General features: G+C 43.5%; 14 protein-coding genes and 1 non-coding gene across 24 annotated transcripts; 9 read left to right on the forward strand and 6 right to left on the reverse strand.

The window, feature by feature from the left end:
- LOC110432211 (replication factor C subunit 5-like) lies at window positions 4,173-8,539 on the forward strand. Its single transcript, XM_021452197.1, has 11 exons — window positions 4,173-4,901; window positions 5,121-5,231; window positions 5,351-5,383; window positions 5,563-5,725; window positions 5,843-6,021; window positions 6,118-6,254; window positions 7,647-7,742; window positions 7,845-7,914; window positions 8,019-8,108; window positions 8,265-8,382; window positions 8,466-8,539. The coding sequence occupies exons 1-11, from the start codon at window positions 4,173-4,175 to the stop codon at window positions 8,537-8,539; spliced, it is 1,800 nt and encodes a 599-aa protein (XP_021307872.1).
- LOC110431843 (RING-H2 finger protein ATL80-like) lies at window positions 9,134-10,577 on the reverse strand. Its single transcript, XM_021451523.1, has one exon. It carries the CDS (start codon window positions 10,163-10,165, stop codon window positions 9,416-9,418), a length of 750 nt encoding a protein of 249 aa, XP_021307198.1. The 5' UTR covers window positions 10,166-10,577; the 3' UTR covers window positions 9,134-9,415.
- On the forward strand, window positions 12,810-25,571 carry LOC8055148 (armadillo repeat-containing protein 7). Of its 4 annotated transcripts, none has more exons than XM_002464844.2 (7): window positions 12,810-13,071; window positions 23,591-23,740; window positions 23,865-23,901; window positions 24,508-24,581; window positions 24,702-24,795; window positions 24,891-24,973; window positions 25,073-25,571. In XM_002464844.2, the coding sequence occupies exons 2-7, from the start codon at window positions 23,669-23,671 to the stop codon at window positions 25,241-25,243; spliced, it is 531 nt and encodes a 176-aa protein (XP_002464889.1). In that variant the 5' UTR covers window positions 12,810-13,071; window positions 23,591-23,668; the 3' UTR covers window positions 25,244-25,571. The 4 variants fall into 4 exon arrangements, with proteins under 4 accessions (XP_002464889.1, XP_021311985.1, XP_021311979.1 ...); XM_021456310.1 differs by lacking the exon at window positions 12,810-13,071 and adding an exon at window positions 13,085-13,099; XM_021456304.1 differs by lacking the exon at window positions 12,810-13,071 and adding an exon at window positions 17,688-18,080.
- Window positions 20,562-20,969, reverse strand: LOC110432214. The gene has a single exon (XM_021452200.1). It carries the CDS (start codon window positions 20,967-20,969, stop codon window positions 20,562-20,564), a length of 408 nt encoding a protein of 135 aa, XP_021307875.1.
- Window positions 33,754-35,787, forward strand: LOC8055149 (60S ribosomal export protein NMD3). The gene has a single exon (XM_002464845.2). It carries the CDS (start codon window positions 33,936-33,938, stop codon window positions 35,511-35,513), a length of 1,578 nt encoding a protein of 525 aa, XP_002464890.1. The 5' UTR covers window positions 33,754-33,935; the 3' UTR covers window positions 35,514-35,787.
- On the forward strand, window positions 41,565-44,757 carry LOC8055150 (mitochondrial carnitine/acylcarnitine carrier-like protein). The gene is made up of 3 exons (XM_002464846.2): window positions 41,565-41,855; window positions 42,417-42,808; window positions 44,088-44,757. Exons 2-3 carry the CDS (start codon window positions 42,417-42,419, stop codon window positions 44,584-44,586), a joined length of 891 nt encoding a protein of 296 aa, XP_002464891.1. The 5' UTR covers window positions 41,565-41,855; the 3' UTR covers window positions 44,587-44,757.
- On the forward strand, window positions 48,684-48,771 carry TRNAM-CAU. The gene is given in 2 exon segments: window positions 48,684-48,721; window positions 48,736-48,771. It is a non-coding gene; the product is annotated as a tRNA-Met (tRNA).
- LOC8055151 (abscisic acid receptor PYR1) lies at window positions 52,524-53,635 on the reverse strand. The gene has a single exon (XM_002467407.2). It carries the CDS (start codon window positions 53,587-53,589, stop codon window positions 52,813-52,815), a length of 777 nt encoding a protein of 258 aa, XP_002467452.1. The 5' UTR covers window positions 53,590-53,635; the 3' UTR covers window positions 52,524-52,812.
- LOC8055609 lies at window positions 56,528-58,985 on the forward strand. Its single transcript, XM_002464847.2, has 3 exons — window positions 56,528-57,069; window positions 57,243-57,329; window positions 58,608-58,985. Exons 1-3 carry the CDS (start codon window positions 56,683-56,685, stop codon window positions 58,749-58,751), a joined length of 618 nt encoding a protein of 205 aa, XP_002464892.2. The 5' UTR covers window positions 56,528-56,682; the 3' UTR covers window positions 58,752-58,985.
- Window positions 59,143-60,480, forward strand: LOC8055152. The gene is made up of 2 exons (XM_002464848.2): window positions 59,143-59,746; window positions 60,062-60,480. Exons 1-2 carry the CDS (start codon window positions 59,606-59,608, stop codon window positions 60,449-60,451), a joined length of 531 nt encoding a protein of 176 aa, XP_002464893.1. The 5' UTR covers window positions 59,143-59,605; the 3' UTR covers window positions 60,452-60,480.
- LOC110436978 (uncharacterized protein At2g38710) lies at window positions 61,100-64,491 on the reverse strand. 3 transcript variants are annotated; one of them, XM_021464875.1, is made up of 5 exons: window positions 64,207-64,491; window positions 63,439-63,558; window positions 63,163-63,277; window positions 62,958-63,051; window positions 61,100-61,588 (listed from the first exon to the last, which is right to left on the reverse strand). In XM_021464875.1, exons 1-5 carry the CDS (start codon window positions 64,308-64,310, stop codon window positions 61,368-61,370), a joined length of 654 nt encoding a protein of 217 aa, XP_021320550.1. In that variant the 5' UTR covers window positions 64,311-64,491; the 3' UTR covers window positions 61,100-61,367. The 3 variants fall into 3 exon arrangements, with proteins under 3 accessions (XP_021320550.1, XP_021320546.1, XP_021320554.1); XM_021464871.1 differs by having other exon boundaries at window positions 63,163-63,307; window positions 64,207-64,472; XM_021464879.1 differs by lacking the exon at window positions 63,439-63,558 and having other exon boundaries at window positions 64,207-64,472.
- LOC8055153 (uncharacterized sugar kinase slr0537) lies at window positions 65,495-68,901 on the reverse strand. Its single transcript, XM_002467408.2, has 5 exons — window positions 68,402-68,901; window positions 67,430-67,695; window positions 67,183-67,300; window positions 66,547-66,755; window positions 65,495-66,180 (listed from the first exon to the last, which is right to left on the reverse strand). Exons 1-5 carry the CDS (start codon window positions 68,777-68,779, stop codon window positions 65,751-65,753), a joined length of 1,401 nt encoding a protein of 466 aa, XP_002467453.1. The 5' UTR covers window positions 68,780-68,901; the 3' UTR covers window positions 65,495-65,750.
- LOC8055610 lies at window positions 70,199-77,056 on the forward strand. The gene is made up of 5 exons (XM_002464849.2): window positions 70,199-70,983; window positions 71,596-71,964; window positions 72,102-74,277; window positions 74,359-76,477; window positions 76,573-77,056. The coding sequence occupies exons 1-4, from the start codon at window positions 70,741-70,743 to the stop codon at window positions 76,428-76,430; spliced, it is 4,860 nt and encodes a 1,619-aa protein (XP_002464894.2). The 5' UTR covers window positions 70,199-70,740; the 3' UTR covers window positions 76,431-76,477; window positions 76,573-77,056.
- Window positions 88,979-100,229, reverse strand: LOC8055154 (actin-related protein 2/3 complex subunit 2A). 5 transcript variants are annotated; one of them, XM_021450804.1, is made up of 11 exons: window positions 99,857-100,178; window positions 99,365-99,449; window positions 99,174-99,240; window positions 97,841-98,048; window positions 92,102-92,271; window positions 91,928-92,005; window positions 91,457-91,589; window positions 91,286-91,377; window positions 90,215-90,271; window positions 89,301-89,372; window positions 88,979-89,224 (listed from the first exon to the last, which is right to left on the reverse strand). In XM_021450804.1, the coding sequence occupies exons 2-11, from the start codon at window positions 99,424-99,426 to the stop codon at window positions 89,192-89,194; spliced, it is 972 nt and encodes a 323-aa protein (XP_021306479.1). In that variant the 5' UTR covers window positions 99,427-99,449; window positions 99,857-100,178; the 3' UTR covers window positions 88,979-89,191. The 5 variants fall into 5 exon arrangements, 4 of the variants coding, with proteins under 4 accessions (XP_021306479.1, XP_021306480.1, XP_021306481.1 ...); XM_021450805.1 differs by having other exon boundaries at window positions 89,019-89,224; window positions 99,365-99,468; window positions 99,857-100,224; XM_021450806.1 differs by having other exon boundaries at window positions 89,019-89,224; window positions 99,365-99,526; window positions 99,857-100,224.
- On the forward strand, window positions 117,276-124,353 carry LOC110433336. The gene is made up of 5 exons (XM_021455228.1): window positions 117,276-118,009; window positions 118,945-119,313; window positions 119,397-121,557; window positions 121,639-123,758; window positions 123,853-124,353. Exons 1-4 carry the CDS (start codon window positions 117,770-117,772, stop codon window positions 123,708-123,710), a joined length of 4,842 nt encoding a protein of 1,613 aa, XP_021310903.1. The 5' UTR covers window positions 117,276-117,769; the 3' UTR covers window positions 123,711-123,758; window positions 123,853-124,353.

Consider the following 140,676-nt stretch of genomic DNA (forward strand, 5'->3'; position numbering starts at 1 on the left):
CTTGGGGGGCCGCTTCTTGATGTCCTACGTGAGGATGAGGTTCGTGCAACATCTCTTAGCCATTGAACCACCAAATGTTGGTTGACACAATGGAGACTAGCATATCGGCAAACACGTGAACCTTAGGAAAAAATCGTGTGTCTCAATTGTAATTAATTGGCTTTCTCCCAATAATTGATTAGTTCATATCTTGGTGATTAGTTTATCCTCTACACGTCGGTATAAAGATCATATCTTTTCTATTTATATTCCTGTAAAGTAGTATAATTAGCTTTAGTTGCTAGCTTTGCCTTGTGCAGCTTAGTTCACTTGTTTAACTTGTAGTGACATAGTTCTTTTGTGCCTAATGATCTAACTAACTATAATTATTGAGATAGATGGCTTGCAAACTCTCAAGTAGATCTAGAGCAAAAAACTTTACTTTGTTATTTACTAACTCTTTGCTCAAGTGAGTTTGTAGAAATTTTATTAGACTATTCACCCTTCCTCTAGCCATATTAGAACCTTTCAGATGGTATGGGCGCATCTGTCACACTGCCGGGCCTATATGTTGAGACAGTGTCACTTGTCTCAATCCCTTGATGGGATAATTTCCTCAGTTAGTTCACCATTCAGGTTAATCTAGTACGCTATACATACATAATATTTTTTTACCAACATTTCCTATAGAGCATACGTCTAAAACATAACTTCTATTCAGGCGATGCTTTTCGCCCTCGTGCACGTGTTGGCACCCCACTAAAGACGAAGACACAACAACAATGGCGGCAGTGGCGGCTGTTGACGGTCCTTAAGTACCAAATATAATCATCAAATAAATAAAGAAAAGGATCCAAATGCAACCAACACCTAGACTTAGGGTTTTATCTGACAGAATTCCACGAGTTTTGGTGTTTGTCTATTTCTGCAGGGGGTTATCAGGAAATATGGAAGAAAGGCCCACACGTCAGGTTTACATAGAGATATTAACGTGTCGCGCAATTTTCTGTCATCTAGAAGACTCCAGAAGCCACGGGAACAAACGGGAAGGCGAACGGGCTCGGGGGCAGGGCGCCCGCCCACCCCCTTAGGCGCCCGCCCTGACGTGGACTCCAATCAGAACTCTTTTCGGGGACCAAGCTCCACCGACCTAAAGGATCAAGGATAACCGTTCAATCAATGTCGGTTTGATCCAACGGCCCATATTCACTTGAGGGGACTATAAAACCAGACCCTCTGGCCCCTGGAGGAGACAAGTTCATCATAGAGTTGAGAGGAGCCCTCGAAGGAATACCTCTCCTCTAAATAAAATTTCTTTTAGGCTTAGCATCCAATGTGAGTAGAATTAGATCTTCTAGTTTTTACTAGATTGAGAGAGATAGAGTGGAGGTGTAGATCAGAGGAAGCCCGGCCTGTCGGTGTCTGCTCCGAGGTTGTACCTACGGGATCAAGTTCTCCTAACCCAAAGCTTGCTCCTAGGATTCTTCAGTAATTTGACTTCTAATTCTAGTAAGTTCTTGTTTTATTGTTCTTTGGTTTATGAGTTTACTTTAATCTCTTCCGGTTGAGTTTAGAGTAATCATTGCTAGCGTAAATGTGGTGTTTGGGCTAGGGTACTCATAGATATCCCCTAACTAGCTGGACCGTAGTAGTAGCGAGGAACGTGACATTTCCGAGTTACCTTTGCATCCCACATCTTGTTAGCAGGACGGGTAGGGTTTATAGGTGCGGGTCGAACATCCTTTGTGGTGTCTAGATTCCGTAAGCTTTCCCAATAGAACAGTAGATCATCCTTACCAAGGTTAGAACGAGACTACGGTTGCAGTCTTCTCTATACATCACTCACATCGAGAAACATTCTTTGTAGCCTAAAGGGTAGTAGCAATAGATTTGGTTAGTCAGATGCACGCTTTCTCCCAGTGGTAAAAATATAAATACGATACTCTGGATAACCTCCCGGGTGAAGTGCTCACCGATATCCGTGCGCTTGCGGATCAATTCCTTATTGCGTTACCAAATATCAACAGCGGCCTCCCTCTCCGACCTCTCCCCTCTTTATTCTCCAAATTCAGTGAGCATAGAAGAGGTTCTGAGGGAAGGTAGGCCGCCTAGGCGGTGGGGATGGGGGCGGACGTCTTTGGGTCCTGGCGATAGTGGAGGTGGCCGGGCCATGTCAGGCAGGGGCATTGTGGCTGTTCTTGCTGGAGTTGGAGAAGAAAGCAGCAGTGGGAGGGGGAGGAAAAGTGGGAGAGTGGGAGACCGACGCGGGTGTGGTAGGGTCTCACCGGAGCTCCACCGCGATGGCATTTTCTCTTGTTTGTTAGATATTAGAATTTTCATAGTTTGATTCCATCCCTCTAGCATCCCTCTACCCAAAAATGTAAACTATTACTAGGAATAACCAGATCACAACCCATAAAACACACCTACGGCGGTACCGCCTGCCTGCTTACACTCGTGTTGGCCAACTTAAGGGCCCTTTGGGAGAGCTCCTCAAGACTCCGGCTCCTTCAAATCATGTGTTGTTGATGAAATTGTTCATTGAAGTCTTCTCTCTTATCCAAATGAATTAGTAAATAAGGCACTATTTTTGGCTCTTCCAGCTCCAGCTCCTCGACCACTGTAGCACGGAGCTAGAGTCGGAGTTAAGAGAAGGCCGGCCAGATAAATCCTTACTTTGCCAATTATGTACCCCCGGCGTATTGGGTTGGATGTTAGGAGACACTTGGGCCGAGCCTTGAGAGTTGATTCCTCGCTTTCGTTTTGCCTGCAACTCCTAAGAGCTTTTTCGATTAGTTAAAAATCTACCCAACAATTATTCTATGTCATCAAATGGTATATAAATAGCCTTCATCATAGGAATTGTTGCTGGCACGGTTTGTGGATAACCAAACGATGCCTAAAGCGTGCATAAAGCTTTGTGCCACCGCAAATCATAGGCCATGTTTGGTATAGCTCACTGTTATTTTTTACTAAATACTTATTTTAAAAACAGTTTTATGAGTGAAGCTGTTTTTCTTCTTCTTTCATAAAAAATTTCTTCTTTTTCATAAAAATATGAGTAGGATGAAGCTAAAAAAAAAGTAGCTTATTACAGCTCTCTCATTCGTTTCTCTCTCCCATCTACGCAAGAAGTAGTTGATGAAGCTATTTTACCAAACATTTTTTCTAAAGTAGCTTAGCTTCATCTAAAAAATTACTCATGAAGCTATTTTCTAACAAAACAACTTTACTAATGAAGTTGAGCTGTATCAAAGAAGGCTATAGTATTTTGCATCATCGAACCCATTGATCATGATTTATAAAACCTAATTTTATAATTAGACAGTGGTATTTTTTCTCACAATAAATCAACATCAGCATTAGTATCAGCTGTTTTTACGGCCAACCAGTGTAGAGTATTTCGGCCAGCAGCTAGACCAGGAGCCCGGGAGACCGGGACCATAGGTGTAAGAACCAAGACAAGAGAACAATCCTGGAATGATTCCAGCGTCCCGTAGAAATCTGAGTGGGGCTCCAGTCCCGGTCAGCGTAGCACATCACTAGGGCTCTTTTTTTAGTTCCGAAAAGATTTCGGATTTCGACACTGTAGTATTTTCGTTTTTATTTGATAAATATTATCTAATCATAGACTAACTGTCTTAAAAGATTTATCTCGTGATTTACAGGTAAACTGTGCAATTAGTTTTTATTTTCGTCTATATCTGATGATTCATGTATGTGCTTTAAGATTTGATGTGACGGTGAATCTTGAAAAGTTTTTGATTTTTTGGGTGAACTGGCCTTGTTTAGATACACCCAAAAACTCAAAACTTTACAAGATTCTCCATCACATCGAATCTTACGGCACATGCATGAAACATTAAATATAGATAAAAAAAGATAACTAATTGTATAGTTTACCTGTAAATCACGAGATGAATCTTTTAAGCCTAGTTGTTTCGTGATTAGATAATGTTTGTCAAATAAAAACAAAAATGCTACAGTGTCAAAATCTAAAAAGTTTTTGCACGTAAACAAGAAGCCTGGGTAGCGTTGGTAACACCGTCGACGTCCTCGCGCTTCTCGCCGTGCATAGGTTTCGTCACCTCTTATTCGCACCGCGCCGCGCCACGCCACCCCGGTGCCAGTGCCCACACACTGACACAGTGCACACACCGCCGCGTCCACCTCCCGCTCAGATCACCACGGGCATGGAAACCTCGTCGCCTTCACTCGCCCCATCGCCGGGCGCCACGCTCTCCGCCGTGATCGCCGAGGACCGCCGCCGGGAGGCCCGCCGCCGCCCGGGGGGCTTCGGACAGGGCGGTCTCCTCCCGTACCTCGTCCCGGCTTGCGGACGTCCGGCCGGCCAGATGGGCGGCAGGCCGCTGCACTCTGAGCTCATGATAAAACTGCACCGTTGGGGCGCCACCTTCCTGCCCAAGGGCGGTGGCGGCGGCGCCGTCGCGCGCGACCTCGAGGCGCGGCGCCGCGCGCCAAGCCCGCCGCCACGGCCTAGACCGTCGATCGCACCGGCTGCAGCGGCTGCGGCGGAGGCGGAGGTGGTGCCGCGCCACGAGGCGCCCGCCGTGAGTGTCCCCGCGAGGAGGCCTTTGAGGGAGAGAGAGGAGCCGGCGGCGGGGCCCAAAGCCATTGCCGAAGCTGACATGCCCGCCGGCGAGGGCGCGGGGGGCAGCGACGGGGCGACGCCGGTGGCTACCGTCGGTGGAGGAACCTGGCTCAGAGTTTCGCCCAAGACGACAGCGAGGTCACCGTCAGTGAAGACGGACACGAGCAACGAGTCCCCTCGGTCTCTCGTCGACTCCCTCGCATTGGCCGTGGTGGGCGATGACAAGTACGTGTGGGCGGACAAGTACCGGCCCAATGTCCTCAACGAGTTCATCTGCAACAAGACCGTCGCCGCCGAGCTCTACCAGCTGGTGATCACACGACCACATTGCAAATGCTGCTTTTCGTAACATTCTTACTTTGGACCGAGTCAAATTATTACTCCTAATTACCAATCAATCACTCATAAGATCATTACCTCGTCAGTTTCAGTTTGAGTTGGTTTGCAGTTTCGTCTCAGAGCATGTTTTAGGATTGTGGTAAAGTTCATTTCAATTTGATACATGGACAGGTTGGTTTGTTGCATGCAGTTTGTTGCACACCAGTGCAGCCATTTCATCTTTGAAGGTCCGCCGGCGGTTGGGAAGAGAAGTATGGTACTGGCACTAATAAGGGATGCTTTTGGCCCTAATGATCTCAAGGTCACTATTACAAACTTGGCTTAAGTTACTAATCCTTATTCTAATCTAACAAGCTAAACGGCTAAACCTTGGTTTTCACGTACAATTGCTTATGTTTGGTTCATTCTGACATGACGCAGATAGAGGAACAGACAAAGAGATTTGAGCTGAAGGTATTTTATATGCAAGAACGCGGGTTTCCCATTTTATAAATCCCTTGTCACTTTCACTAAAGTGATCAAGTTCCTTGTTCCCTTCATTGAAGTGACAAAGTTGTTGCTATTGTTGTGAATTCATAAAGTGAAACCAATTCTAGAATCATCACTAACCTATTACCTGTTTGACAATACAGGGAGAAGTTAGAAAGCACATCGATGTAAGAGTGAAGACCTCCGAGCATCATGTGGAGGTGAGCTTGGCTGATTTACATGGCTATGAGAAGTACGTCATAACTACTTTGTTGAGTGAATCCATCCGATCACCAAACTCTGCTTGTGACCATACGAGCTGCAGAGGTAACATGCAATATTTTGATAATAAAGCTAGGAATTTCAAACAATTGCATGCTTAGCATTGATTTGGCAGCATTTTTACATGGTGTGTTCAAGCATCAGTTGTTTACATACATGCAGTGATTGTTATCCATGACGCTGATAAGCTCTCGTTCGATCTTCAACATTATATCGGTTGGTTTTTGGGGAGGTATGCCGGGTGCAACAAAATCATTTTCTGCTGTTCTGATGCTTCTAATCTTGAAGCCATCAAACATCTCTGTAAGGTCGTGACTCTTCAACCACCTTCCTTTGACGAGGTACTTCACTACACAACTTGTTGACCAGTGTTATGTCTACGATTTTTTTTTCACTTATTTCACTAGACTGTTTGCTGAAAGATGGTTTGTTCTTAGATAATAAAGGTTCTAGAGTACATTGCAATGCAAGAGAGCATTGATCTGCCTCGTGATCTTGCTAGGAGAATTACAGTTGGCGCAAGCAATAATCTCCGACAGGCAATACGCTCTTTTGAAGCTACTTGGAAGGCATAGTAAGCACCTTAAGTAGATATTTCATCTTCCATTTTATACATAAGAATCTAAAATTTTAAATTCGGATAGTAGGAATTTGGAATTTTCATAATATTGGTTTGCATTTTTTTTAGATGAAGTATAAATTCCGGCCTCTGTACCAACTCGGATGCACAGCCATTAAACTTTCAAACATCTGAATATGTGTGCTGATATTGCCATGTGAATAAAAAAACAATTGTGTATTATAGTTTTACAATGTGACTTTACTCCCCCTTGATTTCTGAACATTTCCCGTAAAATCTACTGATCATTCATCAATTAAGGTGTATGTATATTTTGTCATTGTTGAGATGATTACGTTTTCAAAGCAAATGGCAGGAGCTCTGCCGCTCAATTAAGTTAGGAAAAGAGTTTTATGTACACTTGGCACCCTAGGTGGCTAACAGATGATTACGTTTTGAAACTGTGTTTGTATGGCATTCCTTTTTCCCGTAACAGTTATTGATCATTCATCAGTTAAGGTGTATGTATATTTTGTCATTGTTGAGATGATTAAGTTTCAAACTGTGTTTGCATGACATTCTTTCTTATGGAAGCTACTGATCATTCATCTCAAAGGTGCATGTATATTTTGGCCCTTGTTGACATTAAGGATGAAAACGGTCGGAAACGGTCGAAAAACTCCTAAATTGTTTTCTACTTTTACATTTGAAATACGAAAACGAAAACGAAAACGGTAAAGTCGGACACGAAAACGAATACGAACTTAGGAAATATCGAGACTTTCGAAAACAAACCAATTCGATCGGATTTATGTCGAACACGGTCGATATACGAAAACCTAATACGAAATACCAATATGCAGTACCAAGTGCATGACTAAGTATATACACGATCAAGTTTAAGTGCATATAATAATTAAAAAGTGCATGATCCTTGGTCTTAGGTATTTAATATAATAGCCCACACATAAATACAAGTATTGAATAAGCAATTAATAGCTAGCAGGAACGCACTAGCCACCAGTAGAAAAAACGCAGATGCATGGTGAGTAGTCTGTAATTGGGCTGTGTGACCCTACAGTTGACTAAATTCGGTTTAAACCAAATTTTGAATTCGAAATATTTCAAATTAAAAGTAGAAAAGTAGAAAACGGTCGAAAAATATCAAAACTGTTTTCTACTTTTACATTTGAAATACGAAACATCTAAAATACGAAAACGAAAACGAAAACGATAAAGTCGGACAAGAAAATACGAATTCGATCGGATCAAATATAGAAAGTGGTTCGGTTCGGTTGGGGATATTTCCGTTCCGTTTTCATCCTTAGTTGACATGATTACTTTTTGCATAATGCTGAAATGAAGTGGCTGAACTGCATTTATCAATAACCCCACTTATAATCGCAGCTACCCGTTCATAGACGGTCAAGTTATTTTGACAGGATGGGAAGAAGAAATCTCTAATGTGGCCAAAAATATCATGGAGGAGCCAAGTTCAAAGCAGTAAGCTATCCCTTGCGCCCTGATGTCTCATAGTTTAGCAAATGTGATTCCGGGAAAATGTTTAAACGTGTGAAGAGATGTTTTGTTTTGCTATACGTACAGACTGTTTGTTATCCGGGGAAAGATCAGAAAATTGATTGAACATGATATGTCACCTCATTTCATTTTCTCTGTAAGCTTTGCTTCATTATGAGTCTGTAATTTCTTTCTTTCAGTAGCTTGTTATTGCCAGATTGTATAACTATTCAATTGTTATCCTTTACCCTTGACATGTAGCACCTGGTCGCTGAACTGAAACGGGACAAGGATGAAGACTTCCAGCACAGTGTTGATGAACTGGCCTTGGACTTGAACCATGTAACCAGTGTTAGCATCTGCAATGATCGTCTCCTCTTTTTTTTTCATTTTTCAGCTACAAGCCTGCAAATAGAACGCCATGTTGTTTGTTGTGTCGACTGACACACATTGCTTTGTTTGGTTCCATCTGGCTAGTTTAAAGACTGCAAGTTTCTAAAAGGGCAGCGCAAAGGAAACAAATCACCGGAGGCAGATTTGAAAACGAAAAATATGAACATAGAAGATTTCGCCACGGAGGTTCGTGACCATGGTGAAACCATCCAATGCTTCATAAAGATTGAAGGTACTAGCAATTCTTTCCATTTCATTTTTTTATTCTGAACTTCAGCCTAGTGATGAAGCAACTAAACCCTGCAATCCGGGCAGAATTCACCGTGAGGTTCCTGAGCTTCTACAGATCTATAGTGGCAAAGAACTCGAATAGAGGCAGTCCTCGATGAAGAACGACTCATCGCTTGGGTCTACAGATCCCCTTGTTGGGGCTCTTGTACCTTTGGTAACTAAATAAGATGCGGTGTGTCTAATGTCTTCGTCTTGTAAAATTTTACCAGTATATGAGGATGCGGTTTGTATGCACTTAAGCCATACAGTTTCACATACATATGTTACTATCATATGTAAAATAAAATTGTAATATAAAAAAAAGATGGCCTATGTTTTCCAGTTGCTAATGGAGAAAAACTATACTCATCGTTGAACCGTTAGTCAAATATCTTGCCGTATGAATAACATTTCCCTTTTTGGCATGTCAAATTTCTTTTTGTCTGAAACACTTTTGGATACTATTGCTCCTTCGTCTACAGCATTTAATTAATTATTTAGAGTTAAGAATGCACCTGCATCCATAATGGAGTTTAAAATTAGTATTGTCCTAACTTTAGAATAGCCTTGTTTATGTATGGCTATCATCAATCATCCGAGTCCTAGTTGGCTGGTTCGAGCGTCTCCTGTCCATAGCTGAAAACTCAAAACGCTGCAGCTAATGAACAATATAATTGACAACTCCGATCTTCTGACTAATGAAAATATATACATTTTCGTAAAATATTTACCTCCCATCAATGCATGATTTAGCATGCGTGTACATATCTGTAATTGGGTATGAACGTCTGCTTTGTTCATTCATTCAGCATATATAGAAAATTCACATACCAAAAAAATTCACATTTCTAATTTCCTGCAAGACCCCGTCCGTGTGAGCTAGCTATCTTCTCAAACCTAACACGTACACAACACTAAAAAAATGAAAAAGAAAAAAGAGAAAAGGATATCTAAACAAGAAGCCGCCGGCACTGGGCGATCAGCCAAGATGTATGTCACCGGTCAGGGCGCGATTGCACGCCACCGCTCGCCGGGGGTGATGTCGCATGGTCGGTGTCCGCCACCGCCGCCGTGCTGGCTCCGTGGTCGTCTACCACGATCGCGATGCGTCCGCCGTCGCCGCAGCGGCGTGTGGCAGGCGGCGCGTCCAGTTCGGAGCGGCACACGGGGCACGTGGTGTGGTCGCCGAGCCACGAGTCGATGCACGCCGTGTGGAACGCGTGGCGGCAGACGGTGAGCAGGCGCACCGCGTCGCCCGCGGCGAACTCCGACAGGCAGACCGCGCACTCGGCGTGCCCCGACGCGGCCGGCTGGTGCGTCTCCTCGAACCACCGCACCGTGGGGAACGTGGCGAGGACCGCGGGGTCGAGACCGGCCGGCTTGTGCGGCGCATGCGCGTCCGGCGTGGCGTCGGCGCTGGCGCTGGCGCCGGCGCCGGACGCGGCGTCGGAACCACCGGCGGCGCGGAGGCGGCGCCGGCGGCGCAGCCAGAGGGAGAAGAAGTGGAGGAGGTCGCGCAGGAGGAAGATGGAGAGGAAGCAGAGGAGGAGCACGAAGAGGATGAACACGGGCAGCAGCATAGGGAACGACTCCCGCGGCGGTGGCCTCGCCGGGAGCGGGACACTCGCCGCACCTGGCCTTGGGGGCGACGCGGACGCGCCTCCGCCGTGGTGGGCGCGATGGTCGTGGGTGCCATCGCCGAGGAGGCGGCGCGCGGCCGTGGCCACGAGCACGACCGTGTCCATGGGCGCATGGGGCGGGGACGATCGTCGGGGGCCGATGCTTTTAGTGGCTCGTGGTGCTCTGCTCGCGAGCGGGCGTTGGTTGGGGCGGCGTCGTCGGTGTGCAGCAGCGGGTGGAGGAGCCGTGGGCTTTACGGTGAGGCGAAGGCGACGCCGGGACGGCACGACACCGACATGTACCGCGCGTGCACGGGCACCGCGCGCCGCATGGCCCCCGCCGGCCGGTGGAGACGTGATGCGACGTGTAGGGGGAAGGGGAAGGGGAAGGCAAGGCGGGCGACGTAGCCGCGCGTCGTGGCTGGTATCACTTGTTTGGTGGGCGCGCGCTGCTATATTTGAGCTGCGTTCTCTTTCTTGTTCTCCTTCTCCTTTTCGCCTGTCGCTGGTCGCTCACAGTTGCCGCGCCCACGTCTGACAACGACGAGTAGCGAGATCAAACAGCGCAGTGTGGGCGCCATGCCGGTTCCCCCCCCCCCCCCCCCTCTCTCTAGTATATGGCTCTATGGAAACGTCAGAGACTTTCACGAACACGAGCGTTTCCAATGGTACGGACGGTCCTCTCTGCGCTGAACCGATGAGATAGAGAGAAGTGGACATTTGCACCGTCACAAAATGTTGTGATAAAGAAATTTCTCTTTTGTGGTCGTGTTTCATACGGTCTTTTTTGCCCTTTTGGAAGTTATGGTAATCGGCTAGCTTCCCCGCGCGCGCGCTCTCTCTCTCTCTAGATAAATAAAAGGACACTCAAAAGAGTGCCTCCAACTCATATATCATAAGGAAAAATAAAGGTCACTACAAATATATGGACAAAAATATATTAAACGACATCCTCTAAAAAAATAAGAGTACGTTAAGGCGCCATTTAGTAGGGTTTCTTCAGAGCTTGAGGAGCCATTCGGAGTCGTTTTCTGCGAAACAGAGTAAAATGGAATGGCTCCACCAATGAAGTCCCAAAAACGTGCTCTCACAGAGCTTTAGGTGTGAAGGAGGCAAAAAATAGTGGCTTCTCTAAGCTTCACCTTATCCTAATTCCTACGTGGCGTTCTGTGAGGGCATATTTTAAAGAAGGAGCTGTTTTGCCAAACGATTTACCAAAATGGCTTCAGCTCCACCGATATAGCTGTTCAGAGAGCTGAAGCCTCAAAAAACAGCTTCACTGATGAAGTGGAGTTATGCCAAATAAGGCCTAAATCAAAAGGGTTGTCTTCTTTCTTCGATCATCCGCTGCCTGTCGAAACTAAAAATCGCATTGAAGAGACAAATAAAGAAAAAGAATAGCTGCAAACACCTTCGCCAAACAAGCTTTGATGATTACAATAGCCACTCGCTGCTCACAATAAGATCTAGTACTCACTAGAAGAAGTGAAGAATATCGGCTGAAGAAACCCTCCAAAAAAAAACACAGGTTACAATTCTTCATCATTAGAAGAGAGTTTTGAAGATGGCATACCTTGCTATAAAGCAGATCAAAAGAAGAGGTCTAGATTGTCACATCAAAAGCCAAGCAACTGCTTCTGACAAGGACACGAAAATGACAAGTCGTAAAGAGGACCAACAGATCAACAAATCAAACTCTTAATCTCTCTGTATTGACATTAGATCAAACATCGTTAAGATACGGACAAGTCAGAGAGACCTTATTCTAAAGCATGATCGTCATGACCACGTCATCCATGATAGTAGAAACCAAATATTAGATCAACAATGCTGAGTTTTACACAATGACTAGCACTACTTTTTTGGGAAAAGATGTCATAGTTCATCTAAATAGAGGCCGATCTACAACCCAGGCCCCTTAGATAATCTCCAATAGTACGGTTTATGTAGCCACCAACTTTTGTACTATCTAAATTTTACTCCTAATTACAGCACTACTACCTAAAATTGGCTACTCAAACTCACGTTAATAGACAATGATAGGTGGGTCTCCTGTGTCATTCTCTCTTATGTTTTCTTGCCGGAGCAAATAGAGCATTGAGGGCAGGGCAGGGCAAGCCGCCATGGTGGCTCCCCTGCAGTTCGCTAGGCTGGAGCAAGGCCGGCGGGGGGAGATCAAGTCGGTGTTTGGGGCTGGCTGCTATGCACGGGGGCATGGCAGGCCGACTGCCGCGCCAGTAGCGGAAGCAGCCCGCCACACCATGGGTGCGCTGGTGGCCGAAGCAGTTCGTTACTGAGGAAGGCCACCACTAGGGAGGACCGCCGTCGCGGAAGATCATCGTTGGGAGGGCCGGACGACACGGACGAAAGCTGCAGGCTATGTCAAGCGATTTGTGAGTGTGTGGGAGGAGAGAGAGGAAGAGAAAAAAATAGGTTTATTTTTTGAGGGAAAAAACGGTACACATATTTATTAGTCCAATAGATGTAGGTAGTCGAATGCAGAATTTATTAAGTCAATAAAAATAGATAGTTAAATAGACTAAAAATAGATAGTTAAATAGACTAAAAATAGATAGTCAAATAGGTAAGTCTGCTAGAGTTGATTTTTTAATATCTACTACGTACCAAAATATAAGAAAGTGAATTTATGTAGCCGGGTGAATGGTGATGCTCTCGTGACCCAGGCGTTACTCGTCGGCCCAGTTAAATTACATACCCCTTAAATTTTCGGTCCAATAACGAAGGCCCTACAGCAAACTAGAACAGGCGTGTCCGTCTCTCTGCTTGCCTGTCCGTCCATCTGCCTGCTCGCCGCACCCCCGCACGAGCGCGCGGCCGCACCTGCACGGGAGGAGCAGCAGAGGACGCGCCCTCCTCCTCTTCCTCGCCTGCTCTCTTGCCCCTTGCTCCATCGCTCTCCCGTTGGCCCCCGCCGCCGCTGCGGACGCGACGAGCGACGACGGACCGGCGCCCGCCTCTCCGCCTCCTCCTGTCACGCGAGGAGTGCCGCTGCCACTTCGCAGCAGCCTCTGGTAAGCTCCTCGAGTCCCGATTGTCCTGGTGCGGTCTGAGTTTCCCTTTTGCTTGTTTGCCCTTGAAGCGTTTGATGCAATGCCTCAATTCAGTGCGTGCTGAGCGGCTGAATATACCAAATTCAGATGCTTGTTTCTGATCCAACATTCTAACACGATAAAATGACTTAGTTCCTTATAATTAAGAAACAAATGAAGAGTTTGCGGTTGTGTTTAATTTGTACTGCATTTTTGTGTTGAGTGCTTTGTATCAGAGACACTGGTTCAGTTTTTCTGCTGCTTCTTTTCCTGTTAGGTTATTGTAATTGTTTACTTAGTTCTCCGTGTAACGAAATGGAAGGTGCAGCTCTAATATGTGATTGATAGGTTAAGGGATGAGATCAAGTTTCCATACAACATATGGATTACTTGAATTTGTTTTAGGAATATGTGGTGATTGCTCGTACAGATTATGTACCGGCCTTGTTTAGTTACCCAAAATCCAAAAACTTTTCAAGATTCCCGTCACATCGAATCTTGCGGCACATGCATAGAGCATTAAATATAGATAAAAAATAACTAATTGCACAATTTGTATGTAATTTGCGAGACGAATATTTTAAGCCTTGTTAATCCATGTTTTGGGCAATAATTGTCAAATACAAACAAAAGTGCTACAGTACCCAAAAACTTTTCACCCAGGGAACTATACAAGGCCTTACATTAGTTCCATTAATCATTTGTGGTACACACTATAGTTTAAGGCAACAAGCCAACAACAAATCTCAAAATGGCATTTGTGTCTCTTACATTAGTTGTATCAGTCATTTGTGTTACTTAATCCATGACTATATTCACTCACAACTGTTGAATCTGAGAGTGCTATTGTGCATGTTTTTTGGGTGGGGCGGGGTCTCTAATGGCTCTTTCTTTGTCTCTTTGGTGAACATGACTTTCTGTTTATCTTTTAGCTGGGTCATGGTCACTAAAAGATGCGACTTCAATGCTATATGCTTCAGTGCATGTGGCAGTTTCTCCACTTTGCACTTTGCGTTCTCTGGAAATTAAAATGCTTCCTTTTGATTTCCTAAATTGGAACAGAATAAACAGATTGTCCTTTCTATGCACTCATGGCTCATAACATCATTTCTTATGTAGCACTATCACCACTGTATTTGCATTAATTATTTAATTTGGAATGTCATGGTAAACCCTGCATTCTTTTATCTCTAGTGAGCATTCTATCTTCTACAAAGTTTTTTTAATGGCGATCTTCTACAAAGTATATACTCCCTCCATCTCAAAAAACTGGTTCTGCAAATGTTATAAATCCTATTTTAGCTACCTCCTTGTTCATGCTTCTAAACTCTTGTTGCTATAAATATTGAGCCACTTAAACTCAGTCTACTTTGCAATCATCATGTTACAGCAGGGTGATTCGCGCAAGCTATGGCTCCTAAACTCGGCTTATCTCACCCTGATCACGCAGAAAGCTGATGCAATTCTTGTTAAAGATTTCAGGACGATTAGTTTGATTCACAGTTTTGCCAAACTAATTGCCAAGATCTTAGCAAACCGGTTGGCTCCTCTCCTGAGCTCTTTGGTTGCCACAAATCAAAGTGCCTTTGTGCGTGCAGATGCATCCATGATAATTACATGCTAGTACAGTAAACAATCAAATCCCTCCATAAACACTAGGTTCCAAGCCTATTTTTGAAGTTGGACATCTCAAAAGCTTTTGATTCGGTGAGCTGGTCTTTTCTCCTTGAGATACTTGCACACCTTGGTTCTGGTCATGGCTGGTGCAACCTCGTATCTAACCTGCTTCGGACAGCCTCTACGCGGGTACTTCTTAATGGTGAGCCGGGAGATGAGATTCGCTATCAACGTGGTCTCTGCCAAGGAGACCCGCTCTCTCTGATGCTATTTATACTCTTTGTTTAGGCGGGTGATTTGGAGCTGCTCCAACCTTTGTCTCGACGGACCCCGACACAAAGGATTTCCCTTTACGCTGACGATGTAGCGCTATTCATTCGGCCAGTGGCAGCAGACATGAAGTTGACTATGGAAATTCTTGCTAGCTTTGGGGAGGCGGCTGGTCTACAGACTAATTTGCAAAAGAGTTGCACACTTCCAATGGGATGTGAGCAGTCTGATTTGGAGCTGGTGGAGACAACACTGCCGTGCACAACAGCTGTCTTTCCTTGCACATATCTCGGTTTGCCGATCTCCACTACAAATTTAAGGAAGACTTATCTTTTGCCATGGATTGAGAAAATTGGTAATAAATTACCGGGTTGGCAAGCTTCTCTCATGAACCCTGCTGGCCGCACTGCTTGGGTGAGGTTCGTTCTATCTGCTATTCCCATCTACGCCCTCATTGCTGTCAATGTCCCTATGGTTCATCTGGACTGTAGACAAAATTCGTCGTGGTTTCCTTTGGAAAGATCGTGAGCAAGTGAACGGTGGTAATTGCTTAGCGGCTTGGCACAAGGTGCAACGCCCACTGGACCTTGGTGGTCTCGTGGTGCTCAACTTAGACCGTTTATCCTCGATTCAACACTTGACGCCACCGGAGGAAGCATCCTAGGGGTTCTTCCTCATCTTCCATCACCTGCTCGAGATGGAATGGGGCTAGGTGAGTTGTGTGCCACGGCCGAAGAGTTGCGTGCAGCCTACCTGTGGCGAGGTTGCGAGGGCCAGCGGCCAGCGAAGAGGAGTGGCGTGCCTACTTGTGGCGAGGGTCGAGGGCCAGCGGTCAGCGACATGCGGGCGTGCGCGTGAGTGGCGAGGAACCGCGGCGGGCGGCGGGCAGGCGTCGCGGCGGCTCCTATGTTGCGAGATGGGAGAGGAGAACCGAACGGGGAAAGACGGCTGTGCTGTGGAGGACTTGGAGTCGACTCCGTGTGTACGCTGGTGGTGTATATGCCTAGGGTTTCATGTTTGGGCTGGGCCAAGGCTCAAAACGAGTCGTCGAGAGAAGTGGGCCGAGCTAATTTTAGTTGTTTAGCTTGTGAATTCGCTGGCTCGTTCGAGCTAACGAGCTGGCTTGTTTCAAATTGAGCTGGCTTGTTATAAAACGAGTCGAGCTCGAGCCGAGCCATTAACGAGCGAGTTGAGCGAGCTAGTGAGTTTCGAGTTTTTCATCCAGGCTTAGCTGGACGGCATAGGCGAGATCCGGACGAGTCAGCGTGAGGTACTGCAGAGCGCCAGCCAGGCTGCGGTACTGGGTAGCATCCGCCACCGGAGCACTATCCGTAGCTGAGAGCTTGGCCTGAGTGTCCACAGGAGTCGTTGTAGAGTGTCACTCGGCCATGCCGGCACGCTGGAGCAGATCCACAGCATACTGTCGCTGGGAGAGGAAGAGGCCGCTGGAAGTCCGCGTGGCACGCTGGAGCAGATCCACAGCATACTGTCGCTGGGAGAGGAAGAGGCCGCTGGAAGTCCGAGAGATCCCGAGGAAGTGATGGAGCTCCCCGAGATCTGTCATGGTGAACTCAGAGTGAAGAAGCCGGGTGATACGCTGGAGTAGAGCAGGTGATGAGGCAGTCAAAATGATGTCGTCGACGTAGAGCAGCAGGTAGGCGACGTCGGCGCCCTCCTTGTAAACAAAGAGGGACGTGTCGGAGACCGAAGCAGTGAAGCCGGAGCACTGGACAAAACTGGCAAACCGCTGGTACCAAGCCCTGGGCGCCTGCTTAAGTCCATACAGGGACTTTTGCAGGAGGCAGACGTGGTCGGGGGCGGCCGGGTCGACGAAACCAGGCGGCTGCTGGCAGTAGACAGTCTCATCCAGATGATCGTGGAGAAACGTGTTCTTCACATCTAGCTGATGAATCGGCCAGGATGAAGAAGCAGCGATGCTGAGGACGACGCGGATGGTGGCCGGTTTGACAACCGGGCTGAACGTCTCGTCGTAGTCGATGTCGTACTGCTGCAAAAAACCACAAACGACCCACCGTGCTTTGTGACGGGCGAGAGAGCCATCAGCATGATACTTGTGCTTGAAGACCCACTTGCCAGTGATCACATTAGCACGCGGTGGTCGAGGTACAAGACGTCAGGTGCCATTGTCGATGAGTGCCTTGTACTCGTCGGTCATGGCCGCCCGCCAATTAGGATCCGCCATAGCGGTACGAGAGTTGGCGGGTAGCGGGGAAGCCAGCGTCGAGGAAGCTGCAATGAAGCCGTACCGCCGGATGGGCGGTGGTAACGACCCCGTCTGGGATCGAGTCTCCTGGGAGGGAGGAGCTGGGACCGGCGGTGCCGCCACAGGTGCTGCTGCTGCAGCTGGAGAAGCGGCTGCTGCTGGTGGCGGACGAGGACGCGAGTGTAGACGCGGAGAGGCGGTGGTGCTGCTGTCCGTGACGCTGCGGCTGCAGGGGCAGCCACTCAGCCTGGGCACACAAAACCGAAAACCGAACCGAAATAACCGGAACCGAAACCGAAATAACCGAAACCGAAAAAATCGGTTCCTGTTCGGTTCCTGGTTCTAAGGAACCGAATTTAGCAGATTAATTCGGTTCCTGGGCTCGGTTAACCGAGGGAACCGAAGATGTTAGCCCATAACACTTTGATAGCCCACATAGAAAATAGCCCAGCCCAAAAACATAAAACCCTAGTCACTTTACTCACTTACCTCTCACTCCCAGTCTCCACCACGCAGTCAGGCACCAGCCGCCGCCGCCGCCTACCCGTCCAGGACTCCAGGCCACCACCACGGCACCGCACACACGACCACTCATCCACTCCAGTACTCCACCCATCCACCGCACCAAGCAGGCAAGCACTAGGCAAGAGGCAAGGCAAGCACTCGTCAATCAAGAGGCAAGGTCCCCGCGCGGCCTCGCTTTGAGCAGTTGAGCACGGGCGCACGACCAGGCCCAGGCGGACGTCCGCGTTCCGCGCGCCAGAGTGCCAGACCGCCAGGCGCCACCGCGCGTCCGCGCCAGCCGGCAGCCGCGACCGCCAACCACGCGACTACACCGTGCGTCGCTCCTCGTCGTCCTCGTCCGACCGGCATCCAGCAGGCAGCAGCTAAAAATTTTCCTTTGAATTTGAGAGAACAATAACATATATGTGGTGTGCTGTTGTTTTATGCTGCATTGCTCTTAAAATTGCCCTATTGACTGCATGAAAATCAGGCAAAATGCTGCCAAAATTTGCAATTGAATGGGATGTTTATTTCATTTTGAATTTTTTCGGTTCCTTCGGTTAGAACCGAAACCGAACCGAATTACCCGAAACCGAAATTCCTCGGTTCTGTATTTTCTAAGGAACCGATCGGTGCCTGTTGCTGTTGGAACCGAATTTATTAGATAACCGAAGTACCGAACCGATCGGTTTCGGTTAACCGAACGCCCAGGCTGAGCAGCCACGCTGCCTGTGGAGGGGGCTGGCGGTGGGGGCGATGCGCCCAAGGGCACCCGGCGGGCAGCGCCATGCCACAGAATGGCCGGGTCCAGCCCAACAGGGTCACCGGCATCAGTGGCATCCTCCAGGGGCGTCATTGCCTCAGTGTCCGAGGTGGACAGAGGAGGCGCAGTATGTCCTATAACAAAAAGTCAAAAGAATCCGAGTGGGGCTTGGAGGCCGCAAACGGAAAGTGAGTCTCATAAAAAACGACGCGTCGTGAGATTATGATCTTGCGAGTGGAAAGGTCAAGACACCGATAGCCCTTCTGGGAAGGAGGGTAACCGAGAAAGACACATGTTGTAGAGCGAGGAGACAATTTATGTGGTGTCGTGGCACTAAGGTTTGGGTAGCACAAGCAACCAAAAACTCGAAGGATGGAGTAGTCGGGCATCTTGTGATGGAGAAGATGATAGGGTATACCGTTTTTCATGGACGAAGATGGCCGTCGGTTGAGCAAAAACACAGCGGCGGAGAGAGCCTCCACCCAATAGGATGGGGGCATGGCTGCATGAATCAGAAGTGTGCGAACGGTGTTGTTCAAGGTGCGAAGCACTCAGCTTTGCCATTCTGAGCAGATGTGAGGGGCACGAGATACGGAGAAGAATGCCACGGCTGGCCAAGAAGGCAGTGGTGGCATTGTTGATGAACTCGGTCCCATTATCTGCCTGAAAACAGCGTACAGGAAGACTGAACTGTGTGTGAGCATAAGCGACAAATTGAACAATATGAGCATGAACTTCAGATTTATGACGAAGAGGAAATGTCCAACAATAATGTGTATAATCATCAACTATCACAAGATAAAATTTATAGCCGGAAATACTCAAAATTGGAGAGGTCCAAACATCACAATGAACGAGTTCAAAAGGTGCTGATGTACTAGAAAGTGAACTAGCAAAAGGCAGCCTAGCGTGTTTGCCGAGCTGGCAAGCATGGCAAAGACGACGGGCGTCTTTATTACATTGAATAGCTGAAAGTTTATGCAGAGTGTTGACAGCAGCAGGTGCAGGATGACCAAGACGAGAGTGCCATAGCTCCGGGGAGACAACAGCAACATGGCAGCGAGGAGGCATGTGTGGAATGGTGTAGAGATCCCCATGGCTATTGCACCGAAGGACCGTCTTGGTCTGGAGATCCTTAACAAACCAGAGGCGTCAAACTCAATGGAAACATTATTGTCGCGAGTGAGCTGTCGAACAGATAACAGATTACAGTGAGGTGTGGAGCGACAAGAACATTATCAAGATGAAATGAACAATCAGCTAATTGTAAAAGAGATGTGCCACGACTAAGAACTGGAATGGATTGTCCATTCCCGACCGTGATAGAAGACGGTGGTGATGGGAGACGGGAGAGAAGTATACCGTCGTTGGAGGACATGTGGGATGTCGCTCCACTATCCATCACCCAGGAAGCAGACCCCTGAACCGCCATCTGGTTGAGGGCTGCGATGAGGGCGGTTGGATCCCAGACGCCAGGAGGCCCATACGCTGGGGGCCCGGAGGAGTACTGGGGTGGCGCAAGGGCCGTGTGCGCCTGTGGAGGAGGCGCAGGTGGCGCGCGCCACTGCTGGGCAGGGGGCGCAGGCGCGCAGCCCACTGCTGCTGCGGAGGGGGAGCCCAGGCGTCGGCCCAAGGGTTGTAGCAAACCCAGGGACCGGCCGGCTGGACCTGCTGCTGCTGGTGATGCCGGCCGCCTCCTCCCTGTTGGTTCCGTCCCCCGCCGCTACTGTTATCACCGCTGTTGTTACCGCCGCGCCCTCCTTTGCCTTTTCCGCCCTTGCCCGTGCCACCGCCGCCATGATTGGAGGCAGTAGAGGTGGATTGGCTGGAGGGCGACGTGCAGGAGGAGATGGTGCTGGCTGCAAGGGCTGAGGCAGAAGCCTCCTTGCCCTCGTTGCCAAGGCGCAGCTCCTTGACACGAAGCATGTTGGTGACGGACCGGAAGTCGGGAAGCGGCGACGTGTTGGTGATGATGTCGGCGGTGTTGGCGAAGCGAGGGTTGAGACCACGCAGGAGGTTGAGCACAAGCTGCGGATTGGAGACGGGATGCCCGACCTCCCGTAGGGCGTCCGCAGTGTGCTTCATCTTCTGGGCTTAGGCGTCAACGGAGAGGTCGCCCTGGAACATGTTGTGGAATTCTTGGCCGAGGAAGACGACGCGCGGTTCCTTGTTAGCTTGGAACAAGGCCTCGATGGAGACGTAGAGGGCGCTGGCGTCGTGGACGGCGTCTTCCATCGCGAGGTCGAGGACAGAATCATCGACGGAGCCGTACATCCAGCCGCGAATGCAGGCATCGGGCTGAGACCATGTAGGGTCAGCCGGACGCGCGGGCAGCGTGCAGTCGATGTGGCCAAGGAGCCCGTACTTGGCGCAGAGGGCGGTGAAGACCGCCTTCCACTTATTGTAGTTGGGGCGCTCGAGGCTGAGGACGATCGGCACGTGCTGCTTGACGTTGAGGGCAGCGTAGGCGGTGAAGAACGGAGGAGCGAGGGCGTCCGCCATGGCGCCACCGGAGGTCGCCGAGGAGGTGGAGCTGGACGTGCTGGAGTCGTCATGACGACGCAGGACGACGCGGCCTGGCTTGGCGGCGCGACCTGGATCGGCGGCGGTGCGGCCTGGCAGCGCGGCCTAGAGGCGGCGCGGCCTGGTGCGGTGGCGGTGGCGGTGGCTTGCGTCCTTACAGAGGACGCACGGGCAGAGGGGGGGCGCGAGCGGAAGGAAGGGGGCGCGAGCGTAGGGAAGGAAAGAAAGATCGTAATTAGGCTGATACCATGTAGAAACACCGCACACCCTAATCAGGGGGGTTGCCTTCATTATATAGCCTGATAGGCTAGGGTTACAATATACACAATGTACATGGGCCAATGGGCCATACGCCCAATATGGGCTGCTATGTTACATTCTAACACATGCACATTGGGGGCTGTACACATGGTTCAACTGGCCGTGAATCAAGGTCGCCTAAGCCTAAGTTTGCCACACCCATAGTCTGCAAAATCGATTCAATACCTTCTTTAGTAAACCAGTCAAATGTTCAACTTCATCCTTCTTTGCTCTTGATACCTTTTCTTGGATTTCTTCAACAGTAGTTCTGCAATCAGATGAACTATATTGGGTAACTTTAAACAGAAACAAGTGAAGAAAAAGGTATGCTAAATTTCACAAAGGAATATATCCATGTACTTATATATTAGTTCGCAAACATAAAAACAAGGGCATTGGATGCATCATAACCATCCCAGCCTAGTATTCAAAACCCTGATTTTTTTTAAAAAAAGGACTCCAAGGTAAAGCATACATCACTTACTTCTCTGATGCTAATGCATCCAAGTTTTGCTCTTCAACAAAGTCATCTATCTTGTCAAGGGCAGCAGCCACCTAAAATAATGAAATGATGTTACACAGGAGAAAATGTAGTAACTTCTACTAAGCACTACAAAAGTGCAAAGGAGTATCACATAAAGTGGCCCTTAATATACCATTAAACTGTTAAAACTTAATTACTTGTTTTCTAGAGATAATAAGAAGTTTGTTCTAATTCAAGGTGTCCCTAATGGTCAAGTTTTCCTGAAACTACATCATTGTGAATTGATGGCTATTAACTAGCAGCCCATGGTCAAAGTCACGCTAAAATTGTCTGCCACATTTTCTCCATGTCCTGTTCATTTTTACATCGTCGCAGACACAATTCAAAATACAATAACCCATTCAATTTCATGTCCGGTCTGTCGGAAACAAGAAAACACAAAGTGCACATCCATACTGCTTTATATTGATGAGAAATCATTCTACTAGATGTGTTTCTCTGTTAAATCAGAAGAATGGTTGTTATGTGCTAGCCTGCTAAGGCTATTAAGAGCAAGAATCATGAAAAAAGGTGTAAGGGTTTGGCAGAGCTCCAAGTCCAAAAATCTCCTGAGTTGTTTGTTTGAGCTGTTTTCCTTCTATTATAGATGAAAATTGTTTTAAGGTTCATGATTTAAGCACAAAAACTCCAGATTAAAGATGGAGCAGGTCTTCTAAACAGCACCTACGAACATATGAAAGAAATTAAGAGACAGGAAGACAAAAAGATACAAAAAAAAGAGAGGGTGGCACTGGTAAGAGTGTCAAAGTTCAAGGGTTGATGAAACCCCCGTTACCTGTCTAGGTTCAAAGGTCATTACAAACTTCTTAAGGGCAAAATCTGGGGAATGGCTCCCCCCGGTCAGAGTCTTCTCTTAGAAAGACAAGAAAATACAAAGGCATGGAGGGGCACAGGCTAAGCTATTAAGTGATGTGCAGCCATTACTTGCTGATTACTTGATTGATAAAACCAGATGCTGAAGCCTGAACTTCTAAATGGTAATATTTGTCGTTATAGCAGTAGACGCAGAGGCAACATATAGTACAGTTTCAACCCCTTCATGAATGATACTCTCATATACTCTGTAGTGAAGTACAACCGAATTGCCACCAGTCCAACCCGTTGATTTAAAGGAATTCCCATAGTATTTCGTGGGTAAGAGCTCCTTTTATATTTATAGTGCTGCTACAACTATAAGTATGAATATAAAACAAGACCTAAATGCTAATATGTCTCACTCAGTTGTACTGTTAATTAATGGAACATACTTTGTTGAAAATCCACAAATTGTGATGAAAATATGTCAACATGTGTGAGAAAATACTGATTTCAAAATTACCTGTGTTTCTTCGCGGAAGTCGTTAAACTCATCCTGCAATATATGAAGGGAAAAAAAACAGATTATAACATATTGGGTTCAATACAGTGCTCGCACATACAATGAAAGGAAGATAAATATAAACTAACTGCATCAGGCTTGCCAAACAGAACAGAAGTGATATCAGTTTTGTAATTTAAGAATGCATGCTTCTATATTAAACATAAAGCTCTAATTAAAACAAGGTTCATGATCAGAGACTATTCGTTATTGTAGGTTTTAGATGTTCTATATTAAAAAATTTTAGGGTCCTGTATGCAACGGCATCTGCTAAACCAAAGCAAAGCTCACACAAGAGGCACCGTGGCATTGGCAACGGTGGTCCACTAGTCCCTTTCTCTGGTTTCTTTTTCAGTCAATCAAAAAAAAATCCTGAGCCTGACCTTCTCACTACCTCAGCTCTGCTGGGCCAGCCAAGAGAAATAAGTTGCAGCGGCACCTAAAGGTAAATCGCCGGATTCTGTGTGGAGGAGATTCATGTTCACGAATGCGCAGCGCCAGGTCGAGCGCACCGGCCGTTCCGGCACTCCGCGAGATCAGTACCTTCAGGTCGGTCCCATTCCTGGTCCCTCCTTTTTTTTCATTCCCCATTGATTGGTGCTGGCGCTGGAAATTCACCTTGCAAATTCGTTTCTCACTTGTTCACCTGTTCTGCTTGATTGCTTGTGCCCAGGATCTTGTGACCCAGTTCCAGAGCGCCACAGATGAAGGTTGGTGTCTACCTTACACTTACCCTACAGCTAGCCCAGTCTGTGTGTAATTCTCTAGCTTCTTGAGTGTCAGTTTAGGAAGCAGTCTCAGCAGCAATGTGCTTTAGTCTGAAAATTGTACTAGTAATTTGTGTGATTAGTGGTGATGCTTTGTTGCTCTTGGTTGATTGTTTCATTGGGATGGGATCTATTACATGGATTAGTTCAAGTGGAAAGACATTTTAGTATTGTGTTATACTTCACTATTGGCCCACTGTATAGACAATTAGAGCAGTATAGTACGCCTGCACTGGAGATCTAGAAGGCAAAACAAAGATATGCAGCATAAACTAAATTGGTGTAAACATCTAGAGGGAAAAATGAGAATACGCAGCACAGATTAATTCAACCAAAACAAGAACATCTGGTCAGTGTGTCAGCGATACTTGCTACATGTATGCTTTCTGGATGCTCTGATTTGATTTCAGATAGATGAGCATTGAAAATTTATCCTGTGTGGTCAATTTATAAAGGAGAAGCTCATGGAGCTGATGTATTCTTTATGTTGAACTCTATAAGTTCCATGCTATTATAAATTGTACACTCACTTTATCTGTCTTGTTTCAGAATCTAAGGAGAAGATAGTTGCTAACTTGGCAAATTTTGCTTATGACCCTTTTAATTATGCCTTCATGCGCCAGGTTGTTGATTCCACTAAACTTTTCTTTTGGAACACTTGTTGCAGATCTACTGTAAAGACAATCCTGAATTGGCTTTATTACTTTACAACTGTTCAATAACTCTGCTTTTATTTTTTTCAGCTGAATGTTCTTGAGTTATTCTTGGACTGCATTACAGAGCCAAATGAAAGGCTTGTTGAGTTTGGCATTGGTGGAATATGCAACTCCTGTGTTGGTGAGCAACACAATACCTTGAATTTTATGATTTATTATTCGATGTGAATTCAAGGAAGCACTCAACACCTTCTGTGTTCACCTTTGTACATGCAGATCCTGCAAATGCTTCAATCATTACTCAGTGTGGTGGAATCCCGTTGGTTATACAATGCTTATCAAGCCCAGTGCGGAATACTGTAAGTATTTCTGAAGCTAATGACGCTAACATTAGTGCCTCCAGATTCTGTACATGTAGTTCTCAGGCGAACAATTTCCCTTTGATGATTGTATGACAGGTGACTTACGCACTTGGGGCTTTGTATTATCTTTGCAACTCTTTGACAAAGAAGGAGATCTTGAAACCAGATGTAGTTAGAACTATAAGAGAGTATGCCTCAGCTGGAGCTGTCAACACCAGCTTCAGCAATCTGGCAAATGCTTTCCTGGAGAAACATGTTGATCCATGATATTCTCTGAGAGTTTCAAAGGGTAGAGTAAAGCTTACGCATTTCATGTACTTGCCCTATTTTCATATTCTGGATATGAACTAAAGAAACTAGAGCTCAGAACTATCTGATTTCATTGTTATTGGGTACAATGCTTTGCAAAGTTATCATAATATTGTATACGGGAACTGAGCAAGGATCCTTTGGAACACAGGAGTTTGACAGGAAAAACGCAGAACTTGCTATGCATCCATCAGATGTTACTAGAGCATGTAGCTTGTTACTAGATTGAGAGCTATGCACATGTTCAGTTCGGAAGCTAATTTCTCGTAGTTGAGTTTTTTCTCCAGTTATCTGTTGAATGATCTGAAGGTTAGTAGATATCTTGCTTCTCCTGTTCTTGGATTGTCATCTTGTCAATTGCTTGTGAATGCATGAGTGAATATTCACTGAAGCTGCAGTGTAGGCTTGTAGCATCGTGAGTTATTTGTTCTCTTTTCAATGTCTAGCCAGCGCGGCTGCAAGACTACCTAAGATGGGACATGGTGATGGTGATTTTCCTCACAATTTTACATATCAACTATCAAGTTTTGTCTCAAATTATAGATTATTTTGGTTTTTCTAGTGACAGCTTTTATTATGCACCTAGATGTATGATATGCCTAGATATATATAATAAAAAGGATCAAAAAATGTAGTGGCGAGTGAATCACTGATCAAAAAGAGGACTTTTCTGAGAGATTCTTCATCGATCTAGTGGCCAGTGAATCACTGATCAAAGAGCTAGTGGCCGCTAGGTTTGATGAATTTATGAGATCCAATCCATGGATGTAGTGGCTGGTGAACCGCTTCTTTTTCCACAAAGATTTTGACAAAACCAAAGCTTGATAGAACTGAAGAAGATCTGGCGGCGAACGAAGAAAAAGGTAAAAAGGTTTCAAATTATAAAATAAAATAAAATAAAATAAAATAAGAGGTTATTCGGTAGTCATTGCAGGTTTCATTACTTTTCTTCCATTCAAAATAAAAAAAAACTAAAAGAAAGGATAGAGAATGCTCGATTCTAGCTGGTTGGGTTCCTGTGATGGAACTTGCTCACCAGAGTGCTCGTATTTTCCTGGATTTATTCTAACTATGCTTTTAGTAGTAGGCGATGTTTCCATCGACAACGAGGCGTCTGTGGTGACTTCGTGAATCTTGTGATATGCTGACTCTGGCATAGTCCTTCGAAGGTATTCGTAGGGATAGGATTTGCATAAGAATGTTTATAGGGGTTATTGTGCATATGTTGTGAGTGTCCTCATAGAGATAGGATTTGCTTACGAGTGTTTATAAATGTGCATGTATTATGAGTGTCTGCGTTCTAAAAAAAACTAAAGAAACATATAAAATAAGTTAAAACGGAGGGAGTATGCTCTCGTTGATAAATAAGCGCATGCTTAGGTACGACCCATGCAAATTTCGCTTGTTTATTGTGATAATTCCGGTGTGATGAGAACATTTCAAGAACTGAACTAGCGCGAAGCCTGTAGGCGGCAGCATCTTCATGTTCTACCTTGCCCAAAGGAAAACACTCTTTTTCGAAAAGGGAGGAAAACACTTTTCTTAAGGCAAAAACTTTTTGAACAAATGGCATTCTGCAAATCAGTATACAATGGTCATGAAAAAAGTCTGGTAGAGTACCAGGACCTTGTTCATGTGTTGGTGTCCAGTTATTTAACAAATCATCAGTATATATATACAAGGAAAAAGTCTACTTTAGGTCCCTCAACTTTCGCGAAAGTCTAATTTTCATCCCTGAACTCTAAAATCGGATAAAATACATCCCTCAACTTTTAAAACCATGCACATTACATCCTTGACCTGGTTTTGAAAGCGGTTTTACCTTTTTCTTTTTATTTATTTTGGCTAAATTTTTTGAAAAATCACAGTAAATCACATAAAAATCATAAAATAGAAAACTCAATTTTGTTGGACTTTAGATCAGTAGATCTACACATTGAATATATAATATAGTATGTTCTAGTATAAATTTTTTTGATGTATCTTTAGATCTATGTTTTTCTCTAATTAATTAGATTAATTATAGCTACATTTTCTATGGTCTAATCGTGATGAAATTTATATGGTGAGCTAATTATTCAGTAAAAATTTTATACTCATTGAATCACGTATTACTTAGTTATAGATTTATTTACGTTTATGCTTGTTAAATTATAATAAATCTATAACTAAGTTATACATGATCTAATGAGTATGAAATTTTTACCATAGTTTAAATATATAATAATTAGTCTAACATAAAAAATTCACCACAATTGCACCATACAAACTATAGCTATGAATTATTCTAATTAATTATAGAAAAACACAGATCTAACGCTACAATAAAAAATTTGTACTAAAGCATACTATATTATATGTTCACTATGTAGATCTACTTATCTGAAGTTCAACAAAGTTAGAATTACTATTTTATGAATTTTATGTGATTTACTATAATTTTACAAATATTTAGCCAGAATAAATAAAAATGAAAAAGACAAAACTGCCTTCAAAACCGTTCATAACCATGTCAGGGACATAATATGCATGGTTTCAAAAATTGAGGGATGTATTTTATCCGGTTTTGAAGTTCAGGGATGAAAAACAGATTTTTGCAAAAGTTGAGGGACCTAAAGTGGACTTCTTCCTATATACAATGGTACTAGGTAGTATGCCCGTGCGTTGCTACGGGATAGCTAACATTTTATACTAAAAACATCAGGATCGCACGATAAGATAACAATATTGTGAAATTAAATATCGATGTTAAAATAATATTTAATTTAAAAAGTTTGTAAAATGACTTTACAGAGAACGCAGCGTCGCAAGTTCACAAACTCTATTGTATTGAGTCTTTTGTGATGTGGCTAAGATAATATTTTATATCAGTTAAAAAAATGACTAATATTCATTTCCTTGACGCACCAATAAATCCTTGAACACGTTTCACCGCATCTCTATAGCATCCATGGGATATGTTCGAGTATAAATATAAATTGGCGAAAAGCAAATCATCGAAAATTTACACCAACTGTATTAAGAACTCTAAAATTTAGATAAAATAAATTTTCCCAGATAAATTTCAATATATATATATATATATATATATATATATATATATATATATATATATATATATATATATACACTCTTTTAAATGTAGTGCTGACAATATGTAGCCAGAAAATAGAACAGATAACAAAAAAAAATCCAATGACACTTCCATGTCCTGATGTAAGAACAGCAAGCTAGTACTGTGTCTATAATTAACTTATTGACGAAACAGTTTTAAACATGTAAGAACATATATATCTTCGGCACATTAAGGTTAGATTGTCAAGAAGAAATAGTGTCTACCTAGTAAGAGGTCCTAAGCAACACAGAGCATTGCTATTTTGCTTTGAGAATATATCCCTCTGTATTCTCAAAAATATGTGGAATATGTGTACAATTTTATAAAAGTGGCCAACATGTGTGTTGCAGTGGGAAAATATATCATTTATGTTCTAAAATATACTACGACTTGCCCTTTGGATGTATCTATCACAATTTCTGGATCAAATTGTTTCATCTTCTTCCTCATTCCCTTCCCTCTTTCCAGCCGTGTGCTTAAGCTTGATGGCCCCATGCTTTTGCACTCCTCCGCAGTTCCTTGCCAGCAGCCATCGTTGTTGTTAAGGCACTCTCAGTTTCCATGTCTGAAAAAAGCGCAGAGGCCAGCTTAGCGATCGGAGACGAGTACTGAAGGAAGGAATTGCTCAAGTATAATGTTGTGTCCTGAACCCAGCACAGATCGCTTTGAGAATCATAGTGCTTTCCAATGCCTGGAATGGTGAATTCTTCAGAGAAAGACAACACAACATGATCTCATCTTATGATAAAATTGGAGGGCTCGTACGTCCATACCCCAAATCAGTGCTCCAACCCATCGCGGGAGGTAAAAAGAAAAGCTCAGGGTGCACGTGCACCAAGCGATCGGACAATGTCCTCGTTGCAGGCGCTGTTGTACCTGGTCTCCTTCGTGGAGCATTCATCAAATCATTAAGTTTTGTTTTTGTAGAATAGAATGGACTAAGCCTAGGCATTCGGGTTACCTGTTTTTTTGGATCGGGTAATTTAAAATTCGGGTAATGAAAATTGTTACCCGATATTAGTCTCGAAAAAGCACTACCCGCAATTTCGGGTACCCGATAATTCAGGTTCGGGTATTCCCAATTTACCCGAATTTTCAAAAAACAACACACTATACAAAATTTCAATAGCAATTCATATATAATTTCAGCAGCAATTTGTATAGAATTTCAATACCTTGATTCAGTCGAGACACCAAAACACTGACGTTAGTGTTGGGCACGCAGCAGGCATCTCATCCTTTTTCCTTTATGGTAGCTCACAAATTAATTTAATTCAGAGCAATCCATATAGCAAAAGAAAAATGCTGAAAGAAAACTTTGGGTAGCTATTCCATTCAGTGGTTGTTGGAATCTCTCAATCTCCAGGCCTAGTTCCTTCTTCACCTCCAAAATTATGCGCTGCAGTGGACTTGGTGCAACGTGTTTATGTCTAGAAGATGCTCATTCATCCCTTATCATCTTCCTTCCATCAGTTCTATTTTCGAATTTCATGAACATTCTATCTGTACTTTAAAAAACAAATCTGTACTTTAAAAAACAAAGAGATCATCCACTATTTTCGAATTTCATGAAAATTCTAGATGATGGTTTCTCAGTGTCAATCACAAGGGCACATAAAGATGTGAACATTTTATTTATTCCTAACTTGAAAGCCTAAAAGTATTGAGAAAGAAAATTTAATACAGCTAAGCCAAAATGAAACTAAAACCTTCTAGCCTAAAATCAAATTGAGTTTGAAAATGAAACAGTGCATGACGAATTACCTAATCACCATAATCATTCTGAGTGCTTCAAAAATCACCGAGACTGCTAATCACCTGATGATGTCACTCCTCGACCTTGCCCACCGCATTCTCTAACACGTCGTGGTCACCGGAATCAATCTGAGCACTTCAAAAATCACCGTGACTGCTAGTCACCTGATGCCAAATATTGTGCATGAGATGCAGCATGAGACAAAGAAGATGAGAACCTGCACAAAACACAAATTAAAATCAGAACACGACTACTCATTTCCACACCGACAAAACATAGACAATAAGAACTTGGAGAAGGAATGAAATCATTCGACACACAAAGAAATTGGGAGCCCTGAATCTAAATTGAGAAACAAAGCTTTCGAAAAAAAAAATTAGAAGCCCTGAAACTAAAATTAACCAAATCATCTACTGATAGCTGCTAGTTGGCAGCGGCCAATGACCTTGTTCCTACTGTAGCCAAATCATCAAGGACCAGCTTAACTTGACTCTTATTAAGACACTGGTGACACTAATCACATAGTTCATACCTGAACAAACATCAGTATAGACTTGGGGATTAATGGTGACGGCCATTGCCCGGACTCGTTGCAGGTGAAAGCCACCCGCATATGGCTTTGCTTGACGTCGGTGGACCCTCCATCGCTGGTCCAGTTGTCCAGCGACTCCCACCGCCCCCCATGTGTCGACGAAAGCTAGTCGGCAGTCTACCTTGGGGTATACCCACGGTAGTAGTTTATCGGTAGACGGTGCGCAAACTACGAACTCGATGGTGACGCAAGACACGGACAAGCTTTTTATCCAGGTTCGGCCGCCGAGTTGGCGTAATACCTACGTCCTGCGTCTGGTTGTATTGATTTGTGCTGAGAGAATATGATGTGTTAGGGGGGTCCCTTGCCCCTCCTTATATAGTCTGGAGGGCAGGGTTACAGATCTGGAAACTAATCCTAGTCGGTTACAATTGCCATAGATAATTCGATATCAATTCCTATTATAACCGACTAGAATCCTGCTTGATCTCCACGTCTTGTTTCCTTGCGCGAAACTCCGAGCTGTCGGATCAAGCCTTGAACTCGTCTCGTAGTGGACCAAGCTTCCTGGCTGAAGTCTAGCCGTAAGGGTATAGGGGTTTATACCCCCACAGCTAGTCCCCGAGCACCATGTATTGTGATGTGACACGCCGTCTTGAGTTTCTTCGATCAGTGAGGACGTCTTCAATAAATAGGAAAGTCGCCCAAACAATTGCAACGGTATTTTGACCAACTCAAAAGACAGTTGATCAACATTGACATCGAAGGAGCAGGTTGTTCGAAGAATGCATGGTGCTCTTAAAAAAAATTTCTTTCCTTGTGAAGTGTGCCCACTTTACCTTTTTGAAAGGTAAAAGCATCAAAAAAGCAAGCAAATTCACCGCTAGGTGAAGTGTGCCCACTTAGTCCCCGAGCCTGGTAGTAGGTGACATAGGCACGTGGTGCCAGGGTCAACAGAAAATTCCCCAAAGTAGTTTTGAGACTGAGATGCATCGCTAGATGCATCGTACCGATGTAGTCCCCGAGCTTGCTGGAAGGCGAAGTATGAGCCTTGTAGCAAGGTCTAAAAAATTGAATTTACCAGTCCCCGAGCATGTCATGCTCGCCTGCAATTGAAAAGACCAATCGATCAGTCCCCAGACACCTAGTGTGCTTCTTGGAATTATATGTTGTTATACTGTACGACCAGTCCCCGAGCGTCGAGTGCTCAGTGGTCGGTGCATGCTTTAAAGCTTTGAGCCGATAGACTGGGCGACCAGTCCCCGAGCGTCGAGTGCTCGGTGGTCGGTGCAGTCCGTAAAGTTCCGGGCTGATAGACTGGGCGACCAGTCCCCGAGCATCGAGTGCTCGGTGGTCGGTGCAGTCCGTAAAGTTCCGGGCTGATAGACTGGGCGACCAGTCCCCGAGCATCGAGTGCTCGGTGGTCGGTGCAGTCCGTAAAGTTCCGGGCTGATAGACTGGGCGACCAGTCCCCGAGCGTCAAGTGCTCGGTGGTCGGTGCAGTCCCCGGATTGTTGACTCACTGGCGTATGTGTCTTCTTACTTTTGAAAAGATCTTTCCACTTAAAGTTGACGTGACGAGGTCTCCTGACGATATGTCAGACGGATGCATGAAAAGTTACACCTGAATCTAAATTGAGAAACAAAGCTTTCGAAAAAAAAAAATTAGAAGCCCTGAAACTAAAATTAACCAAATCATCTACTGATAGCTGCTAGTTGGCAGCGGCCAATGACCTTGTTCCTACTGTAGCCAAATCATCAAGGACCAGCTTAACTTGACTCTTATTAAGACACTGGTGACACTAATCACATAGTTCATACCTGAACAAACATCAGTATAGACTTGGGGATTAATGGTGACGGCCATTGCCCGGACTCGTTGCAGGTGAAAGCCACCCGCATATGGCTTTGCTTGACGTCGGTGGACCCTCCATCGCTGGTCCAGTTGTCCAGCGACTCCCACCGCCCCCCATGACTCACCACCAGCCCTATGGCTGCTGGGAGCACGAGGGAGGGGAACCGTCGCGATGCTGCGCCGATGATCGGCGACCCGCACGGTCGCGCCCTCCTGGTTGTTTGCCCGTTTTGGATTGAAGAGCCAAGAGCGGTAGAGCAACACGGCACCAAACACCCATGCAGCGTGTGTCGATGCTTGTGCCCACTGCCCCTACTCTGTTTCCCTAAGGGCAAAGCTGCCAGGACACAGAAGCGCACATCGCCCCTTGCTACCGCCCGTCTTCAAGCTCCGCTCTTAGTCGCAGACGGCAAAGTCGCGCTCGCGCCGGTGTCGCACAATTCGACCCGGTGAGGCTACGTTGGGTCAGGTGTTGTCGCAGCGTCCTCCTTTTCTTCTGCCTGACTCAGGGCGGAGCAGAGATCGATGGGCGACCACGACACGAGAGAGAGAGAGAGAGAGAGAGAGAGAGTACGATGGGCGAGGTCAAGAACTGTCCCGTACTCCTGTGACCGATGGAAGAAAAGAGAGAGTAATTGGAAAGGGCAGGTAAAGGAAATCGTCGCGAAGGAAAGGAAAGGTATCAGGCTATCAGCGGTAATTTCTGATGCAGGAAAGAAAAATCAGACGGAGGCGTAGGATTAGTGTAGCGGGATCGTCGCGCCATGATATCTGCCCTTTCCTTCTGGGTGGCTACTGAGCGAGCGAGAGAGGGGGAGCGGCCCTGAAATTTTATATCAGGAATACTTTCTTTTTTTTTATTTTATTTTGCACCCTTCCACATCTCTGATTATATATTATTCTCTATTGTAAATTTACATAAGAAATCCTTTCTTATTTTTTATTTCAATTTTCATCCTTCCACCTGCTTTGGCATAGTTGGTTTCGTATGGAGAGGGGAGAGGAAGCGACCCAAAAATGTCGCACCATTTGGTGGTCTTACTTTTGTTGTTTTCTTTTTATAGTTGTAGGAGAAATGGTTTGTTCGTTCGCAACTCCGTTCCATTCCACTTCCACCGCTGGGGGCGACGGCAAAGAGGAGGCAGCATAGACTTCACGGCCCATGAGCAGACATGGTCTAAAAGCCCATATACCATCAGTTCATGAAGCCCACGCGGCCGTGGACTCCGTCACCGCATTCGTCACGACCTCTGCCGCCTCCCCGCCGCCGCCGCCTCCGCCTCCTTCCCCTGCGATTACAAAACCCTAGGACGATTCTCCACCGTAATCCCTCGTCGCTAGGTAGTTCCTGCGCCTCCATCCCGACCCCCCGTTGATTCAATCGCAATCAGGATGATGCCCGGATCGGCACCGGCGGCCGGCGGCGCCGGTATGTTCGTGCCGGCGGCGACGGCGGGCACGGTGCTCTGCTGCATGTGCGGCGTGTCCATGCAGCCCAACCCGGCCAACATGTGCGCGCGCTGCCTGCGCTCGCGCGTCGACATCACCGAGGGCGTCCCGCGCCACGCCGCCGTGGTCTACTGCCCCGACTGCTCCTCCTACCTCCAGCCGCCGCGGTCCTGGCTCCGCGCCACGCCCGAGTCGCCCGAGCTCATGCAGATCCTGCTCCGCCGAATCAACCGCCCGCTCGCGCGGCTCCGCGTCTCCCTCTCCGGCGCCGAGTTCGTCTTCTCCGAGCCCCACTCCAAGCGCCTCCGCCTCAAGCTCCGCCTCCGCCGCGAGGTGCTCCACGGCATCGTCCTCGAGCAGACGCACCCCGTCGAGTTCGTCGTCCACGACCGACTCTGCGACTCCTGCTCCCGCGCGCAGGCCAACCCCGACCAGTGGGTTGCCGTCGTCCAGCTCCGCCAGCACGTGCCCCACCGCCGCACCTTCCTCTACCTCGAGCAGCTCCTCCTCAAGCACGGTCAGGCTTCCCTCGCGATCCGAGTCGCGGCGGCCCCCGGCGGCCTCGACTTCTTCTTCGGTTCGCGTTCCCATGCCGCCCGCCTGGTCGACTTCCTCGCCACCGTCGCTCCTATCCAAACTTCTACAGCGAAGCAGCTCGTCTCGCACGACACCAAGAGCAGCGTCTACAACTACAAGTACACCTTTTCGGTCGAGATCTGCCCCATCTGCCGCGAGGACCTCATCGCGCTCAGCCCCCAGGCGTCCCGGGACATGGGTGGCCTTGGCCCGCTCGTGCTCTGTGTAAAGGTCACAAATGCCATTGCTCTTCTTGATCCCCTCACGTTGCGAGTGCACCACCTGGAGGAGAAAAAGTACAGGGTGTATAATTTCAAGGCGGCTCTCACCAGCAAGCAGCTCGTGGAGTACATTGTGCTCGACATCGAACAAGAATCGCCTGAAATTTCCATTGATGGGTCTCGTTACCAATTGGCTTATGCACAGGTTGCCCGGGTGTCAGATTTCGGAAAAAATGACACCATCTTTACTGTGAGGACGCATCTTGGGCACCTGCTGAACCCTGGGGATCATGCCCTTGGGTATGATCTCTATGGTGCCAACCTGAATGATGATGACATGGACACGGCTATGGCCCGGTACAGCTTACCTGAGGTGGTTCTTGTCAAGAAGAGCTATGAGAAGAGGCCTCGCACACGGAGATGGAAGCTTAAGAGGTTGCCGGTGGAGGAAGATGCTGCTAACAAGGCCAAGGGTGAGGAAGAGAGGAGGCTAGATGAGTATGAGGCTTTCCTCAGGGATTTGGAGCTGGACCCAGAGATGAGGTTCAAGATGGATCTGTACAAGAATGAGGACTATAGGTCTGAGATGGCATCAACAGTTGGTGATGATATCCCTACGGTGCCAATTGATGAGTTGCTTGAGGACTTGACCCTTGGTGAGGATGAGGAGGATGAAGGGGAAGAAGCTGTGGAAGGCAACACTAGTGCTGGAATGGTGGAATGAGCAATACTATCTACTATTTATTTCTGACTGAGATGGGTTGGCCTGCCTGCCCCTTCAGGTCATAGGTCTGAGATGCGCCTGTTAGTTATCATATATGTTATTTTTTGTCGTTATTACTGCTATAAGTTAGAATTTTGGTGGTACTGCTTAAGTTTTGAATTCTGCTGTTTGTTGGAATCAACTTTATTTCAACCCTTATACTGTGTATTGGAGGTGTTTCTTGGAGCCAGCTTTACATTAAATTTTTATTAAAAAAACTTTACATTAAAATGTCTATGCAGCGTGTGATCTGTTGTTTATTGTCACCTGGTTGCCCATCACAGCACTTCATAAGTTCTAAACTTTCAATTTAATTTCTGTTGATGATGTTTGTTACTCCTTTACTCGTTGATCATTCTGATTACGGGGCAGGAGAAGGTCTGAACTGGCTCATTACAATTTGCAACTACCATATATGTACCTTCTCTTTCTGGCCCTGATTGTTAGAGTTTTCCTAATAAACACTTCCATGATAAGCTGCACAAATGGAGAAACATTACGGTCATAATAAGTTGGTCTGATCTAGTTTCTGTGTTTTAGTATATAAAATGAGAGCTAAAGGGAGAAACATGGCTAGAAAAGGCTCAATGCGTTGTTTGGCCTCTAGTTTCAATTTATTTTGGTTGTAAACTAAGCTATGTTTCAACTGGGATAGATTCAACTGGGATAGACCGCTCTGCATTGCTGGTCCGCAGCACTGTATTGGTGGTGGGGTGTTAAACTGTTAACAACCATGTTTTTGTCTCCATTGGTACTTAAATTTTCAGTTTCAAAGTTTCTTGTGATAGGCATGATGATTGTTTTCGTTCAAGTAATTCTATCAATTACATTTATTGGTTATTCTCTAGTTGATCAAATTTAAGTGACATGTAGTACTAATTAAGCTGTTTATTTTCAGAACACCAATTAGCTGCTTAGTACCTGTTTCCCCAACTTCTCAATATTCTGTACCTCCCAAAATAGCCGTATATATTAGGGCCTTGTTTACTTCCACACAAAATTTTTTAAGATTCCCCGTCACATCGAATCTTTAGACGTATGCATGGAGTATTAAATATAGATGAAAATAAAAATTTATTGCACAGTTTAGTCGAAATTGACGAGACGAATCTTTTGAGCCTAATTAGTTTATAGTTAGATAATAATTACAACAAACAAACGAAAGTACTACAGTGTCGCGAAATTTTTCTTTCGGGAACTAAACAAGGCCCAGGTACGGGCACCCAAACTAGGTTCTCGTCCAACTATACCTTGTCATTCCACTAATCATTTGATATTGTACCAAACTAGGTTCCCTTCGTCTTTGGTACCGGCCAAAAGCCCAAAATCATTTGATATTGCACCAACCCTACAGCCAAGATATCGGCAAAATTTGACTCCAAGAGCCTTGCAACCTCCATTTTGCCGAGGCTATCTGCCTATCCCGCAATTGTCGAGATGGCAATAGGTATCTGACCCGATGGGTTTTTACTCTATTAGGGTAAGGGTATGGATTAATTTCTTCACCTATGGAGACCCAATGGGTTTGTGGGTATGGATCTGGTGATGTAGTACCCAAACCCGTAAACTCATGGGTTTTTAAAACCCGATCCAGTAAAGGAATTATATCAATCCATAATATTCTAAATTTTTCTACTAAACTACTGGGTTCAGGGATATATATATATATAAGATGATATGTCCATTCAAGAGAAAAAAGAGAAGAATGAGTATAATTTTATATTCTGAGACATGATTTTCATGTTCTGTTTTTTCCTTTGTTACTATATGGCTATGCCCGTGGGTAACCTGATGGGTACCCATGATCCGATGGGCATGAGTCTAGGTACCAAATTAAACTCGTCATGGGTCATGGGTTTTTTATAGGTAAAATTTATGTTTATGGGCATGGGTTTAGGCTATCTCTAGTCCTGTTCACTTGAGCATTTTCGCTTGAGCTTATCTGCCAAATCTGTCAATCATTAAGCAGTATTTTTCTCTCACAATAAATCAGCGAACTGTACTTCTAGTCATGGCTTTTCAAGCAAGGCCCTTTCTGCGCTTGTTTTCAGCGGACTTCCCCATGCTCACGTGGCTCTGCAGTCGGTTCCTGTGAATCTCAGGCCTTGTTTAGTTGAGGAGGTAAAAAATTTTGGGTATTGTAACACTTTCATTTTTATTTGGCAATTATTGTCCAACTATGGATTAATTAGACTCAAAAGATTCGTCTCGCAAATTACATATAAATTGTGCAATTAGTTATTTTTTATCTATATTTAATGTTTCACATGCATGTGCCGAATTCTTGAAAATTTTTTGTATTGTGAGTGAACTAAACAAGGCCTCAGTCACCACCTTATCTGAATCCCGTGTTTTTTTTTACAACAATCTGAATCCGGCTTTGGTGAAACCAGGAAACGCCAATCAAGTATGTAGCTGAGAAACTCTGACGCCAGCTTAGGGTCTTGTTTAGTTTCTAAAAACATTTGCAAAAAAATTCAGATTCTTCGTAGCATTGAATCTTGTGGCATAAATATAGAGTATTAAATATAGATAAAAATAATAATTAATTATACAATTTGTCTGTAATTTATAAAATGAATATTTAAAGTCTAGTTAAACTATGATTTGTTAATATTTGTTAAATATAAACAAAAATATTACGGTGTCTATTTAAAAAAATTAGAACTAAACAAAGCCTAGATAGAGAGACGCTGGTCAGTCTGCTGGCGTTGATGATCGGAGCTGGGCCTGAGCCTTTCCCTGGGCGACAACTGTTCTGGGCCGAGCTCCTCCCGCGCGGATGTGAGCGCGCGCGTGGTGCGGCTGCGGTGCCGCCGCCGTAACATTTGCCGTTGATGACCTGTGGTGGGGTTCTGACTTCTCACCTCAGCGCTTTTTTATTTGCGAACTTGTTATGTTTTTTTTTTTCGCGCGAACTCCAAACATAATACTCTCCCTATCCAAGGAAAAAAAATACAATTATGAGAAACATATAACTAATTCAAGTTTGATCAAGTTTATAGAAGAAACTATTAACTTTATATCTTTAAATCAATTTATTATGAAAAATACATTCTATAACTAATATAATGATATTTATTTTATTTCATGAGTGTTAATACTTTTTTATAACTTTAGTTAAAGTTTAAATTATTTGACATCTCCAAGAGTTTGCCAAATTAACTTGGTATCCATATTTTTTTGGCAAAATAAGAAAAATAGTCCTCCAACAATTTGGCATCTCAACTTGGCATTTTTTCCAACTTAGCATTTTTTTCCCTCAGCGCGTATATATGCGCGCGCGTATTGTAGTTGCCATCGCGCTTCTGGTGCCACCGCGGTCAGGTGTCAGGCCACTGGAGTACAGGTCCAGTTCAATCCGATTAGCAAAAATTGCCGTGATCTGCATATCCTGTCACCTCTCACCTGCACATTTCCTGCCGCCGTGGATGCCAGGTGTTGGAATAAAAATGATGATGTTCCTTGTTTTCACATTTCTGAATAAACGTAGATGCTCCTTGTTTTCACATTTTTGAATGGAACCAAAATTTTCACACGAAACTAAATGGAACCAAAATTTTCACGTGAAACTGAATGGCACAAAATTTTTCACGTTTCAAAATAAACATCGTGGACATGTGTTCTACTTCAAAATGAACGAAATATAATCCAGATAATATATGAGCTCATGTTTTGCTAATACAAATGTGTCTATCACAAACCAAATATAAATTTCTTTTTTTTTGTTTTAGCAAGTTAAAAATAGAGAACTATTGGAAAGAGCCTCTTTTTAACTTGGCATATTCTTTTAGCAACTTGCTAAAACACAACATTTGCCAAGTGAATTTTGACAAACTGTTAGAGATGCTCTTAGGATATGAGAATAGTATTCTTTCATGGATGAAGAAAGTACGTAAATAAAAAAAAATATCGAGGCATAAAAAAAAATACCCTTTGTACTAGTGAACTTCATTTCAGTATTTGAGATTTTTTGCAATGGTGAATATTTGATTTACTTTTTTACTGTGTTTTCCTTCGCTTTCCCTCTCGTATTGCAAATTAGTGGAACTTGGCTCCGTATTGCACTGCATTTGGTGGCTTTGTGTGGCGGACTTGCGGTGGTAAGTGACTTGGTTTGCACCGTCTGATACAATGATTTGCCATGTATCTAAAGTGTGCGTCAGCATTAGGTTCCAGCTGATACTTTCGTAAACTAAAGCTGATGTGATATGGGGTTTATTGTTTTTGGTTTGTGGTTTGCTGGCGTGTTGCCACACTTTGTAATTAATCGAATAATAGATTGAACCTTTCTGTGGTCGGAGATATCTTGCCAGTGCTTTGGTGCATGTTGATCACTAAGGCTAGTTTCCCCTTCATGAGCCTTGAACCGTTCCTTGCCTGCAGATTTCTTGTGTTGAGTAGCTGCATAATGATAACACTGAAAAAGCCGGAGATCAAATTGCGTCTCGTCCGTGTAGGGAGTTTATACACCCCTCTCTCTCTCTCTCTCTAGATCAGAATCGTATCCGGATATTACCTTCTACCACATTTTAATCTGAATTCGAATACGGATAAAAATATTTTTTGAATGCGAATACAAAACTGATGATTGGCTCATATTCGGATATTTATTCAATTAACTCAAAGTGCACATAATTCAATGTACGTGAATTTTACTACTAGATTCATTGATAACCAAAGTGAAATAAAATCAAAGTACACATGTAATAATCTCCAATATCAAAGTGAACTAAATTATAATGGATAAAATACTCTCTCCACCCCAATAAACATACATCTAGTTTCTCGAGAAGTCAAACTTTTAAACTTTTATCAAATATATGTACTGACATTTCTGATATATAATAAGTACTATTAGCTTAATAAGACCATAATACGCTTTCAAAAATTATTTGGATAGAGAAAAATACTAAAAACGAATTAGGATACATCCATTTAGTATCCGCATTAAAAACGTATATCCATATTATGAGTTTTAACATACACGGATTCAGATAATTCGGACTTCTAGACATCTATTTCCACCCCTATCTCTCCCTTTCTCTTATTCTTTTGAATGCCAAGCTTTTTAAAACCTTTATATCCTGCATAGAAGTACTGCCTGGTAGCAATTGGTCGGGGACATGCGTAGTGGAGTGTGTGGCGCGCGGCGTGCACTTGTGTGAACCAACAAAGTAGGGGAAAGGCATGCTCCAGCCTCCAGGCCACACACCAAACGCCACCCATTTTGGGGAATGGATGAAGGATCATCATATCACTACGAAAAAGAATGTCAAACTATAGGTTAACTATGTCAAAAAATTTGTCTCGCAAATTATAAGTAAACTATGTAATTAATTATTATTTTTTATATGACAGAAAATTTTTTTTAAAAAAAATTAGCTATTGGTGGAACTAAACGAGGCCTTAATGGCCTGGTCTGGTGCGGCCGGTTCTCCCCGGCTGGATTGGCAAACCAAATCGGGCACTGATTCCTGCCGCGCATGCTGTCTTTCGTCGGTTTCTCCATGTGCGATCTCATCGCGTGTACAAAATCACGTGCTCGGCGATGCATTGCAGGCGCCGCTGCTGCTGCTGCTGGTGTACGTACAGAACACGAGTTTGTTTCGTTCACTCGTGGGCAGCCTACCTACCCGGCGGCTCTCCGTCACCGGTGCAGGAGGAAGCAAAGAGTTTTGTTTGTTGATCAACAAGCTGAGACGTGAGTGCATGTGGTTCTTGGGATGGACATAGCCCGTGTTCCTGTCCGCATCCATCCATCCATCCATCCACCCACCAACCCCCGGGGCTCAGATCAGAGGTTGGCTTGCTGCTGCTGATGCTGCGTGTTGCTTTGCATCGTGCCATTCGGAGCGTTAAACACGAAAGGAACGTGTTGGATTGGTCGCATCGCTGCAGCTGGTTGGTGAAGGTGAAGTGCCTGTCGACTGTCGCAGCAGTAGCTGCCCATGGGCCATGCCCATCCTCCTCCTCCTGTCCGCAGGCCGCACAGCCTATAATATACTCCGGCTCGGCGGCTCGCCCACCCGCCTGCCCCGCGGAACGGCCCCCGTGAACCAGCCCAGCCGTCCAGCCCCACTCGGCCACTCCCACCCGCGACCAACTCCCCCTCCTTGAACGCTTGGGGCCTTCCCTTGGGAGATTGGCAACCGACAAATCGATCGATCAATCAGCGCCCCGGCCATCCGCGATTCGAATCGGAAAATCAAGCCAGAGTCGCAGGCAGCGGAGGCGGCGGCGCCCCACCTCCACCTCCAACTCCACCTCCACCCCGATCCCGGCACCGGCCCCAAGCCCAAGGTGAGCCGCTCCTCCTCGTCTCGCCGCATTGCTCATCGGGTTGCTTGGTTAGGGTCTCCCTCTCGTATCGTTCCCCGCCCCTGCGCGCGCTCGTGCGTCATATCTGGGCCGGCGCTGAGTCTGCTGCGCGATTTACCTCATCTTCAGCGATTTTTACTGATTGCGTGGGCGTGCGGTGCCCTGCCACGGCTTCTGTTTGCTGCGCCAACAGGCAACAGGGGCCGCCTGCGATTCACTGTGCCGTGTCGTAGGTGCCTCTAATTTGGATTTGCTGTGATTAGTGTGGTTTTTCGACTCCGCGGCTTTGCCTTCTGTCTAACGACAGCGGGTGTCCTCAACCCAGCTTACCTGTCTTGTTGTAAAATGCAGTGTGTGTTTTTTTTTTTGGGTCAAATTGATTGGTATTTGCTTTCTCGGTTCATTGTGAATTTTCATCCAGACCAGACAACCCGGCGTCTGATGCAAAATTTTGCTGTGAATCTTTACATTGAGAAAAATAAGTCGCTTGTACTTTTCTCATAGTTCATTGCAAATTGAACTGAATTTTGCTGCATTTAACAGATGGGGGACGTTGCCAGGGACTTGACGGCTGGGACCGTGGGAGGGGTTGCCAACCTCGTCGTCGGGCACCCGTTCGACACCATCAAGGTCAAGCTCCAGAGCCAGCCTACCCCTGCTCCCGGACAGCTCCCCAAGTACGCTGGCGCTATCGATGCTGTGAAGCAGACGATTGCGGCTGAAGGCCCAAGGGGCTTGTACAAGGGGATGGGGGCACCTCTGGCCACCGTTGCGGCCTTCAATGCTCTCTTGTTCAGTGTGAGGGGGCAGATGGAGGCCCTTCTGAGGTCAGAGCCTGGTGTGCCACTGACTGTGAAGCAGCAGGTTGTTGCTGGCGCTGGTGCTGGAATCGCAGTCTCCTTCTTGGCTTGTCCAACAGAACTGATCAAGTGCAGGTCAGTGGAGTCAGGCCAATTTTTCATCATTACATTTTTCACTTGAATGTTGGATGTTCAGTAGGTGGCTTTTACATGCTAATAAGTAATAACATGGAATTCATGTGGTAAACATGGTTGTCCTTCAATGAAATGCACTTTCCTGCATACTGAGTTATCTCACTTGCATCATATGACATTAGATTTATGCTACGAATTTTCTATGTGGCTTAAGATTGAACAACTGAAAATTTCCTTATGTTTTTGTGAACATGAAATTCCTGCATTGCTTATGTATTTAGCTCAGAAATGAAGTTCCTGCAAAATAAATTCATGTACAATACATGATGATATTTGTCCTATGCAAAATGCACTTTCCTTCATATGTTACACATTTTTTCAGAGTCCATATGTTACACAATGTGCGTGTATGGTACTAAATTGCTATGCCTTTCAGTGTTTCTCAACTTAGCCCACTTGCATCAAATTATGGTTATTTGCATTAGCAATTTAGCATAAACATCTGCTGTCAGTAATGCTCTAATCCAAATGCCATAAGATTGAACAACGGAAAACAATTGTGTCTAGTGTCAAGTGTCAACGCAAACTAAAATGATTTCTGCTCTTTATTTCAGTTTGCAAGTAAAGTTCCTGCTAATCAGACTCATGTAAAATGCATTGTGATTCAAATTATATTCAGAGCGTTGTGCTGTCATCTGTTGTGTGTTCCCTCCTGAAATCTTTTCAAAAGAATGCAGTGCTAGAAATAGCCATGTAGAATTGTTTATGATCTGAATTACATGCTGGGGTTATGCTATCACTTTTTTTGCATCTTACGTTCTTTGAGAAATCTTTTAAAAAAAGGACTGTGTTTTCTCGGTCCATCCTACCTGTTATCATTTTTTGGCATTTTTCTCATTTCTACTCTTTATTTGAGTGTCCAATTGGAATCAATGTGGTAAAGTCCTGAAGATGCTAGAAATCATACATGTAAGATAATATTTGCTATGCATTCCATGTGCTTTTGCAGTTCATGTCACTTGCAACAATATCATGGCTAACTGCACTAGATTAATGTTAGTATCCTTCATGTGAGCAAGTCTGTTAGCGTAGTATTTACCAAATGCCATAAAATTGGGCTGCTGAAAAGTTATGTGTCAATGAAAACAGTGTCTGTTTGCAAAGGATTTCCAACAAGCCGTACTCATGTAAAACAGTCTTGTAGCCATCTTTTGTGCATTCCACTAAGTTGTCTTCCCCCGCTTTACTGCTTCTAATCTATCCCCTCCTTTCTTTACAGGTTGCAAGCCCAGAGTTCCTTAGCCGAGGCAGCCGCCGCTTCCGGTGTGGCTCTTCCCAAAGGGCCGATCGATGTGGCGAAGCATGTTGTCCGGGACGCCGGCGCGAAAGGTCTCTTCAAGGGCCTGGTCCCAACGATGGGACGAGAGGTCCCTGGCAATGCGATGATGTTCGGCGTGTACGAAGCCACGAAGCAGTACCTAGCGGGCGGCCCAGACACGTCGAACCTCGGCAGGGGCTCCCAGATCCTGGCGGGTGGCCTCGCCGGTGCCGCCTTCTGGCTGTCCGTGTACCCGACGGACGTGGTGAAGAGTGTGATCCAGGTGGACGATTACAAGAAGCCCAGGTACTCTGGGTCCCTCGACGCGCTGAGGAAGATCGTGGCGGCCGATGGGGTGAAGGGCCTGTACAAGGGGTTCGGACCCGCCATGGCGCGCAGCGTTCCGGCCAATGCCGCGACGTTCGTGGCCTACGAGATCACGAGATCGGCGCTAGGTTGATTGGTGCTGCTGGCCTTTGCCATGGCGCTTTGCCCGTTTATTCATTCTCCTTGCGCGGCTGGAGCAACACGAACAATGCCAGACATTTTTTTAGGGGGGAAATGAGAAAACTTTCACGTCAGTGATGAGATGCTTTAATGAAGCAAAGCTTAATTGAAAGTCTGTTCCTCATGTGGAGTGAGTGGTTGGTCGTAATGGTTGGCATGGAGCGGATTGGGCATCCGACGGTGATCCGATGGCGTGGGAGTTGATGGTGATAGTGGTGGCCTGTGGCCGTGGTTTTGTTGGTTGTTGACCCTCGTCATCTCGCATTCGGCATTCTCTTTTGCCCCCACAATCCCACATTGGCCTTGCCACCTTTTCTTGGCCTGAATTTTGTTCCCTCTTTCCCCCCCCCCCCCCCCCCCCCCCCCATATATATCATTAGTAATTCCTGTTCGGCAGCCTTTCTGGCAGCGATTCCGCTGTAAATATCACTTGTAGCGGCACCACAATGCCAGCAGTAGCCAAGTTGCCGCTCTGGTTGCGGAGAAGCCAGCTCAGGAGTCGAGTCGTCTCGTTGGGTGAGGAGGACGAGGCACCCATCCCTCGGCTAGTCGGCTCCACCTCCATTGCCAAGCTCTGCTGCCGTTCCTCTCCTTGCACAGGGAGTATGGATTTGGTCCCTTGCAGATTACCTTGTTCGTTGCCAGACCAGTGTTTGTATTCCGTTGTGCATGGCATTGCTGGTTCGCCGGTAGTCCAGATTTGTCCGATGGTAGCTTAATCAGCCCGTGTGGTTTTTCTTTGTTTCATTCACACTGTATTTATCTCGGAAAGCAATCTGTCCTCGTTCACCTCAGGCCTGCTAGACTAGAACCTGATGCGCCTAATCTATGAGACACTGCTCGTCGCCGAAAGGACTCGCCGGGTAGCAGGGCATACTGTGCAATGCTTCAATGTCTACGTGTTCCCTTTGTGTCTTCTCCTGTTATATATACCCCCCAAAAAAGAGAACTTGTCTCCCCACCCTTGTACAACTAGAAAATAGTATGTTCTGCTGCGAAGCCGTAGGTTCATACCTTCATAAGCTAGGCCTTGTCTAGTTCCGAAAATTGAATAATTTTCGGAACTGTAGCACTTTCGTTTTTATTTGATAAATATTATTCAATCATAAAGTAACTAGGCTTAAAAGATTCATCTCGTGATTTACAGGTAAACTGTACAATTAGTTTTTATTTTCGTCTATATTTAATACTCCATGTATGTGCCGTAAGATTCGATGTGACGGGGAATCTTGAAAAGATTTTGGTTTTTGGATTCGATGCAACAAGAGGCTGTATGCACTGGATGATGCAAAAAGGGCAAAAATAGTTTCATTTATCTATAAATCAATTCTCACCAGGTCACTGCAAACGGCGAATATCTCTCTGCATTCCCCTCCGTATAAAGTTCAGCATCAGGCCTTGTTTGCCGGAGTGAAAAAAATATGTCTACTGTAGCACTTTTTTTTGTTTGGGGCAAATATTAGCCGATTATGGACTAACTAGGTTCAAAAGATTCATCTCACGATTTACAGGTAAACTGTGTAATTAGTTTTTGTTTTTCAGGTAAACTGTGTAATTAGTTTTTGTTTTTGACCATATTTAATACTTCATGCATGTGCCACAAGATTTGATGTGACAGGGAATCTTAAAAAAAAATTAATTATTGGATGAACTAAACAAGACCTCAGTTTGTTAGCACTAGGTTCATGCAAAAGAAGACAGAGGAACAGATAGCGTCTCTCCTGATCACAAAAAAAAAATGTTTATGTGATTCTAGAAGCAGCTGTGAATGTGACCTTCACCTTATAAAAAAGTGCACGAAACAAGGGTCTTGTTTACTTCCAAAATTTTTTTGCAAAATATGAATTGTGACACTTTCGTTTGTATTTGATAAATATTGTTCAATCATGAACTAACTAGGGTCAAAAGATTCGTCTCGTCAATTTCGATCAAACTGTGCAATTAGTTTTTATTTTCATATATATTTAATATTTCATGCATGCGTCTAAAGATTCGATGTGATGGGAAATCTGAAAAATTTTGCAAATTTTTTTTTTAAACTAAACAAGGCGTGTTGAACTGTTGATGTAGAGTGACCGGTGCCCAAGTGAATTTTGTAAGCGTGCGTGTATGGGTGACGTGGGCAAGGACCTGACGTCCGGTCGGGCACGGTGGGCGGCGCGGCGCAGCTACTGGTGGGCCACCCGTTCGATGCCATCAAGGTGAAGCTGCAGAGCCAGCCCACGCCGCCGCCCCAAGTACTCGGGCTCCATGGACGCCTTCCGGAAGATCCTCGCCGCCGACGGCGTCAAGGGCCTGTACAGGGATTCGGCCCCGCCATGGCGCGCAGCGTGTGCCGGCCAGCCAACGGCGCCTGCTTCTTGGCGTACGAGTTGACCAGGTCCGCGTGCCGTGCTCGCTTTGCGTCTTTCCGTGTACGTGCCGTTCTGATTTTTCATTCATGTCATGATGACAATAATGGTCACAACGATAGGTCGACAGCTATTTTTTTCGATTATACAGTAAGCATAATATCCGCACAATCACCTTACCCCTCTGAGTATTTTTCCAATACTGAATCGACAGATTCTCAAGATTGACGAAATTAAAATATCATATGCTCTTCACTATCGATGAGACAACACCTAACATTGGAAACACAAACGCACTTAAAATGCTGTTAAAGCTCTTGTAAGCAAGATTATAAGGCCCTTTTGTGTGTCAAGACAACAACCTAACATTGGAAGCACAAACGCACCGGAATGCTGTTAAGGCTCTTGTAAACACTAGATTATAAGACCCTTTCGTGTGTTAAGAAAACAACCATGACCATCGTCTTATGTCGACAGTGTAAAATAAAATTTCTTCATGGATAGCCTTTGGGCTTTGCGGTCGCAGGCTCTCTTTTCGGCTCCATGGACATGGCCTTTGGGCTTTGCGTTCGCTCGCTCTCTTTTAGCGACATGGACATGAGATTCCTGAGGCTGACAATAAAGCTTTGCCTTGAATTCAGGTCTTGTTTAGTTTCTAAAATATTTTGTAAAATTTTTCACATTCTATATCACATTGAATATTGCGGCACATGTATGAGGTATTAAATATAGATAAAAAAATAATTAATTACACAATTTATCTGTAATTTGCGAGACGGATCTTTTGAGTTTAGTTAGTTCATGATTGGACAATATTTGTCAAATACAGACAAAAATACTACTGTTTATATTTTGCAAAAAATTATGAAAGTAAACAAGGCCTCGATGGAGCTAAGAGCAAGTATAATAACCACGCTCATACTAAGACAATGTTTTAATAACATTAACTTTGGGTACAAAGATCCCAACAGCCTGAACGAATCTTTGTATTAAGATCGTGAAAAATAGTTTTGATTATAACTACGCACCGCCGGTGCTGCGCACTAGGGGGTGAGGTAAAGTATATGAATCAAGCGTCCTTGCCCTAGCCGAGAATTCACCATAACTATCACTCAGGAATTGAACTAGCATCCATTGGCTTGCCGAGTGCCGGATTGAGGCGAGCAGCTGGCCGACGCTTGTTGTTGTGCTTCTGAAAGCATCTTGCCTTCCCCTCTTTCCAATTGGATAACATAAATAACTTCACACGACATCCTCATATAATCTTCGGCTCTCTCCAGCTTACCTATACAAACCAATAAGTGTTGTGAGAGAAATAAGTAGTACAGATGACCTAATTACTATATAAGTGGGCTTATAGATAAGTGTACATATAATTAGTAGCGAACTACTAAATTATTAACCTTGCTTTAGGACGTGGCTGATGCTTGCATGCCGCGCCATCGAGAGTTTGGGGTGACAGTGCACAGCGTGCAGTCTGTCCTGCAACGTCAATTGTTGTTAAATTTGTAACGCTGACTTCATTGTTATATTAACTTGTTTGTTTGAGATTATTTACCGAATCTGCTACTCATTTAGTAGTATCTTTTTCTCACAACAAATCAGTAAATAACAGTTTAGTTTCAGTGAATTCCAGGGCCAATTGCCGTCGTCATGTTTTATCAAACTTTTGAAGTCCTCGGTTCGTCGTAGAACAAATGGGGTGGTGGCGCAGTTGGCTAGCGCGTAGGTCTCATAGCTAATGTTGAGTTATCCTGAGGTCGAGAGTTCGAGCCTCTCTCACCCCAATTTTTTGTCCTCTGTCAGGCAACTTTTTCATCCTGAAGTTTTATGTTTTTTTGCCCCCGACTTGATGTGATTTTTGTCCTCCGTCAGGCAACTTTTTGACCCTGAAGTTCTATGTTATTTGCCCCTACTTGATGTGATTTGATGATCACTAGTATCTGTTGGATGTTCTCCGTCAGGCAACTTTTGACCTTGAAGTTTTTCCTTTTATGTTTTTCACCCCTGACTTGATGTGATTTGGTGATCACTATCTGTTGGACTTTGCGAAAAAATTATTCTCATTAGTTGTGCATGACATGATTGCATCCTGGCCACAGCTGAACTATGGGCTTGAGCGGCGAATAGCAGAGGACACTCTTTTCTTGCTTTGATTATTATTATTATTAGTGCAAGTTGGGCAAGTTGATGAGGGGCGGTCATTGTCCGGAAGACAGACAGCACCATGTGAGAGTGCAACTGCCTCCCAGGCTTTTAATTTCCACCAGTACGCCTCTGCTTCTGTCACGCGGGACGACATTTGCAGATTTCGCTGCTTGCAGAGATTGCGCAACTGCACTGTTTGTGATACGAGATGCATTATGTGATAGGAAAAGAAGGGACCCATAAGAATGCGGCACTAGATCTCCCTTACGATGAGAGTACAGTTGGTAGCCAATTTGAGCGCACGAATTTTAGGGTTTGTTGTTGTTGCCGATCTGGGGACCACTGCCTTTTCTTTTCTTTTTCTCTTCTCTTTTGGTGATCACATACACTCCTGGTGATCCATGCCATGAATGGAATGCCGTCTCTTTTTTTTTTTTTTGGGGGGGGGGGGGGGGGGGAGTGCTCTACAGCACTGAGTGTTTCTCAAGCTCTCAATACTCGATTCCATCTCTTCTCCAACCCCTCTTCTTCTCCAAGTATAGCGGACTTAGAAGGGGCTAGAAGAAGACAGGGTGGCTAGACGATGGGGACGTTGGAGGGTGGCATTAGGGTTCTGGTGGTGGTGGAGGCGCTCATGTTAGGTCAGGGCGGGGGCGCCCATGACCATAGCGACGGCGAGGATGAGGCCACCGCAGGCACGGTAGGGTGATGGGTGTTGGGTGGTGAGCGGCGGCTGGCGACGCGTCAAGAGGAGGAAGAACAATGAAAGAAAAAAATTGAGTGCTCCAACATTCGAGAGCACTCGGTAGACAGACCCCCCCCTTTTTTTATTTCATTTCAGTTGTGGGTGCAAGGCAAAGTGGAAAGAATCTAAACCAGTTGGCGAGCATTGAAGAATAGGAAGAAATATGGGGGAAGTAAAGTTCATGAGAGCAAGTATAATAATTGGCTTAGCTATTGTGCAAGCAACAAGGTGGACACGCAAACATATGCATTAGTGGGTCCCAATAGATATGTATATGAGGAAAAATAGGAAATAAATTGAAAATATATAACAATAAAGAAATTTTATAGACAAATAGAAAATTAGTTATTGTATAGATTGACTCTTATAACTTGGTACTGGCTCTATTATTGACCATGCTACATGCTCTGCTACGACACCGCTGATTGCTCGTCTCAGCCTTTTGGTGATTCCGAGTTGCTGACGAAGCAAAGGGGATTGGTGAGATGGAAATGGAAGTGGAGCACCTCGGCTTTATTTGCAAGTCACACAAGGCAATGACAGTTCTGCCAGAATCTCTTGAATTTTCAACTGTGGCAAATTGCCCCTGATATTTGTGGTGTTCTGTGGAAATAGTCATTTGTTTCGTGAGCATCTCACTCAGTCATTCATTTCCCGCGCCTTCACTGTCTGAATCTTCCTTAGCTTTTCAGGAGGGGAAGAAGGTGCGGCGGCCTTCGGAACACAAGAATTTATTTTAGAGGAAACCATTTTATTTTCCCACGAACTGAAGAAAAAAAAGATAATGCCATCGAACATGGGTTATATATAAATAGAAACTTTGAAGCGTAATTAATCCTCTTTTCAGTACGATTAAAGTCCTATCGGCAGCAAGTCTATGAGCATGCCAAGCTGAAGCAAAGTACAAGAAAAATGTGTACAAGATGAGTGCAAATACACTCGCCACGTCACACTGATCTGGTACAAATAAGAATTGCTTGGGAGCTGCAATCAAAAGATGGTGACATCCATATCTATTGTATTGCATGAAAACAAAACAAAACAAGCGTCGCCCTACTTTATCTGACGCTTGTTCCTAAGGCTGTCTCCAATAGGAGACTCTTTTGGAACCCAAACCTAAAATGGATCTCCAACACAATACCTATAGCCTCCAACAGAGTATCCATACAAAAGACCTATTTTGAGTATCAGGAGAGACATAACCCAAATTTGGTATCAAGAGAGGCATAACCCAAATTTGGGTATCTTTTTTCACGAGACCCATTTGCACAGAGTGTTGTCTTGTTGTTGGAGAAGACTAAAAATAGGCATGAAACCTTTTACCTGTAGCGCTATCCAAAGGACAAATGAGTTTTGTGGACAAATGAGTTTTGTATTTTGGGTGACGATTATTGGAGATAGTCTAAACACTGTACACGTAGCAGGAAAATATGGCAAGAGACAAAAACACCCTGCCAGGCTAAGCATCTCAAGACAACCATCAAATATGTTGGTTACTGTAGCACTTAAGACTAATCATGGAGTAACTAGGCTTAAAAGATTCGTCTCGCGATTTTCAACCAAACTGTGTAATTAGTTTATTTTTTATGTACATTTAATGTTCCATGCATGTGTGCAAAGATTCGATGGGATGGATGAAAAAATTTTGAGTGGGGAACTAAACAGGACCAGGGCCTTAGATGCGAAAAGATTTTGAATTTCGCTACTGTAACACGTTCGTTTGTTTGTGGCAAATATTATCCAATTATGGACTAACTAGAATCAAAAGATTCGTCTCGCGATTTACATGTAAACTGTACAATTAGTTTTTTATTTTCATCTATATTTAATGCTTCATGCATGTGTCAAAAGATTTAATGTGACGGAAAATCTTGAAAACTTTTTAATTTTCGGGGTGAACTAAACAAGGCCTAAGCATCTCTCTCAAGACAACCATCAAATATAGTACCAGTACGATTTAAGGAATCGACGAGGTTTGCTATTTCCTCGTGTACTGCTATGCTTGGGCCTTGTTTAGTTCCCAAAAAATTTTGCAAAATTTTTCAGATTCCCCATCACATCGAATCTTTAGATGCATGCATGAAGTATTAAATATAGACGAAAATAAAAACTAATTATATAGTTTGGTCGGAATTGATGAGATGAATCTTTTGAACCTAGTTAGTCCATGATTAGACAATATTTGTCACAAACAAACGAAAGTGCTACAGTACCTGTTTTGCAAATTTTTTTGGAACTAAACAAGGCCTTGAGCTACCTGAGATTTATTAATTACTATTACTACTCAAATATATGATGTACACCTGCAAATACACAGAAACAGAACACAAGCGGTTCATCTAAAATCTTGATGTGGAGGCAAACAAAGAATGGACCACTACAATGTTTCTTGCATTCTTAAACAAATTCGGTTGCAACCACAACATTAACCATGCATAATCATCACCAGTCAACCAACTGGTAAGACATGAATGGAACTAATTAAATGAAGGGCAATTGATCAGTGATTCAGTAACAATAGCAACAGTAGGCTTCCCTTGCATTTGTACTCCAAACAATCTAGGAGGATCAAACTAGGCATGGATCACATGCATGAAGATATGCAATGCGATAGAACATACAATGGGAATATGCAATGCAAAGATATACGAGAAGCAGCAATTCCTAAGGAATCATTCCAATCACATAAAGCTGAAATTAACCAAATTCTGGAAGAAGTAAAGATGAAAGGAAGGAATCTAGGAGATGAAAGAGAGATTATTACAGGTTGCACCCTTGCAATGACACCTAATTCAAGCTGACCGGACCCCTCCTTGTCCAGTCCAAATCCATCCATGATCAGATTTGTAATTCACAGAAACCCTTTCCCAAAGAAGTGAAATAACAGAAAACGCCCAAAACTTGCTGTTGCTTTCTTCCCCGATTTCGGCCGCCGCTACTCCTCCGGCTCCGGCGGAGGGACGACGGAAACGAAGCTGGCTGCCGCGGCGGCGTTGGCCTCGGCGACGGACTTGAGCTTCTGGAGGTTGAGCCTGATGACGGTGTCAGCGAAGAGGCGGGTGTCGTCCTCGGTGTTGCCGTCGGGGACGTCGACGACATAGGACTCGAGCACGACGGTGCAGATCCCGGGGTCCGCGAGCTCGGAGACGGTGGTGACAGAGCGGTAGTTCCGAAGGCGGTGCTCGCCTCCGGTGATGGAGAAGCCGAAGACCCTGGCGGCGTCGTCGAGGAGGTCGAGGCGCTCGGTGCTGGTGCTGGCGGGGAGGCCCGAGATGACGCTGACCTCGCGGAGGCGGCCGGGGCGGAGCGCGTCGCCGGCTTCGGGGTCCGGGCGGAGCGCGCAGCTGCGGATGAAGTGCTTGTACACCTGCGGGCAGTCGAAGCGGCGGACGATGGCCCAGACGGCGGCAGGCGGTGCCTGGATGCGCTGCGCCAGCAGCGAGGAGCATTGGCCCTCCCCCACGGCGTAGCGGTGGTGCGCGTCCACCGTCGACCGCAGCTGCTCGTACTCCGCCGCCGTCAGCCCCAGCCCCGCCGGCACCTCCACGTCCCCGCCCGCACCCTGCTTGTCCATCGCCTTGGGCTCGATTGGATTCGCTGAGATGATTAGGGAAGAGAAGGGGAGGGGAGGGGAGAAATGGCGAGCTGGAGCGCGAGTATATTTAATACACAGCGGGCGAGATGGGGAATTGGGATTTGGGCTTTCTACCATCCCTCGCTCCCTGTCTAGCCACCTTTGCCCCCGCGTGCCTTCAGAGTTCACTCGTTGGAGCTTTATTAGGTTGTAGTACCATAGATTATGGTTTTCTCTTTAATAAACTTTACCAAATCTAGATATAGGTGTTGTTTGGTTTCACCCAAAATCTAAAAACTTTTCAAGATTTTCTATCACATTGAATCTTGTCATTAAATGAGTGTTTAGTTCCAAAAAAAAAATGCAAAAAGTAAAATGCCAACTATTTTAGAATGGTGAAATTCAAAATGCCAAAATTTTCAGGGTCATGTTTAGTTCCATCCAAAATACATAATTTATTGCCCTCGTGATAGCCTCTTGAGGCTCTTTTTGGGTTTTTTTGGCCTCTTGATGCCAAAATCCAAAATGGAGAATAACAACTTTTTTGCCAATTTTTTTTGCATTGCAAAATGATGGACCAAAACCATTTTTTTAGAAAAAAAGATGAACTAAACACCCCTTTTATATAATTACACAGCTTGTCTATAATTTGAGAGACGAATCTTTTGAGCCTAATTAGTTTATGATTGAACAATAATTGCCAAATACAAATAAAAGTGCTACATTACCCAAAAACTTTTTACCCTAGCAACTAAACAAGGCCATAGTCATTACATAGAATATATTATATTTTAATACAGATTTTAGAATTCACATTACAATATATTTCTAGATGGACGAAGTATAAATATGGCTTCATGCATTTTCATTTCATTAATTTTGGTTGTTCCAAGGGTTTGTGCTCATTTTTGTGCAGGAAAACTTCATATCATGGTCTTTGGAAAAGCCATTGTAGCAAGGGATCGAAGCTAGAACTGAAAAGGAGGAGATTTTAGTTTTATGGGTGCACCCCCTTATACCAGACACCGATTAGGCACCCCTATAGATACAGAAATTTGCAGTTCTACGTTACATCTTTTGTTATACATAGGTTTAGTTCTTAGGCTTGTTTCGTATCTGTTTACATTACGTATATGTGCCTTAGAGAGGTTTTATTCTCTAATTTAGGATTTTTGAGAAATCATTTTTTTTATTCTAACAAATTTTGCATTTTAAGTTATAAATTTTCGCTTTCCTTTTAAGTTGCATCCTCGGGCTTTTTTCATATTGGATGGTTCGCCGATCCCTAACTTACCACGTCAAATCATATGGAGGTGAAAGGATCTTAATGTCAGTTAGAGGGAGTCAGATTGAATAACTTTTGCATGCACGAGGAAGGAGACACCAATGTGCTGCTCGAAGGAATGGGACATGCGACTAGCCCCAAAGAAGGAAGAGAAGATAAGGTGGTCAAAGAGCATATAAGTTCATTTTTTCAATTTATCTTTTGATGATACATCAATTTCATAATCTAATGATTGGAACATGAATTTGTTTTATAAACAAGGCACTAATTATTGCTTGCCATTGATTTATATTATTATTTTCATTTCATATTACTCAAATATAAACCCATCTACAAACATACACTTCAATCAATTTTAGAACAAGTCATGTAGTCAGGGATACTGAAAGCCCTATGTTTGGTTTTAGATAATTGAGACAACTAAGTGGACTAAATTTTGCTCTAGTATTGTTCATGAGATAGGTTGATCCACATCCAAGGCTGAGCAAAGATGGCACATGCGATGTTGGTGATGGCAAAATGGTGACAAGTGCTCAATTATTAGAAAAGAAGAAAGAGAAAAAACAAAATACAAAAAGGCTTTAGGAAAAGGTATAAGCTAGGCTATTTTGTTTTGTAGGTCAAGACATAATAAAGTGCATGATTGTGTTTTGGATAGATAGTTATACTATTAAGAGAAGAATTCAAAGTTCAATACGGTTATCCATGTGCCACTAGGTGAACTAACTCCTTACATGTGCATTAGGATCTAGTGAGTGCGCTAAAAAACCTTTAAAAAATGCTAACTCGTGAACACAAGTGATGAAATACTTTAGAGTTAGCACATTTAAAAAAGGGTGAAAGAAATAGAGAAGAGGAGCTCTCTGTAGAGCACTGGACAAAGAGAACGCTTGCATGTGTTAAACTTGTCCCATGGTTAACCTAGCGGGGATACCTTTAGTGTAGCATCAGACAAGTGTGTGGAGACGTATCGGACAAAATAGACGCACTATTCATCACGCGGAACCCCACATGTCAGAATGAGCGCAGGCACGGTAGAGAACATCAAACTTTGTTGCTTTATCCAGTGCAGGGCTCAGACTTGTTTGATGGCCAAAAAGTGCTCTCTTGAACCTCTTTGGACTATATCAGACAACGCGTGGACATTTGTCTTATGAGCGTCAAACAATACAACATCAGACATCGCATAAAGAGCTCTTGTGTGCCAACGGCTAGTGACACACGGTGTTCGCAGGAGCATCGGAGCGGGGCTACATTTGTTTGATGTTAGGCACTGCCCTTGTCCGATGGGCCCGATTTTTGCTCAATGGGTGTAGCGTTTGGATGGCTCCATTTGAGGCTATAAATAGATAGTGGTCAGCTCTCTTGGCTCTCCAATGTATTGAAACACCTTGTGAGTATAAGATTTCGCCTCCCACTCATCTCTTTTAAGATTGCATCATCCAAAGTGAGATTAGGAGTGATCCTACTGCATTTGCATTGAGTTGAGACATCTAGTGGCACTAAAAATCATGTTTGGTGTATGATTCTTGTTACTCTCGGTGGTTACCGACATCTAAATGGTTAGAGAATTTAGAAGGGTAACATATTTGATTTTAGAGTTAAGGATTAACATATTTGATTTTAAAATTCAAGAAAAAAATTAGACTCGAGGAAGGTACAGTAGACTTTTCCGTGTCTGAATTGTCTCATCAAAGCTATTGAGAAGAGACAGCTGGGCCTGCAGGCCCATCTTCCCAACACCCTTTCGGAAAGGCCCAACGACAACATGGGTCTACATGTCAGAAACCACTGCTGGGCGGTGGTTTGCGCCGCATTTCGAATCGAAAAACTCAAACCCCTCCCTTTTCCTCGTCTTCATTCACCGCCGAACCCCCAACCCGATCGATTGCAACATTCCCCCGCCGTCTAGGGTTTCGGTTCGAGGCTCCGAGCCCTCCCTCCCAATGGCCAAGGTCAAGCGGTCGACTCCAGTGACCGCGCCCGCGCCCGCGCCCTTGGAGCCGGGGGTTACAGCCGCCAAGGCCAAGAAGTCGGTGTACGCCGACGCAAAGAGCCCCGCGGCGGCGGCGCCTCTGATTGTGATCGAAATCTCGTCGTCACCTGACCGTTCCACGGGCTGCAGCCGCTCGACGAAGAAGGCGCGGAAGAGGCCCGCGCCGCGGACGCTCGACCTCGACGACGAGATCGAGATGTGGACCCCGCGGCAGAAGCAGGGCCACGACGAGGACTGCCAGATCCTCGCCGGAAACCCCTTCTCCTCCACCACCGAGGTGGCCCCCTCCCCCACCGCCGCCAGCGACGAAATCTCGGTCGTTGCAGAGCGAGGAAAGGTACGCTTGCGATTGCGACGAGACTCCGGAGGATGGGCTTTGTTTTTTCGGCTCCTGTGAGGGCGCCGATGAAGTGCCTAACCGTCAGTCTGAAATGTGGGATCTTTCTGAAGTGGTGTTCAAAGAGCGAGCCGTCAATCTTTAATTTCGATCTTTGTAATGTTGTATTGCAGATTGCGTGCAGAGATTTCCCACATCCGAGGTCTGCTTGTGCAAAGCACCCATTTAGTAGAACCCCTCATGAACGCTATTGTGACAAGGTAATGTCGTGCCAAGCCTCACACTCCTTGCTCGTGATATTTTACATGGAGTTAGTACTGCATTATCCTCAAACTTAACAGTAGCTGTGGTTAACTGAATAAGCTTACTGTGTGTATTATTCATTGAGTCCGGAGAGGATAGAAATGAAGCTTTTTGTAAATATTATATTATCAACGATTTCTCTGTATATTATGACTTGAAAATTTGTTGCTAAAGTTGCAAAGTATAACAGCCATTTGTTGATCATCATGTCAATAACAGTTGGTTGCAAGAACTGTATAAGTATCTCCCTTGTGTGGCTACCAATAATATACAAATATATTCCATATACAACCATATTAGCTTAATTAATCTGTGCCTAAATTATAATTATTAATTCAATTCCAAGGATCCAAAAGGGGCCTAAAGTTTATCAGATTTCGACCAAATAGTTTTTACCTTGTGTGGCAGTGTTTCTACTTTATATGCAACATCTTTGTCCCATGTATGCCTTGGTAGGCCTTAGTGGGCACTGCTGTGCTTCGAGGAGAGATGGAAATGTGGAATAACGACGAGGTCATGAAGGGTCTCATTATTATTACAGCATTATGCTCAAACTTACAGAAACTTCTGACAGCATAGCAACTGTGCATGATTGAATTGTTCATTTTAAGTTGGAGGATAAAAACAAAGCCATTTGCAAATCCTTGCTTATCACAAGGTAAATGGATCATGTTAACAGTAGCAAGCACCGTGTTCTGAAATTTCAGCCCAGTTCTTTCCTAGTTGAATTAATGAGATTCATTTAAGCTGAAGGAATGGAATGGAAGCTTTTGTAAATATCATATCATAACCAGCTATTCAGTAATATGGTGAGCAGTAAATTACTTTCCGAAGTTGCAATGTGTAACACTGTAGCTCATACCTGTTGGTTGCCATGCCAATATTGTCTTCTAGAATTTTGGTTCTTAGAGTGGCATGCTTGAATGGGCTCGATTACCATGTTGCCTTAGCTCAGTATGATCTTGTTTATTTTGGTTAGCTATATGGATGAAAATATAAGTGAATTAGTGTTTTGTTAACACTCAACTTGATGCACAATTGTGTCAAAGAAAATTGGCTGTGTTTCCATGTCTTTAAAAGAAACAAAAAAAAGGAAAGAACATAATATACTACTTTCAGAACTCAAAAGCGCAATAAGGTTGTTGGTTACTATTTGAATCTGTACAATGTTAGAGTTGCATTGCTGATATCACCTATCAGATTTGGCTGCTGAACTTTGTTCATCTTGTTTGCAGTGTTTCTGCTATGTTTGCGACGTTGCTGCCCCATGTGTGTCCTGGAAGGGGCATGGAGGGCACTGCCACGCTTCGGACAGGGACAACAAGTGGAATTCTTTGAGGTTCTTGACGCGAAAGGCAATGAATGCAAAGCCTAGTTGATTTTGCCCCCTATGCTAGATCGGGCAATCGACATTTTTGCAATCTCAGCCTGTTCTGATGGGAAGGTTATTGTGGAGTAGCTCGTAAATATGGTTAGTGCTGGTGATAGATCTCATCCCAGGATTTGATGCATGCATCTGTGTACTTCCTATCACAAACTGAATGATGCTCCTATAGTCCTATATAATATAACCTTCTATGGAGCACTAGCATCAGTCTTGTACTCTTGCGTTCCATAATTCTAGCACATGTATGCAACTCGTCTCGTGGTCTCTGAAATCTTAATGGTCCTCTCCAATTCCAAATTCGCTTACCCATTGGGACCTGCAAGTTCATTTAGGTTTTGCAAGGCCACTAAGGCTCTGTTTAGATGCAGCCAAACAACCAAAACTTTTAGAGAAATGAACACTTGTTGAAAGAATAGATCTAAATAGAGGCTTGTAAAACTTGGCTGTAAAGATTTGGAATTTGGGACTTTGGAGCCCTAAAACTGTGTAAACTTGCTTAAGGACTCGTGTCTTGTGTGTTGTAGACCAAAAAATTTTAGGAAGCATCTAAACAACTATTTGAATGTAAAGTTTACAATCAGAAGTTTTGTGATGTAAAGATTTGAGATCTTAATAGGTCCTAATAATCATATTAAATGGCTTGCATTTATGAAAATCCGTGTGCCCCTTCGGTTCTCACCTCACGTGAGTCTCCTCGTTACCTTGTACTATGCTATTTCGAATTCCGCAACAAGTCTTATAGTGGAGAAATGAATAGGTTTTGTGCGGCCGTCTGCTTATATAAACGGGCATGCTCTGTGGTGATTTTCCATCCAAATAGTGGAGAGGAAGGGTCTGCCAGGGAAAATGGTCAAGATCGCGGAGGTTGAAGAACAGCGTGATGCAGGCTCAGACGATGATTGCTGCGAGATAAGTCTTGAGGAATTCGCTAAGAAAGTGAGCCTGAAGGAAGATGGTGATGTGATTCTCATCGCAGCGAAAGGAAAGGTTAGTCTTGTCTAATCCTTTGTTCCTTTCCATTTCTAATAAGAACTTCACGGTAGGTTAAATCTGTACAACTATTTTTTTTAGATAAAGAAATCTGTACAACTCTGTTTTACAAATTGTGCAAATCGTTGTCATCTCTTTGTGATTTTTATAGCTTTATTATTTCGTTAGCTTTCTTGCTGCATATTATCAACTAATGGCACTTGGGGGAAAATTCAGAACCCGTACCCAAGGATTTTCGCACTCTGAAATTCATCTGTGATCCAACAACCCTTAAACAAACTACCACAATATCTTTCCTGTCATTATCTGTAGATCGTTAAAGTGGAAGCAGATCAACTGGAGGACTCGACAAAAGCATATGGTGACTATGACACTAAGGCCGAGAGCTCCGGTTGTAGAGGGCAACAAGGTGCTGCTGGTGATTGCGTGGACAACCCATATAAGATCGATGAAGATGAGATGGGTCTCCTTAAGGTTAAGGTTGAGGACATGTTTGTGATTGGGAAGCCTTCTGGTGGCGGCGACAAGAATGGGCGCAGCTGCAACGCTGCCAACGTAATTCCTGGCGTGCTGGTGCCTGTAGTGAAGTGCGAACCTGTTGTGTTGGTGACAATGGCGTTGAAGCTGCCGAAGACGCTTCATTTGACCACTGCCATGAGAGGCGGATATTTGACGAGGACGATGACGAGGACGTCGTTGTAGTCTGAGGTCGTCGGCGCCTGAGATGGTCCCTGATGTCTTGCGAAACAATACCAGATCAGCACTACTGTGTATTTCAGAACTAAGCATGATGCTCCCAATGTGAATTTTTTTTTATGTTTTATTAAAAAGTATCTTACTATGTTCTTCGAATTAATATCCGATGAAAGAGACCAATTTAGTTTCTTGTGAATTGAATAGTCTCATCTTCGATGATCGTGGCTGAATACATATATACATACGGCATACATGAATCTCTAACATCTGGCTGGATTAAATAGGTGGCACTGAGAGACTTCCCTCACCCAAGGCACTTGTGTGGTAATTTTCCCTTCGACACGACACGTCACGAGAGCCATTGCAGCAAGGTAATTTCAACAGTCAATACCTTTGTTCATGTCTTTGGTCTTGGCGGGCATCTATGATATTCATGCGAACAAACAATTGCCCTGCATGGATGTAGTGCTACTGTTCCTTGTGCGATGAGCCTGCTTCCAATTGTATGAATTGGGAAGGAACAGGAGGGCATTGCCATGCTACACAAAAATAAATGACCATGTAAGTTGCAAACGTATTTTAGTCTCAGTTATATTATATCTCTTTGGTATACATGCAATATATCAGATAAATTTATGAATTGAGACAAATCACTGGAACTAGGAATGACATCTCGAATCAATTAATTCCACCACATAATTTGAACTTCTTGAAGCACATGTGTTTTCAAGATACATAAGCATCATACATCCCAGGAAGACATTATTCTAGGTGCTTGTCATGACGCCCCTATTTGGCCTTCCTTGGAAAGAAATGACGCTAGATCAATCAATTGTGAGGGGTGGTTACACTTGCACACCCCAAATTGCTCCCAGATGAATTATAATAATATGTTCTTTGAGCTTTTTTCAATACGGATAAATCAATGACCTGGCTTGAAGCCATTAACTGCAGGCACCCCACTAATTGACGGGGCTGCACCTCTATTCTTCTTGAGGTATGCAACATATTCACCATAGTGCATGGTGCACAGGGTGCTCTGGTAGCGGGTGACTTTGATTTTCTTCCTCAAGGACTCAGTGATGGTACCTTGGTAACCTGCCTTCCTCATGAGCGAATCAATGGTTTCTGCATGTGTCCATCCTGCCAAAGATGAAGCCTAAGTTACAAATTATTCAATCCAGATGTGGAATGTACTGATCAGTTGACTCTCTATTTTACAGTTATTGCTCATCCCAAAGAAAAAAATAGCGGGCTATAGCGCCGCTATAGCTGCGGAAGAAGCTCGGCGCTAAGCTATTCGTATTTTTTCCGCTATGGCAATTTTCACCGCTATTTGCCGCTATAGCGCCGCTAAATTGCATAGCTTAGCGTTTTAAATAGCGGCGCTATTCCAACAGCCCATAAATGTGAAAGCCTAACATAGGTTCACTCTAGTGTAAGAATCATTTAGTGTCTAGCATTTTACTGCTAGTGTAGTTCCTAACATGGATATTTATTTTGGACTTATTGCAATTCCAATTGCCTGCATAGGTTCACTCAAAAAAAAGGAGCAGATTGCTTCATGGCAGAATGAGTGACCTCGTGTATGTAAAATTTAACTCCAGGCTGAAGCATAAAAGAGAGAATAAGGCAAAGGACCCCATTGAGAAGCAAATTGTAGATATTCTAGAAGATGATGACAATGAATTTATCACTGGAGTTGCACTTGCTGCAGATGATGAACAAGAAGAACCAAAAGATCCCCAAGCTGAAGGTGAGAAAGAACATGAACAAGAGGTTGCACCAGGAGAACCAGAACATGGTAATAAAAGGAAGAGAGTTGTCCGCCCTAGGATTAAGAAGAGGGTGAAGAAGATCACTGATATTAATGATGGCAAACAATCTGTGCCTGAGATTGTAGCTGCTTCGTCTTATGATACTGGAAATGATGATGACCATGATGTCAATGTGCATCGTCAGTCTACAACTGCAAGTGATCAATCTTCTCAGTCCAACTCTGAGAACTCAATCTCAGACTAGATTGCACTTGTGTCCTTGAAATTGCACTACAACAGTGACAATTTAATTAGTATTTTCTACTTATAAGTTATCATTTGCTACTAATTTGGTATTTTGGGCAATTAAACTTTCATGAGCCATGTTGTAATGTCATATTGTAATGTTATCTAGACTTGTGAAACCTTAGAAACATATTTATGTTCATCAAATTTCATATTTGCCATATTTTTGGCATCAATTACTGGTGTTTTTATGATTTTTTTTATAAAACCGCTATCTGGCATAGCGCCGCTATAGCTGCGTAGCTTCTGAAAAAAAAGTTGCCGCTATTTTCAATAGCCCGCTATTTAAAACTTTGCTCATCATAATGTATTTGGTCAATGAGGACTTGAAAAATGATGAGATTGCATATTTGCTTAACTGATTCCTACTTATCATCCCTTGTAAAAATTCTAGAAACTAAAGAACTCTGTAAAAATGAAAAAGTGTGCATCAAAAGGAAAGTGTTCACCTTCATGGCCTGCAACTTCAGGCAAATAGGTTGCACTGCGTCTTATGTTGTATTCTGGATCTGTAAATTCGATAATTAAACCATGCTTTCCAACCTGATTCACAAGAAAGAAAAGGTTTTGATGTAAAAATTGCTGAAACAATAAACATAACAGGTGAGTAAGAAGAGCATCTGAACATGTAGCTTCAAAGGGTGTGCAATATACCTCCCAATCAAGGTAGCCCTCTGCAATTTCATAATCAGTGAGTATAGATACTGTGCATTCCAAGGTTGGGAGTTCCTTTGATTGTATTGGGGGAAAGCGTCGGTCCCTCAGGGCACTGTGAGAGGATATCGAGCTTACCGTATATCTAAACATTATCCAATGCAAAGTGCAGAATTGCTTTTCTACTTATTACAGCATAAATCCATCAATGTTTTGAGTGCCGAGCAGATTTCAGCATTAAATCAGACAGAATTTCAATACTGAAACAATAGTCACCTAGTTAGGGAGTAGTCCTTAAAGCCACTGACAATCTGACGGGGCTCCAGGGTTCCTATGCATCCCCTGAGGCGTGGTTCTGAACCATTGGCAACCTTCTTCCAGGTCACAAACAATGGGCTGAAGTTAAAAAAAAATGACCCAATGAGTTCTAACATGTATGCTAGAACAAGGATGCCTTATAAGACAAAGATATCAAAAGCCATACAGCTTAATGTGCGCTACATGGTTGCAAAAAGAACTCAATTAACAATCTGAATCCTGGAGTATGAATAAGAAACATTAGTGAGAACACGCAAACTCATCGTGTTTAAGCTCCCAACTCCACAAGTAATATGAATGCCTCATGATTAAACTGGCTGTCCTAATTAAATTATAATCTCAGCTGTGCGGCAGTGAGATTCCTAGTCCTCCCCCTACTTTCCGTCAGACAATCGCAAGAGGAAGGAAGCTTGCAATCTACCGAAAGGCGAGGTACGTGGCATCGAAGTGTGGCTACTTTGCTTCTCCTCTACCTTGCAACCGAAACTAAGGGCACGCGATATGATCAGATACCGCAATCGCGAGGACCAACAAGCAGTCAATCAAATCGGATAGCGAATCAGTTGCAACAGGAGCCGAGCCGAAACCAAATCTACCAAGGCGCGCCGCCTTTTGCCCAAACCTAACATGAATATGGCCGAACCCCATATCGAAATCGCTGCAAAACCAACTCCTCGGGATGGGGGCAACGCGGCCCGTGTTCGATCGCTGCGGGGGGAGGCTTACTGGTTTCCATCCTCGAAGGCGGGAGGCGGCGGCTGCTCGCCGGTGTAGTGGGCGACGAGGGTGTCAAAGCAGTAGACCGCCATTTCCTCCGTGGCCACCACCATCCTGCCGATCGACGGGGGATCTCACGCGAGGTTGCTGCGCCGTCTCCCGCGCGGGCGAGGGCACGGCGGGGGGCGGCGACCGCCTCGGGCGGTTGGGGGAGAGGAGGTTGGAGGGACAAGGAAGCGAGCGCGTCTGTTTCTTTTCTCTCTCACAAGTCTCCCTCGGCGTGGGGCTTTTGCCTCTGCGGGGTTGTCCTTTTCAATGGACGGTTTTGCCCTCTGCAGGGTTCTTCTCCAACTCGTCTTCCGCAGCGGGTGAAGTTTGTTTCTTTAGCTAATAAATCACGATTGACTGATCTATTGCCGTCAAATGGTCGATAGATTCGTTTAATAAGCTCAAGCGGAACGGAGTGTACAACCAGTGCTGTTTTTACTGAACGAAACTTGGGAGTTATAAACTTTCAATTGTTATGTGAGGAAAATATTAACAAAAAAATATTACTGATAAGTTTAAGATGGAAAAACATTGTTCCTTCGTCTTATTCACCGTAGCTGTTTTTATACTGAATGAAACTTGGGAGTTACAAACTTTCAATTGCAGGATAGCACAACCCCTCATTATTGATTTGAAATAAATCAGTACTCTAATAATCTAGGTTCACTTGATAAACAGAAAAGGTGGAATGGTTTCTTTCGTGGAAAAAATGACTTCTTTTTTGAGATAGTAGGCAACAGCATCTGATCTGATTCCGATTCATCGCCAAAGATACATGACTCCGACACGTCAACGATTCTGGCAGTACGTCTAACTTTTCATTTTTCCTCCAGGATAATTGTTGATCAATAACATGTTGCGTAGCCTGTTGCCTCTCTTGATTTAGTCTCCACCCTGACTCTTCAGAGTGCGTATGTTGCAAGCAGCATCTCAATTTTTTTTTAATTATATAGTACTCATCAGTATATTATGAATGAAAGGCTTGATAGAAACAAAGTTCATCAACTAAAGACAGCCACGGAATGTCAACAGGATTTGCTGCTTTAGGTGAACCAACCAGTGTCAAAGATATTATATATAGCAACCTTTCCCGTGTGATAGTGATGTTTGACCCAACCAGATCGAATACAATCCAACAAAGCCAGATTGCATTCCAGCAAATTTCAGTCTCACTGCAGTTTCAGTGGACCGCAAATAAAGTTGTTTTTGCTTACTTCACATGACCAACATAGCATTCATCCATTCCCAATGAGAACAGGAAACAATGAGCTATACCATTGTATTTTCCATGCCCAATGAAATATAATATATGTAATTCCAATTATGGCAATAACTAAGGATGGAAAGGGATATCAAATGGGCGAACAAGCTTTATCCAGCTCGGCTGAATGCCCTCAACAAATGTACTAGACCTACTGAGAAGGGAAGAGATGTATGTACATATACAGATTTCTAGGGCTTGGACTAAACCAGATACAATCAGACGTGTTTGCAAAGTGATCTATTCAAACATCTGAGCAGAACTCCAAGCTATCCAGGTGATGCGCAAACGATTCAGCCAGTCTGTCGGCATCCTGAACCCGCAGGCGCGTGCCTTGCTGCCCGACGACAACAGCAGCTACCCGCGAGGCCAGTAGTCCTATGCCTTTCAGGTCAGAAGCACCCCGGAGGATGCCGTACAGAATCCCAGAAGCATATGCGTCGCCAGCGCCACAAGTGTCCACGGGTATGCAGGATGGTGGAGGGATGTATATTGCTTCACCTTTCACCCCAATGTAGGAGCCATGCATGCCGTCAGTCACGGATACTAGGGGAACTGAGTGGCTTAAGTATCTTGTGGCTGACATGGGGCTCTCTGTTGAGGGTAGCTCGCAGAAGGCCCTTGCTTCATTGGCGTTGGCGAACAGTATATCTGCATAGTTTCCTACAATATCCCTGAAAATGTTTGTTCTGTGGTCATTAGTGTCATAAGATGAGGACACAATACAGCTGCGTTAACTAAAAAATGATGGGTTCTGGAAACATAAAAAACACTTTAATGGTACTAATCGATGAACAATTATGCCCTAAGATTCTTTTGCTAGTTTCAGTGATAAAACCAGATATAGAATAAGGTGGCCTTTGTGTAGCGTATAAAAGAGACTTTAGATGCTTAGCCCTCCTCTTTTTAGAGTCAATATGCACTATCAATGGAAGCAAGTAAAAGATTGGTCATTTAGGTCTGGGAATGTGTGTAGCTGGGTCCAGATGGTCCCGAGCTGTGAATCTGACAGAAAATCTTTGAAAGAAGGCTAGTCTTACCGGAAGTCATTGTAGCAACGCTTGATGCAAGATACATCTGATGCAGTAACAGCAATGAGTGCACCATTCTTGTGAGCATCTTCACACGCTTGCCTGATAGCTTCAATTGTATGAGGTAGCTCAAACAGATAACCTTCCACAATTAGTACATTTGATTTAGACACTAAACTGGCCAAGTCTGAATCGTAACTCAGAGTTGACGAAGTACCCTGCAAAGACAGAAAGTGCATGCCACTGTTTGAGCATATATTTGTTGCAGGTGCAGCACAATCTAGATGATTGGCCAATGAATTGTACTTGTTCAAAATACAGGCAATGAATCAAGGATGTATCAGTAAGATCGCATGATAGTTCTTGTCCATATTTACAAACAATACCATGGACAAAAAAAAACCTGGAAAATTGCACTTCATCCTTTGCACATTGATATTCATATGGTTTAGATATGATATAAACTCTTAAGAGGCCAGATAGTACCATAGTGAACTGCTTCATGTACAGACACAAGTTGGTATCCTGAGGTGTCTAAAGAGTGTAAAGAGGGCTGGGAAAGCATAGCAAGCAAGTGTAACTGGAATAATATCTAACAAGTTCAGATATAGAAGAGTTGTCAGCAAAGGAAGTAAAGGAACTGACCTGATACGCAAGCATAGTTCGCTGTGCGTCCGGCGTTGTTAGAACAATTACAGTTCCAGTTGTTCCATCTTTGACCGGCTTAGACAAGAAGTGCACATTAGCACGGCGCAACTTCGCCCTAAAAGCATGGTTGAACAAAAAGCATGATGTCAGCCAATACTCTAAAGGCTTTGTGCAGAAATAAGACATCAGGATCAACTGCAAGCCTGCAACAGAAAGAGTGACAAATTACAAATTAGAGAATTACCTGTAGAAACTACCTAGTGGGTCACTGCCCACACTACCGGCCATAGCAATTTTAAGCTCAGGGTAGCCAGCAGACTGGCTACTACCAAGCCTTGCCAGCGCCACGAGCGAGTTGGACAGGGAGCCTCCAGCTGCAGCCTTGTAGCTGCACCCATCCATGGCACGCAAGACCCGTCCCCTCTCCTCATGGTTTATGACCTTTCTCGTGCCCTTCTCTATGCTCAATCTCTGAAGGAACTCGTCATCCACCATCCCTGAGAAGTCAACCTATTTGCTCCACAAAACAATCACAAGTCAGAATTGATCTCAAGCTCTCAACATACAGACAGATGTTTGAACTACTTTTCACAATTTGTATCTTGGATATTTGGCAGATAAAAGCACAGATCAAGAACCACTATCGTTAGTCAATAGTCATGTTATTATGTTGCACAAGTCCCTACTGTCATCAAGCATCTTCCTGTTAAATACTTGAGAGGCAAGTAGAGTAACAGCCCCAACAGTTTATTCAGTGCATCTAATTATCATTCTAGCCATTCTTGTCAAGACTAGGAGGTACTCCCTCCGCACCAAAAAGAATGCAATTCTAGCACACAGTCATGTTCTAGTATCTTAAGTTTGACCAATTATAGATAAAAAAGTATCAATATTTATGGTATCATCAAAGAAATACCATTAGATTAATTATGAAATGTATTTTCATTATAAATTGATTTGGAGCCATAAATGTGAATATCATTTACTAAAAATTGGTCAAACATGAACCACTTAAACAGACAAGTAATCCATGGTTGCATTCTTTTTGGGACAGAGGGATCAGTAGGTATGTACTGCGTCAGCATTCAATTTCTTTGGGTGCGGACGTGCGGTCAGCCGGAGAAGAAGAACATCGCAGGGAATCCACTCTGTAAACAATTTTACAGGAGGACTCACGGAGGGGTGAAAGGGGGGAGAAGACAAGGGTTGCACGCACCATCGCCTGGCCGAGGCCCAGCACGTCCCATCTCTCTGGCCCGACGGCCGCCGCGGAGAGCGCCACGGCGTCGTCGACCTCGCCCTCCCGCTGGCCCCCTCGCAGGGCGTGCTCCTCCTCCTCCTCTTCCTCGTCGCTCTCACTGCCTCCGGCGTCCGAGAGTCCGCCGAGGAGCGCTCGCGCCCTGCCGTCCATCCGGCGCACCACCACGAGCCGGTGCCAGCTACAGGCGCGCGGGGAATTCTCGGCTCCTCGGCGCGGGGCGAGACGGAGGAGCGAGGAAGGGGCGCGAGAGTCTGGAGAAGAAGCGAAGCGGCGGATGATTCGGGAGGGAGAGGAGACCGTGGCGGCGGCGGTGGTGGCGGAGGTGAGCGCCATTGTGGGTAGTAGCGCGCCGCGCCGCGCCGCGCGCCGTGGCGTGGCGTGGGCGTATTTGATGAGGAAACGGATTGGGGTGGTCAGGTCCCCGACTCCCCGAAATGAGATGGGGGCGCCCGGCCGGCTGCAGCTGCTGCCGCGCTGCCTCGCTCCCTGTCACTAAAAAAGAAGAGTGGGGAAATCTTTATAACTGAAAATAAATAAATAAACGTGGGGCTCATCCAACAGTGTCTGCATTCTGGAACGGGTGGTTAGGAGAGAACGGGTGATTTCCGTCACTTCATCAGCTATGGGCCAGAACTTGTATCCTTTTCGTTGGGCCGACTTCATCTCTAACGATGGGCCATCACGTGCTATCCTCTAAAACTTCTCGTTTTTTTTTTCTTTCTTTTTGCCAAAACACAAACGTGCATCATCACATCGCGCGTATACTGTATACACTATACACTCATCTATGATATACGATCTATGTAAACACACACCCTATCTATATCAGAAGCATTCGAGTTACTAAGATGTCGGATCTTGAAAACCGAATAGACGATAACAAATTTTTTTCTATAATAATACGAACACCAGTATCATTGTGGATGTAGTAATGAGTTAGTAGATGGGTAGCAATTCAGAAAAATGAGATATGAACATTTTGTCCAAGAATGGAGCTAACATTGTCAAGTTTTTAATAACAAAAAATGGAGCTAACATTGTTCGTATATCATTTTCTCAATTGATGCCCATATACGAACACATTATTACATCCATTCATAGCTGAAAATAATAGTCTTGTTCGTTTGATCTTATCAACCGAATTTGCCAGCCATTCAACAGTATTTTTCTCTTACAATAAATTAGTCATTCTGTCATGGCTTACAAGTAACATAACTAATTGCACATGATTCCTATTTTATTTTCTGAGTAACCATTACAACTAAGGACCCCTATTTTCCTTTAAAAAAACATCACATAACAAAATATTCCATCCTTCTCAAAATAAATGCGCATATCGTTTCTTTAGAAATCAAATTTTTTAAAGTTTGAATAAATATACATAAAACCATACCAGTATTTATGATGTATAATCAATATTATTAAATTGAGCATTATGAAATATAATTTCATAATATACTTATTTGGAGATACTACCACTTTCTGTTTTTTTATCAAAGATCGAAAAGTTTGACTTCTCATAATAGACGGAGGGAGCATATAGTTAAAAAAACCCGGAGGGAACATATTATGCTAAAATACCTAAATGAAGGATCTAATCTAAAAACATAATTAAAAAAGTCCAACTAGTGTCATATCACAAGACGTGTTTGATATGCCTTGACTTTCGCATCGTGTGATGTAAATGTGCACTGACTTCACATGTTAAGGAACGGCGTCGCCGCACAGGCACAGAAGCTACCCGACCACTGTGCATGGTCGAATTTGCCCCTCCTGCTTTCCTCTCCTGCCTCCCCTGCAAGGACGAGACATCATCCCTTCTTTCTCTCTCTCCCCATCCCTCGACCCGACCTCCCTCGCTCGCTCGCCCGCCGTCCCTGCCCTGCCCCTGTCCGGCTGTCCCTGCTCCCCAGCCGCGATCTCTCTCCCTCCCTCCCCCCGAATCGCTGAATTTTCTCTCTCTCCTGCCCCGCCCCACCTCGGATCGAGTCCAAAGCCACCGCGCCCATCCCACCCCGCTGACCCCAGCCCCGAAATCCCCAATCGACCCCGGCCGGGGTCCGTCGATTCCGCCGGATTCGAGCTCCCGTCGGTGAGGCGGTTCGCCTGAATCGGCCGATTGGACTCGAATTCGGGTGTTCCGGATGCGCGCGGAGCGGAGGCTTGCGGATCTAGGGTTTCGGAGGGCCTAGGGTTGCTGCCGGCGATCTGGTGATGGTGGTGCGGCGCGGTGCCGGAGCTCGGCGAGGAGGAGGGTTCGGCGGCGACGTTGGAGAAGATGCAGCGAGCCGGATATGCATGGGTGGCGCGGCGCTGAGGGGTGCGACGTCAGGAGGCCGCGTCTCGTTCGGCTCATGTGGCCAGCGGCACGCGTAGAGGCAGAAGCTCCACCACCACCGGCACAAGGACCAGCTACTTCTCCTTCTTCTTCATCTGTTCCCCCTTCTCGGACGACATTTTATCCGCCGGACTCGGCGGCGCAGAAGCAGGAGTGCATCGATCTCCCCCGTCCAGGGTCTCCCGATTCCTTTGTAAAGGTGCGTTTTTGTTCGGTATCACTTGCTTGCTAAACTTGATTGGTTTAGACTGAGGTTGCTAACCCTTTTTTTTCGCTTTTTGGACATGGATAATACCTGCTATACGAAGCAACTGCTCTAGATAACTAGATTCCTCAGGTGGAGGTTTTGGGTTGAGTAAACTGTTGAGTTTGGATGTACTACTACCGACTGCAATCATGCTAATATGGAAATATTGGCATGGAGTTTCTTTTGCATCATTTGTATTGAATTCTGCGAATGGGCTCAGTATCAAAATTGGCAATTTTTTCACACCATATGAAAGGATCTCCTACATTTTTTTTTCGCAAACAACGTTGAAAAGTGCCGTCCCGTGAATAAGTGTGCAAGGGTTAACAAATTACTTAGTTTCGTATTGCAGCCATATTCTTACTTTCTGCAAGTGTTGCAAGGCAGACCTTGCTTGTGCCGGTGTTCATTTCAATAAAGTTTACCATCGTTTGTCCATTTCTTGTTTGATTGATAACCAAGCGCTGTGAGGTTGTAGTTGTTGAACTTGTCTACCAAACTAACAAGAGAATGGAACAACATGCTGGTCATTGGATGACTTGTAACAGGCTGTTTAATTTTCAGGACGGGCGTGAGATTAGAGTTGGCGACTGTGCTCTTTTTCGGGCTGTTGATGTTCCTCCATTCATTGGATTGATACGTTGGATTGAGAAAAAGGAAGAAGGCTATCCCAAATTACGTGTTAGTTGGCTTTATCGACCTACTGACGTGAGGCTTAACAAGGGTATACAACTCAACGCTGCACCAAACGAAATCTTCTACTCTTTCCACCAGGACGAAGCATCTGCTGTTTCTCTGCTGCATCCTTGCAAAGTTGCCTTTTTACGTAAAGGTGTTGAACTACCAGCTGGAATTTCTTCATTTGTATGTTGGCGTGTCTACGATATTGACAACAAGTGCTTATGGTGGCTAACTGACCAGGACTATATTAATGTAAGTTCATCATTTCTTTCTTGTGTTGTCCATTATATATTATATATCTATATATATATATACTTTTTCTTTCTTGTGTTGTCCATTATATATTATATATCTATATATACTTATTCACATATGAAATTGATAACCAGGAACGGCAGGACGAAGTAAATCGTCTTCTATACAGAACAAGGCTAGAAATGCGTGCTGCATTGCAATCAGGTGGACGCTCTCCAAAGCGTTTAAATGGTCCATCAGCTTCCCAGCAACTGAAGACTGCTTCAGATGGTACGCAGAATGGTGGTTTATCTAAAGGAAAGAAGAGAGACAGAAGTGAGCAGGGAGTTGATCCAGCTAAGCGGGATCGTGATCGTCTACTTAAGGTTGACGACAGTGAGCCTGGAAGCTTTAACCTGGATGATATCAAGTCTGAAATAGCAAAGATAACCGAAAAAGGTGGACTTCCAAATGCAGAAGCAGTTGAAAAGCTTGTACATCTTATGCAACTTGATCGAACTGAGCAGAAGATAGACCTTAGTGGTCGGGTTATACTTGCTGATGTTATTGCTGCTACAGAGAGTCCCGATTGCCTCGGCAGATTTGTGCAATCAAGGGGCCTTCCCGTGTTGGACAGCTGGCTTCAAGAGGCTCACAAAGGGAAGTCTGGTGATGGGAGTAGTCCTAAAGAAGCAGATAAGCCTATTGACGAACTTCTCCTGGCCCTGCTTCGTGCGCTAGCTAAATTGCCTATTAATCTCAGTGCATTGCAAAGTTGTAGCATTGGGAAATCTGTCAATCATCTGCGCAGCCATAAAAATCTGGAGATTCAAAAGAAAGCTAAGTGTCTTGTTGAGAACTGGAAGAAGCGTGTTGATGCTGAGATGAAGTCAAATGATGTGAAACCTTTAGTTGCAGGTCAATCTGTTTCCTGGTCAGGAAAAACGGGTTTCCAGGAAATTTCAAATGCTGGAACCAAACGAGGTGGCTCAAGTGAGAACAGTCCAAAAAATCCAGTGCCCACTATTTCATCATCAAAAGTTTCGACTGATAAGCCTGGGGGCACAGATGCTGCAGTGAAGTTGAACCCTGGGGTATCCGCCTCGTCAAATTTACAACACGTGCAACCAACAAATGTTACTACCAACGTGAAGGACCAGCCTTGCAAATCAACTGGTGGGACTGGTTGTCCTGATCTGCCTACTGTTAAAGAGGAGAAAAGCAGCAGTTCAAGCCAATCGCCGAACAACAGCCAGTCTATATCTAGTGAGCCATCGAAGGATGCAAGAAGTTCAACTGCTGCTTCTGGTGGTGCTAGTAAAACTTCTGGAAGTTCTTCACGGAGCCATCGAAGGGCAAACAATGGTCTTGTTTCAGGGAACCTGAAGGAAGCTTCTGTAGGACGATCTGTCTCCCTTGATCGATCATTGCTGCAGGATAAGTCATCTCAAACTGGAACAGCTTCTGAAAAAGGAGTTGATATGCCATCTGATCATGGAAATAATCATAGATTGATTGTTCGCTTCCCAAATCCTGGTCGTAGTCCTGCTAGAAGTGCAAGTGCTGGATCTTTCGATGACCCATCTGTTACTGGGGGTAGAGCTTCATCTCCTGTGGTTGCAGATAGGCATGATCAGACTGAGCGCAGGGTGAAAGTGAAGACTGAAAGTTCTCGGCCTCATTTAGCATCTGATGCTAATGCAGAGTCTTGGCACAGCAATGACATTAAAGGAGCTACTGGTTCGGAGGAAGGTGATAAATCACCGTGTGCTATATTAGATGATGACAACAGCAGGACACCTGATGATTCTGTTAAGGATGCACATGCATCACGAGTTGCATGCTCGTCATATGTGAATGAAAAAGGTGTCAGTGAAACTAAGGTGGGAACTTCATTCAGCCCAATGAATGCTCTTATTGAAATCAAGTACTCTGAAGCTAGTCATTCATTGCAAGCTGGAGATGACGCGGCTATGAATCTTCTTGCTAGTGTGGCAGGGGAAATATCTAAATCTGAATTGGTTTCCCCAGCTTCTTCACCCAGAAGTTCTTCTGTAAAGAAATTGGTCCGTGAGAGTGACAACACTGGAAAGGTTAAAGTAGAAAGTGACATGGGCCCATCACATCCAGGGCAAGTAGATGCTAAGAAAATTGCCATGGGGAAGGGAGTGAAAGATGATGCTTGTTTGGTTGCAAAGGAGGAACAACGCCAAACTACGCCATCTCCTGAGCTAGCAGATTCAAAAGCAGTTGTATCTTCAGCCAAGATTGAAATCCATGAAGGGCGTGCAAACAAATGCAACTCTCAGCATGCTTCAATTGATTCTAAAGGTGAACATGATCAGAACTTCAATTTGTGCCATTCAACTAATACTAAAGTTGTCAATATGTCTAATATGTATTCATTTGCAGGTGAAAGTCGGGATGCCTGTACTGCCCATGGGAAAGTTGAAGATGGCAGTACAGCCAAGGATGGTGCTGTGGAATCTGCATTGGGCAGCCAGTGTAGCTTGATTGTTTCCAGTAGAAATTCAAGATTGGTTCTTGCTGGGGAATCTTCATTGTCTGCTGCTGATAAACAAGCACAGGGTTTGTTAAAATCAACTAATCATAAGCAGCTTCTGAGTGTATCAGACAACCCAGGAGCCTTTGATAGACGTGACAGTATGGCTGGCAAATTAGATTTGATGGCTACAGAGGTGAAAAAAGCTGATGCCGTAGGCAGTAGTAGCATAGTGCAGAACGAGGCTGAAAAGAAGGAACATGCTTCTTCCTCTTTGGCTGATGTTCCAAAACTAGTTGTAGCAGCAGCATCCCCAGTTGGTGTGGCAAATGTGAATAAGGAGATGAAAGAATCAAAAGACAGTTCAAGTGAATCCAATAGCCATGTAAAATCTGAAGGTGTCAATTCTCAGCAAAGCGAGCAAAGTGCAAAGCAGAGTTCAAAGAAATCCAGTGATGGTGTGTGCGGAAAAGAGGACGGAAAAGAAGACCATGTCTTATCAGACGAAGGTTCTTCTCTAGCCGCTCACACCAAGTCAAATGCTACAGCCAAGCTTGATTTCGACTTGAATGAAGGAATACCTGGGGATGATGGGCATCAGTCTGAGCCAACTATCTCACCTGTTGTATGTTCCTCAGCAATCCATTTAACTGGGCATTTGCCATTCACTTCGCCTATTACAAGTGGGTTGCAGCCAGCTCCAATAACAGTAGCTGCTCCAGCTAAAGGGCCCTTTGTTCCTCCGGAAAACCTACTAAGAGCAAAGCCGGAGATTGGGTGGAAAGGTTCAGCAGCTACGAGTGCATTTCGCCCTGCTGAACCAAGGAAGATTTTGGAGATGCCTACTGCCACACGTGACATTCCAGTATCTCATGCTGCTGGGAAGCAGTCTCGCCCCACACTTGGTTTTGATTTGAATGTTGCAGATGACCAAGCTCTCGAGGAAGATATCCCACAGAGTTCTGCACAGACTACCTGTTCTGAATCTGGAAATACGAGAAGTCGAGATGGCTCTTCACGAAGCGCTGGTATTGAACTTGATCTGAACAGAGTTGATGAAGTTGCAGATAATGGTCAATTTGTACCAAATGCTTCGCACAGAGTTGAAGTCCCATTGTTGTCGACGAGATCGTTACCTGGAGTTTTCTCTAATGCTGGCACAAATAGCTCGAGGGACTTTGATCTTAACAGTGGACCAGGCCTTGATGATGTTGGCACCGAACCTGCACCAAAACCTTCTAAAAATACAAGCAGTATTCAATTCCTACAACAACTTCCTGTTAGGATGAATAGTGCTGCCATTAGTAATATATCACCTTGGCTTGCCGCTGCCAGCCCTTGTGGTCCAGTAGCTATACAATCTTTTTTACCATCTAGAGAACAGCCGTACCCAATTGAGGCAGCACCTGGAGCCCAGAGGATTATTGCGCCTACAGCTGATGGTGTCCAATTTGGAGGTGATCCCTGCAGGCCTCCAGTTATTTCAACATCTCCAGCGATGGTTTTTCATCCGCCTGCATATCAGTATGCAGGATTCCCTTTTCCTCCGAGTGTTCACCTTCAAACACCGGCATTTTCAATTGGATCAGCAACATTCAATAATCCTGCATCTGCAGGAGGTCCGTATTTTCCAACTCTCTCCCCTCCTCTTGTTGGGCCAGCAGGAGCGTTACCTTCCCAACATTCAAGGCAGTATGCTATAAATCTTGCTGAGGGTAGCAGCAGCAGTGGACGTGATAGTAATCGTAAATGGGAAAGTCAGGGCCTTGATCTTAACTCAGGCCCTGGAAGTATAGATTTAGAAGGAAAGGATGAACGGATGCCTTTACCAGTCAGACAAAATTTGATCCCACCCCCACATGGCTTTGCAGAGGATCAAGGAAGAATTTACCAAATGCCAGTTGTAGGAACAAAGAGAAAGGAGCCTGATGGCAGTTGGGACTCAGAAAGGTCTACATACAAGCAATTATCATGGCAATGAGGGCTCTGAAGGAGATCATTTTGCACCGACTGGTCTGCGATGAGCATGTATGTAGTTGATTCAAACTTTTGAGGTCTGTTCGATTTCTTACTATCAGTTGCTAATCTTGTGAAATTTGTGGAATTGTGCCTTTTATTTACAGAGGTACCTGCATGTAGAACTTGGGCGGTGTGTTCTTCAGTCACTGGACTATACTCGGGATTCAGCCCCGTGACGATGATGTGGGATTGAGGAAACGAAAAGTTGCTGTAATTGTTGTAGATTTTTCTTAGCTGTTAGGCTTTTGGTTCTAATTTACTCAGGAGGGTATGGCTGCGGAGGAGGAATCTTTGTGATCCTGAGCTCTGGGGCTACTGTAATTAGACCGTCCGCTCTGTTTGTTGGTGATAAACTGTTGAGCACATGCTGCAGCTTTACATAAGAATTTAGATGTGACCTTGTTCCTTGTTGGGAAAGCGTTACGTCAGCTGACCATATACACACTGGTGCAACGAACAGCTCGAGTTGCTACGCCATGTATCTTGGGTTGCAGTGCAGCTGTATGTATAAGAATTCTAGCAGATCAGCAAACTATAATTTTTTGCTGTTTCTTTGACATAAAATCCATCTGCATCTCGTTTACTCTTGATGCTCTTTTTTTAAAAAAGAAAATGGAGAAGTGATCATCGGCAGATACAACGAGGTCTGGCTCAGTGTTTTTCTCTTATAATTCAGAGCAAGCTGATAGGCTGTGTGTGATTTTCATTTGATTTATATTGGGTATAAATACATGTAGAACCATTGCCTTAGGCCTTGTTTAGTTTTCTCGCGAAAATGTTCTATATTTAATGCTCCATACGTGAGCTGCAAGATTCAATATGAAGAAAAATTTTGAAAAGTTTTTGTATTAACTAAACAAAGCCTTGGGAATGTCAAGTGTGGTGCGAGTGGAACAAATATCCGCTCGGCGAGAACACATGCAAAATATTCTCACACTGGCCATACAGGGTGCAATTTCGCATCCGTATCTTGTCAGGTGTGTTTATCTGCTCTCGTGGGTTATCTATTGGTTTTAGGCACCAGTCGGGTGTATTAATCCTATCTAGTCTAGTACCACCTAAAAAATAGGTGTGCGCGCGTCATAAAAAAAATTCCAATTCTGAATGCAGCCAGAAACCGCGGGCCTCACCTTTCTCTGTTCCCTAACAAAAACACAGAACACTTATCTCCCAAAACTTCATCCTTCAACGTGTACGTGCAGTGCATAACTATACTCGGTATAACAAAACGGAACAAATCAGACGTGCGACCTTCGCGCAGGAGATAACTGGGCAGGCACGCCGAGGGTCAACCATACTCTAGCTTTATATATATCAACTAAAAAAAATACAGGATGCTACCGACACAACTACAGGAACTGGAAGGACTACTTGTTTAGTTCTAAAACTTTTAGTAAAATAAGCACGGTAGCACTTTCGTTTGTATTTGACAAATATTGTTTAATCATGTACTAATTAGGCTCAAAAGATTCGTCTCGTAAATTACAGGTAAATTATGTAAGTAGTTATTATTTTTATCTACATTTAATACTTCATACATGTGCCGTAAGATTCGATGTGATGAGAAATCTGAAAAAATTTGCAATTTTTTTGGAAATAAACAAGGCCTTGCTTGCCGATGCTGCTAGGAAGATGTGGAACTTAAGTATATCGGAGCATATAATTGGAACATAATTGATATTATTAGTTCTAGCCATGTAGAAACTAAATTTGTAATATTGATATTACATTCAAAAATAGTTTTTTTTTCTATAACAAATTCATACTAGCATTATCATGGTATTATATTTTATCCGTGTAAGATACGGATATTTATCCAGTCAGGAATATTATATCATTATAATCGTATCGACAATATTTTTTTGAACGTAGTATCAACAATACTTACAGAAAGTAGAAAATAAGTGAAGTTTATAACATTTATGTATCACATATTTATTACACAAACTCACTAGAGCAAAGAGTTAATAAATAATGAAGCGAAGCTTTTTACTCTAGCTCTAATTGAGGATTTGCAAGCCACCAATCCCAATAATTCTAGTTGGTAAGATCACAAGGCACACAAGAGTTATGTCACTACAATCTACACTAGTCAACTAAGCTACATAAGGCATAGCTAGCAAGTAAAGCTAATTACACTACTTTGCGGGAATATAAATAGAAAGAATATGATCTTTATATCGTCGTGTAGGGATGAACCAATCACCAAGATGTAAACAAATCAATCACCACAAGAATGTCAATCAAACACAATTAAGACACATAACTTTTCTCCCAAGGTTTACGTGCTTGCCGACACGCTAGTCTCTGTTGTGCCGACCAACACTTGGTGGTTCGGCGGCTAAGAGGTGTAGCACGAACCTTGTCCACAGAATTGGACACCGCAAGAACCTACCCACAAGCGAGGTAGCTCAATGACATGCACAATACACTAGAGTTTCCTTTGGTGCTCTGCTGGAGAAGGCATAAGAGCCCCTCACAAGATCACCGGAGCCGGCCACGAATAATCATCAACACGTGTCGGACCTCCACTGCTGCTCCAAGTCATCTAGGTGGCGGCAAGCACCAAGAGTAACAAGAACGGCCACAACGATTCTCAAGCGCCACTAGATGGCCACGAAGTTCTTATTACTCTTGGTGGTTGTCGCCACCTAGATAACTTGGAGCAACGGAGGAGGATTGGCACGAGTTGGTGATTATTTGTGGCCATCTCGAGATGATTGTGAGGGGTTCTTGTGCCTTCCCCGGTGGAGCACCAGAGGCAACTCTATTAGATTGCTCGTCTCATTGAGCTACCTCACTTGTAGGTAGGTTCTTGCGGTGTCCTAAGTGTTAGTCGACATAATGTGGACTAGCGTGCCAGCAAGCACATGAACCTCGAGAGAAATCATGTGTCTCCATTGTGAGTGTCTCATTGGATTTCTTTCGGTGATTGGATTTTGTATCATTGTGATTGGTTCATCCCCTCTACACAGAGGTATAAAGATCATGTAAGTGCATCTAGCCCTTTAGTGGGTTTTGGTGAATTGAGTGACAACACAATTAAAGGTCTAACAAGTTTGCTAAGTTTATCAAAGGTTCAATAAGAAAACAAACTTGATGATATTTCACATAATGTTCAAATGAAGGCCAAAGTTGTGTTTTGTTATAAACTAAAGCTTGATTGATATCAACACTCATATCAAGGAGATATTCAAGCAAGGATCACAACATTCAAGAAAGGGTTCTTTAATGGATGCTTAATATGATGTGACTTGAGTATGGCTCGATAGGGTAAAGATAGCAAGGAAAGAGCTTTGAGGGACCAAGCGAAAGTGAAGGGCAAGCAATGGCTTGTAGACCGAGATACCATGGCTAAGTTGAAGAAGAGAGTATTTGCATTGAGTCGAGGTACTAATCGAACTATGAGGAGTCACATTGTTTTGAGGATCAAATCATTAGTGGAAGTGACTTGAAACCATGGATTGAACTCATATGTGTTAAAATAATTCAAGTCACATGCTCAAGCTATATTTACTCAAAGAGAGGAGACAAAGTTAACTGCATCCCCGATAAAGTAATATTAAGAAGTGGTATATGAAGACATTAAAGACTCAAGTGGTTAAAATAGTTATATACTTTTGATCTTGAGTTTAGGATTTATCGCACTATAAAGAGGGATACAAATTTAGTTGGTTTGAGAAAGATAGAGTGCTCAAATATTAAAACTAAATCAAAAGAGAGACACTCTAGCACTTTACGAGCACATAGAATAGTTTTTGAGACTTGGGGTGTTAGAAGTCCCGACGTGCGTCGGAACTGATGACATGTGTCAGAAGTGATGATGTGCGTTAAAACTGATGACGTGTTGAAACTGATGATATTTATCGAAAGTTCCGACACCTGGCCCTCTTGCTACCTCTGCTCATGCGTGCGTCAGAAGTGATGACATGCGTTAGAACTGATGATGTGTAGGAAGTGTTGACGTGCGTTGGAACTGATGATGTGTCAGAACTGATGACGTTGACTGGTTTTATGTAGACTTCTGACTGAGGTGAACAATGTTTTTAGTATATGCTAGAAGTCTCGAGATCCACGCTAGAACTTTCGACGTAGATCTAAACGGTTAGTTTTTAGCTTCATATAAATGGCTCTCTCCTCACTTTTAACTCTTACCCACTCATTCACTCACACCCCAAACCTCAGAAGAGCATCTCTCTAGCTCCAAAAGACCCCTCTCTTCTATCCCCTTTGCTCCTAACTTCAAATATTGCAAGGGATTGAGTGAGAGAAGGATTCTTGGTGAGAGAAACATCAAAGCAAAGCTTGAGCACTTAATTTCTTCGTCAAGCCGGTTGGATTTGTGTTTGTTACTCTTGGAGCAAAGCTCCTAGTCGGCTAGGCATCTCCGTGGAACTTCCAACTTGTGTGGTAGCCCTAAGAGGTTTGTAATCACTCAAATCATCTAGTGAAATCACCCCTCATCTCAAGAGATTGCTCTCTTCACTTGAGAATGAGGATAGGGTTGAAAGAGACCCGAAAAATCTATGTGGCTTCCTCAACAATGTGGACATAGGCAAGCCTTGGTGGTGAGCTGAACCATGGGATAAACACTTTATCTTACTATTTGTGTTGCTCGCTACTTGTTTATTTGTGATTCTAGGGTTTGGTTTGATCTACAAATTGGTGGCTCTCTAGGGTCAAGGAAGCACTTGGTTAACTTCATCTCACCACTAGGAAGTTGGGTTGTAAGTTATTGGTTTCACAAAGTTTATTTGAGCACTTATAGTTTATTTCCCATAGGCGTCAGAATTTCTGACAGTTTGTGTTGAAACTTCTTACGACGTCGGAAGTTCGGACCTGAACTGTCATAACTTTCGACAGTTGCTGACAAGTGACTTTGAGTTGTGTAGAATTTTTTTAGATATGCCTATTCACCCCCCCCTCTAGGCGACATCAAGGTTCTTACACATCACATCCTCTCTGATTAAATTCCTACAAAGTAGTGTAATTAGCTTTAGTTATTAGTTTTGCCTTGTGTAGCTTAGTTCACTGGTGTAGCTTGTAGTGACATAGCTTTTCTGTGCCTAGTGATCTTAGAAACTAGAATTATTGGATAGGTGGCTTGCAACCCTTCTAAAGCTAGAGCAAAATTGTTTTACGCTATTTATTGTACTAATCTTTTGTTCTAGTGTTTTGTAAAATTTTTTAATAGGCTATTCACCCCCCTCTAGCCATACTAGGACCTTTCATTAGCTTCTACCTTGCAGTGGCCTAGGTAGTGCTTAGGTTCCAGCATTATGGCATTGGTCTCATGATTAAACAGTGCATCACTAAGGTCCTTCAACTTGCACACCCTAGTTCACTTCCTCAAGTGATTTTACACTTGAGTAGGGCTTACAATTTCACCATTGTACTCCCTAAGAGCATTTGCCACATAATTGATATCCTAACCCTTGAAGCACTTGTTAATCCTACTACCATCAGACACTATGTGGGACATCCTCCTAAGGCACAAACCTAGACATGTTGTTATTCCACCTCATGGGTGGCCTAGCCCACCAGAACAGTAATATCCTTAGCTAACCCAACACCACCCACATTAGCCATGTCATTAGCTAACACAAATCTAGCCATCAAGAAGGTCATCATCCATGACATGAAGCCAAGTATCAACCACACATAGCAGATGAACAAGAGATAGAAGATGAACAACATATAGAAAATATACAACAAATAGAAGAATTACAGCAGGTTAGTCTCAATCATGTCCATGATAACAGAATCATCATAAAAGTTATAGTAGTTTGGTCCTAGTCATGTCCATTAGTTATTATACAACATAAGTACACCACATGAATTCCATATCTAGGGTCTACAAAGTAAAATCATACAAGAACACTAAAAGCATGAATCAAATCCTAGTAGTACCCCTAGCATCCCACATGGCATTGCAAATATCATCCCTCATATTAGACATGCTAGTGAAGTTTGGGGACAACATGTCTCCTATAGGCTCAGGTTTCATGTGCCTCAGGCTGGATGTCTAGAAAGCCCTCTTCTTCTAGGACAACTTCATCATTGCCAAACCTAAGGATTCAATTATGGAGAATGCAACAGGCTAGTTGAAAGGTCCAAATGGCTAGAGGGGGGTGAATAGCCTATTTAAAATTTCTACAAACTTCACTAAGCCAGTGAGTTAGTAATACAAATGGTGAAGCAATTCTAGCACTAGCTCAACTAAGCTATGCAAGCCACCTATACAAAACTAGTACAAGGCTAAACACTAAAGCACAACAACAAGAGAAGGCTAGCTACACTCCTAAACAAGAAGACTATACTAAACAAGCTAAACAACTAGCAAGGTATACAAGTAAGTAAATGAGTGGAGAGTGATTGTTATACCGACGTTGTAGAGTTGAGATGTATCCAATCAATCATATACACAATCACAAGAGAGACCTCGGTAAGAGATGACACAAGATTTTTTACCGAGGTTCACTTGCTTCCAGGCAAGCTAGTCCTCGTTGTGGCGATACACCCACTTGATGGATCACGAGCTAATTGGCAATCCAAAGCCAAACCCTCAGCGGGTGCCACACATCCACTCACAAGATGGGGATCCTCCAAGCCACGAGCAATCCACTAGAGTAGCCAATTGCGATCTCCCGCGAGGAAGGCTCAAGAACCCCTCACAAATCACTTGGTGAGCCTCCAAACAATCTCTAATCATGAGCTCAACACCACCTCTGCTCCAAGCCGTCTAGGGCATCGGGAAACACCCAAGAGTAACAAGAAATCCGCAGCAAACTCAAAGATCAAGTGCCACTAGATGAACCTCTCAATACAATGTACTTGAATCTCACTCAATCTCACTAAGATTAGCAATCAAGCAAGGAGATGAGTCGAGGGAGTGTTCTCTAGCTCATTTTATGTCTCAAGTAATCAAAATGTGCAAGACAGAACCTCTCAAAGCCGGCCACCTCATATTTATAAGCCCCTCAAAGAGATAGAGCCGTTGGCTCTGTTACTGGGCAAAAATCGGGGGCACCGGACGCGCAGAAAGGTACCACCGAACGCTCGACCCCCCGCGTCCGGTGCTCTAGAGTTGGCCACGTATCCACCTTTGAATCTCGCGCGTCAAACTCTAACGGTCACTTGTAGACCACCGGACGCGACCAAGTGAGCATCGGACGTGTTCGGTACTCACCGGTCACGTGCGTAGAGAGTTCTGCGAACACACGACCTCACCAGACTCGGAGCACCGGACACGTCCGGTGCTCACCGAACTCATGCGCAGAGAGGCCAGCAAACCGCACTAACACTGGACGCTGAGCACCAGATTCACTCCGGTGCGTCCGGTGCCCTGTCAAACAACCTCGCAGAATCGCTCTCACATCCCAGCAAGCACCGGACGCGTGAACAGGAGAACCCCTGCATCCGGTGTAGAGCGTCCGGTGCGCTCTGCTTCCTCTGGTCAAACTCAAAAGTACACCGGACGCTAAAGGCCAGCGTCCGATGCCTCTGTGCACTGTGTCCGGTAACACTCCCGCGACTTCCCCAAAATTCTCACCGGTGCAATAGAAAATATACACTTAATTTTCTCAAAAGCGCTGAATCCCGCCTTGCAAGCTTGGCGGGAGGGAGAAAGGAACCCAAACCCCTCTCAACCCTAGGAACTCCACCTCCTTTGCAAATGTGCTAACACCAACAAGTGTTCACCACCAAAGTGCAATTGTGTTAGCTTTTCACAAACATTTTCACCAAAGGAGTTAAGTTAGCACTTTACTAGATCCTAATGCATATGCTCAAGATATGGACCTAGTAGCACTTGATTCGAGAGATGAATGTGATTTCCCCTCTTGATAGTCGGCTATCTATCCTAAACCCGGTCAATCACTTCTCTACTCATCTTAGACCGACAAAAGTAAAACCCTATGTTTATACCTTTGCCTTGATAACTTTGCTCTTCGTCTATCACCATGATCTCTACATCATGCTACATCTCTTTGTGATCATGTGGCCACCTATCCATACCACCTTGCTCCTTCATCATATGTGTTGTTATGCCTAACTCAAATCACTTAAATAGAAGGCATTAGCAACTTGGTGTCATTAATTACCAAAACCAAACTTGGGCTTTCACTGATGCAACACTAAAGGTATCCCCGCTAGCTTTTAACCATGGGACAAGTTTAACCGTTGGTCTCATGCAAGCGTTGTCTTTGTCCGGTGCTCTACAGAGAGCTCCTCTTCTCTATTTCTTTCACCTTTTTTTAAATGTTCTAACTCTAAAGTGTTCCATCACTTGTGTTCATGAGTTAGCATTTTTAAAGGTTTTTTAGTGCACTCACTAGATCCTAATGCACATGTAAGGAGTTAGTTCACCTAGTGGCACATGAATAACTGTATTGAACTTTGAGTTCTTCTCTTAATAGTACAGCTATCTATCCAAAACACAATCATGCATTTTATTACGTCTTGACCTACAAAACAAAATAGCCTAGCTCATACCTTTGCCTAAAGCCTTTTTATATTTTGTTTTCTCTTTCTTCTTTTCTAATAATTGAGCACTTGTCACCATTTGGCCATCACCAACATCACATGTGCCATCTTTGCTCAGCCTTGGATGTGTATCAACCTATCTCATGAACAATACTAGAGCAAAATTTAGTCCATTTAGTTGTCTCAATTATCTAAAACCAAATATAGGGCTTTCAATATCCCTGACTACATGAATTGTTCTAAAATTGATTGAAGTGTATGTTTGTAGATGGGTTTATATTTGAGTAATATGAAATGAAAATAATAATATAAATCAATGGCAAGCAATAATTAGTGCCTTGTTTATAAAATAAATTCATGTTCCAATCATTAGATTATGAAATTGATGTATCATCAAAAGATAAATTGAAAAAAAAATGAACTTATATGCTTTTTGTCCACCTTATCTTCTCTTCCTTCTTCGGGGCTAGTCGCATGTCCCATTCCACCAAAGTGCATGTGTGTTAGCTTTTCACAAACATTTTCATCAAAGGAGATAAGTTAGCACTTTACTAGATCCTAATGCATATGCTCAAGATATGGACCTAGTAGCACTTGATTCGAGATATGACCATGATTTCCCCTCTTGATAGTCGGCTATCTATCCTAAATCCGGTCAATCATTTCTCTACTCAACTTAGACCGGCAAAAGTAAAACCCTATGTTTATACCTTTGCCTTGATCACTTTCCTCATTATCTATCATCATGATCTCCACTTCATGCTTCATCTCTTTGTGATCATGTGACCACTTTTCCATGCCACCTTGCATCTTCATCACATGTGTTGCTATGCCTAACTCAAATCACTTAAACACAAGGCATTAGCAACTTGGTGTCATTAATTACCAAAACCAAACTTGGGCTTTCACTAGTACAAGCTTCACTTGTGTCTTGTATGTGTGGAATGGTTTGTTGTCTAGGTTACGAAATCTATTCTTGAGTGCACCAAAAGCTCTCTCATTGTCACCCTAAGGGATGAGTGCCTTAGGTTGGACAACTTCTTAGCATTGGTAAGATAATTGCCGCTCCTATATTCAGACAAGTGGTACTTCAAAACCCCTATAGGGAGGGAGGAAACTAGTGTGGCAAGCATAGCTAGCATCTATAAGGTAAAACTTCCCTGCAAGTGCACCGAAACATATACTACAACGAATGTGTGTGATAGTTTATGGACAACAGTGTATGGACTAATGAATTTAGTTACCTTCAGGAACTATGAACCCATCATTCTTCTCAATTGCATCAGCAAGTATAAGTGCATTATGGGTGGAGCCCTCCCAGTCAGCTAGGACATAAGTCAATTTTAGATCAAAGTCCACAACATCCATCATATTTTGTGTGGGATTGTGCTTCCTACCCCTAAAAGCATGTCACATGTGTCTAGGCACCCTTGCCAACACATGTGTGCCATCAATGGCACCAATACAGTCTTATAAGTGTTTTAAGCAGCACATAAGTCCATAGAGTTACAATGGGGTCCAACTTAAGGCAAATAAGCAAGATTAAATAGTACCTGCATAAAATGCTACTATCTTTGGGTACCCATGATTTTGGGATGTGTGGCAGTGGTAGGTGGTGTGATCAATCAGTCCTAAGCTCACCAACAACAAGAACTTGGTGACTAATTGTCTGAATAGACCTCCTAAAGGACTTGTGAACTACCCTGAACCTCTGGTTGTGACCAACCACATGGAGGAACATTGCAACCTGCTCCTTAATAGAACACCCCACTACTTTCTGGAACAAGGCCTCTACCTCTAAAAAGGTTGCATAGAACTAAAAAAGGAGCCTGGTCACACACAACATAGCCAAACACTCATCATCAGTGTTGTTAAGGATCATTTGGAGGGTTCCTAGCCTATGCTACCGACCTAATGACCTAGGACCATAAGTTACAAGCTCAAGTGGGGCCCTAATTCTTCTAAGTCTAGTGACCAAAAAAGATAGCATCACCACAACATGGCAGCTGCTTGTCTAGCTATCATCTCATGATGTTCAGTTGGATCCATCTACATGCATTCAACATTCAAATGTATAACTCAGTTGTAGTAGACCCTAGGTGGCCTCAACATGAAAGTGTAAGCATTCACAACAAGATAAAATAGCATGGTTGCATAAGGAAAAAATGCCTCCTATGCATTGGGCATATTCATCATCGACCATATCAAACTACTTACAATTCAACATACATGTGAAGGTGCTATAAAAACCAATTCTTAGTGACAAGACCAACATCATCGACCAAAGTTAATGTTCCATAGACAAAAGTTGAAACCAACAACGGCAAGAGGAAACCCTAGAATCAAAGCAATGGGGGATATGGGTCGATTTCACCTCGAGGGAGATGACAGTGAGTTCATGTGGCGCTAGACCGAGAAGAAGAAGAGCCGGCAGTGAAGAAGTAGCTGATCTGGTATGGGAAGAAGATCCACCTGAACCAACACCAGCAGCACCATCACAACACGATGAAGACGAAGGAGGAAGACAACTGCATCCATGGAGCCCAGCAGGAGACACAACAGCACCATGGCCAAATGGATCCTAACTTGGGGAACGGAAATGAAGCCTAGAGAGGAAGAAAACCGTCGTGCCACACCACCACCACACCAACGCCGCCAGTCACTCAACGCGAACACAGTGGGGAAAGATGGGGATGACGGAGCAAGAGGAAGAAGGAGCCAGCAAGAGAGGGCGACAGCTTATAAATATGGCGGTTTTCACGAGGAATGAGCGTGCACGAAAGTTTCATGGTTCCCACGCAAGCTCGCGTGAGCCGCCATCTCCGCCCCAAAATCGCTCGCGCAAGGACGAAGCAAGACTAACCTGGGAGAAACGAACCCTGAATGTGTTTTCCCTGGTGCAGGAGAGGAGGATTTGTAGCTGGAGGACCGAGCCAGAAGCTAGGACAGATGTATCAAACAAGATGGGTTGTAGCTAGAGGGCGCAGGGCCACCCTAAAGCCCCATATCAAACACGTCCTTAAGAGCCTATTTGGCAGAGCTGGAGCTTTGCCAGACATGTTAACGACAACTGACAGTTGGTTTACCCCTTGCGAGTCTCAAAAGACAACATACACGTTCATCACGCTAGTTAGAAAAAAACAGTTTCTACATGTTAGTTGACAGATTCAACCGGATCTGTGAGTCATTCAACTATTTTTTTTCTTTTACAATAAATCAACTAACAATACTTTCGGCCATGACATCAGCCAAACGAACAAAATGATTATATGGAATAGATTTTTGAAATAAGATGAACAAAATCTTGGGGTTCTAATGATGACAACAATATGTTGACAAATGATAAATCGGTACAATAACGACAATGACGCTATAACAAACTCATATATTACTTGATTAATTGAGAAAATTATAATTTAACTAAATAAAGAATACTAGTATATATGAAAAAATATTTTATAAGATGAACAGAAACTTAGGCTTCTAATGATTACAATGTGTCCATATCAATTTATAATGTGTCCATATTTATAAGATGAACAAAAACTTATAGGCTTCTAATGAACAAAAACTTGATTACAATGTGTACACATCGTGTAAAAACCTAAGGCTGTCTCCAACAGGACATGCATTTGCGAACCCAAACCCAAAATAGGTTTCCAACACAATACCTATAGCCTATAGCCTCCAACAGAATACCCATACAGAAAACCCATTTTGGGTATCAGGAGAGGCATAACCCAAATTTGGGTATCCTCTCTCCTCGAGACCCATTTGCAGAGAGTGTTGTCTTTTAGGTCTTGTTGTTGGAGAAGACTAAAAATAGGTATGGAACCCTGTAGCGCTACCCAGGTCTTGTATTTTGGGTGACGATTGTTAGAGATAGTCTAACGCATGCAAAGATAAGGCAAAGACTTCCCAAGCATGCCGATACCTGCTACTTGCACCGAGATGCAGGCAGCAGGCTCTTTGGTTGCAAAGCCTGCGAAAGACTTGTCCGGACAGTTCGTGAAGGAGATGGGATCATGGAACTGATAAGAAGACAGATTTCAGCCTAGTAAATAAATATGTAAAAGCAATGCAAATTTACACTAAAATTCAATGCCATGGATTTAACCGGTTCCGAGCCTTTGCTCCCAAAACTGACGGAAGTAAGCTTCCCACGACATAAGTCATTAACCAAATGGTACAAAGTGTATCCATCGGGTACAATCAAACAACATCATTTGTCAATTCCCTTCAGAAACGTGAGTCAACCTCATTCTTCAGGCTCTGCGAAGATGGTATGAATCAATGATTGATAAGATAACATATGCGTAGACGATAGCTATTTGCATGAAGTACAAACCAGTCTTTTGAAAGATCCACCGTGTACCAACTTCTTCAGCTTCTCTGCATCAGACTTCGCTTGGTCCAACGCCTGCAGTACAAAGCAGGTCAGGAAAACATTGCATGGTGCTATAGCAATCAGGATTTCAATTAGTTTCTTTCATATATGTTATTTCCTAGAAATTTTGGTTCAGATCATTGTATCCATCCATTGGACGATACTGAATTTATGCTATCCCTTCTGACTCCTGCCCGATGAGTAGCTTCCATCAGACCACTGTCATATGCTTACATTAAACTAGCAAGCAGCACCTGTTGCTAAAACAACTCATCCTGAAAGGATACAAAGACTTATGATTTATGAAAGAACAATGTCAGGTTAGTGGAGATATTGAAGTATTTACTTCCTCCAATCACAAATATAAGTCTATCTAAGTTTGTCGTAGGTCAATTTTTTTTTAACTTTGACTAGGAATGTTTATAAAAATATTTTTCCCTCTGTCCTGAAATATAAAGTATCAAGCATTCATAATTTTTTCCAAACCCCCTCTCCTTGTGGCCAACACACGCACACAATTTAGTTTTAAGAGGCAGCAATAGTGTCCATAACCAACTCAAATATGGTAATCACAATATCCCTGTACAATTAAAGGAGGGTTACATGTGCCATTTACTTTATACTTTATCTCACAATTTGTCCTAGAATTCCTAGGATACTTATATTTCAAGGGAGTATCTTAAATGAAAAGAGTTATATACTATGACAACCACAATGAATCTATTATGTTCAATTTTGTGTTATCACTCTTTATTGAATTTAGATATTGATGGTCAAAGCTAAAATACAAGCATAGATGCACTTATATTTACGACCATAGGAAGTACAAGATCTCTAGAATAACCTGATCCAACAAAAGAATGTTTTAAGTCTACCTGGATCAGTGACTCAACCCTGCGCCTCATCCTGGTATGCATGAATCCTTCAGAACACTGATACAGGAAACCATAGCAATTGAGAACTTGTAAAACTATAAGTAACGGTTTAGTGTTAATCTAATAACAAAAGTTCATAGAAGACTAATAGTTACTGTGAGCAGAAATTGCTTCCAAAAGAAAATAAAATTAAGAGAGAACAACAACAACGAAGGTGTGGGTTTGTTTATATCAATAATATAACTATAGTTTGACATGATAATGTATGCTCCTCTGTATCTCAGTAGTAGTGCAAGACGGAGTTGCTAGAACAAAGATTGACTGCTTGATTTACATATATGGGGTTGTGTATGTTGGGACTTGGGTTTCCACATGGAACACTTAATATGAGCCAATGGTAGTCGAGATGCACAGTATTGAATGCTTACTGGCAAGCAGCCAAGTACCAACACAATGCACAGGCTACACAAATATCAAATGTTCCCAAATAGAGTGTTGTTCAAAATTGAGACTGCTAGGTATGGTTAAGGAAACTATTCCCAATTTCTCCCAAGATAGCCATCTGCAATTACAGATTTATCCAGAAGTAGGTTGTATTACCACTCAAGCCCGCTGGTAATACGGGATCAAAGAAGAGTCCTTTGGTTCTATTGTTCTGACTTGGAAGCTGAAGTGTACGCTGTGAAAATACAGTGCTCCCCAAAAAATCGTTTCTCTGCCCCCATCTGAAACTGAAACTTTTTTCCAGATTATTTGCTCAAATCCCAGGACTTATTTTGAAAAATTGTATTTTCATATATGGCACAATCATTATCAAGAGACAGTGTCGTGTGCTTCTTTGGGGAAATTTAGGCATGGAAAGAAGAGTGTCACATATTACTTGGAATAGGCCACAATAATGTCATTTGAAGCAAACAAATCAATTTTCAGTTCCAGTCAGTCAAATCCAGTCATTCATATGAAATGTTGCGATTCACCATGACTAGTAAATTCCCAGATATTCAAGGGAAGCTGCTGGTAGTAACTCAGTAATTCTATATAACCAAATGACACCAGATTAAAGGGTCTTACCTTTACATGATAGCTTACATAAGCATGAAATGTCAACAAATTCCAAACTGTTCTATCTAGCTTTTTACCCTCAACATGCCGAGGGTAAACAACTGCACAAGTCAAAAGTCTGTGAGGCAAAATAGTTTTATGGAGGAACAAGGTATATATACTAGGAAAAGTGTAAATTACCGAAAGTAACAAAGCCAGCATTTGCATTCAGTGCATCAGCAGATACTCCTTTTAACTCAAGAGGTGGTGCTGGAGACCACATACAAGAAGGAACATTATTAAGTGCAGCTGTTCGTCTTGCCTCCACAAATTCCTAAATTTAAACAAGAAGAAGAAAAAGAGTAAGCAATGCTCCCATCAATTGAGTCCTGCCCGAGGCTGAGTAGGACTGGTCTTTTGGAGCTACAGCCAACAGATACAGAACTACAGAAGTGCCCAACAGAAAGTAAGAGTTATATTTGGGCTTGGAAAACTCCTTAATTGATGGGTTGCTGCATATATACATGCAGTATGAATTGTAGCACTATGATAGGTTAAATTGGTCTTTTAGTGTCAAATGTAGTTGATACGATAACCATAAACGACAAAAGACCATGAAGAACACTAGGCCAGGAAGCTGATGAAAGAAACAAAAGGAAGCATCCAAAATACCTGCAGGAAGGAAGTTGCTAAAACAATATCAATGGAGTCCTGGAATCTCATTGGGTACACAATAGTAACTTTATCTGCCTGAAAAAACAACAGTGAATCCCATTTGTTGCACATGATAAAATTAGTACAGCACACTTAAGTGATAATGTGGTATTGTTGTTACTAAAGTTATACCTGGGGAGCAAGGAAAAAAGATTCATTAGGCCGATGAACAAGAGCAACAAGCTTGTCAACATTAGGCGCAACTGCCTTCGAGGCTAAATGTTTCAGCAGGAGCTTCAGTGGTGCACCCAGCACAACCTCTCTAATAGATGCAATTTGTGTCAAGATAGCATTCCTTTGCTCTGGAATATAGTAAATAAACAAATGGTTAGAGGCTACAAATACAGAGGAGAACATGACTTAAATAGAAAAAATGACCACATTTCAGGAGATGTCTATGGCTTTGGCAGGCTTATCATAAATGAAACACCACAGATCAAGTACTCACTGACCGAATTCTACATTCTAAAGAGAAATACAAGCGCCTAAATGTAAAGGTGATGGATGAAAAATAGATTTTTTTTTTCTCGAACACGCAGGAGAGCTGTGTCTCATTGTATTAATAGAAGAAAAAGGAGTCATACATAGACCCAAACACACTCACACACCCCTCCACACCTTCCCTGTTTTCTAAGGCTTAAGCACCTGTTTTTGAGTAAACAACGACCGAGCAGGCTAAACATATTATGATGGCCTGGAAAAACACCACAACACTTCAGCAGTGCAAAGCCAGTTTTATCCCAATAAACAGGAAGACATTTTAGTTTAACTGCACTAATAAATTAAGAATAACAATTGATGAACAAAAAATGTTAAGATAATTGGGATGGCATTGTGCAACAAATTGAAAGATGCAATCAACATTAAATAAAACAAGCATCTGTAAAAAAAATGTAAAGAACAAACTGAATAGACCTAGAGCTCTTTGTTACCCTTTTTTTCTTTGAGGTAACAGTTACTAATAATCTAGTAAAGGATACTTAAATCAATGCAAATCTTAGACAACTAACCGCATCGTACATTCGTGTGACATCAGAAGCATCTACTCATATACAGAGGAAGATGCTTCCAACTAAGGCCTTGTTTGGATATGCTTGTATTTACCTCCATCCACATGTGTTGGGCTGTATTGGGGTGGAACTTAAACTAATTTGCACCCCAATCCACCTCAACACATGTCGACTGAGATGAATACGAGAGTATCCAAACAAGGCCTAACTACTATTGAAATTTTGCCCAACAAATCTTCTAAATACGATTCCTGCACCAAAAGCGGGCTAACCATCGTGCCACGTCGCCCGTTAAGCCGAGAGCCGCTGGATCGAGCAATCAGGCGATCTGGACCGTTCAATTGCAGGTCGGTTCGGGCGCTGACCCGTCCATTGCCCGTTAAGCTAGAGAACCGGGCGCTCGCAAATCATGGCCTTCGCAGTACTGACGCCTCCGCCGGCTTCGTCTCTCGCGCATCCACGGTACGCACGGGGCTGCGCCGGCACGAGAGGGCCCCACCGGTGGATGCCCCCGGCCCTTGCGCGGCGGCGTGGCCAAACTGGCCATGCCCCCTCCCTCTCCCGACGTGGGCCCCCGTGGTGGCCAGCCTCTGCCGTGGGCGCGGACGCATCTCCCCGGCACGCCTAGCTCCCGATAGTGGCCCTGGGTGGAGCCGCCGTAGCTGCCGCCTGCCGCGCCGGCGGTGGCCACCCTTAGGCGACGCGGCGTGCCTGCGCGAGCCTCGGCGGCGACCGCGCAAGGGTAGCAGGGGCAGCTAGAGCCCCGTCCATGCTGACCACCACGCTAGGCCTGCGTTGCTTCAGCTCCACCTCGTCCCGTTTGCCGCACTGGCCACTCGCCGCCTGGCTGCGCAGGTCCGGCCTCGCTGTGCGCGCCGTCAATTGCAGCAAGCGCTGGTGCGTCGGCCTTGCGGCTCCAGCGACAGAAGTGGCCGCAGCACCCATCCAATGGGACCTGAACCTCCACTGCAGCCCATAGAAAAAAACAGAGCAGGGCCGCTGTGAAAGAATGGCACAGGAAAATCGGATGGCCACTGGCGTAGCTCAGCAAGCCAACGGAGCACTGCGCCGCCTGTGGAGCTTCCTGCGTCGCAAGGTAATGGGTTAAATATTGAAAAGTCCATATATCTGTAATTAAACTAGGATTCCTGATAATCCAGAGTTAAAGCTTCAAAAAAATTTAAACAAAGAATGAATCCTTTGTCGATAGTTCAGGACATATATGATTTCTATTCTTGCCTTCCCGTGGAAGGTTCCTCTTGCATAGAACTATTCATGTTTAGTGATACTGACAAAGCCTCAGGTACTCAGATTGGGCATAAGCATGAGTTGTTCTTAATATCCTTTTTGCATATATAGCCTTCGAGGTTCAGTCATTGCCATGCTTCTGTCTCCTTTTGTTATCAATCTGTGAGTTTAGATGTTTGTCTTCTATCATATTGTGCATTGGCCAAAACTTGGCAGCTCACTCATTTTGCAAATTTATTAGGTTAGTGCAAATCTAAATAAAAAAATTATGGTAATTTGGGGTACAGTAAAGCAGGATGGCATCAGAGATCTGTATTCATCCCTTAGGCCTTTGCAAACTCAAATGTGTTTACATTTTGTGGTTCCTACTGTTAGTGGTCTGATCAATGTTATAAAATAAGATTTCATCTTACTGATCTTTGAAACAATACACGAAACAGCATTTCCCAAACCTTTTATAGTTCCTTGGTCTGCATTTCCATTAACAGATAAGTAAACATCTTAGCTATTTAGTTATATCAGTGAGCTAAATATCCCTTCATCAGTTCAGTTTGTTGTACAAATGGCTAGAAACCAGGTGCAGATTAGTTTCCATATGCAAAATAAAAAAAAATTCTTTGTTGGTTACTATACTATTCATAATTTCATATATGCAGTAAGTTCTTAGGACCCTACTATTCAAACTGAAATGTATGCATCAGGCAATTCATTATGCACCTACTTGTTGTATATTAAACAAATCAGTTCTTTGTATGTATAATTACCCCCTAACCTGTTGTATCTCATTTATAATTTTTTTAAAAAAATATATATTTTGATTGCATTTCAACTTCTACCATTTTTTTGTTATTTTTTAATCTGCATATTGGGTTGTTCATTTCTAGAAACAGACCAAATATTGATGTAAACGTTCTCTACCATTGTCATTTTAGTTGCTTGGATAAGTAAACTTTGATAAATAAATGTTTCATGCAGACCCAACAATCAGATTGGTTAGTGATCCGAACTCAGGAGATCTCATAGAGGTTCAGAAACCTGCAAAGGCCATGGTTTACATAAGATAAAAGGTTAGCTCCAAGAAGGTGTCGCAGGTACTATCCAAACTGAACAAACCTGTGTATGGGTAAAATATGTTGGCACCTGCACACAAGCACCAGGTAAGCAGACCCTGCTCACCTTCCCTCTCCCACTCCCCTGCACCAAGGAAGAGGAAGAGCCCTGAGCTCCCTCACTCACTCACGCAGCACACACACACACACAGCTTTCAGACTTGAACTGAAAGCTGGAGAACTGAATGAGTGGCAATGAACTGAGTTTTCCATTGCAATAGGTAGGGTATATATACACAAACTATGTACCTGCTGGTACACTACTTGGATGGTGACTACACCAGTCCAACAACTACTCTACATGGCTTATCTCAGCCAATACCTACTCTTGTACCAGCCTAAACCAGCCCACTACTCTAGCTGGTGTACTTCTACCAACTATGGAAGACTAAATGGCCTATTGCCATACTTCTACAGTGGCAGCCGAGAGCTGACCACTTGAACCTGCCGACTGCAGGACAGAAATGCAAGAGGGACAGCAGATTATATCTTACAATCTTCCCCTAATCCTGCTGTGTACTCTTGACGTCCACCATGCCAATCTTGCTCCTTAGCTCCAAGAACCGAAGTCGCCCTACTGGCTTAGTGAAGATGTCAGCGAGTTGTCGACCGGTCTCAACAAACTCGATGACAATCTGCTTCTCCTCGACGCAATCACGCAGGAAGTGGAACTTCACATCGATGTGTTTGCTTCGGTCGTGGAGAACAGGGTTCTTCGCCAGCGCTATTGCTGGCTGATTGTCCACCTTGAGCACAAGCGGCCGGGGCTCAATTGCTTCCACTTCATCTGCGTCGCCCACTCACCGTAGTTGGTGCGGGTGAGCATGGGCCAGGAGCCGCTGCCACCGAACTCCTTCACCACGTGCACCTCCACCTGCGGTGGCGCCGGCTGGAGCTGTCGCTCGCCACCCTCCCGGCCACCATTCCGGCCCGCATCCTCCGCCATTGCTGGTCAGTGGACCTAGCTACGGCCTGTACGGCTCTAATACCAATTGTTGGCACCTGCACACAAGCACCAGGTAAGCAGACCCTGCTCACCTTCCCTCTCCCACTCCCCTGCACCAAGGAAGAGGAAGAGCCCTGAGCTCCCTCACTCACTCACGCAGCACACACACACACAGCTTTCAGACTTGAACTGAAAGCTGGAGAACTGAATGAGTGGCAATGAACTGAGTTTTCCATTGCAATAGGTAGGGTATATATACACAAACTATGTACCTGCTGGTACACTACTTGGATGGTGACTACACCAGTCCAACAACTACTCTACATGGCTTATCTCAGCCAATACCTACTCTTGTACCAGCCTAAACCAGCCCACTACTCTAGCTGGTGTACTTCTACCAACTATGGAAGACTAAATGGCCTATTGCCATACTTCTACAGTGGCAGCCGAGAGCTGACCACTTGAACCTGCCGACTGCAGGACAGAAATGCAAGAGGGACAGCAGATTATATCTTACAAAATATAGTGCTCAAAACACTTGTACTATGCTCTTTTGACTTCTATGCAGCACTACTTATCTGAGAACGGCATTACTTCTATCCATTTTTTAGCGAATATGACAGGTGTTCTGTCGTTTCATTAAGTTGAAAGCAAAGGTAGTATTTACAATGAATTAAGAGTTATTGACTTCCTACACTACCCTGCTAGAATCGGCGACAAAAGTAAATCACAAAATTTTCATTGACTTTCACAGTTTCACCTGCATATGTTTCTACAGGTACTAGGAGCTTGGAATGTTCTTTTTCTATCTTCCTATTTTTGCATTTCAATACGAATGTTTCATAAGCAACATTTCCGTCAATTATAGTCTAGAGCAGCTATTTTCCCACATCCTCCAAACTACATCAGATTTGAAGTCCATTATTTTAATTAAATATCTGCTTCCTGTTTGCAGGTTCAACGCACGCCATGCACCCTTTCAGAATGCTATGGTTCTTCAAACGAATACTTTTAAGTAAAATAGCTACGTAGTACTTCTAATTAAGCAATACGATGAAAAAAAAAAGACAGCCCACAACCTCCCATTTGGCTATGAAAAGTTCATAATACAAGCTCCCATTCTAATTTTTTCTCCTTCGTTCATTATGATTATCACTGTATTCTTGATTCACAGCTCCTTCGTTGCAACAAATGGAAGCTTTGGCCTAATCCAAAGCCACTTTTGCCTAGATTATATAAAGTTATTGACACTTGAGGAGGGCTTTAGCAAGACGACGGACAGAGAGACACCAGACACCAAGAATGACAAAGATGCGCTCAAGGTCAAATGCTGGGCCTGCGCGGCAAGGTCGCGCAGCACTTTCTAGTAGCATCTAAAGATACACAAACCATCAACAAGTTTGAACATGCTGTTCGGCAAGACAGCTATAACCTTGGAAATGTTACACTACATTGAAATCTACTATCAGAGAAACTTAAAGATACAAGAAAGCATCAATCAATTTGATCATGCAGCACAACAAGACAATTAATAACCTTGAGAAGGGAACTCTAGAACCTTCATCAAGTGGAAGTTTTGTCAAATTTATCTTCATTGTGAGATCAAACCCATCCTTTGGAGGATCAAGAATCTGCACAACTGGCCCATAAGCTGCTTTTATAGCTTCAATGGCACCAAGTGGAAGCCCATCATACAAAATCGCTTCAGGAGGTGGCAGAGGCAAAGCAACTGACAACACCATTACCTTTGGATTCCTCATAGAAAACTGAAATCAAAGCTCAGATTCATTAGAATTGTGATATTGAGCATCAGACAGGTGATAGTCCTAATGTCTAGTGTGTACATGAAGAGTGATGTCCATATTCATTTCAGAAAATAAGAAAATGCAGCTTCCACACCCAAGAACTTGAAAAATAGACAAAAACCTGCTTAAAGTAGAACAATATCAACCTATAAATTTGAACACACTTTCAGCTGAAATAGTAATGCTCAAACACTAGCAAGTCCATACATGTTATATTACGAAAGACAGACAAAACCTTTACTTGCACCACTAAGTGCTTGTGACTAATTATATGGTTGGTATGCAGTGTTATGGCAACCATTCAGTATATGGAAAAACTCAAGAAGTGAGAAGGTGACAGCATTTTATTCATTGCTCTTGTTGTTACTGTTGTTGTGAGCAAATAGGTAATTCGAGGTTAAAAGGGAAATGCTATCAAATGGCACATACCAAACTGGGAAGAATAGACCAATTAACTACTGAATTGTTGTTATTGTTATGGCAAGTGGAGCCTGCCCAGGGCCCATGCGGTACTGTAGCGCGTGAACAGTACCGCATGGGATTAGATTGGTTTGGTTTGTTAGGAAAGAGATAAGTTAGATTGATTCGGTTAGGATATTTCTTAGGAGTCAAGTCAGCCACCTTAGGATTAACTGTTTAATTTGTACCAAAACCAACCTCGCCAAAAGTTAGCTACCCTAAGAATTTGACACTGATTAGGATTGATGCCAAAATCTGTCAAGCCATTGCCACCATGGTGGTATAAGGCCCTATTTAGATACAGCCAAACAGCCAAAACTTTTGGAGAAATGAGCACTTTTTGGGAGAATGAATCTAAACAGGGGCCTGTAAAACTTGGGCTGTAAAGATTTGGAATTTGGGACCTTAGAGCCCCAAAACTGTGTAAACTTGCTTAGGGGCCCGTGTCTTGCGTGTCTTGTGTGTTGCAGACCAAAAAAATTGGGAAGCATCTAAACACCCCAAAAGTTTTGGGATGTAAAGATTTGGGATCTAAACAGGCCCTAAGTATATCATCTATTTATTGCCGAGACTTGGCACAGTGGCCACTGCTTTGGACACAAATCTATGCGACAATATAGAGCTCACCTGGATATGATACCGGACATCATCGAACTCTACAGTGTGACAGTCGATGTCTATGCCCTTCTCGCCGCTGCATCGCACCGACATCGCATGAAATGAAATTAAATGAGATTAATGCAAACAACCATGCCACCAGAAGCAAGATGTGATTCTGTTCTCTCTAAGCGAAAGCAAGGTGGCAGCGAGCGACATACCTGAGAACACGGTCTTGCAGGATCTGGAGCAGGAACCTCGACGGGGACTGGAGCAGTATCATCTTCCACGGCTCTCCTCCCCCTCCTGTCAACCAGCCATGCGTCTCAACCCAACCAAATTCTCTCAGTTCCAGAAGTGTGCAGCAGTAAGATAATGACACGCTGTAGTTTCGCACTGAGGCTTAAATTTCATTTACTGATCATTTAGATGGATCCAAACATTAGAAATTCCAACATTTAAACGCTACCTCAAAATAAACATTATTGTCAGTGAGAATGGCATTATTGCAGTGACCGATCCCAAGTGAAATATATCCCATTCCTACCTTTATAGGAACGAACATTAACAATTTGAGTCTGTTGGTATCCTAACTTGACAAAAATTTGTCTATTGTGACCCAATTGACAAGCAATATCATCTCATGCAAACAACAGCATACATATCGGATAATGGGAAATCAAATACTAGAATTGCTAGGCGCTAGGGTCTACCTTGGCAAAGGACGCCCAGATCTGGACGCCGACGATGACGAGGATTGGGTATGAGCAGTAGCCGACGACAGAAGAGGACGCGGGGGCGACTTTGCTGGCCGACGCCGGCTTCTCTCCCTTCCGTCACGGCAGTTCAACTACACTGCCGGGCCTGCTGCAGGAACGGGCCGGAACGTGTGTGGTGCTCCTGCACTGCACAGCGGAGGGAGGAGAGAGAAGAGTCGCTGGCGCAGCGCTGGCTTCACGGTCGCCTCCGGTGCGCCGACGCTTGCTATGTCGAGGCCTCCACGGTGGAGGCACAGGCACGGATGGAGGGGAGCACACGTGCGAATGGACACGCCTCGTCCCAACCGGCCAACCCCGAGTGGGATGGGCCCGCGTCGAATTTGCACCTCCGTCCCCTCCGTCTGAATTTATTTAAAATATATTTCTATATTTAAACCTAATTAATACTTTTAAATTTAACTAAATTTATATAAAATAGTATTAATATTTATATCTTTATATGTTTTATTACTATTAGAATATTATTATATGATTAATCTAATAATATATATTTAGTATTATAAAAGTTAGTTTTTATAGATTTAGTTAAATCTAGAATTGTTTGATTACTTAAAAAAGGAGGATTGCGCCTTTTATGGGGAGAGTTTTAGGGATGGAAACTGTTGAAGAAATCCTCTAGCTACTTTTTATTTTATATCTTTATACACGGAAACAAAATTAGAATTAGGATTACTCGATCGAAAAAACAAAAACGAAATATTCGGGACGTCGAAAATTAGTGCAGTCAGATTCACACTGATAACAGTGAGGAATGATAAATTGAATGAGGAACACCGACACATGTAACCACTTCAAATTAGCTCAACACAATAAATTTAATAAATCATAACAAATTTAATAAATCACAACAATAGAAAAAAAGGTCCATTATAGTCTAAATAACTAACAAGTTCTAGTTCCAGCCGCACAGGCAAACAAGTAAACAACCAAAGTCCAATTCAATTTGGAGATAGCAAGTGCTAATAAGCAAAAGAATTATAAAGAAAACTCGATTCACAGTGCCTAGACAGACGCCTTAAGAAGAAGATCTTCTCATACAAATCGAGCAAATCTCTAAACCCAGCCCCACCCATACACAGCGGTACCGTAGCTTCATGAGATAAGTTGCCCACAAGCCTGTACTTTGGATGTTGGATAGATAAATAAGTTTTTTTCCTCCTAGTTGTTGTGGGTCGAAGCCACAGATAAAGAGTGGGTCTTTTATGACTCGAACTCTAACACCCTAGGGGTACTTAGCATGCACTTCCCTCGCTGAAGCTATAAAACAACATCATAAGACAACTCAACTTAGTCAAAGCCATAGTCCAGGTCTCCTGCATTGCGTCTCTTCACCTCTTTATCATTGTCAGCGACTTAATCATCCTACAACAAGGCAAATGGCAATGGTAAATGTTGTAGTAGTACACAACAAAGAAAATAGAGGTTTAAATAAGCTCGTCTTTCATTTATATTGGTTAAACATTAGAATAAGTTGTGGGAGAAATAGATAATGGCAAATGTGTTGAACATGCACCATGAAAAGCTACACCTCAAGCATGAACTTTGATGCAATGGTATCAATAACTTCAAGATCATCAACTATGGAACCAACTTTTCTTATCTAATAAAAGAAGGAGTATAAACCAGCAAATAAGGAGTTTTGCGGAGGTTAAACAAAAAATAGGATGCTTTATTAGCTCATCTTGATGCATAAACCTAATCCTCGAGCAGATAAAGGCTTCAACTATCTCAAGGTCAAGACAAATAAAAAAGGGTCAATTACACGGCCACCAACACTAAATGCAGAGTTGAGACTTGAACATCTAGCAAACTAGAAAGATTCCCATACGTTGCCACAAGTATGAAGAAGATGTATGTGTATGGTATTGATAATGCAACAATATATGTTAGTAAGTAAATTGGTTTGTTAATGTGAATAGCTTGAATGAAGATGTAATGGCATATGTTAGTTTTATATGTTAGTGGATGCTGATGTGTATATTTTGCATTGTGGGATAGTTGAATGTGTTATGTGCTAGTGGGATGTTTTAGTAGATACTAATGTGAATAGTTTGCATGCCAAGAGAAATAGCTAGTGAGATTTATCTTTATAGGAGATATAGATCACACATTATTTGTGAGAGAGTAGGAAATTCTTGAATCTGGTTCTTTCACTACGCCAAGATATCAAACTAACCACTACATCTCACATTTAGATTTGCTATATATTTATCTATCTCATTTAATTCATCTCCATCACTCTATGATGTTTGATATATTTATCCAGCTCATTTAGTTGAACATGAACAATAAAATTATTAGATGAAAACACGTTTAGTTGAACACTTGGACATAAAAAATAAAAAAAGCAGAATAAAAAAAGAAAACATAATTGAACTTAACTGAAACCAGAGAAAACAAAAAAAAGAAATTGAAAGAAAGATATGAAAAAACATCTAAACATAAAAAAATCAGAGAAAAAGTATGGCTGACAAGGACTCAACTAAATTTTGATTGTCTTCTAATATAGAGAATGTAACAAAGCAATCCGCAAACTAGCTGTGTTGGGTTCTTGTTGCATTGAACAAGTAGTACACGCCTTTCGCTCTTGATAGTGTTACGTAATTGTTGCTAACGATCTGTTACACATGAGTAATGAATTCACACCCTATTCAAAAAGAAAAAAACCATACCATTTTGTTTTTCACTATAGAAAATAATATAACAATGTTAGGACCTGTTTAGTTCCTCATTTGAATCAAAAAAATTTTAGGCTTCGACGCACTATTCTGTAGAATGGAACTAAATACCATCTAAATTTTTTGGTAAAATGGTTGCCATTTTATATTCTAATTTTTTGCCTCAAGATCCAAAAAACCCCTAAAAGAGTAGCTTCATGTATTTTAGACCCTAAAATTTTTTGTATTCTAGATTGAACTAAACATACCCATAATTTTTTGACATTTTACATTTTATTATTCCAAAGTACGTATTTTATATTTTGCATTCCACGAGGTTCTCTTCTTAGGCCAGCCAGGCCCGCACCAGCCAGCCAGGCCATCTTTGACCAGGCTCAATGCATGCAACACCCTTTTGTCTGACTGCATGCACGAGAACAACCAGGCTAGCTCCAGCTGGTGTTTGGTTGCCTGCATTTGCTTTTTATTCAAAAACTGGCCAACAGAAACTGTGTTTGGTTGTCTACACCAAGGTTGATATGGTCACCAGTTTACACCTATGGTATGCTTATCACGAGAATACACAAATTAGCATGAAACTGATAGCAGGTTAACATCATTGGGTTTAATATAAGAATGATTTGCAAAATAAAATCAAGGACTCAACTAGCATTCCATATAGGGATCGAAGAACTCAACATGAATAATAGAAAACACCCCACAATGTTATGCATCTTCATTGGTCAAATAGAAGGAAAGACAAGCAAAAATAGAAAAAAAGTAGTTCACGTGTTGGTCTCAGCTTTTTTATCAAGTGCTATAGCATAAGAACATGTCAATGTTGGCTGTCTAATAAATGAGAAGAACACAAACCAGCACAAGTTATTTCGAGCAACCCAAACTCATCATTGAGTGCCATCAACTTGAGGTGTATCCAAGAGTTGCATTCGAGTCGATGATGCTAGAACATTTGATGAATCCCATGACAAAAACAACAGCAACATGAAATATACACAACATACAACCACCTCAACTAAGTACCATATGCATCATCATTGGCCAAAAAAGATCAATTAACAGAGCATAGCACCACTAAGTACCATATGCATCATCATCGCACATTGCATATTAAAGGGAGAGGCGAGAGGGGGATTAGATGAACAAAGTACCCACGTCAACAAGGTGGAGACCCAGCAAAGCACAACAACAGTTAAGGAGGTAAATCTGCAAGCGCAAATCCAAAACAAACATGATTTGCATACACAAGTTAGGATTTTATAAGTTATAACCAAAACAAAAATAAAAAATAAAAAAACACACATGGGGACGGATCCATACCTTAAAATTAACTAAGAAATCAGATCTGACGTGCCTACAGCCACATCAACAACAAATGACACCTAGGGTTTCCAAATCGATAACAAAAATAGAGAAAAAAGAGGCGAAAACTCTCTTGCTTCGAGAGACATAGATCCACGAGACCGGTAACAAATCCAAATAGAAGGAAAGCATTAGCATGCCACGAATCGATCAAGAGCAAAGGTTCAGAATAGAGGACGAAGGGGAAGAACATGAACCCTAGAAACCGGAGTGCATACGAGAACCGACAGGAAGAGAAGGAGGAAGCGAGAACATATGTCACACCCAGATGTAAAAGAGCATTCGGGTGCCAAATCACATGTGCGCCAGGATCTCAAATTCACACACATGGACCGACATCATCAATGGTACAAAACACAGTGTTCAAACGAATTACATAAATGAGAGTAAATGTACCATTATTACAAGCCAAAAGTTTATCAAAGTGCGAAGGGGAAACATAAGCTAAACTGTTCCATAAATAAAAGGGAAACTAAACGCCGACGCAGCAGGTCCACCTTGCCACAGGAAGGTCGACGGCAGAACCACACGAGCCTAACAACCGGGAGACTCAGGGTAGTCCTCAGGAAAATCACAATTGTACTCCTGATCGTCCGAGCAACCTTTAATGATTATAGCAAGGGTGAGCTCATGTCGAACTCAGCAAGCACAGACGGAAAGTAATGACATGCAAGGCTTAAAACAAGGTAAAGCTGACTTGGTTTGACTGCGGTAGCATTTTAGTTGATCACTTTAATTATGACTATTAACAGAACAACCTATTACTACTTATGAGTAGCATAAACCCAACCCTTAATTAGTGTAAGTAGTAATTAGCATCTTTTAAGTACTATCCTAAATATTATAGTAATCCAGGGATTAACCCCAATTATTAACACAGGATAGCAATCCTGCCAACACGGAATAGCCATTCCGCCAAAACACGAGGTAGCAACCTCGCCAAGTTCCATCTCCAAGTATCCAGTGAATCCAATTTGCTCATCAAGTGAGGGTCTGGGCCGCTCGTGACCGTGAGCACGGCTGATATATCAGTTTTACACTCTGCAGAGGTGTGCACTTTCACTCCAAGTCGTGATTCCCATTTGCCCGGGGTCGCGACTCCCCAAAACACTTCCAAGGTGAGCAGGCAGGGTTTCACTACGAGACCTTTCACAGGGTCCAACTAATAGGATGCCACTCGCAAGTTTTTGCCGGGGCGCTCGATAGTCGATACCCATAGCCATGGCGTACCGATCAACCGACAACTTAATATTCATTACCCAAGTTACTTCCTCACGCCTACCCGAAAAATAACACCCTACTAGTGGAGGTCCCGCTAATTAGTCAAGCCAGAGCCGTATAGCTTGGAGCTGCACTGTAAGTCCCAGGGGGCCGCTCCCTGACTAAGTCCTTACGAAGAGCAGAGACGGGTACGCCCGGCAAACCGGACCACCAACGGTACCCGCTCCCCCTGTCCCCACCATCATCACGATGCTCGCAAGCATCCAACATCGCCATCACCGCAGTGACCAAAGGTTCAGCACAGTTTAAGCATCAAGTTGAGTAGAGATTATTACTTGTTTAGGCATGTGTATAAGATGAGTAGAGCAGCTAAGCAAACCTAGTATAACCTAGACTACCCATACACATAACCCCAGGTGAACAAGGAATGGTAAGTAATGCTAGTCATGTCCTTAGGGTTTGCATTCATTGGACACATGCATGTAAAGTAAATGACATTAGTGAATAGGTTCAAAATGATCAAACGGTGTCTGCACTTGCCTTGATCGATGTCGGGTTGCTCGAACTCAGCGGGATCCTGAACCTCTTCCTTCACGAACGTCTCGTTGGCTATACGCGACAATCATCAATCATAGGAACAATACATGCAGGCAAACAAACTTAATAAGAAACAGTACACCAAAGCATGCGAAAACAGAAAGCAACTGCACTACTGTATTCTACTCGACGAAACGAAACCATGGCGACCAGAATCACCTAAATCGGAGTTACAATGCAAAAGTTATGGCTAAAACAAGTTGAATGGCATTTATGTAGATAAACTGAACTATTTTTCGTAATAAAAACTAATTAAAAACTGAATTAAAACTCATTTTGGATTAAATCTGCAAAATCCGATGGCTACAGGGGCTATTAAGCAAAACCAGGGGCACATTTCTAATTATTTTTGAACTCAGCTGGGCCGCGGGTTAATTTCAAAGAAAGGCAGGGGCCTTTTTGTAAAACGGCAGGGGCGCGCGGGCTGGCCGGTCCACGGCACAGTGCGGTGGACCGGGGCGCGGGGCAGGGCGGCCGCGGTCCATGGTGGACCGCGCCTGCGGGAGAGGCGTCGGCGGCTGCGTGGACCCGGTCCACGTGGACCGGCCACACAGGGGCGCTGGGCCGCGGTCCACGGTGGACCGCGCGCTGGTGCGGGGCGGGTGCGCGCGCAGGGCGGCCGGCGGGCGGCGGTGGCGCCATTGGCGCCGCTCGGAGCTCGCCGCGGCGGCGGTTCGTGGCGCGGGGAGGCGAGCCAAGGGCACCAGCGGGTGCGGCTCGGCGAGACAAGCGCGTTGGAGGGCTCACCTCCGAGAAACGATGACGGCAAAGAGAAGCTCGACGGCGGCGGCGCGGATTTCGACGAAAAACGGCGACGGCTCGGTTTCGGCGAAAACGGTGGCGGCGTGAGCTAGGGTTTTTGGGGGGCGTGCGGGCGGCCGAGGGACGCTATTTATAGCGCGGGCGAACCTCGGGGCGCGGGTTTTGCGCGGAAGCCGAGGAGGAGGCCGCGCGGCTGTTGCTCCCGTCCGATTCGGACGGAGCTCGGGGATGACAGGTGGGTCCCACCTGCGGGGCCCACCGGTCAGCGAGTGGGCGAGAGGGGAGCAGGGTGCGCTGCGGCTGGGCGGGTGAGCTGGGCCGCGGCAGCGGCTTGGGCCGGGGGGAGAGGCGCTGCCCCTTTTTCTTTTTTTTAGAAACAAATTGCTTCTCCTATTTAATTCTTTCTCCCACCAAAATAAATGCAAGCACCAGCAAACAAATCAAACAAAAATAAGTGCAGCAGCATGAATGCACACAAACATGTTTTCTACCTTATATTTAATTTTATTTAATTTTGTAAATTATTTAATAATTCCAAAAATTCAAACTGAGCCAAAATTAAATCAAATTTAAACTAAATTTGAAATTCAAAAATTTGGAGTGTTATAAACCTACCCCCTTAAAAGAATCTCGTCCTCGAGATTAGGATGAACCAGAGAATAACTGAGGGTATTTGGATATTAGATCATCTTCTCTTTCCAGGTTGCTTCTTCCTCAGAGTGATGTTTCCATTGTACTTTACACATCCTGATAGTTTTACTCCTGGTAATTCTCTCTGCTGTGTCCAGAACTTTGATAGGACTCTCTTCATAAGTTAGATCATCCTGTAAATCCAGTTCCTCTAGTGGCAACTCTTCCTCAGGCACTCTCAAGCATTTCTTGAATTGGGAGACATGGAAGACATTGTGCACATTGGATAAACTAACGGGCAGCTCAAGCTCATAAGCCACCTCTCCTTTTCTTTCCAAGATCTTGAAAGGACCAACATATCTTGGAGCTAGCTTTCCCTTGACATTGAACCTCTTTAGACCCCTCATCGGAGACACTTTCAGGTATATATAATCACCTGCCTGAAACACAAGTTCCCTTCGTCTCACATCAGCATAACTCTTCTGTCTAGACTGAGCTGCTTTCAGAGTCTGTCGGATGAACTGAACTCTTTCTTCGGCTATTCTCAATAAATCCGGGCCGAACACTTGCCTTTCACCAGTCTGGTTCCAGAACAATGGAGTCCTACACTTCCTTCCATACAAAGCTTCAAAAAGAGTCATCTTAAGACTAGTCTGATAACTATTGTTATAGGAGAACTCGGCGTAGGGCAAACTAGTATCCCAACTATCTCCATACTGTAAAGCGCAAGACCTGAGCATATCCTCTACTATCTGGTTGACTCTCTCTGTCTGACCATCGGACTGAGGGTGATAAGCAGTACTGAATCTGAGCTCGGTTCCCAAAGCATCATGTAACTTCTCCCAAAACTTTGATGTAAACTATGTACCTCTATCAGACACAATCCTCTTAGGAACTCCATGCAGACACACAATCCGTTCCATATACTTTTCTGCTAACTGATCTCCACGGTAGTTAGTTCTGACCGGTATGAAATGAGCTACCTTGGTCAATCGATCTACTACAACCCATATTGAGTCATAACCTCGTTGAGTTTTCGGCAATCCCACTATGAAGTCCATGTTGATCTCATCCCACTTCCACTCAGGTATCTTCAATGGTTGCAACAATCCTGCTGGCCTCTGATGTTCCGCTTTCACTCTCTGACAGGTGTCACACAATGCCACATATTCACCAATATCTTTCTTCATACCAGGCCACCAAAAGTTTTGTTTCAAGTCCTGGTACATCTTGGTACCTCCTGGATGAATAGAGTAAGCAGATTCATGACACTCCTTCAGTATCACATCCTTGATTCTCTGAATATCAGGCACACACAATCGGTCCTTGTGCCAAACAATTCCTTCTTGATCAACTTTGAATCCTGGTGCTCTACCTTCCTCTATCAGCTTAAGTATCTTTTTGATCTCTTCATCCTCTTTCTGACCTTTTCTGATCTCTTGCTCAAGAGTTGGTTCTATGTCCATGGAAGTACCTTGGGTATTAGCAACAAACCCCAAATTGAGATACTCAAATTCTGCCAGTAGTTCCATCGGTAACTCTGTGGCTTCCAACATATTCACTTGACTCTTTCTACTCAGAGCATCAGCAACTACATTAGCCTTGCCAGGGTGGTAATGAATTTCCAGTTCATAGTCCTTGATCAATTCTAACCATCTTCTCTGTCTCAGGTTCAAGTCATTCTGAGTGAAGATGTATTTCAGACTCTTGTGATCCGTGTAGATATCACACTTATGACCCAGAATATAGTGTCTCCAGATTTTCAGTGAATGGACCACAGCTGCTAACTCAAGATCATGAGTTGGATAATTCACCTCATGTTTCTTCAACTGCCTAGATGCATAGGCAATCACCTTTCCCTCTTGCATCAGTACACATCCCAAACCTTGCTTGGAAGCATCACAATAGATAGAAAAACTTTTAGTCACATCAGGCAAAGTCAGAATTGGTGCAGTAGTCAACCTCTTCTTCAACTCCTCAAAACTAGCCTGACACTGTTCATTCCACTTGAATGGCTTACCCTTCTCTAACAAAGCGGTCATGGGCTAGGCAATACTGGAAAACCCTTCAATGAACCTCCGATAGTAACCAGCCATTCCAAGAAAACTTCTGATCTCTCCAACAGTCTGAGGTGGACTCCACTTAAGAACATCTGCCACATTCTTCGGACTCACAGCAACTCCACCATTTGAAATGACATGACCAAGAAAAGACACTTCCTTCAACTAGAAGTCACACTTACTCAACTTGGCATAGAGCTGATGTTCCCTCAATTTCTGCAACACAAGTCTCAGGTGTTCCTCATGTTCTTCCTCAGTCTTGGAGTAGATCAAGATATCATCAATAAAGACTACCACAAACTTATCCAAATACTCCATAAAAACTTTATTCATCAGATACATAAAGTAAGCTGGAGCATTAGTCAATCCAAAAGACATAACTGTATATTCATAAAGTCCATATCTGGTGGTGAAAGCAGTCTTTGGAATATCACTAGGTTTAATCCTCAACTGGTGATAACCTGACCTCAGATCTATTTTGGAAAACACACAAGCTCCTTTCAACTGGTCAAACAAGTCCTCTATTCTAGGCAAAGGGTATTTATTCTTAATTGTGACCTCATTCAAAGATCTATAGTCTACACACATCCTCTGTGTCCCATCCTTCTTCTCTACAAAAATAACTGGAGCTCCCCAAGGTGAGGAACTAGGACGGATATACCCCTTCGACTGTAACTCCTTTAGTTGTTTCTTAAGTTCTTCTAACTCATTAACAGCCATTCTATAAGGTCTCTTAGATATGGGTGCAGTACCAGGTAATAAATCAATAACAAATTCAATCTCACGTTCAGGTGGCATACCTGGCAAATCCTCTGGGAACACATCAGGGAACTCTTTCACAACTCGAATATCTTCTACTGACCCACTGCTCACATGGTAAACTGTTCCTTCACTGCTAGGTGACATAGAAACTCTGACCTCAATTCTGTTCCCACTAGGTGCTGTTAGAGCCACTGTCTTCTCAGCACACTGAATAGTACCCTTAAACTTGGACAACCATCTCATTCCCAATATCATATCTAAACCTTCTGAGCCCAACACAATAGGATTGACAGGAAAATCTACCCCCCTTATTTTAATGCTCATTCCGGACACAAAGTATTAGTATGCATCTTTCCCCCAGGTGATTTAACTATCATGGTGTTTTGCATGGTACAGGTGGCTATACTATGTTTCTCAACAAACTGTGCACTTATAAAAGTATGTGATGCTCCAGTATCGAACAAAACAGTAGCTGGGCAAGAGTTGACAAGGAACGTACCAACTACCACATCTGGAGCCTCCTCAGCAGTTTCCAGCTTCACATGATTCACCCTTCCATTGTTGTTGTTATTCTTCTGCCTCTGGGGGCACGCATTCGCGTAGTGTCCAAGCTGACCACACTTGAAGCAGGTATTTCAAGTGGGGGTGGGGTTGGCGTTGGGATTTGCTGGGACAGCGTTGGAGTTCTGGCGAGAGCCTGATGGTGCTGGGGCATTCTGACGAGACGCCTGACTAGCGGGGCGCTGCACTTGGTTGTTGTTGTAGCGCTGGCTCGTCTGCTGACTCTGATTGCTGTACCTGACATTCTGCTGCTGTCCATGGTTGCCTGACTGATATGCAGGGCGAGACTGAGGGCCCTGCTGGTTGTTGTAGCGGGGACGGCTGGCACCAGCCTGCTGCTGAGAGGAGTTATACTTCCTCTTCTTGTCCTCCATCTTACGGCGCTTGCTCTCAAGCACCAATGCCCTGTCCACCATCTCCTGGAAACTAGCATACTTGACATTTGACATCATGTAGGACAGACCATCATTCAAACCTTCCAGGAAGTGGTCTTGCTTGTCTTCATCATTCTCCACTTCATTGGGGCAATACCGCGACAACTGAGTGAACTTGTCACGGTACTCACAAACTGTCATGGAGCCCTGCTTCAGAGACAGAAACTACTTCTTCTTCAGCTTCACCAATCCAGCAGGCACATGATGAGTCTTGAAGGCGACCTTGAAGTCATCCCAAGTGATAGTATCCGGGTCCTGGTGTGCAAAGCAGTACGAATCCCACCAGTCCTGTGCGGCTCCCTGAAGCTGCCCAGAGCCATACAGAACCTTCTCCCTGTCATTGCACTGAGCAATGACCAGCTGCTTCTCCACAGCTTTAAGCCAATCCTCAGCTTGCATAGGATCAACTGAGTGAGAGAAGAACGGTGGACGTCCCTTCATGAACTCTCCACGCTTGTCCCTAGGTGGGGCAAACGCGTTGTTACCTCCTTGATGTTGGTTCTGATTCTGATTTTAGTTTTGCTGCATGTGGTTCATAATATGGGCCATCCCTTGCATCAGCTGAGTCTGCATAGTCATCAACTGCTCTATGGTCATGGGCTGATTCCCCGGAGGAGGAGGGTTGGCATTAGTCCCGCTGTGATCATTGTTGTTGTTGTTGGACTGCCCGTTGTTTCCTCCGTTGGTGTTGCTCCTGGTGTTGACACGCATCTGATGTATAGAAATAATATAATAAAATCAGATGTAGTTCATATGTGTAAACCTGAGCTGTAATGTAAACTGCAATATAATAATCTTTCCTCAAAGTATGAACCAGCTGATAGTCACTTTCCTTTCTCAGTTGATAAACACAGTACTCATAACAGATGTAATATATAGATACTGAACTGATCATGATAAAGTAAGACTGATAAGATAAAGCGATATGAAATATGATAAGGCACAAATAAAGGAGACCGAGGATAACCCAAACTAGCTAACTCATATAAACTTAATACTTAATCTTGTTCTTGATGCGTTGTGGACATGACCCACAACTCATCGCACTCATTACAAAGAACCAAATCACACCATTAACACAATGATAAATCAAGTTCTCACACACACCAAGAAAAGCACACTAAGCAAACGACTAAACACTAGACTCGAATAACTAAGATCGTGCTAACGTTCTAAGCGTGGCACTATTTATTACTAAGCTGGGAATAGCTCCTATTCAATAGTAGTACGAGCGCTGGCATCTCCATAGGCTGGATCTTCACGAGGCGGAGAGAAAGCAGGCCACTGAGGTGAAGGCGGTGGCACTCCAGTGATCTGAGCCTCCAGCTGCGCTATCCTCTTCCTGGCGTCGTCCAGCTCCTTCCTGACTTGCTTCAGCTCCACTAGTGAACTGTTGAGCTCGGTGTTAGTGACCGCCACCAGCTTGACAGTCCTGTGCACGCGGGGTCTTGCTCATCAGTGGTGGAAGCAATAGTCATCGCCAACTCTCCACGGCGACGGCGAGGGTAGTAGCGGCGCTCATCCTGGCTGATCTCCTCGAAGAAGTGATCACGGTATGCGTAGAAAGCCTGACGAGCAGCATCATTAATGCCCGTCATCTGGGTAGACCTCTCTGCCACAGCTTCATGTATGGACATGATCCTTAGTGCCCTCAGCGTCGGGTTAGGCCTGCTGACGTGTGCCCAGACCTTCCAGTACGCCGGGTAGTCTGGGTGACTCCAGTGCTCACTGCGGTACTCCACTGAGAACATGCCATGTCCTAGTTGCTGGTCAAGGAGACGCTTCAGCTCGCTGTGGAAGAAACACTCTCCACCATCCCTTGTGCAGACTGTCACAATCCACCCATCATCAGCAGCAAAAAGTCCATCTTGACCTCCAGGTCCTCCAGGTCCACCGGGTCCTCCAGGTCCTCCAGGTCCTCCAGGTGCATCCTCATCATCATCATCCATGTCATCATCACCGAAGGGATCATCTTCTCCAGCTGCCCAGCAAGGCCCCCTTCCATGCACCACTAGAGCTTGAGGTGGTTGTTGTCCTTCATAAGGTTCCGCGTCTTGGAGGTTAGCACCGTCATCAAGGTGCTGGTTAGGCTGGAACACGATGTTATCCACGCGACCAGTCAACGAGAACTCCACAGCTTGAACGGGGCGGAAACGAATAACGCTCTTGCGGCAGATCAGATGGCGAGTCATCTACTTATGCATAAGATCATAGACATGCAGGAAACGGTTAAAAGATCATGACAATGATAGATAAATGAATAACATAAATGAAGGTAAAAGTGTATGTGTAAAGAAGATGAACCAAGATTATACAATGGATGGACAATATGAACTTTGGTGGTATTTATGGTAAGATATGAAAACAAGTAATGAAGGTATAAAGTAAAAACAAGGTAATGAAATTTATTGTCAAGGCAGAAATAAAACATAACTCAAGTAATAAATGAAAAAAAACAAGGAACAAAAAGGTAATATGAGTAGAATGATAATAAATGACAAGGTATAAAAGAAAGGTTCAAATAACAAGTAGTAAAAGTTGAATCAAGAATATAAATGCAATATGAGAAATAGAAAGCAATAAATGATAACAAGGTAATAAATGCAGGAAGTAAGTGAATAAACTGAACTGTTAGTAAAAGTAAGTAGATAAGGCTAATAGATAAAGTCTAATGAGACAGGTTAGTAAGGCAGTTAGTAGATCCAATGGTGTATTCCACCCAAAAGGGACAATCTAAACGGCTGTTTCTAGCTAGGCTGCGTGATCCTACGGTCAACACGGCTTTGGTACCACTTCTGTCACACCCGGATGTAAAAGAGCATTCGGGTGCCAAATCACATGTGCGCTAGGATCTCAAATTCACACACATGGACCGACATCATCAATGGTACAAAACACAGTGTTCAAACGAATTACATAAATGAGAGTAAATGTACCATTATTACAAGCCAAAATTTTATCAAAGTGCGAAGGGGAAACATAAGCTAAACTGTTCCATAAATAAAAGGAAAACTAAACGCCGACGCAGCAGGTCCACCTTGCCACAGGAAGGTCGACGGCAGAACCACACGAGCCTAACAACCGGGAGACTCAGGGTAGTCCTCAGGAAAATCGCAATTGTACTCCTGATCGTCCGAGCAACCTTTAATGATTATAGCAAGGGTGAGCTCATGTCGAACTCAGCAAGCACAGACGAAAAGTAATGACATGCAAGGCTTAAAACAAGGTAAAGCTGACTTGGTTTGACTGCGGTAGCATTTTAGTTGATCACTTTAATTATGACTATTAACAGGACAACCTATTACTACTTATGAGTAGCATAAACCCAACCCTTAATTAGTGTAAGTAGTAATTAGCATCTTTTAAGTACTATCCTAAATATTATAGTAATCCAGGGATTAACCCCAATTATTAACACAGGATAGCAATCCTGCCAACACGGAATAGCCATTCCGCCAAAACACGAGGTAGCAACCTCGCCAAGTTCCATCTCCAAGTATCCAGTGAATCCAATTTGCTCATCAAGTGAGGGTCTGGGCCGCTCGTGACCGTGAGCACGGCTGATATATCAGTTTTACACTCTGCAGAGGTGTGCACTTTCACTCCAAGTCGTGATTCCCATTTGCCCGGGGTCGCGACTCCCCAAAACACTTCCAAGGTGAGCAGGCAGGGTTTCACTACGAGACCTTTCACAGGGTCCAACTAATAGGATGCCACTCGCAAGTTTTCGCCGGGGCGCTCGACAGTCGATACCCATAGCCATGGCGTACCGATCAACCGACAACTTAATATTCATTACCCAAGTTACTTCCTCACGCCTACCCGAAAAATAACACCCTACTAGTGGAGGTTCTGCTAATTAGTCAAGCCAGAGCCATATAGCTTGGAGCTGCACTGTAAGTCCCAGGGGGCCGCTCCCTGACTAAGTCCTTACGAAGAGCAGAGACGGGTACGCCCGGCAAACCGGACCACCAACGGTAGCCGCTCCCCTGTCACCACCATCATCACGATGCTCGCAAGCATCCAACATCGCCATCACCGCAGTGACCAAAGGTTCAGCACAGTTTAAGCATCAAGTTGAGTAGAGATTATTACTTGTTTAGGCATGTGTATGAGATGAGTAGAGCAGCTAAGCAAACCTAGTATAACCTAGACTACCCATACACATAACCCCAGGTGAACAAGGAATGGTAAGTAATGCTAGTCATGTCCTTAGGGTTTGCATTAATTGGACACATGCATGTAAAGTAAATGACATTAATGAATAGGTTCAAAATGATCAAACGGTGTCTGCACTTGCCTTGATCGATGTCGGGTTGCTCGAACTCAGCGGGATCCTGAACCTCTTCCTTCACGAACGTCTCGTTGGCTATACGCGACAATCATCAATCATAGGAACAATACATGCAAGCAAACAAACTTAATCAGAAACAGTACACCAAAGCATGCGAAAACAGAAAGCAACTGCACTACTGTATTCTACTCGACGAAACGAAACCATAGCGACCAGAATCACCTAAATCGGAGTTACAATGCAAAAGTTATGGCTAAAACAAGTTGAATGGCATTTATGTAGATAAACTGAACTATTTTTCGTAATAAAAACTAATTAAAAACTGAATTAAAACTCATTTTGGATTAAATCTGCAAAATCCGACGGCTGCAGGGGCTATTAAGCAAAACCAGGGGCACATTTCTAATTATTTTTGAACTCAGCTGGGCCGCGGGTTAATTTCAAAGAAAGGCAGGGGCCTTTTTGCAAAACAGCAGGGGCGCGCGGGCTGGCCGGTCCACGGCACAGTGCGGTGAACCGGGGCGCGGGGCAGGGCGGCCGCGGTCCATGGTGGACCGCGCCTGCGGGAGAGGCGTCGGCGGCTGCGTGGACCCGGTCCACGTGGACCGGCCGCACGGGGGCGCTGGGCCGCGGTCCACGGTGGACCGCGCGCCGTTGCGGGGCGGGTGCGCGCGCAGGGGCGGCCGGCGGGCGGCGGTGGCGCCATTGGCGCCGCTCGGAGCTCGCCGCGGCGGCGGTTCGTGGCGCGGGGAGGCGAGCCAAGGGCACCAACGGGTGCGGCTCGGCGAGACGAGCGCGTTGGAGGGCTCACCTCCGAGAAACGATGACGGCAAAGAGAAGCTCGACGGCGGCGGCGCGGATTTCGACGAAAAACGGCGGCGGCTCGGTTTCGGCGAAAACGGTGGCGGCGCGAGCTAGGGTTTTTGGGGGGGCGTGCGGGCGGACGAGGGACGCTATTTATAGCGCGGGCGAACCTCGGGGCGCGGGTTTTGCGCGGAAGCCGAGGAGGAGGCGGCACGGCTGTTGCTCCCGTCCGATTCGGACGGAGCTCGGGGATGACAGGCGGGTCCCACCTGCGGGGCCCACCGGTCAGCGAGTGGGCGAGAGGGGAGCCGGGTGCGCTGCGGCTGGGCGGGTGAGCTGGGCCGCGGCAGCGGCTTGGGCCGGGGGGAGAGGCGCTGCCCCTTTTTCTTTTTTTTTAGAAACAAATTGCTTCTCCTATTTAATTCTTTCTCCCAACAAAATAAATGCAAGCACCAGCAAACAAATCAAACAAAAATAAGTGCAGCAGCATGAATGCACACAAACATGTTTTCTACCTTATATTTAATTTTATTTAATTTTGTAAATTATTTAATAATTCCCAAAAATTCAAACTGAGCCAAAATTAAATCAAATTTAAACTAGATTTGAAATTCAAAAATTTGGAGTGTTATAACATAGGCGGTGAATGGCGGGAATGGGGGAGGTAACCCTAGGAACTTCGCACCATCTCCCCACGCATGGAATCGCCACGCCCGTGAGCTCGCGGGAGCACAGAGCGAGCCAGGCTGAAAAAATGGCCTATTTGAGCGTTCTTCGAGAACCAGGCCCGGGAGGAGTTTTTGCACGTACTCAGCGAGGCTCGGAAGCAAGACCAAGCAACCAAACAGAGGCAGACTGTATGGTTCGCCCATATGCAGCCAACCAAACAGCCCCTAAACACTCTTAGGCCTTATTTAGTTGGTGAATGATTTTGAGTTTGACTAACGTAACACTTTCGTTTGTATTTGATAATTATTATTTAATTATGGACTAACTAGATTTAAAGGATTCGTCTAAAAAATTATAGGTAAACTAGACAATTAGTTAATTTTTATCTATATTTAATATTTTATGTATATGTCTAAAAATTCGATGTGACGAGAAATCTTGAAAAATTTTGAGAAATTTTTAGAATTGAACAGGGCTTTAGTCATGATGAGTAATGAATTCACACCCAGTTCGCATGGTCGAATTTGCCTGTCCTGCTTTCCTCCTGTGTGGAACCGCAAAGGACGAGACGAGACATCATCTCCTCTCTCTCCCCATCTCTCGACCCGACCTCGCTCGCCGTGTCTGCCCCTGCTCTGCCCTGCCTGCCCCCCAGACGCGATCTCTCTCTGCCTCCGAATCGCCGAAATTCCCTTTCCTCCTCCGTCCCACCTCGGATCGAGTCCAAGCCACCGCGCGCCCAGCCCACTCCGCTGACCTAGCCCTGAAATCCCCAATCGAGCCCGACCGGAGCCCGTCGGTTCCGCCGGATTCGAGCTCCCACCGGTGAGACGGTTCGTCTTGATCGGTCGATTGGACTCGAATTCGGGTGTTCCGGATGCGGGCAGAGACGGATCTAGGGTTTCGGAGGGCCTAGGGTCTGCCGGCGTTCTGGTGATGGTGTTGCGGCGCGGTGCCGGAGCTCGGCGAGGTGGAGGTTTCGGCGGCGACGTTGGAGAAGATGCAACGAGCCGGATATGCATGGGTGGCGCGACACTGAGGGGTGCGACGGCAAGAGGCGGCGTCTTGTTCGGCTCATGTGGCCAGCGGCACGCGTAGAGGCAGAAGCTCCACCATCACCGTCAACAGCTACTACTCCTTCCCGTTTTTCTGTTCTCTCGCCTCGGACGACTTCTTATCAGCTAGCGGCGGTGGCGGCGCAGGAGAAGGAGTGCGTCGATTCTCCCCGCCCAGTGTCCCCAGGCTCCTTTATAAAGGTGCGTCTTCATTGGTTATTGCCATTGAACTTGCTCACCGTTATGAGATTCTGTCGATCTGATGATGATGATGATTATGATGTTAAGTATGACTATACTAGATTTCACTGCCTAGTTGGCAATTTAAAGACTAGCATGAGAAGTGTCATGAAATGTGTGTTGAGTTGGTTATTCCAATAGCAGTTGCTAGCGTGCTAATATGTAAACAGACTATATTTTGTATCACTGGATTGAATTCTATGGTCTTATCACCCTCAGCTTGAAAATTTCACCTTTTATTAGTTTTTAAGGAGTGTTAAAGCTTCTTTATGGAATTTTGCTAAGGATCATGGGCAGGTACCGTCCAATCAATATGTGTATTGTACTATTGTAACAGATTACTTAGGCCCCATTTGCACAGCTCCTCCACTAGCTTCAGAAGCTGTTGAGAGCTGTTTTGTGCCAAACGCGATAAAATAGAACAACTCCGCCAGATGAGGATCTCCTTAAAATGTGTTCTCATAAAGGGTGGATGGAGCTGAAAATAGTAGCTTCTCCCAGCTCCTACTCGCTCTGGTGGGCCTTGCATGGGATTCCATGAGAGCAGGTTTTAAGGAGCTCCACATGTAGAGCTGTTTTGCCAAACGGTTCACCAAAACAGCTTCATTGCCTCTGGTAGAGCTGTTTGTAGAGCTCAAGCAAAACAATAATGACTTCACTAGTGAAGTGGAGCTCTGCCAAACTCATATAATGCTTGTGCTGGTCTTCATTGTAATTAGTAATTACATGTTTTACTATTGTTTTTTCATTCCTTGTTTGATTACAAATATAATTCACACAGGGAGGTTGTAATTGTTCAATTCCTACACCAAAATAACAAGACCACATTGTAACATACTAACATGAAGGATGTTTTGTGCTCCTTGAACAAACAATAAGTACTGTTTAATTTTCAGGACGGGCGTGAGATTCAAGTTGGCGATTGTGCTCTTTTCCGGGCTGTTGATGTTCCTCCATTCATTGGATTGATACGTTGGATTGAGAAAAAGGAAGAAGGCTATCCCAGACTACGCGTTAGTTGGCTTTATAGACCTGCCGACATTAAGCTTAACAAGGGCATTCAACTGAACGCTGCACCAAACGAGATCTTCTACTCTTTCCACCAGGACGAGGCATCTGCTGTTTCCCTGCTGCACCCTTGCAAAGTTGCCTTTTTACGTAAAGGTGTTGAGCTCCCGGTTGGAATTTCTTCATTTGTATGTTGGCGTGTATACGATATTGACAACAAGTGTTTATGGTGGCTTACCGACCGAGACTATATTAATGTAGGTTCATTATTTATTTCATGTTTTTCTCTGTCCCTTGTATGTATTTATAATGCTGTTCCTTGCGTGAAACTTTTTACCAGGAACGGCAGGAAGAAGTAAATCGGCTTCTGTACAGAACAAGGCTAGAAATGCATGCTGCAGTGCAGTCCGATGGACGCTCTCCAAAGCGGCTAAATGGTTCATCAGCATCCCAGCAACTGAAGACTTCTACAGATGGTACACAGAATTGTGGTTTATCCAAGGGAAAGAAGAAGGAGAGAGTTGAGCAAGGAATTGATCCAGCTAAGCGGGATCGAGATCGTCTGCATGTTGATGATAGTGAGCCTGGAAGCAAGTTGGACGATATAAAGTCTGAAATAGCAAAGGTTGAAAAAGGTGGACTTCCAAACACAGAAGCGGTTGAAAAGCTTGTGCATCTTATGCAACTTGATCAGACTGAGCAGAGGGTAGACCTTGCTGGTCGGGTTATGCTTGCTGATGTTATTGCAGCTACAGAGAGCCCTGATTGTCTTGGCAGATTTGTGCAATCAAGGGGCCTTCCCGTGTTGGATAGTTGGCTTCAAGAGGCTCACAAAGGGAAGTCTGGCGACGGTAGTTCTAAAGAAGCAGATAAGCCTATTGATGACCTTCTCTTGGCGCTACTTCGTGCGCTAGCTAAATTGCCTATTGATCTCAGTGCACTGCAAAGTTGTAGCATTGGAAAATCTGTCAATCATCTCCGCAGCCACAAAAATTTGGAGATACAGAAGAAAGCTAAGTGTCTTGTTGAGAACTGGAAGAAACGCGTTGATGCTGAAATGAAGTCGAATGATTCGAAACCTTTAACTGGCCAATCTGCTTCCTGGCCTGGAAAAGCAGGTTTCCAAGAAATTTCAAATACTGGAAGCAAACGAGGTGGCTCAAGTGAGCACAGCCCAAAGAATGCAGCATCCACTGTTTCATCACTAAAGGTTTTGACTGATAAACCTGGGGGCACAGATGCTGTTGCAAAGTTGAATCATGTAGCTTATGTCTCTTCAAAAGGACAACATATACAACCCGGAAATGTTGCCGCCAACTTGAAGGACCAGCCCTGCAGATCAACTGGTGGTTCTGAGCTGCCTACTGTGAAAGAGGAGAAAAGTAGCAACTCGAGCCAGTCACTGAACAATAGCCATTCATGCTCTAGTGAGCCATCAAAGGATGCGAGAAGTTCAACTGCTGCTTCTGGTGGTGCTAGTAAAACTTCTGGAAGTTCTTCACGGGGCCATCAAAAGGCAACCAATGGACTTGTTTCAGGGAACCTGAAGGAAACTTCTGTGGGAAGATGTGTCTCCCTTGATCGATCTTTGCTGCCAGATAAATCATCTCCAACTGGATCAGCTTCTGAAAAAGGAGTTGACATGCCATCTGATCATGGAAATAATCATAGATTGATTGTTCGGTTTCCAAATCCTGGCCGTAGTCCTGCTAGAAGTGCAAGTGGAGGATCTTTTGAGGACACATCTGTTACTGGTGGTAGAGCATTGTCTCCTGTGGTTGCAGAGAGACATGAACAGAGTGACCGCAGAGTGAAAATGAAAACTGAAAATTCTCGGCCTCATTTAACCTCTGATGTTAATGCAGAGTCTTGGCACAGCAATGAAATTAAAGGAACTGCTGGTTCGGAGGAAGGTGAAAAATCACCATGTGCTATGTTAGATGACAACAGCAGGACACCTGATGATTCTGTTAAGGATGCACATGCATCACGAGTTGTATGCTCAGCCTCATCATATATGAATGAAAAAGGCATTTGTTCAAGTGAAACCAAGGTAGGAAACTCATTCAGCCCAATGAATGCTCTGATTGAAATCAAGTACTCTGAAGCTAATCATTCCTTGCATGCTGGAGACGACACAGCAATGGATCTTCTTGCTAGTGTGGCAGGAGAAATATCTAAATCTGAATTGGTTTCCCCATCTTCACCCAGAAATTCATCTGCAAAGAAATTGGGCTGTGAGGGTGACAATGCTGGGAAGGTTAAAGTAGAAAGTGATGTGGGCCCATCACAGGATCCAGGGCCAGCAGATGCTAAGAAAGTTGTTGGTGGGAAGGAAGTGAAAATCGATTCTTGTTTGGCTGCAAATGAGGAACAACGCCAAACTGTGCCATCTCCTGAGCTAGCAGATTCAAAAGCAGTTGGATCTTCAGTCAAAATTGAAATCCATGAAGGCCGTGCAAAAAAATGCTACTCTCAACCTGATTCAGTTGATTCCAAAGGTGAACATGATCAGAACTCCAATTTGTGCCACTCAGCTAATGCTAAAATTGTCAACGTGCCTAATATGGATTCATCTGCAGGTGAAAATCGGGATGCGTGTAGACAAGGGAAAGTTGAAGATGGCTGTACAGACAAGGATGGTGCTGTGGATTCTACATTGGGTAGTCAGTGTAGGCTGGTTGTTTCCAGTAGAAATTCAAGATTCGTTCTTGCTGGAGAATCTTCATTGTCTGCTGCTGATAAACAAGCCCAGGGTTTGTTGAAGTCATCAACTAATCATAAGAAGCTTCTGGGTGTATCAGGCCACTCAGGAGCCTTTAATAGCCGTGACAGTATGGCTGGCAAATTAGATTTGATGGCTGCAGAGGTGAAAAAAGCTGATGTTGTGGGTGATAGTAGCATACTGCGGAATGAGGAGGAAAAGTATGAAAATGCTTCTTTCCCTTCGGCTGATGTTCCAAAACTAGTTGTAGCTGCAGCGTCCCCAGAAAGTGGGATTAATAAGGCGATGAAAGAATCAAAAGACACTTCAAGTGAATCCAACAGTCATGTAAAATCTGAAGGTGTCAATTCTCAGCAAAGTGAGCATAGTGCAAAGCAGAGTTCAAAAAAATCCAGTGATGGTGTGAGTGGAAAGGATGACGGAAAAGATGACCTTGTCTCATCAGATGAAGGTTCTTCTCTAGCTGCCCACACCATGTCAAATGCTACAGCAAAGCTTGACTTCGACTTGAATGAAGGAATACCTGGGGATGATGGGCATCAATCTGAGCCAACTATCTCACCTGCTATATGTTCCTCAACGGTCCATTTAACTGGGCTTTCGCCATTTACTTCACCTGTTACATGTGGGCTTCAGTCAGCTCCAATAACAGTAGCTGCTCCAGCCAAAGGACCCTTTGTTCCTCCTGAGAACCTACTAAGAGCAAAGCCTGAGATCGGGTGGAAAGGTTCAGCAGCTACGAGTGCATTCCGCCCAGCCGAACCGAGGAAGATTTTGGATATGCCTGCCACCACACATGACATTCCAGTATCTCATACTGCTGGGAAGCAGTCTCGCCCCATGCTTGGTTTTGATTTGAATGTTGCAGGTGACCAAGCTCTACAGGAAGATATCCCAGAGAGTTCTGCACAGACTACCTGCTCTGAATCTGGAAATACGAAAAGTCGAGATGGCTCATCACGTAGTGCTGGCATTGAGCTTGATCTGAACAGAGCTGATGAAGTTGCAGATAATGGCCAATTTATGTCAAATGCTTCACACACAGTTGAACTCCCATTGGCATCAACAAGGTCATTACCTGGAATGGTCTCTAATGCTGGTATGAATATCTTGAGGGACTTTGATCTTAATAGTGGACCAGACCTTGATGATGCTGTCACTGAACCTGTGCCAAAGAACCTACCTGCTAAGAATTCAAGCAGTATTCAATTCCTACAAGTTCCTGGTTTAAGGATGAATAATGTTGCCATGAGTAATTTGTCACCATGGCTTGCCCCTGCTAACCCTTGTGGTCCAGTAGCTATACAATCGTTTTTGCCTTCTAGAGGAGAACAGCTGTACCAAATTGAGGCTGCATCCGGAGCCCAGAGGATTATCGCGTCTACCACTGACAGTGGCCAATTTGGAGGTGATCCCTGCAGGCCTCCAGTTATATCAACGTCCCCAGCGATGGTTTTTCATCCGCCTGCATATCAATACGCAGGATTCCCTTCTTTTCCTCCAACTGTCCACCTTCAAGCACCTGCATTTTCAGTTGGATCAGCAACATTTGCAAATTCTGCATCTGCAGTTCCATATTTTCAAACACTCTCTCCCACTCTTGTTGGCCCAGCAGGATCATTACCTGCCCAGCATTCAAGGCAGTATGCTATAAATCTTGCTGAGGGTAGCAGCAGTGGACGTGACAGTAGTCGTAAATGGGAAAGTCAGGGCCTTGATCTTAACTCAGGCCCTGGAAGTATAGATTTAGAAGGAAAGGATGCACGGGCACCTTTACCATTCAGACAAAATTTGATCACACCCCCACATGGCTTTGCAGAAGATCAAGGAAGAATTTACCAAATGCCAGTTGTAGGAACAAAGAGAAAGGAACCTGATGGCAGTTGGGACACAGAAAGGTCTACATACAAGCAATTGTCATGGCAATGAGGGCTCTGAAGGAGATCATTTTGCACCCGACTGGTTTGTGATGAGCATGTACGTAGTTGATTCAAACTTTTGAGGTCTGTTCAATTTGTTATTATCAGTTGCTTATCCTGTGAAATTTGTGGAACTGTGCTTATATTTACAGAGGTACCAGCATGTAGAACTTGGACGGTGTCTGTCACTGGACTATACTCATAGTCATAGGGGGATTCATCTCAATGAAGATGATGTGGGTTGAGAGGAAATGAAAAGTTTCTGTAATTTCTGTAGATTTTTCGTAGCTGTTAGGCTTTTTTGTTCTAATTTACTCAGCAGGGTATGGCTTCGGAGGAATATTTGTGATCCTGAGCTCTGGAGCTACTGTAATTAGACCGGCCGCTCTGTTTGTTGGTGATAAACTGTTATGCATATGCTGCAAATTTACATAAGAATTTAGATGTGACCTTGTATTTAGCTGGGGGAAGCGTTACGTCAGCTGACCATATAAACGCTGGTGCAACGGATAGTCCAGTTGCTACGCCATCAATCTTGTGATGTCGGGCAGCTGTATGTATAAGAATTCCAGCAGATAAGCAAGGTGTAATTTTTTGCTGTTTATTTGACACAGAATACATTCTGGTTTTCATCATGATTCTATTTTTTTTAATCTTATTGTTATTTGAGGGAGGTGATGGCTGCTGCTAGCCTGCTACAAATAATGTGCAATAGTGGGTTCAGGTGACTCAGTCACCTGTGCTTGGTTGGAGAGCTGGGCGAGCCGGGTCGGAGTGGGCGAGCCGGGTCGGAGTGAACTCGTTCCTGTAGCTGTTTGGTTGGAGGATGAGAGGGTTGGGTTGGCTTCAGGGTAGAATATTTCTCTCAGATGCGGGTTGGATTTGTCCGTCAAAATCTAGCGGACGGAGCCGCTCCAGTCGGGTTGGCTCCCACCAAACACTGAACGGAGCCGGAGCCGCTCTGTCCTTAATTCTTCAACCAAACACTAAAATGGTTGGCTCCGTTCCCAAAAGTAGAAGTGTAACCAAACACTGAACGGGTTGGCTCCGTTGGCTCCGTCCCCAAAAACTGGGTTGGATCCAACCCAATCCACCCAACCACCAACCAAACACACGGTTAAATAGCGATAGAAGGTTCTTAAGCCAGCTACAAAAAATTATGAGCAAACAAATGACCCTCTCAACCTGCTTCTTCACTTTGCGCAAACTATGTTCCTCTCAACCTGCTTCACTTAATTTTATTTCGAAAGTTGAACATGATTACAAATCCAATCTGTTCCCGTCAGCTAATGTCATGAAGACCAATGAATTATATGCAGGTGAAGATCCAGGTGCCTGTGATGTCCACAATAAAGTTGAAGTGCTGTTGAAACTTGAATCTACATTGGGTAGCCAGGCCAGTGTAGCTTGGTTTGGGAAGTGAACAGATGGGTGAGGCGTCGTACATTCGATAGCATCTGAAGAGCTTCCTCATGTATGTCTAAAACACCTTATTATCACATTCGGTCCAAATTGGATGTGGCTCCTAGTGGTTCATAAGTACGTTGATATGAGATTTTGGGTGGACTAGACCAATATCTATTGTTTTTAGAGTACATATCACTATATTTAGGCTAACTCTTTTACGTGAAGTGGGTCGAAAACATAACGTTATATGTCTTGCTAAGACCTTGTTTGAATGCACATCTATTCATCTCAACCTACATGTGTTAAAGTGAATTAGATTAGAATTAAACTAAGTTTCATCCAAATCCACTCCAACACATGGATTGAAGTATATAGACATGCATTAAGTCCTAAACTGCACTCTTTTCGTGTCCCTACTTTTAAGTTCTGACTCGTCTACGATGACTAAGATGCAAACTTGGAGAGAACAAAATGGACACAATGGGCTGCTAGATCCGAGGGTGTATTGATATGGTGAATTTTGCTGGGCATTTATCAAAAAAAAAAGTCTGTTTTATCTTCCTCAACTGTCATGAAAATCTATTTTTTCTCCCTGAACTCTAAAGTCAGACAGAACACTTCCCTTGATTTTTAAAATCATTCATCTTACCTCCTTGGCCCTGTTTTAAACGGGTTTGAAGGCGGATTTATCTTTTTCCCTTTTTATTTATTTCAGCTAAATCTTTGAAAAATCATAGTAAATCATAGGAAAAATCATAAAATGAAAAATCTAATTTTGTTACTCCACATGAATAGATCTAGCATATAATATAGTATGCTTTAGTACAAAGTTTTTGATGTAGCTTCGGATCTATCCTTTTCTGTAATTAAATGGAATAATTCATAGCTACAGTTTTTATGGTCCAATTATGATGAAATTTTTATGATGGGCTAATTATTGTATGCGTAAACTGTAGTAAAATTTCATACCCATTAGATCATGTATAACTTAGTTATAGGTTTTATTTAAGATTATGCTAATTAAATATAAATAAATCTATAAGTAAGGTATACATAATCCAATGAGTATGAAAATTTTACTATAATTTAACCATACAATAATTACCCCATCATAAAAAAAATTAATCACAATTAGACCACAAAAACTGTAACTATGAATTATTTCAATTAATTACAAAAAAGCATAGATCTATAGCCACAACAAAAAGTTTGTACTAAACTACACCATATTATATATTCACTGTGTAGATCTACTCACGTTGAGTTCAACAAAATTAGATTTTTTATTTTATGATTTTCTGTGATTTACTATAATTTTTTAAAGATTCAGCCAAGATAAATAAAAAGAAAAGGACAAAATTGTCTTTAAAGCTACTTATAACAGGATCAGGAAAGGAAGATGAACGGTTTTAAAAATTGAGGAAAATGTTTTGCCTGAATTTGTAGTCTGAAGAGAAAAACGGACTTTCATAAAATTTGAGAGAGGTAACGTGAATTTTTTCTGCATTTATCTCACTCTCGAGTCTTGTCATAGATGGGCTGGCGCTTGCAAGATGTCTTTGGGCTGATCTGGAGCTTGGTTGACGGGCCGGCGGAGCTAGCTCACGTATAACCTGCTAAACTGACTGCTCCCCACGAGATCCATACGTACACGCACCGGCACCGCTAGAAGGTAATAGAGCAGCAGAGCTGTAGTCCTTCACTCCTTTTGCTTGGTTTTGCTTTTGCCCACTACATATTGATGGAAAACTTCAATAAGAAGCTACATCAACCTAGTTATTAGTTACATGAATAGTAAGTACTCAGTTTATCCTAAATTATAATTTATTTTAAGAATCTTGAAGAGAGTAATCTGTTCACTTAAACTTATCTGTTCAATCTATCAGTCATTCAACAAATATTTATCTCATAATAAATCAGCGAACAATACTTTTAGCCATGACTTTTCATTTATAATGCCAACTAAATATTATTAAATTCTTCATTAACTACTATATATTTTTATAGCATTACTAATTTGATGTAAATTTTTTTATAATTCTCTCTATCATTTGATTAAATTTAAAATGGTTTGATTTTTTAAAATTGTTGAGATAACTTATAATTTGAAATGAAGATAGTAAGCATTAAGCTGCGTGGTTGAGTCGTTCGCCCGATGGAGGCCTGTGTAGTTCACACCGAAAACAAAAAAAATTTCAAGATTTTCCGTCACATTGAATTTTTCGACACATGCATGAAGCATTAAATATAGACGAAAATAAAAACTAATTGTATAGTTTACATGTAAATCGCGAGACGAATCTTTTGATCCTAGTTAGTCTATAATTAGACAATATTTACCACAAACAAACGAAAATGCTACAGTAGCGAAATCTAAAATGTTTTCGCATCTAAACAAGCCCTGGTGGTAGAGACGCAGCGACGCAGAAGAAGAGCGCGCGCGCACCGACAGATAACAGATGCGTGCTTTACTGTAGGTATCATGACAAGTTGACGACGAAGCACGGCCAGACCCAGGCGCCCATGCATTTAACCGTACACGACGTTTTTAACTACATGCTACTCACTTAATCCTACCCCATTTTAGGCATGGTTTAGTTCTCAATTTTTTTGCTTTGGACTTCGTAGTATTTTCGTTTTTATTTGGCAAATATTGTCCAACATAAACTAACTAGGCTTAAAAGATTCATCTTGCGATTTACAAGCAAATTGTGCAATTAGTTTTAGTTTTTGTTTATATTTAATGCTCCGTACATGTGCTGTAAGATTTGATGTGACGGACAATCTTGAATTTCTTTTTGTTTTTGAGGTGAACTAAACAAGGCCTTAATTAAATTTATGTAAAAACTTATTAATATTTAATATACTAAATATATATCACCAGATTCATCATCAAACATAATTTTATAATATATATTAATTTGGTGTTATAAACAATAACAGTTTTACCTATATATTTAATAAAACTTTAGGTATTTTATTAACTAGAAAAGGTATCCATTTTTTGATAGAGATAGTGGTAGTCTATACTCCCATTGTTCCAAAATAAGTACGTATGTACTTTGAGGAGTCAAATAAATTTAAGTTTGATAAAATCTATATATGATAAAATACTACTCAATCCATCTAAAATTATAAGACGTTTGACTTTCTAAGTTTGACCACTCATCTTACTCAAAAAATATGTGCAAACATAGTCAAATTTAGGCCTTGTTTAGATCCAAAAACTTTTTAGATTTTGACACTGCAGTACTTTCGTTTGTATTTGGTAATTATTGTTCAACCGTAGACTAACTAGGCTCCAAAATTCATCTCGTAAATTACAGACAAATTATGCATTTAGTTATTTTTTTATCTATATTTAGTGCTCTATGCATGTGCTGGAAGATTTGATGTGATGAAAATCTTGATTTTTTTTTAGATTTTGGGGTGAACTAAACAAGGCCTTAAGTCATTTTTGAAGAACTTTTATTAATAATAAACTAAGTAACAACAAAAGAAGTGATATTTTACATAAATTTTTGTAAAAGATAAATAGTCAAATTTGATGTTAAAAAGTCAAACGTTTTATAATTTGAGATGAATCGAATAATATTTATAATGTTAGATCATCATCATTAGATTAATTACATCATATATTTTTATATAGATTTTTTAGAGATATAAATACTAATAATATTTTCAATAAATCTAGTTATTTTTTAGATTGTTTCACTCCTTAGACCAAGTACAATAATGGGCTTATAGCCAAACTAATGCTGATGCGGAGGAGAGAAGAGAGGGGAGAGATGATAGCTAGGCTCTTATGTAAACACCAAGCTGGGCACGAATGCATAGGTAGTGGTGGGCCAAAATAACAAGTGTTGTGAGAAAGAATAAAAAATAGAAGATGTTTTAGAGACAAGTATGAGACAATTTATTATATAACTTGGCTTTAATCATTTGGTTTATAGACAAGCACTTGACTCTATTAGGACAGTCTTAATGGACAATGTCACTGTATGGTTTCACATACCAACACGTCATCAAGATTGAAATGAAACCATCTATGAAGCATTTCACTTTGTTGTTTCCAAGGCTAAGCAAAGTATTTAATTACTACAAAATAATTGGATCACATGCAAGATAGTGAAACGATTTAGCCCTCAGTGGGGATTTCATCCCGTTTCACCGCGTGGGAAACAACGTCCGCGGGTTTCACCATGGTGAAACTACTTCCTTTTACCAGTCTCAATGCATAGTTTTATGTCACAGTTACCAAGACTATAAACTAGGTAACCGAACCATAAGAGTTTCATGGGGATGAAACTCCTCTCTCGTATAATGAAACTCCTTCATTTAATGACTCTGCCAAGTTAGCAATTTTGCTTATGTGGCACCCTATTTAATGTGCATGACACTCTCATGAAACATGCATTGAGACTTACTTTATCTCCTCTTTATTTCATGCAAAAAGTGTGGTTTTAGTGACATGACGTTCTAATAAATATACTCTCTCCGTCCCCAAATACTGCTATTTCTAGCAGATTTCAGACAGATTAATGTGGCAAACAAAAGACCATTCTGCCCTCAATTAATTTGGGTTCCACCATTTAATCATGCACATTAAGCCATGGTTCTCTGGTTCCAACGAGCTGCATTTAATGTCAACTAAACAGACTCAAACAATTAATATGCGCTAAAGTACTACTCCCTAGAAGAAATTAAATGGGCTGGTGGACCACGGAAGTTCCGAGGAGAAATTAAATGGGCTGGTGGACTGAGTATGCTGGTAGAAATAACAATATTTATGGACAAAATTTTCTTCTAGAAATAGCAGTATTTAGGAACGGATGGAGTACATGATATCTTAGTAAAACCTGCATTCAAACTGACCTTGTTGATTGACCTTGCTCTTATGGCCTTGTTTAGTTCGCAAAATTTTTCAAGATTCCCCGTCACATCGAATCTTGCGGCACATGCATGGAGCATTAAATATACATAAAAACAAAAACTATTTGCACAGTTCATCTGTAAACCGCGAGATGAATCTTTTGAGCCTAGTTACTCTATAATTGGACAATGTTTGTCAAATAAAAACTGAACAAGGCCATAACTCCGGATGCAGCAGCAGCCTGCACCAGGCAGGCAGGTCATCCACTCATCCTACGTCTACGGCGGACGGACGTACGTGCGTGCGTGGCCAGCAGTATGTAGTGCGTGCATACAGTACGTAGTACGTAGGTGCATCGATCCAGATGTCATGCGGTTGATCCGTAGCAGTAGCAGCAGCACATCTGTACCGGCACAAAAGGCAAGGCATTTACGCCGCGGGCAGACGGGTCAGCATGCATGCATGTGGCGTGATGGAGGGGCACGCACATTTACGCTGCCTGGCCCTGGCTGAACTTGAATCTTTTTTGTGCAATCGTGCTGGCCGTCGGTCCGTAAGAGTCCATCAAAAACTGTAGGATCAAGTAGTACGGCGGAGGATCAATGGGATTTTACCCATCCAAATCTTGCACATAAAAACCGCATCAGCGGCTCAAAGTACGTACTCCGTTCAACATTGTAGTAGTAGTAGTAGTACGGATACCATGCACGCAGCTTGAAAGCTCAAAACGAAACAAAAATTTGCACGCGCCTTGAGAGTAAAAAGTTTGATCCGGTCGCAGGCTCGTAGCCGCCGCGCGGGCAGAACACCACAGTGCACCGGCCGCAGGAAGAGTTGTCCTGGCCTGCCTGTCCCGTCCCGTGTCGGACTGATGATCCCGCAGACCCGACTTCAGGTCAACGTCAACGCGCCGGGGCCCACGTGCAGAGGGTACTGCTAGGCCTTGTTTAGTTTCAAAATTTTTTGCAAAATGAGCACTGTAGCACTTTCGTTTGTATTTGACAAATATTATCTAATTATAGACTAACTAGGCTCAAAAGATTCGTCTCGTCAATTCCGACCAAACTGTGCAATTAGTTTTTATTTTCGTCTATATTTAATACTCCATGCATACGTCTAAAGATTCGATGTGACGAAAAATCTGAAAAATTTTACAAAATTTTCTAGGAATTAAACAAGGCCCTAGTTTGTCGAGCTCTTCTTGTTGACACGCACCGGTGTCTGCGCGGCTGCACCTGCCCCCGGACCGTTTGGACGGGACGGCCTTGCAGTTGCAGGCTCCCGTCGTGTAGCGCTTTTCCGCTTGACGTGCCGTGTTATCCACATGTCCCAAGTCCCAACCAAAATACGACCTACTCCCTCCGTCCCAAAAAGAATGTCGTTTTAGGTTTTTGTGCCACAATTTTGACTCAATTTGTAGAAAATACATGCAATATTTTTATCTCTAAATAAATTTGTTAAAAAACTAGACTTAAAGATCTTTCCAATGATACTAATTATGTACTATAAATATTAATATTTTTTACTATATATTTAGTTAAAATTATTTCTCGGAAAGCGAAAACGACACTTATTTTGGGACGGAGGGAGTATGTAGCAGTACCAGACTACCAGTACATAAACAAATTCCATCCGCATCAACAAGATACGACACACGTTGCATGCCTGTCGACAACGACAGCGGTAATCACAAATTCTTATTAACCGTCCAAGACACTTTTACGATCATGCTCATGCATGCCTTGCACCCAAGTTCTCGACCTCTCCGTGTAGCTCTCTCCGTTCTAAATTATAAATCATTTCAAAAATTTTGGAAAGTTAAAATATTTTTAAATTTGATAAAAAATATAGAGAAAAATATAAAGATTTATGTCATAAAATAGGTACACTATGAAAATATAACTAACAAAGAATCTAATGATACCAAAAATGTTATTATTTTATTATATAAATTTGGTCAAATTTGAAAAACTTTGCCTCTCCAAGATTCTTGTAATGACTTATAATTTGAGACGGATAGAATATACTATTTAAAGGATTTGATATATTTAATAAAATTTGATTTATCGAAAAATAAGATATATATTTGTTTGTAGAAAAAGGGAGTAATGATGAGCGGAAAGTCCTCTCCTGGGCTCCTGGCCCTGGCCCTGCTGGAGGCTGGAGCGGGAGGCTGCCCGGAGCACGACTGCACCTGCACCATCTTTTGAAACCCCACCTCTCGATGGACGGATCCGATACAGGCCTTGTTTAGTTCGCAAAATTTTTCAAGATTTCCCGTCACATCGAATCTTGCGGTACATGCATGGAGCATTAAATATACATAAAAACAAAAACTATTTGCACAGTTCATCTGTAAACAGCGAGATGAATCTTTTGAGCCTAGTTACTTTATAATTGGACAATGTTTGTCAAATAAAAACGAAAGTGCTACAGTGCCGTTTTTCACAACTTTTTGCGAACTGAACAAGGCCACAATCGATTTCCCCCGGCCCTGGCCTGGTGGGATGTGGCGGGACCCACTCGCAGCGGTAAAGGCATTAGGGCACTTACAATGCAGACTCTATCATAGAGTCTAAAGTTATTTATTATCTCGAATAATGTGGACTTAGAGTCTAAATAAGACTTGGAGTCTTATTTTTTCTACCTTTTTCTTCAATAAATATGCTGCCACATCAGCAAAATACCATAAATAATGTGTAATTAATTGTCTTGGACTCTGTGATAGAGTCTTGCATTGTGAGTGCCCTTATCATCGCCCGCCCGCCCGGCCAGTCCGCCCTACATCCTCGGAAACCGAGCCGGCAGCGGGGCCCACACATGTTCCTCGGCGGGCTCCCCGGTCACGTGACAGCCCCTGGAATCGTGGCATCCTGGACTGCGGCATCGCGGTCCCACATGCCAGCCAGCCACCCTCTCCCTCCCTCCCTCCCTCCCTGCGTGTGCTCCTGCTCCCTCTGACCAGGCTCGCGCTGCTGACCAGCCACCACCACCGGTGCGTGCGCTCCAGCCAGTCTCCAATCCATCCAGCGGCGGCACTCGTCGCCGCGCGCACCTCTCGCAGGCCATACCCGCGCATCCCGGCCTCCCTGCCATGTGGGCCCAGGTGGGGCCAACCTGGGCCGCCCGCCGAATGGCCGCGCTGGTACGTGTCCCTCCAAAGTAGGCCACCCTTTTTTTGCCCCTCTCCCTCTCTGCGTGCGCGAAATAAAAAAAAAAAAAACTGGCGACGACGAGAAAGAAAAAAATTGGCGGGAGTGGGAAAGAAGAAGAGAAAAAGCTGAGAGCCAAAGGAAAGCAAAAAGAAAACGCAAAAAACAATTTGGCCCTCCCTCCGATTGATTCCTCCCCCCGTTGCACGCCAAAAAAGACAAGCCCTTTTTTTTAATCGCCCTGTTGATAATACTACTACGTTACTAACAGCTGTATTAGCGGTAAACAACTGGCTTCGCTAATTCGCGCCTACCGCGCGACTGCTTTCGGTGCCGCTGTATCTGTAGCAATATAGGAGTACTGACAAAAGAAAAGAGAAAAAACAAACAACCGAGGAAATGGCCTCTCAGGAACCATTTCTTTAATTCGAGCGATGCTATGCCTACAGAAGAAACTTGCATTGCATGTAAACTCTAGCCACGTACTGTTCGCTTCCTTCCAAAATGCAACTTATTTTTAGTTTACCTATTTGAAGAAAATAAAAGATACATAGAATACTTAGGCCCACTTCATTAGTGAAGCTGTTTTTAGGGCTTTAGCTCCATGAACAGCTCTATCGGTGGAGCTGAAGCCATTTTGGTAAACCGTTTGGTAAAATAGCTCTTTTCTTAAAATGTGCTCTCACATAATGCCACATAGGATGAGGTGAAGCCGAAAGAAGCCACTATTTTTGGCTCCTTCATACTCCAAAGCTCTCTGAGAGCATGTTTTTAGGGGCTTCATTGGTGGAGCTATTCTATTTTACCCCGTTTGGCACAAAACGGCTCCAAACGGCTTCTGAAGCCGCTAAAGAAGCCGTGCCAAACAGGGCCTTATATTAAAAACATTGAAAGTGCATCTAGACCTTAAGTGGAGTTTGAAGGATTAAATAGCAACACAATTAAATAACCAATGTATTTTATGAGATTTACACGTATTTACAGTGGTGGACCTAGATTTTAACCAAGACTAGAGCCATTTTTTATTGCCAAAACCTAAAGCTACACTATAATCTATATGTCATATAGAAAAACAATTAATTGCAAAGAAAATATGCAAATCAAGAGGAGTCTCAAAGAAACTCTGGTGTTCAATGGCCCCTATTGTTCAGGTACTCGATAGAAATATAATGCTGAAGTCCGGTTCTCTTCATCTTCTAAACTATAATTTTAGAATGTAACTAAAATAGAAACTTTTCGAAATAAAAACTGCAACAAAGGTTGAAAATTTGAAATTGGAAAACCAGATGCAAACCAGGGTTATGCTTCTGTCTTCTTGTTCGTCTGCTACTGCTTGGTTTGGCTAGTGCCCAACGGCCAGCACCCCTTGCTGCCTGGCGGGCAACGGGCAGCAGAGTAGGGCCGAGGAGAACACCCCTAGGGCACTAGGCAGTGAGCGACGAGCAAACAAGCGGGGCTAGGGAAGCCACCACTGAGGCGCTGCGCTGGCGGCCTACTAATGTCGGAGCCGCAGAGTGTGAAGTGGAGGGGGCGAGCCGGCCAAGGGCGTAGCACAAAGTAGAGGGGGCGAGTGGCGACAAGGTGATGCACCTAGCCGCAGCTGACGGTGCGGAGCAATGCGACTCTAGGCGAGACTCACACCATCACGCGAATGAGGCGGCAAGACTCCAACATCCAAACGCGAGCGATCGTTGCCCTATTCCAAGCTTGGCTTGGACTTCTTGGTTGGGCTGATGTGTGATGGGCTAAAAAATTGAAGAATTGCTCCTTTGCTAGGGTCTTGAATAGGGCCACGGCTCTAGTGCTAGGTCTGCCAATGGGTATTTAGTCACATGTATAAATGGTATTTGATTGGGCTTATATTGTGAAGCAAATGTCATTTGATAAAAGAGTCTAAATTTATTGATCAAATGTATGAATGACATACTTGTGAAGGATATAACAAAAGAGACATGCTTTGACGTATATTCTTCTGTCTCTCGCCATGAAGTTGGTCATATCCTACCAGGTTAAATTTTGGGTTTAAAAGTTCTTGAATTGGCAAGCAAGTGTGTTGATCTATTTGCTTTAAGGTGGGTAACTAGTAATCCTTTGAATTTATAGCTGGTTTTGTTGGTTATACTGTCTTTGATTCTCATGTTTGTTATTTACAAATTTAGAGATCATATTCTTCATAGAGGTCTATGAATTTTGGTGAATCCATTCGCTACTAGTAACTTAAGGTTGGTACCCTTGTGTACTCATTTAATTTGTAGCTAGCTAGTTTTCTTCATTAGATTGCTTTTGATTCTTCTGACAATTTAGTTGGTCCATTTACTTTCTCCATTTAATTATATGAGCATATTTTAATTAGTGTAGAATACATTTGTTCATGAGGGCCACCAATTCTTGATGAACCCATGTGACACATGTACTTTAATCCGAGGCTAATATCTAGCAATCATTTAGTTTTGAGATAGTTTGTTAGTTTAATTCTCTAGTACATATGGTTACTTATTTTATTGGAGGTTATCAACCTATTTAAATTATAGTTGTTTTTTTAATTTCATTGGCATTTGAAATTGATTATTATTGCACATTATATTCATTCAACTCAAAACATATGACATGTTTGTAGGTATTTTTGCAACAAGATTTATGCATGCATGCATAAATTTGAAACTATAGCTAAATCCAATGTCATACCTATTTTGGCTAATAGATGGATCGAGCATGGATGTTGAAAGGATCTAGATGGCTAGAGGGGGATGAAAAGGATTCACAGCTTGCTAGAGCAAAGTAGTTAGTACAATAGGTGACCCTAATAGCAACTACAAGCATTAGCTCTAGTTCACTTTAAGCAAAACCCCATACACAAGCCTAATAGCAGTTGTTTTCTAATTAGATCGCTTCACCACACAAGTTACTAGCTACAAATAGGAAACACTAAAGAGAAACGAGAACTAACTACTCCAATGCTACTACTAAATAAGAGAGCTACCAATACTCAATTACACAAGCAACAAGCACTACACAAGCAATAGAATGAATGAAATACAATTGTAGAGCTTATACCAAATAAGGCAAGAGAAGAAGACACAATCAAATTTTCATACTACATCGAGATACAACCCTCGAGTTCAACCACACTACTACAAAAAAACTTTTGTGAGGCATTTCAGAATTTTTTAAGGCAGTCAACGCTTTCAACCATCTTGATTAATGCCTCAGATTAACCGAGGCGGGTGCCTTTTTTAACCAAGGCGGTTACAAAAGAGTGTCTCACAAAACCAATTTATGGTGACAGTTAAAAATGGCCCGCCTCCTAAAACCTATTAATCGAGGTGGGCCTTATAAGTGGCCCACCTCCGAAATTGCCTCATTTTTTGGAGGTGGGTTTGTTAAAAGGCCCACCTCAGATAAAAGAGGCGAAGCCCAGACGGCCCAAAGGAGCCCACTAACATAAGCTGAGTATATATATGGTCACCCTTAGGGTTTCACTCATCCTCTCTCCTCTTCCTCTCGCTTCCTCCACTGAGCGGCGCCCCTTATGCTCACAACTCCAACCAAACGAGCAACTGTCCCATCGCTCCACCTCCTCTTCCCTTCCCTCTCTTCCATCCCATCCCGATCGAGAGCCCATCCCTATGCTAGTGAGCACCTCGAGGAAGGTGCGACCTCCTGATAGGGATCTGATGGTGGCACACATTCCCATGTAGATCCAGTCAGAGACACTTCTCCCCCATGGATCCGATAGCGGTGGCCCTTCCCCACGTGGATCCAGCGGCGGCGTCCCCCCTTTCACGTGGATCGAGCGGAGGTGCCCCTTCCTCATGTGTGTTGGGTATTCTTAACATCATTACCAAAAGTAGACTAAGTTCTCTAAATCTAGTAACGGTGCCAAAAATGCCAAACCTATCCCTCACACCACTTAAGCCAAGTTGTCATCCCCAGCATGACATGAGAGATGCGGTATTGAAATATGCAATTGCTCTTCTAAATAAATAATGAATGGGATCTGCAAGCGCACAGATTAATACCGATGCAGCATTTTAACCGGGAAGTATTCCAGGTATCGTTATTTATATTTTTACCACTGGGAAGGGATTAGCAATCATCAATATTGATTACAGAATAGAATATGAGATTGAGCATCTATCATTGCATGTATAATTGAGAATATTATATCTAACTCTTCATACAGGGATAAGTGTCACATAAAAGATATATGAAATAATAATAGTGACAAGGATAACTAATCTGATCTAGCCACATAATAAATATGATAAGCACCTCAATTAGATACTCTAGAAAGTCATTAGCATGGTATTAGAACGAACTATAAGAATATTCCCTAAGTTATTCTCAACTATATAGTCTAGCATATCATAGTTAGTGCAAGCATACTTAGCAATCATTGTGAGATAAGACTACGCCCATGCATAGTGATATTAGCAAGGAATATGAGAAACATAGCAATCACTCCCCTGTAATAATATTGCTCTGCCAGCCCAATACACGAGAGGGGGACTATATAAGAATCAATGAAGCTGTCACTATCACGAACCACCCCACGATCTGGCATATTGGGTACAATCGCAGATAAATACGGTATAAGCACCACGCCTACACAATATCTATCATTTACCCATGGATCCGATGGATAAACGCTATACGATCCTAAGCATGTATATAGATCCAATCTAACTAAGCCAAGTACATAACTATGATAAACTAAGAACAATATAATCTTGAATATAAGCAAGTAGAGCAAAGTCATAAGCAATATATTGAAGTAGAACAAAGTCATATTCATAATATTGAAGAACAAATATAATTAGAAAGCAATTAGAAGCACAATTAGAGAATTACCAAGAATCCTCTTGACAGATCCGGAAACCAATCGAAGATTGACTCCTTCTAGTTCTAATCCTATGTAGCTATGCTAATCTAGATATCTAATTGATGTGGTTGTTGACGGTTCTTAAGTATCAATTTTAATTATCAAATAAACAAGAGAAAGGACCAATATGCAACCATCACCTAGAATTAGGGTTTGATCTGACAGAATTCCACGAGTTTTGTTGTTTATCTGTTTCTGCAGGGGGTTATCAGGAAATAAGGAAGAAAGGCCCACATGTCGGGATTACATAGAGATATCAACGCACCGCGCAATTTTACATCATCTAGAAGACTCCAGAAGCCACGAGACCGAAGCGGAGGCGAAACTGGGCCAGGCCCAGGGCGCCCGCCCTAGAAGCCTGGGCGCCCGCCCCCCTTCTGGAGCCAATTCAGGACTCCTTCGCTCGGGATATTCCACCGACCTATTGGATCAAGAAAAACATAGTACCACCTCGGCTATCGACCCAAAAACGCATAGAAGGGGAGGACTATATAAGCGAGGCCCCCCTGGCCCCTGGAGGACATGAAGAAATTATCATAGAGACTGAGGGGTGCCCTCGAAGGAAAACCTCTTCTCTAATTAATATTTCTTTTTAGGCTTAGCAATCAATGTAAGGTAGAAATAGATTTTTTAGTTTCTACTAGATTGAGAGATATAGAGTGGAGGTGTAGAGTGGAGGAAGCCCGGCCTGTCGGTGTCTACTCCAAGCTTGTACCTGCGGGATCAAGTTCTCCTAACCCGAAGCTTGCTCCTAGGATTCTTCAGTAATTCGACTTCTAAATTCTAGTAAGTTCTTGTTTTATTGTTCTTATGGTTTATGAGTTTACTTTAATCTCTTCGCGTAGAGTTTAGAGTAATCATTGCTGGCGTAAACGTGGTGTTTAGGCTGGGGTACTCATAGATATTCCCTGACTAGCTGGACCGTGGTAGTAGTGAGGAACGTGACATTTCCAAGCTACCTTTGTAGATCACATCTCGTTAGCAGGAAGGATAGGGTTTATAGGTGCGGGTCGAACATCCTTTGTGGTGTCTAGATTCCGTTAGCCTCCCCATTAGAACAGTAGATCATCCTTACCAAGGTTAGAAGGAGACTACGGTTGCAGTCTTCTATATTTATCACTCACATCGAAAGACATTCTTTGTGCCTAAAGGTTAGTAGTAATAGACCGGTTAGTCAGATGCACTCTTTCTCCTAGTGGTAAAAAAATAAATACGATACTCTGGATAATTTTCCGGGTGAAATGCTCACCGATATCCGTGCGCTTGCGGATCATTTCCTTATTGCGTTCCCAAATATCAACAAGCATTTCTGGCGCCGTTGCCGGGGAGAAAGACGGTTGCTGAGATAACCTGTGTCTTGCTATTAGCTTGTATCTATACTTTTATCTTTTCTTATCTTTTATATTCTTTATTTATTTTTCTTTATTCTTACCTTATGGAAAACCAAAATTCTAAATCGATCCATGAGTCTGCAATCCCTTTAGCAACTGACCTTTTACCATGGGAATCATCACAGCCTATCCAAACACCCCAGTATAAGTTAAGTTCTAGGTTGATTGCCATGATTCAAAACCTATCTTTTTCAGGAAAGGAAGACGAAAACCCTTACCTTCATATTAGAGATTTTGAGCAAACATGTGATTGTCTTCGCATTGAAGGCATTTCTGATAAGACTTTACGTTGAAAGTTTTTTCCTTTTTCTCTAAGGGGAGAAGCTAGACAATGGTACAGTCAGAAGGTAAGTCAACAACAAGGTGAATGGGGAGTCTTACGAGCCAACTTTTGTCTAGATTTCTATTCCCTTGACCGTATAGCCGACCTTAGACTCGAAGTCCTATCTTTTAAACAAAAAGATAATGAAACTTTGGGAAAATCCTGGAAACGTTTTTCTGATCTTTTAGAATCTGGTCCAAACCTTAATCTTGAAGACCCTGTTCTTTTATTTCACTTTTTTCGAGGTCTTCATAAAAATCACAAACAAATGCTTCACACAATGTCTAGAGGTTCTTTCTTTCGCATCCCTGCTGATGAAGCTAGAGTCATCCTAGATAGAATCCTAGAAGCTGAGATGGATACTACCCTTCATGATGAAACCTACGAAGCCGAAGTAGACACTCTGCCAAATTCTTCTACTTTAGCTATCCCAAGTTCTGAGCCTCAAGAGGAAGAAATTCCACTACCGGACTTCATGCTGGATATAGAATCCGATCTTTTTGCCGATTTTGGAAATATTTCAAACTACCATTCTATTGACAAACCCCAAAACGGCCAGTTTAGCATTTATTTACCAAGTGAATATCAATTGAGAGAGCTTATCTCAGTAATGAGTAGCGAATGGTTGGAGGAATCAGAGCTTTCCTCTGATGTGATCCGTTTGGACACACCCTCTATAACTATACGCTGTGCTTATAATTCTGATCGATTTAATGCTCTCTATAATCCTGTTGTGGGGATCAACATCATGTCTGAATCTTTTGCACTTAAACTATTTAAAAATCTTGTCTTAACCCCCACAACAAAGGTCATAAAGGAATCTTCGGGACGATTAGTCCCCAGTCTTGGAATTATTAATGTCCTACCTCTTACAGTAGAAGGCTCCATGGTTCATTTGAACTTCTATATCTTTGATACATGGGACTTCGACTTATTGATAGGACAACCT

Source organism: Sorghum bicolor, chromosome 1, assembly GCF_000003195.3.
Source record: "Sorghum bicolor cultivar BTx623 chromosome 1, Sorghum_bicolor_NCBIv3, whole genome shotgun sequence".
NCBI classification, from domain to species: domain Eukaryota; kingdom Viridiplantae; phylum Streptophyta; class Magnoliopsida; order Poales; family Poaceae; genus Sorghum; species Sorghum bicolor.

What these genes read in the sequence shown, in the direction of transcription:
- LOC8055151 (XM_002467407.2), bottom strand. Translation starts at nt 53,589, where the DNA reads ATGGTAGAAAGCCCAAATCCCAATTCCCCATCTCGCCCGCTGTGTATT.
- LOC8055609 (XM_002464847.2), top strand. Translation starts at nt 56,683, where the DNA reads ATGGCCAAGGTCAAGCGGTCGACTCCAGTGACCGCGCCCGCGCCCGCG. An exon ending in TCGTTGCAGAGCGAGGAAAG is followed by an intron (nt 57,070 to 57,242) that starts GTACGCTTGCGA and finishes GTTGTATTGCAG; the next exon opens with ATTGCGTGCAGAGATTTCCC. An exon ending in ATGAACGCTATTGTGACAAG is followed by an intron (nt 57,330 to 58,607) that starts GTAATGTCGTGC and finishes TCTTGTTTGCAG; the next exon opens with TGTTTCTGCTATGTTTGCGA.
- LOC8055154 (XM_021450804.1), bottom strand. Translation starts at nt 99,426, where the DNA reads ATGATACTGCTCCAGTCCCCGTCGAGGTTCCTGCTCCAGATCCTGCAA. An exon ending in ATGTAAGCTATCATGTAAAG is followed by an intron (nt 90,272 to 91,285) that starts GTAAGACCCTTT and finishes TTCCTGTATCAG; the next exon opens with TGTTCTGAAGGATTCATGCA. An exon ending in GTGGATCTTTCAAAAGACTG is followed by an intron (nt 89,225 to 89,300) that starts GTTTGTACTTCA and finishes CCATCTTCGCAG; the next exon opens with AGCCTGAAGAATGAGGTTGA.
- LOC110433336 (XM_021455228.1), top strand. Translation starts at nt 117,770, where the DNA reads ATGCATGGGTGGCGCGACACTGAGGGGTGCGACGGCAAGAGGCGGCGT. An exon ending in CCCCAGGCTCCTTTATAAAG is followed by an intron (nt 118,010 to 118,944) that starts GTGCGTCTTCAT and finishes TTTAATTTTCAG; the next exon opens with GACGGGCGTGAGATTCAAGT. An exon ending in TGATTCAGTTGATTCCAAAG is followed by an intron (nt 121,558 to 121,638) that starts GTGAACATGATC and finishes ATTCATCTGCAG; the next exon opens with GTGAAAATCGGGATGCGTGT.
- LOC110432214 (XM_021452200.1), bottom strand. Translation starts at nt 20,969, where the DNA reads ATGGCGGACGCCCTCGCTCCTCCGTTCTTCACCGCCTACGCTGCCCTC.
- LOC8055148 (XM_002464844.2), top strand. Translation starts at nt 23,669, where the DNA reads ATGTTCACGAATGCGCAGCGCCAGGTCGAGCGCACCGGCCGTTCCGGC. An exon ending in CCAGAGCGCCACAGATGAAG is followed by an intron (nt 23,902 to 24,507) that starts GTTGGTGTCTAC and finishes GTCTTGTTTCAG; the next exon opens with AATCTAAGGAGAAGATAGTT. An exon ending in AATATGCAACTCCTGTGTTG is followed by an intron (nt 24,796 to 24,890) that starts GTGAGCAACACA and finishes TTGTACATGCAG; the next exon opens with ATCCTGCAAATGCTTCAATC.
- LOC8055150 (XM_002464846.2), top strand. Translation starts at nt 42,417, where the DNA reads ATGGGGGACGTTGCCAGGGACTTGACGGCTGGGACCGTGGGAGGGGTT. An exon ending in ACAGAACTGATCAAGTGCAG is followed by an intron (nt 42,809 to 44,087) that starts GTCAGTGGAGTC and finishes CTTTCTTTACAG; the next exon opens with GTTGCAAGCCCAGAGTTCCT.
- LOC8055152 (XM_002464848.2), top strand. Translation starts at nt 59,606, where the DNA reads ATGGTCAAGATCGCGGAGGTTGAAGAACAGCGTGATGCAGGCTCAGAC. An exon ending in TCATCGCAGCGAAAGGAAAG is followed by an intron (nt 59,747 to 60,061) that starts GTTAGTCTTGTC and finishes CATTATCTGTAG; the next exon opens with ATCGTTAAAGTGGAAGCAGA.
- LOC8055149 (XM_002464845.2), top strand. Translation starts at nt 33,936, where the DNA reads ATGATGCCCGGATCGGCACCGGCGGCCGGCGGCGCCGGTATGTTCGTG.
- LOC110432211 (XM_021452197.1), top strand. Translation starts at nt 4,173, where the DNA reads ATGGAAACCTCGTCGCCTTCACTCGCCCCATCGCCGGGCGCCACGCTC. An exon ending in CAAAGAGATTTGAGCTGAAG is followed by an intron (nt 5,384 to 5,562) that starts GTATTTTATATG and finishes TTGACAATACAG; the next exon opens with GGAGAAGTTAGAAAGCACAT. An exon ending in ACTTGAACCATGTAACCAGT is followed by an intron (nt 8,109 to 8,264) that starts GTTAGCATCTGC and finishes CTAAAAGGGCAG; the next exon opens with CGCAAAGGAAACAAATCACC.
- LOC110431843 (XM_021451523.1), bottom strand. Translation starts at nt 10,165, where the DNA reads ATGGACACGGTCGTGCTCGTGGCCACGGCCGCGCGCCGCCTCCTCGGC.
- LOC8055610 (XM_002464849.2), top strand. Translation starts at nt 70,741, where the DNA reads ATGCATGGGTGGCGCGGCGCTGAGGGGTGCGACGTCAGGAGGCCGCGT. An exon ending in CTGACCAGGACTATATTAAT is followed by an intron (nt 71,965 to 72,101) that starts GTAAGTTCATCA and finishes ATTGATAACCAG; the next exon opens with GAACGGCAGGACGAAGTAAA. An exon ending in TGCTTCAATTGATTCTAAAG is followed by an intron (nt 74,278 to 74,358) that starts GTGAACATGATC and finishes ATTCATTTGCAG; the next exon opens with GTGAAAGTCGGGATGCCTGT.
- LOC8055153 (XM_002467408.2), bottom strand. Translation starts at nt 68,779, where the DNA reads ATGGCGCTCACCTCCGCCACCACCGCCGCCGCCACGGTCTCCTCTCCC. An exon ending in TGGGCCTCGGCCAGGCGATG is followed by an intron (nt 67,696 to 68,401) that starts GTGCGTGCAACC and finishes TGGAGCAAATAG; the next exon opens with GTTGACTTCTCAGGGATGGT. An exon ending in CCACTAGGTAGTTTCTACAG is followed by an intron (nt 67,301 to 67,429) that starts GTAATTCTCTAA and finishes CCATGCTTTTAG; the next exon opens with GGCGAAGTTGCGCCGTGCTA.
- LOC110436978 (XM_021464871.1), bottom strand. Translation starts at nt 64,310, where the DNA reads ATGGTGGTGGCCACGGAGGAAATGGCGGTCTACTGCTTTGACACCCTC. An exon ending in AAGGACTACTCCCTAACTAG is followed by an intron (nt 63,308 to 63,438) that starts GTGACTATTGTT and finishes GATAATGTTTAG; the next exon opens with ATATACGGTAAGCTCGATAT. An exon ending in TGAAGTTGCAGGCCATGAAG is followed by an intron (nt 61,589 to 62,957) that starts GTGAACACTTTC and finishes CATCTTTGGCAG; the next exon opens with GATGGACACATGCAGAAACC.